This window comes from Phalacrocorax aristotelis, chromosome 9, assembly GCF_949628215.1.
Source record: "Phalacrocorax aristotelis chromosome 9, bGulAri2.1, whole genome shotgun sequence".
Classification (NCBI taxonomy): Eukaryota; Metazoa; Chordata; class Aves; order Suliformes; family Phalacrocoracidae; genus Phalacrocorax; species Phalacrocorax aristotelis.
Genome location: NC_134284.1, coordinates 26,149,327 through 26,269,001, shown reverse-complemented (window position 1 = coordinate 26,269,001; position 119,675 = coordinate 26,149,327). Strand labels below are relative to the sequence as shown.

General features: G+C 45.2%; 1 protein-coding gene and 1 long non-coding RNA gene across 2 annotated transcripts; one reads left to right on the top strand and one right to left on the bottom strand.

The window, feature by feature from the left end:
- Positions 1 to 23,314: 23,314 nt before the first annotated feature.
- Positions 23,315 to 111,125, bottom strand: RCOR1 (REST corepressor 1). The gene is made up of 12 exons (XM_075103964.1): positions 110,731 to 111,125; positions 110,559 to 110,618; positions 66,961 to 67,044; positions 47,961 to 48,013; positions 43,752 to 43,913; positions 41,025 to 41,143; positions 37,417 to 37,495; positions 32,976 to 33,170; positions 31,896 to 31,973; positions 31,135 to 31,192; positions 30,365 to 30,594; positions 23,315 to 27,756 (listed from the first exon to the last, which is right to left on the bottom strand). Exons 1-12 carry the CDS (start codon positions 110,915 to 110,917, stop codon positions 27,715 to 27,717), a joined length of 1,347 nt encoding a protein of 448 aa, XP_074960065.1. The 5' UTR covers positions 110,918 to 111,125; the 3' UTR covers positions 23,315 to 27,714.
- A 3,559-nt stretch (positions 111,126 to 114,684) lies between these two features.
- On the top strand, positions 114,685 to 119,295 carry LOC142061707 (uncharacterized). The gene is made up of 2 exons (XR_012662214.1): positions 114,685 to 115,440; positions 117,711 to 119,295. It is a non-coding gene; the product is annotated as an uncharacterized LOC142061707 (long non-coding RNA).
- The last annotated feature ends 380 nt before the right edge of the window (positions 119,296 to 119,675 follow it).

Genomic DNA, 119,675 nt, shown 5'->3' with positions numbered 1-119,675 from the left:
TAAGCTAAAGCAAGCAGAGAATTGTACTGGTCTGTAGCACATTCCAGGCAACAATGACCAAAACCTGACTGATTTTAGCAAAGATCTGAAAAGAGACGGATTTTTGAGAGGGGTAATAAATCCAGTCATCCAGACTTGAAGTTACCAGCTAAGAAATCCCTGGCATCTCCCACTGCTGGATACACATATCACTAGTGACAGCTTAATGTGCTGCTGCTCTGCTGCCGGGCATACAGCTCCACATCCACAAGGAATAAAGTCCTGAACCTCTCCTAGCCAGGCTTTCCTCCCTCTGGCTCACCTTCCATTAGGGGCTGCAGTACCATGACGGCTCAGATGGAAAACAAAGTGCAACCAATTCTCCAAACCTCTTCCTTTCAGCAAGTAAAATCTGAAACCAGCTTGTTTATAGGTAGACTGCTAGTGGAGGAGTTTCCCTCCCCAATATTCAGATTCTGCTGGTGACACAAAACCAGGCAGCCGCTTTCTAACGTAGTCTGAAAACACCTGCTCTTTATTACAGGCAAGGGCTGAAAAGCTGCTGAGGCACATTCCAGCATTGTAATATTGCTCTGAATGCAAAAACAATAGAATAAAACTCTGGCTTCTTGAGGTAGAGCATTTTTATGTTAATTGTGGTTTAGGAGCCCTGCTCAGTAGTTGAATGAATGACCATTTGTTTGCAGAGTCTTAAGCTATGACTGCATGCAGTTTATGGCAATTTAACAGAGTATTTATAGCTGAGGTTATTCATTTCCCTGCAGTTTTTCTTAGCTCCTTGCTATCATTTGACACCTTGAATGGCTCCTCCCCACCCACTGCCTGGACTGAGCAGTGACATGCTGCCAAAGCAGCAGCAATGCCGCCTTCAGTGTGCTCCTGCCTCGGCTGACGATGGGAGCAACTTTTAACTAGCTAAAGCATTTCTGTCCCCAGAAATCAGCCTCAGAGTCATACATCTCTCTCCCCAACCCCATCAATGTGGGAGGCTTCCCAAAAGCCCCTCCACCCTGAGACACCAGGGTAACCTGCATCCCCTCTGCACAGAGGCTGATGGGTCCCCAGCGAAGCTCCTGCAGGACATGAGGAAGACTGCCAACCCACCCAGCCTTCCACCAGTGAGCAGACTGGAGCACTGCTTAGGCTTGCAGCTGTCTGGCACTTCTCCAGGTGATGCTTGCTTGCTTTTCAAAAGCAAGACACCCACAGCCCTTTCTCCGGCAAGGTGTGACATGTAGCAGCATCTGCCAAGCCCTCACCGAAGGTGGTCTCCCAGCCCTTGCTTTCTGCACAAAATCCGGAGGCACATTGTAGTCCAAAAGCACCGATGGGTGGAAAGCGGCTACTTTGAGCCCTGGGCATGGACCTTCCCCAGAGCATTCTCCCTGCAGAAGGCCTCCAAAGGGCTTGTGGTTTCTCCCAGCAAAGTCATTTCCCTGGGGTGGGAAGAGCCCCAAGGGCAGCTCCCTTCATCAGGTTCTTCCCTCTGCCCCAGAGCACAGGTTTTGCACCTGGATGGATGGATGGATGGATGGATGGATGGATGGATGGATGGATGGATGGATGGACACTTCAGTGCTTCCACCTCCTCAAGGATGCACGGCTCCTCTGGGGCAGGTCACTGACAGCTGGCTCTGCCCCAGCCCAAGCCTGCAGCTCATCCCACGGGTCCCTCCAACACTTCAGACCATCTTTGGGAAGACAGGACCTGAGGTTTGGGTGGAGGTTGGGCAGGTGGGAGGGGGCTCTGGGCCATCCCCAGGGTGCAGGGCTGGGGCATGAGGGGAAGCAGCAGCTGCACACCTTCCCTGGGGAGCAGACAGAGTGAGAGACGAGTTTCAGTGCCAGTTTCAAAGGCACACGCTTCTCACAATTAACCCTCTGGCCTCCCAGCACATCCTGGGCCAACCTGTTGCCACTTTCCTTGGAGTTTCAGAGGCTCAGGGCATCTTCCTCAAGCTTTACAACAGGGAACAATGCACTAGCTACGTCTCCAAGCAGGAGGAGAGAGCAAGAGGAGCAATGGGACCGGGTGATTTGAGGTATCAGGATGGCTGAAGCTGGCAGGGACCTCTGGAGAGGGTCTGTCATTCCCCCACCCAGGGCAAGGTCAGCCAGAGCTGCTTGCTCGGTCAGGCTTTGTACATCTCCATGGGTGGGGATACTATATTCTCTCTGGGTGAGCTGTTCCCACGTTTGACCACTGGTAACATCCAGGCAGGCTGGGATTTAATCTCAGGCCACTTCTGAGAATGTCATTAAAGCTTGGGCAGAGCTGGTAGCCTTCACCCTTACTCCAGGCCTCCTCATTTTCTGTGTAAAACTGCTGTCCTCTGCAGGGCCCCTGGTCCAGCTCTGCTCCTTGATGCCCATGGGAGCCTTCACCACCCCAGAAGTATGATCACATCAGCACAGGAGACTGTCTCCCAGCTAGACCTACTCCCTGCTCTGAGTTCATCGTCCATGCATTTGATAATTCACAGATTCAGAATATTCTACCTTTGCCATTTAACCTTTGTCAGCAAAGTTATTTGCAGAGGCAGATTGTGAGCTCTGTGGGACAGAAACCACATTTTTCTAGCGTGTTGTACATAGTAACAGTTTCTATGTAATATTCTGTAGAAATAAGAGTCTTTATAGGACAGGCTAAATATAACAGCTCTAATGAAGTTACCTCTGGTCTTAAACATAACATGCTGCCTTTCAGCCTGCAAGGCTTTAGCACATGCATTGTTCCCCTTCATCAAAAACAAGGGAGTAGGATGGCTGTTTTTCTGTCCTCAGGCAGCTTGACCTGATTCTTCTTTGGCCTGGGAGCCACTTTGATACATTCTTTGCAAAGTATCACACAGTGACTCCCTAGGAAGTGACACAGCCCTCCTTTGCCACCTCCTCCCACCCAGGCCGCTTCCCACCATTCCATGGCCTTCTCGACATCACCCCTGCCACTGCCACTGCAAGAGCCCTCACCAATTCCCAGCACTACCAAATGTCAGCAGAAAATTGGTCTGCCAGATTTTCCTATGCTCATTTTATTATTTCCAGTTACTGTTTCTAAAAATGAGGAGATAAAGCTTATGTGAAAGAAAACAAAATCATCCCCTAACCTCAGGATGAACAAAACTCAACGTTGCCTGGTTAGATAGGGCAGAATTGAAACCTCCCTCTAGAAGCTCACAGCATAGTAGCTTCAAACCCAAGGAAATTTTAGCGACCTCAGCTAATCATGCTTATGAATGAGGCTGCTTGGGTTGATTCCTATTGTGAGTTATACAGGATCGCGCACAGTGCAGCAACACAGCCAGCCAGGTTAAAAATGTGCACAATCACTTCTAGGGTTGTGGACAGTAATGGCAGACAAGGGGTTCCTGCCTGGCCCGAAAAGCAGAGCTCTGTGGATCACTGCACCCTAATGTGTAAAGTTATTAAATGCATTTATTTGGGACCATCTGCTCCGTGAGCTGCAGTGTGAGGACACGGGAAGCTGCCTGCAATAGCTTGTTGTCTCTAGCTGCTTATCTGGAACCCAAGTCACAGTTGGCTGGTGGTCCAGAACTGAGAAGCGAAAGACACCCAAATGAAATGTAGTCAGCTCAAGCACTGCATTAGCATTTCACTAATGGGCTGCCTTGCTTAAAATCACTTACAATTTCTGTTACACACTCAGCGGGAAAGAGCACTCCAGAAGTTACAGATACTCTACAGATGCACAAAAATAAACAGTGGCTTAGCTAAAACTGAGTATAGCTACGGGGGGGGGGGGACGGGACACACGACACGACCCAGTATTTCTATTATGTATTTCAGGCTTACAGATAATAAGAATCTGATTCTCCTTTCCTGCCTACTAGCTGCATTCACTTCCACTGCAGGCAATGTTTGGAAAACACAAATAAGCAAAGAGTACCTGATGATATGCCACTGCACATGCAGTGGTGGCACTTGCTATTTGCACAGAATTGTCTTTACTGTACAAAACTGGTGTCGTGCTCTTATAAAACAGGCCAGAGACCCTGTCCCACACCCCTTCACTAGAGTAGGTACACCTACTACAGGTGCATGTGTCAAACTTTGCCTATTCTATAGGTAGAATAGGGACACTCATTCTCTGTAGCCAAAGGATGTGCTGGATGAACAAGAGAAGGTCCTTTAAAATACCCATTTTGCATTTCCTGTGAAGGCCAAATCCAGCCAATAGCACACTGTACCGCAGGCATTGCAATAAGCTGTAGATCATCGTTTGGCAGGAGACTTACCCACACACTGCCAAGCTGTCCAGGAGCTAGTAACAAGAGACCTTGCTGCCTCTGGCTAACCCTGATGTGCTCAGGACCTGCGGACCACTGTGCAGCACTCTCCCCTGTGAAGCAAGTACGGCTCAATCCAGGTCATGAAGTCACTCTCATTGGCAACAGTGACGGATGCATCCGGCTGCATCTCAAGCCACAGCTGAAAGCCTCTTGGCTGGGATTGTTTTGTACAGTCCCCTGTGGGCTCGCTTTGCAAAGGGTGACCAGGCAGGGTGGAGGCTAATGCTGTTGGTCAACTGGCTGGCTCCTGCCTGCCCCTGCTAGTATTCCTGCTAGTAGCCGTGGAGGGTTATGTGCCCCGTGGGTTCTCAACTTGGGATATTAACATTTGAAGTAATAGGTCAATTTACTGAGCTAGACCCAGAGCTCTGTGCTTGCCAGGCCCTGAGATGGTGTTTCAAGCACCATGCTGTCACCAGAAGCCAGCCGCCTGCCAGCCCCAAGGTCTCCAGGTTGGGGCTGCAACTTGACTCCGAAAAAAACCTAAAACCCATACAACATTCTCATTTTCTGTTTTACCACTGTGAACACGGTGTTTGCTCAAGTGGCTGACGGCACTCAGCCATCACTGCTGAGTGAAGGCAGCTCGGCAGCCACATTCACTCTGGCACCTGCGGCGTGAGACCAGCTGGAGCGTGAGGCCATGCAGGCAAGGGGAAGAGCTGCACCAGAGGGACAACAGGAGAGGCAGAAGAGAGGATCTTCCTTCTGCTTTCCTCTCTGTTCTGTCTTTTCTCCTTTTATCACTCTCATTCCTGCTTTACCTTTTTCTGCTGCCTTCCTCCTCCTCTCTTCTTGATCCTGAACCCTTCCTTGGTTCCCACCAAAACCAGATGGGTCCAGTCTCTGACATTTGCAGCCCCCAGCACTGAATTAAGCCATGCTTTTTCTCAGGGAAGAGGCATCATCTCGCCCACCAAGACTGATCCCAAATCTCTGCACCTGGTTCCCTCCACAGCTTTTTCCCCACCTGTCCCAAAGGGCAGGAGCTGTCTGGGTGAGGTTAGGTTTGGAAGCTGCAAGCAGATGCCTGCAGTAGCAGAGGACAGCCTTTTGCTGGGTTACTGGAGCAGAGCACTGTGGACACCTGAGCTTCGACACCAAATACACATGTACCTGGGGGTCCATATGGGCATGGTGCATCCCTCTATCCAGCTGTGTCTGGACCCACAGCTCTCCCTTCCCAAGCTGGCATCTCTACTCACGCTGTCACTATGTGCTCTGCCTCCAGCACTTGCTGGTAACTCAAAATCAGAGGGTATTCGCAGTGATTTGGTGGGAGGTACCTATATCCTTCATTCCTAGTGTTTCACCATGCAACAGTGACCAGAAACTCTTCATATTCAGTTTCTCACAGTAATTTCTTTCCTTAAATCCTCGCCAGAAACCCTTCAGGTTATCCACACTGCTAACGCAGCATAAGACTCGGCATTAATCCAATAAATTCAGATTTGTTGCTAAAAAAGGTGAGAAAATGCGTGGCCACTGATGCATCCATGACCTTGCCTCCAGCATCACAAGGAATTACTATTTTCCCCTTACCTGCCACCTTCTCTTCCATTTTCCAGGATGTGAAACAATTAAGCATGGAAAGCACGGAAAGCACTCCTCCTTGCTCCTGGAGACGGGAAGAAAGGAGCTGCAGGACATTTCTAGCCCAAGTGAAAAGCACTGGGGTAAGAGTCTGGCACCAAGTCATTCTACAGAAAAATTAGCAATGATCTCCACTGCAACACGAACTGGAGCTGGCTGGATATTTGTCAGGGTTTTGGCATGTGTGGGTTGGGGTTGGTTGGGTTTTTTTGCTTTTATATAAATTAATTTAGAAATGGAAGGCAGAGGTGCCTCTTTTATAGTGGCTGAGCTCAGGAAATGTTGATTTGCAGTTTTTGTGAGGGTTTAGGTGATAATGCTCCTCTTGCTTTTGCTGTAGCAGCCCATTTCTAGACCATGGACACACTGATTTGCTTCCTCTTTGCTAGTTTGGGAGGAATATATAATGTGTGCATATATATATACATACAGTTGTTTGTTTTCCATGTTTGTATTTCAGACCTCCTCTTTGTTCTTCTCCAGGCATCCTTGTTGACAGACTACGGCATCTCTTTCCCATGGATTAGGAGGGCTGCAACTATCTGTTCAAATGCTCAGAAAAATCCACTTTTTCACTGCACATAAAGGGGAGGGGAAGAAAAAGCATCATAAACCATGATGGGCAATCAGGAGGGGAACAGCATGTACACAAAAGGCTCCGTAGCAGCTCTGGAATTACACTGTGCCTTTTTTCTGAGAGCTTAATTTGTCATTTCAGGATTTTCTATACCAGAGGATCCAGCTGCAGCCTTGAATCATTGTATTCCTGTCAGGGCAGCTCACAGAAATTGTCTAGGAGGTAAATTGTATACCAGCTTTGCAAGGTATATTGTTTTCAGTAGGCCAGGTAAGAATGGATTTGCCGAAAAAGGGGCATTTCAGAACAACGCTGTGCCTGTAGTTCTGGAAATGCAGAACCAGGTCTGAGGTTCTTGAGTCAAGAGCAATCTTCTGGTCTTCTCAAGCACATAATATCTCAGGACGCTACGGGCTCATCTCCCTTCCCAGAGGCAGCATTGCCTTAGTTAGTCCCTTGCTGCAGTTTGGGACCAGACGCAGGAAAACCACACTAGATTTGCATCACTGATTTATTGTGGCTGCAAAGCTCAATGCTCTAGGCAAGAGCAAGGCAATGGGACTTTGTAAAATCGCTGCTTTTCCTCAAAAAACCTCATCTCTTGCCTTTATTGCAGGAAAGTTACCCATTGACACATGGTACTTAGAAAGCACAGGGCATCAAGTGGATAAAACAGACGGGGGTAAAGGAGAAACAAGATATGAAATTAAATAATGGATTATAACACTTGTCTCTTGCCTGTGAGAATTTGGAAAATAAGAGAAGGAAGGTGCTTAGCACTAGAAATACCATCAAAAAAGGCTCACGCAAGATTTAATTTTTATGAAGACATGCTCATGAGGAAGACAAGCAAAGCATGGCTCTAAAACAAATATAATTTTTCACAGTCAAAAAGATTAGTCTTGCTCAATAGTCTACAGTTAAGTGGGAAGAGCCGGTTATTAGGCGACACTAGAAAAGATACAGAACACCACTGCGGTCTTACAAAAAAAATTAGAGGCATATCAGTTTCATATAAAGACAGAAGCTTCTGAGGTCTGAGATGGGAGATTTACATCAAACCCAGAGCCTAGTGAAATGCCTAGTTTAAAGCCAGATTGTAAGGGCTGTCTGAGACACAAAGCTGGCAAAGAGCCTGCTAAAAGAGCCCGGTAAAGATTCACTATTGCTGTAGCTCACAACTGCAAAACCTGGCCAGAAAACCATGGTGGACCAAGGGAGCAAATCCCAGCCCCAGGGACCAGGGGTGCAAAGCCAGAATTGCAAGACCCAAGAAAAGATTTGCAAAGCCCAGCATATTTGCACGAAGGGTTTGCTACCCACTGTGGAAGTATGCATGGGCTTCTGCAACTCTGCTGTGTTTACAAGAACATGGTGAGGACCCACAGAAACATACCTGGAAAGAAACCCCAAAGGTTCAACCCTGCAGGGAGTAGATGACCTCAGTACAAAGATGAGGAGGGGAACTGCTCACGAGGATTTCTCAGGAAGCCAAGGCACCCAGCAAGTGAAACATCAGCATGAGCATGAAGGTCTCTTAGAAATTGAACACTCCTATGAGTGGGTAGATAGAGTTCCAATAAAAGGGTCGAAAAGAAAATGCAATCATACTCTTTGCTGAACTTAGCTAACACAGTAGGAAAATATTTTCTATCATAGATGGAAGCAAGCTAGATGTCAGAGGAAAACAAAATATTGAAGAGTTTGCTTCAGGTAACAAGTTCCCATTCTAAGGTTGAAAACGTCTGAAGCTTCAGCATTTGGGTTAATCTCCTCCAGCTTTCAGGACATCCGGTATGGAAACCTGCATCTGCACTACCTGTCCAGGGTCTACACATGAGCTGGTTGGTCACCATCACCTGAAACCAGGGCAAGATTCATCTTACCTTACTGAGTGAAAGTTTGTATTACAGGACAGGAGCTTGCAGAGAAACAAAATAAAGAGAAGCAGAACTAAAAAAGGGAAAAAAAACCCAAATAAAAACCCAGTTCCCAGTAGTAGGTGAAGGCGATGTGGAAAGTGTTACCTCTAAAGTAAGATGAAAAAGAGACAGAATAAAAAAAACCCTAAGCTAATGTTTCTGAACATACTGAAAGAAGCCAGATTCACAGGCCAAGGCTGGCACAGGCCTGCTTGTGCTGGGAAAATATATATTGATTTTGGATCATTGTTCTTAGCATCCAAAAATAACATTATTAAAGATTACGAACCAGTAACCATGTGGTCTCCTGTCTAAAAGTCTATCTGCCAGTCATAGCATAACAGCTATGGAAACAACAGATAACAAACCACAGCTTGAGTGTTACAAGTTTAAGTGTTTCAGGGTGTGTGGGGGGAATTATTGTGAAGACAATTTCCTGAACCCAAAGCAATTTGGCTCAGTCTGGGATCTCCAGCTTATCTACTGCATGGGAAGCAATGCCTACGGTCCCAGCCCAGCATACAAATATAGAACAAGGTATTATTCTGGGTGCTGGGGGGCAATTCCACCCTCCTCCTGCCTCCAAAGGACTTATTGGAGGGGAAGCAGACCTATAAGAGAAACAGGAAACCCTTCATCAGATTTATCCAGAAAAAGGGGATATGGCAGGTCTGGTTCTCTAAGCTGCAGAGCAAGGCTGGCTGAGCTCATTGCACCAGGGAGGGGACTGAGGGGTTCAGCACAGGGACACTTGGGGTGCACAAGAGCGAGAAGGCCAGCACCAAGCACAACCAAGTCCCATTGAATTGTTTTTCAATACTATGCAAGTCCTTCCTTCAAGAGAGTGGGGCTGAACCACAGCATCCCAGAGCAACCCAGTCAGAGCAGTTTTGGGAACAGTAAGAGTTTGCAGCCAGAGACAAGCAGACAATGCCTTCCTTCAGCTGGCAGGAATATTTTTTAATTCACCTCTTACACTAAGATGCATCCAAGTCATTACCCCAGCCAGGCAACTGCCCTCCCCTCAACCACTACCACCACCTGCACGTACTGCATGTGTGAAGAAGCTGTTACCAACACCTGGACGCCTCCACCCAACTCTGTGGAGGTACCTCCATGATTCAGCTACCCGGGGGAGTGGGCTGGTCCCATGGCAGCCAGTGCTGCCGAGGAACTGAGTGGTTGCTGCTGGAGCTGCAGCCCTGTCTGGGTCACCGTCAGCTCTTCTGTGTCTGGAGCACTGCAACCTTCAGGGTTTGCTGCAAGCTTGAAGTTCACATTCAAAAACCGGGAATTTTTAGCCCTTGGGAGAGGCACAAGAGAGGATGGAGGAGGGAGAGGTGGATGGAAAAGAATTTGATGCTGTTCTGAGCACAGTGAAAACTAGAGAAAGAAAAAATAATCCTGCAGAGGTAGAAAAGCTGACTTGCAGCCGAGCTCGTTTCTAGAGCGGCAGCCACCAACATCTGCTAATGGCAGTAAAAGTCCTCCCACTTTGGCTACATATCAGTTCCTGTATAAACTCATCCAAAGGCTGACAGGCATCCTGGGTTGGCTGTTCAGTGTGTTTTATTGCTTCAGTGCTTGCAAAGGGAATGAATATGTGTCCCCAGTGGCTAAAAGCCACATGTAACCTGCAGCCTCACCTCTCACCGGAGTTTAAGACCCCCCGCATCCCCAGCCAACCAGCTGATGCTGCCTCAGGCCCCCAGCCCAGCACCCACCCTCACAGCAGCATCACCAAGCCCCCGATTCCCTGCAGAGGACAACACCACGGCAGCCGACCTACCTTTTACCCAACCATGGGCTCTGTTAGGAGGGAGGCTGCGGCTAACCAAGCCCATGGCAGGCATTGCCTGGAGTTTGCAGCAGCTGGGGTGCTTCCCGCAGGGCAGGGGAATAGCTACAACTTCTGCTAAAACTCCTCTGCAAAGTACTCAAGATGCTAATGGGTTTTAATTTTCCATGAATTTGCAAAAGCAGTATCCTACAAAGCTGCAGATGACTGTTCATGCTTCCTCACCTACTCTAACATTTATTATATTTTTCAAACAGACATTAGTATTAATTTAATCTTGATTTTTTTTTTCTTGAAGCAGGTTATAATTAAATGTCCTTTTCCCGTGACATTTGCTGGGATATATTGAGGCCAGGGCATTTTTAAAGACTCATTCAATCTAACTAGCATTTCAATTAGTGTAAGTGCATCAAGTAAACATTAAAAAAAACAGCCCAGTCACTTGAACTCATACACATGGGACAGTTTAATTTTTAAATGACTGGAATTTTTTTTTTTTTTCAAAGGAGAGGAAGCCTGACTGAGTGGTGGAAGTCCTAGCAAAGTATGCATGTTAAAGCATGCTGAATTTCTTTTCATTTTTCCCTCAGAGCTGTAATATATTTTCCTTTCCACAGCTGAAGCTTCATGTTGACACTTCATCTCTGTGCTGCTGCCCTTACTTGGGGAGATTTTCATACAGGAAATTTCCTACTGAGCAACACTGTTTCACTGAACGAAACTGCCTCTCTTTTGGTCCATCACATCAGCAAGCCCAAGCATGGACTGGCAAAGGCATGTGTAATATTTTCACCAGCTTACTGTTTCTTTTTAAAAGCAATCACAGAGTAATATGGTATTCTTCTCGTTCCTGTTTTTCAGGAAACATTTTTTAAAAAAAAAAAAGCCTCCTTTGGGGGTTCACAGATCCCAGCTATCTGCTGAGAAGGAGGTCATTAAAGCAAGAGTCACATCATGCTGTATATTAGTGCAGCATCTCACACAACAGACCCCTGACCTTGCTTGGGGTGCTGGGCACGAGGAGGCAGTGCTATGCAGCAGCAACTGTCATTGAGCCTTTAATAAGTTGTCTCAAATTACCATAGGAGACATTAAAGAAAGGAACATTTAATTACAGTTCTCTGTTAGAGGAGAAAGAAAGCAACAATCATTTTAATCCATCTCCCACAAGTGTGGAAAAGGAAGAGCATCACCCCCAAGCCATTTAAGTCTCCTTTCTGTACTTCTGGTAACCAGAGCGGAGGTACGGTGGGAGAGGATGCCAGCCCATGGGGTGACAGTGGCTCCTGGAGAAGCAAAGTGGAAGGCTCGACTTTTCTAACCCAATATAAAAACACTTACAATACAGCACTCAGAGATATTGTCCTGCTTTGAGAAAGCTCCCCATGTTCCTGCTGGTTACACAGGTCCGAGGGTGGTGTGTCTGTAAGAGGGCTCCAACGCTTCTGGGCTTGCTTCAGGAGCCACAAGGAGAAATGATGTGCTGAAAGTGAAAAGACAGGCTTGGGAAAAAGGCGAATACAAGCCTTCCCTGCAGAAAGCGGAGGGCTGGGGGCTTGCATGGTAAGAGGGTCACATCCCCAAAGGGACAGCTCAAAAGCACATGCAGGAGGCTCCCAACATGGACACAGCAGCAGCAGCGAGGAACACCGCATGCAGATACCTCATCCCTGAGTAACCCAACCAGGCTGCAATAAATCAGGCAGGTCTTTGGGCCTTAATTACAACCAAGACCCGGAGAACCATGGAGACAGTGCTTCAGAAGAAACCCGGCATCCATACCGCTATTCCTCTTCCCAATAATACTGTTGCAATACCAAAATGAAGCATGATTACAAAAAGTATTTCTAAAAATAAAGGGAATATCAGTAAATGCCTACATATGAAATGCAGCATTTTATCTAACACTACCAATTCAACTAAACGCAGCGCTGCTTGCTCTGCTGTTCCCAGAATAAGCACGGTGCATCTCCAATTGATTTACCCTTATTACTCATTTTGTACTGGGGTTTGCAAATTCCTCTCCCAGCGCAGAACATAATTTTTCTCCATTGCTGACGGATGGCAGCAGGCTGACTCTGATAAATCCCACTTGGTCAGAACTGAGTATCTACATAATCATTCCTCCTAACCAACCGGCTGAAACACTGCTGGCACTGCATTAGCGGAGGGCAATTTCAGTAGTTGCATTTATATTTTCTTTAGCCTCTTCCACAGATCCCAGAGCTTCACCATTATTTCAGATGCTGGAGATGCTTTCCTCAACTTAGGTACAAAGCAACCCTCTCCAGGAGGAGAGGCGATTTGAATGCCTTCACCTCTGGATAGAAAGCCACCTTTAGGAAGGCTTGACCCAGAACCATCACCTGCTCCCAAGGGGAAACGAGCATCCCACTGCCTTTTTCCCAGTTCAACCGATGGCACTTGGCTTGAGCTGGAACCCAACAGACGCTGTGGTCGGGGTAAGGTTTATGAACAATTTAGTGACATGTTTATTTTTGTGCAAGCAGTTGCTACAGTTACTGCACACTGATAGTTGTCCTTGACGTGACACTAGGCTCTCTTCTGGGCCTGGGATTTCCTGCCCAACAAGTCTACCCAGTGGGTCTTATTAATTAATCTTTGGCCATCCTTAGTATTTGCTGATGGGAGCCCTGACTGGGGGTCTGCACTCCCTTTTCCTGGGCACAGAGAACCTCAAGTCCCCCTGGTTTTTTGTTGTTTTTTTTTTTTTAATCAAAATTGCAACAGGTTGCTACCAGAGATAAACAGGGGAGGAGGAGGAAGATGACAAATTAAATACCAAAGCTGACCTGCCTGGCATACTAACGAGGCTCCTCATTGCATTGCTGCACTAGCTGGCAGCAAACCCTTTCCCCATCTCTCCCTACAGCAGCGGAAAGGCAGCACAGAACAGCACTGCAGGGAACACAACCCTGTTAGCAGTGCCTCTAGTTAAAGGCAACACCTAGAAAGCTCCTTGCTGCAGGAGGGAGGCAGCACACCTGGCCCAAGGTGCCCCTCTGTATCCTGTGGAAGGGATACAGGGTCTGGAGCCTTCTCCATGCCCTTCCCAGAGGAGCCTAAACCCAGCTCCCCACCTTCTGAATCAGTTTTGCCTTGAGATCTTGGTGCCTCCCCAGGCCTCAATTGGAAACCACATTTTTGGTTTTTTTAGGGACTTCTTTTAACACCTGGGACCTCTTGCCTGGACTTCGCCAATTAGAGACAGTTGCAGAGACTGCAGAATCGCTCTAATTTTGTATTTCATTTTTTCAGTTAGATTAGTTCAGGGATCAGAAAATGAATGAGCTTAGCTTGAGTCCCACAAGCCTGCTTTTCTCCAGGCAGCTAAACACGCTGCTCTGCTTGCTAGACAAACATTTAATCACTTTCTGCACTCAGCATCCTCAAACTCACTGGGAGATGGGCTCTTGCCAGGTTCCTCAAATAGACAAAGCAGCCACAAGCATATATTTATTTGCCATGCAAGTTGTGGCTGACTCACAAGGACAGACACAAAGAGAGGAAATCGCCTTTTGTAAAAGGAAAACCTTATAAATAGGATCAGTTTAAACAGGTTCCCTGACTTTCAGAGCATCTTCAATGCAACTGTAAAACAGGAACCTATCTGATAACGTACCTATCAGGCAATTTATGCCAGGAAACATAGGGGAAGGGAGATTCACTTCCACGTGTTACCAGTGCCAAATAGCATGGTTTTGAGAGGACAGCATCAGGAACCATTTCAGTTCTGTAAATCTGCCTTTTCATGAGGACAACAGCAAACTCGTACTACTGAGTTTATCCAAAATGAGACTATGATGTAGGTGACTTCTCATCTACAAGTACCAGATTGGGAAGAAGTGTCTGCTAATAGTCCTTAACCTAGCAGAACCAAGTAGAAAGAAAAAAAAAAAGATGCTGGGCAAATTAAGGCAGCAAAGGCAACTTACTATTGAAGCAACTTGCTTAGGGACCTTGTGAATTCATTGTTGCTTGAAGTCAAACCTGGGCATCTTTCCAAGAGCTATGTTACAGCTCAAGAATAAATTACAGGTGTGACAGAGCTGATGTTCTGGAAGCACAGAGATATGATAAAGACCATGGAAACATTCACATCAAGCAGAAGTCATTATGAATAAATCGGTATTCCTTACCCAATGGGAACTGCTGAAGTGTGTGGGAGAGGAAAGGGGAGAAAGGGGTAATTAGGGCAAGCTCCCACAATTGCCTACATAGATGGCTTGATCTCCTGAGACATCACCTCCCAAAGAAAACAGCACCACTTGGCTCAGGAGGCTGGATGGGGCCCTTGTGCTAAATAAAAATACTACCAGACTTGTAGGAACCACCTCACTCTGGTACAAATGCCAAACATGTGCCCCACACATGCCATCTGCTCCCACCACCATCCTGCTCACCTAAGCAAATGTGGCCTTGCTTTGTGGGAGCCTCTGTGATGCTGCTGCCCCCAGCAGAGCTGGGGAGGTCAACCTGACGTCCAATGCATTGAAATCTCCACAGTACATCAGAAGGCAGCAGCAGGTTTAAAACCCATCCCTGGAGAGACATGAGTGTGGGACAGAGACAGCAGAAAACCTTGAGAAGTCCCCAAGGAGCTGCAGAAGAGCTGCAAGTATGGCCAGCCTGGGGCTCCAAACAGGGTCTCGGTGCAGAGTTCATCAGGCAGGTTCTGAGATGTTTTAGGGCTATTAGAGTCTGAGTGGAGGAACAAGTCACACAAAATATGGCTGTAGGCCTTTCTGGCTTCAAAATCTACAAGGATTCATTCCACTCAATCATTTTTCGCTAGACACGTGGGTCCTTCATGCCTTCCAGCATAGCTTGTGCCTCCCCCTCAGATTATACTCACCTAGACTTCTCTTCAGAGAAAACCCCCAAATAAATAATTTGTGAATCATAATTTATTCAAGTAGTTCCCAATCCTTTGGACTATGTATTGCTTGGGTTGTCATCTGACAAGATTAATCACTTTTCAGAGCCACTGGAAACACCTTCCCCATCCTCTCCTCCTCAGATCTTTACCAGCTCTGGCAAAGTACAGGCTGGAGGTGCCACCTGGCACTCCTGCACCGAACGCAGGCTGTCGAGAAACAGTTTGTGTAGAAAGACAACCAAACTCAAAGTTTCACAGCAATAAAGAACGTCGCACATCTGTCACTCAGCTCTGCTAATGATTAGTTCCTTTTCCCACCTCATTTCCAGGACTTCATCAAGAGCTAATTTCTACCCCTACCACACATCCTGGGCGAAAGCATCCAGCTATCCACCATCTCCTGCAGAAATAAATCTTGTCGGCTCAGGGCTTCAAGATGCTCCCTGTGCCCATGGCGTAGTCTACACCCAGTGCTTCCTTTCCATCTGCTGAGGACTTCCACTGCTTCCCTCCAGCCCCTCGCCATTTCTGCCATCGCTCTTCTGCAGCCTCAGCTTCACCACCGGACAAGAGGTAGATTTTTTACCAGTGGATTGCTGGAACAATCCATCCTTACACGAAGCTTCCCACACAAAAGAATTTTTTTCTTACATGGGGGTAGGATGAAGTGAAGAAATATGAAGACACATCCATGCCCCTTCCTCTTGTAGGGTCTACAGATTCTTCCCAAGCTTCTGCTGTAAGCAATATTTAAGACAGCAGCACACACGCACTACCCAGCTTCCAGCCACAAACACATGGCTTCCAAAGGCTTCTGCAAGCATTAATCAAACACTTCAGGACACACAGTTTTTACATACTAATTTACCTAAATGACATGTTACTTTGTCTTCACAACCGAGACACCTAAACAGCTGAACAGAAATCACAAACTGAATCTCACAGGAATAATTAGTATATGAAAAATAAACCAAGCCAAGCTAGAGCCACCCAGGCAAGCGGCCCTTGGGGTCTGCCTACAAAACAACTCATTTAGAACCAAAATAGTCACACACTGAAGAAATTCGGACAGCCTCTCCTAAAGCTCCAGCTATTCTAGGAAAACAACCTGCCTTAAAAGGCTGTCGTGAAAACTGGATTTTGTGATGTGCAGAAAACAGACCAAACTGTTCATCCATTACTCAGGAATGGATCTTAGAGATGGGGCCATGGCAGGGGTCCCAAGCCCCACCTCCCCCACAGACTGTGACGGTGCTTCCACTACTCCCAACTCAGGTTCAAGGTACCTTTTGTTGAATTCTAGACGCCCACACTAGTCTGTAGCTGGAGCACAGCCCAGCAATCTTGTTGATGTGTGACATTACTAGTCTTTACCCTGAGCCCACAGGTGAGTTAATGCTGACTTAGTTTTGGCAGAAATTAGCAGAAATTATAGTTTTGCTTCTCCTCCATGAGCACGTTAATGACTGTCAGCAGTGCTGTGTGTCCCCCCAAATGACCAGCAGTTGTTTGAAGCCCTTAGTAGGTTCTGAATTTTTAAACAAAGATGTATTCTCCTGAGTGTTTACAGGGCATTAAGTAACTATTAAACTTTTTAGTAACATTTAAAAACACTGAAAACCATCTCAATTACTCAGCTTTCATTTATACAGCACTGTGACCTCTCCATCCCAGGAGGCTATAGAAACAAGACTGAGTTACTAAATGAAAAAATTCACCTTTACAAGAAAAACAGAGATGGCTCTGCTGCCTTTTGGTAAACTTCAAATGCAAGAACAGCAACAAAAATGATATAAACCCTCTTCACTTCATTTTACAGATTACTTTTTCCTTTCATATCAGAGCAAAAGCAAAACATGGCAGGACAGAAACCTGGACCACACCCAAGTTTGAAGGCACTGCCCTCTTGTTAACACATGTTACTAGTGAAATCCTCGAGATTAACCAGTTTCATCTAGAAAATTACCATCTCCAGTGGACAAATTAAAAAGCAAAGAGTTTCCTGGATGTGACATAATTCTCTCCTCCAAGTCCTCAAAACAGGTTCACCAACCAACAAGGAAGCAATTCCGAAGTGCTAGATGCTCTCTCGAGTCGATAAAGCATTGCTGAAACCTTGCTGCTTCTCACAGCATGCTGATGCTTTCCGTCATTAGCAAGGCACATCTTTCCTTGTCAAGTTTCTGCTTGGCCCTAGACACTAATGAGAGGCTGATGGGTAATCATTTAAAGCTGCATTGGCTCTAATGTTATAAAGTTATTTACTATCTACCTGGACCAACCCTTACTGCAGACTATGTAAAAGCAACTAACAAGACTTGGATTAGGCTCCCTACTATTTATTTAATGCCTATAGCGGGGCCATCCTCATGTGGGGAACTTGCAGTTTGAAACATTAATACAAAAATATCTTGGGAAATCCAGCAGAAGTTAGGGAGTCATGAGTAATTTTTATTTATATATGTATGTATATAAAAATTAAGTTTTCTCCTCCTATTGTAAGAGATTTTCTCTGCACCTTGAGAGACAGGCTGGCAGAAGAGTACTGACTGTATTTCACATTATGGAGGCACTAGGCAGCACACTTTTGAGGGCAGCGAAGATGCAAGTCAGTTCATAGTTATTTATTATGGATCTTTTTTCTTGACACTGGTTTCTAAACCACAAACGTGGAGCCCTGGGCAGATCCCAATACTTGCTGCTAGCAATGCACAAAAATAAAACCGGGAGGAATATAAGTTATCCATCCATGGCTAGGGCTGAAGGCATTGTTCGTAACAAATTGCTTAACTAGTTTATCTTCCTTGTGTGCATAGCACAATTCTCGTAAATTATTTTTCTCCTGCTAAATCCCACCGTGGTCCTGGGTCACTCATTGAAAGTCAAAGCGAGAGGCTGCCTGTGATGGAGCACGGACACAGGGTATTGCTTGCTTCCAGAGTACGGCATAGTGCTGAAACGAGGGCCTCCCATGATTAATTGCAGAAACTGGAATCTTTATACAAATACTTCGAAAGGAGAATTTGATTAAGCTTAAAAGTTATCTTCTCAGAATACTTGTATCAGTGAGACTCGATTGTGCAAGGAAGAGAGAACCAGCCATGCAGGAAAAGGGAATTAGCTTAACTAGAACATCCAATTAACTGCTTTTGGTTTTGGTTTTTTTTTTTTAATAGTTGTTTTTAATTTATTTTTTTAAGGGAGAACATTAACAGCACAAGATACTGACCAGAGGCTCAAAGCTACTTTTGGCATCAGAAAAGTTGTATTGGAAAGGCCAAACATGATAGGAAATATATAACGTTTTTGGCTTTAGTGAATGATGACAGTTCTACCCTGAGCTGTCTCTTCAAGAGAGGTGGGACCCAGGACCCAAAAGAATGGAAATTGGGTCCAGTGAGGTTGTCCCATCGCCCCTCAGCACAGGTACATTTCTAGAGTACTGAAAATGTACCAAGCAGCAGGGAAGCTAGTTCCGTTGTCAGAAACATATCTCAACAAGCAACTCAATTTGGGATGTTCAGGAGGACGTACTTGTTTAGAAGCTCCAGAAGTTTGCGACTCTGTCCCACATTTCCCACTATATCTCATGGCAGGGAGCAGATTTAATTCTCCTTCACAAGGAAAGAGCACAGGACAGGAGTAGGGACCTTTCCTACAGGAAAGCAGGATAAGCAATTCAGTTATCAATGATGGAGACAGGCCTGCAGGCCATGCTATGCTGCAGTTTGTGGAAACACAATATACAATAGCTACTGAAATTAAAATATACAGAATGCCAGTCTGTCCTCTAGGGAACCCAGTTCATTTTACATGAGGAAAAAAGAAAACATAAGCCAGCACAAAATCCCCAAGCCAATGCAGCAGGAATCTGGATCTGCTGGTGCTCCCCTGAGTGCCCTTCCGAAGCCTCCCCACACCAGCGGTGAGATCCTGGGTCTGGCACTGGGAGAATGAGCATCCCAGTGGCAAATGGCCCAGCTGCTGTGGCCTGTGGTCCAAGGCAGGCAAGGCAACTGGAGCAGGTCAAGGCTTCTTCAAATCAGCCTCTGTACCCAGAATAGTACGTGCAAATCCAGACCAGAGTGCCACAACACAACTTCTACTTGGCCAAGGGCATCTCTCTTAGTCTTTCCCTATCCCAAAGCCATTTATCCCACCTGCAGAGCATAGCCCAGGACCTGATAGCTCCAGGGAGCCCTCCATCCCCAGCTTTCACCCACACAACTGTCAGCCAGCAGCTTCATCCTGGTTTGAGTCCAAGCTTGCAATCCACAGCCAGCACACACTCACATGCTCATAGCACCCCTTTTCATCTTTCATACTAGAGAGCTGCTTGGCCCCTGCGGTGTGCTGGCCAGCTGCAGACAGCCAGGCTCCCAGAACAGGGGAAGGCTACAGGTACAGTCAGAGGCAGGTAAGTCTTCCGGAGAACCATTCCACCAGAAGCTGTGTCCCTGCCAACGGGACAAATCCCTGTGAGTCAACACCACTACTTTCCTGGAGCAAGAAAACCAGGTGGCAGTAAGGGTGGACCCAACTGGTAAACCAGAGCTTGCCCAATACCCTCTGTACCAAGGAGGAGGAAGCTGGAAAGAATCTTCAGCTGCATGGAGTTCAGCTCAGTAACCACGGCACCTCCTTTGCATGCTTTCAGAGCTTAGAATTTGTCTCTAACCTGGAAAAGTTCTCATTAAGGTTAAGGACAGACTAAAATCCAGCCCAGTTTTTCTGCCTTCAACACTGCTCTAATCTGTGCCCCCCAGGGTGCCATTTACAGAGAATGGGAACAACCCCCAGCCCCTCTTCCACCTGCCCAAGCAAGCCAAGCTCACTGGGTGCCTTTCATTTCTACCTGCTCAGGCAGACCTGTCTTCCAAGGGATGAACCAGGATTATGCACAATACCCCAGAGGAGCTTTTCAAAGGATTGGTATGATAGTACCAACCTTTACTTGTCTAGCTGAAAGTACAATGCCCAGCACTGCAGTGAGGGGTCTCAGTCCTTGCCCCCTCCTGGGGTTAAGCCCAGGCAGCCATGGCACTGGCATTGTTAATGCCCAGCTTCCGTATCTGAGACTCTGCCTATAATCTATAATGAGAGAAATAAGTCCTTTCAGGATGTAATACATTATATCAGTCTTCAACATCTAATTTAGGATTAAATTACTTATACCCTAGAAAAGCATATTTCTCTCTAAGGGATTCTGGACAGTGAGCTCAGGCCCATATCCAGTTATGAATCCCACACCTTGTGATTGACTAGTCAGGCACAAGTCTTTCTCTGGCAAACCCATTGCACCCACTCTTCTATTTTATTAATTCACCTAATTCTCCTTTCCATCATGACTTATTCTAAACCTTGAATACATAAGGCAGTATCAAGAAGTCTGCAGCTTCCTAGATCTCCTATTCATCTTTTCCTTTTAGAAATCAGTTCAGTTTTGTCAGTCACACAGTATCATTTTCCATTTTAAAGGCTTATTCAGGTCTTGCTAAGCCATACTGTTTCATATGCTAGGTGTCAGACAAATTATATCTGCTCCCCCAAAATGTGCAGATGGGGAAAAGCTCTTCCCAGTTCACACATGCACATTTTATTTCCATCACCCTACACACCTTCTCCTGTTCCAAACTACCTTCATGAAAACTAAATGTCCAACTAGAATCAGAACAAACATCTCGACCTCCCCCTCACCATTCCCTCCAGCTGGAAACAAACAGAAGTCAGCCTGATGTGTGTCAGTTGTTCTCTTACTCCCGTTTCCTGATCTCCCCTGTGAAAACTCCATGACTGATCAATGTTTTCCCCCCACCTTACAAGTCCCTGCCCTTTGCTGCCCTTGTTAGGCTAGGCCTGCGGCCTTCTTCCATACAAACTTCTCCCCTTTCAGTAGTGAAAATGTCCATGTGATTTCTCCATCTTTGATAAAAGTTCAGACCTCCTGTATGCTACCATCCTCAAGTTTTCCCTTCTGGATGATTTCAGAAACAGTCCCCTTAATATTTTACTGTAATTCTATCCCTCGCCCTTCTGCGGGAAAAGCAAACAATTCCTCTACCACTGTCAGTGGGCCCTTCGCTGAGTTTTGGGCGGTGTTTTTTGGTTTTGTTTCACTGGGGTTTTTTGGTTTGTTTTCACATGCACATTTTGTTTACAGTTTACTAAAAGCAAGACCAGAAATTACATTTGCTCTTATTAGTTCAAAGAAGATTTGGGTGGATAAGACAGAGCAGTTTAGAGGGGAATGAGAGAACAGGTTTGATACCTGGCTCTCTCAAATATCACACTGTATCTTTCAGAGTGGAAGTTCGTTTGTGAAATAAAATCCACGCTTATACTGTTATTTCGTAAAGCTGATACTTGGGGATTAGATTAAGATCTCAGCACACAAACAGCAGAAACACTGAACGCTTCCACTTCAGCCTGAACTCCAGCTAATACCGCATTCTGCAAGGCAGCTCCTATCCTAAGGGAGAAGTGCTCAGTGCTGCTGTGTTGGTCATATTCCACAGCTTGCAGAGACAGGAAATGCCTAGAAGACATGTGCATGTGTTCTGGAAACTACAGTTTCCCCTTATACACGTATTCCCATTCTCAGTTATGGTCCAAAACTTAATTAAGGTCAGACCTTAGAGTCTAACCATAGTAGTTGCTGGAGTGCTGATGCCTTAAGACCTCAACACTGGAAGTTATCTGATACCAATTTGTTTATGTAGGGAACAGGCTGTCAGGAATACTAAACGCAGCATTTTAACTCCATTCATCATTAATTCAACACTGCATTCCCATTTACAAATACATACCATTACTAGGTAGAAGTGTAGCACCTGCGTTTTTGAAAACAGTAGCATTACCACTATTTTACCTTTGCTTCTGGACTCCTCAGGAGACTCCTCAGGTATGTGTTTGGGCAGAGGAAGTCCCAGCTTCCTCACCTGCTTATGTTCCCTGATTGAAAGGAGAAGCAGCTCCTTTTTTATTTGTTTCTCCTTACTTTGGGGTTGGGGGAGGGGCATATGGGCAGGAAGGGCTGGTTTTTGTTGATGGTTAAGGGCTGAAAGATCTTCGAGTCAGACTCCTCCACTAAAAAAAGCGATCACTACCTTACAATACTGGTAACCATATCCTCCACCACCAGGAAAATTACAAGATGCTTTCCAGTAAGGAAACACTCTCAACTCTTAAAAATGCCGTCTGTGCTTCCAAGACCCCAAGCCTGTCTCCCTCCCAACAGCCCTTGCTTTACAGTACAGAAAGGCACGACTAATTCCTGCCCTCCATACGCTACAGCATTGGAAACCACCACAGTATCTTGCCGTATTAGTTCTGCTGCATTTAACACATGCGAACAAAGCAGAAAACTCCTTGTCATTAGTCCTGTGCTAACACCCAGACTCACAAAGCACTGCTGGTACCCCACCTGATGAATGTAACAAGACAACACAGAGCAGTTTTCCCCCAGCTGCCCTGTAACATCTTATCTGTGCTTCTGCATTTAGTGCTTTGCACCCAGCACATTAAGACAGAAAATATTACCTTCTTGAAAATCCCAAGGTTCAACCCCAGTGCAAAATTTCCTGCCGTTTTGAGCATCTGTGATAGCACCATCTACACACTGCCAAGCTTCAAGGGTAAGAGTCATCTTTTCCCCTATATTTTAAACGCAGGACAAAGATGATGATCTCATTAAGTTGTACAGCCAAGTGCCAGCCCTTTGCACGCAGCAGCTTATCCTTCAGGTCCTCATTACAACAGCGATGACTGTTAGCTAGTCTCCATCCATACCCTACGAGCTAGACTCCAGCTCTAACCCCTCAAGGCCAGCCAGCATCCCAGTCCCACCACTTCTCAAACAGGAGAGCTGTCTCGAGCCAGTGCTGCCAGTTGGCTGAAGGCGATGGCCATGCCAGCGGGACTGCGGGGTGCGGCTGCACAGCCGGGGGAAGGAGCATGCCGCACCATCGCTCTCTCCAGGGCCACTGGCATGAATTGCACCAGGCAGCTCCAGCTGGTAGCACTGTACTAAAGGTTGCTCGAATTCCCAAGAGCCGGGGACTCTGCCCACTGACTCCGGCAGCAGTAAACCTGCGCTCCAACAACACCTACACGCAGACAATACAGTACAGGAGGGGGCAAGCCCCGGTCCGTTCTCCCGACCAAAATTTGAAAGGTAGGGGATCAATTACATTTCAGAATGACATTTTACATCAATAACATTTTACTACGTATTTTATTACATCAATGGCTTGAAAAAATTTTATTTGATGTCAGCAAACATTGGAAATCATAGAAAAATGTATTATGTAGAATTTCACAAAGGAATTTACCCCACTATATTCCTCATACAGTAAAATAATTCAAAACCAAATGTTACTTTTCAGTGGCTAAGCAATTTTATAATGCTATGAACATTCATCACAGTAAGTGTGCTGAATAATAGAAAACAGGCAAAAAAGACATTTAAAATATTACTTACAACAGCATTATTACAACATACTTTCTTTAAAATCCCAACGAGTATTTTAGCACTTCAAAAGCTATACAGAATTTCCATTATATTTGCAAACTTAACCTTATACATCTTTTAAAATCTTGAAAAAACTTCTTTTAAGCAATCTATAAGCAGTTAACAAAATTGATAAAATCTACATAATGGAATACTATACACTCCAGTATAAATTTTATTTTAGGAGAATATGAATGTAAACACTCATTATTATACAACATGCATAGACTATACTGACCTTCCATCTTCTGAACTGTAACTTTCACTGCAATTGTGCTTTACTATCAACAGGAGAAGCTGCATTAATCCAGGGAGTGGCAGAAAGTATTTGCTTTAGGGGCATTGCACAAGATCACTAGATTTTGACTTGCTGAAGACAAGCTGGAGCTAATAAAAATACTCTCTTTTTTTTTTTTGTAAAGAGTAAATATCAGGCCACTCATCACTGAATGGCCTAGGCATAATTTTGTACAGGTCTGAAAAAATGCATTATCAGAGAAATCTCCTACGCTATTTTTGCGCTTCATTGACTTGGAGATTTATGTTCACAAATCCAGTGATCAAGTTAGTGTAATGCACTGTTTGGCTCATTTGATGTGCAAGAATACCAACAGCATGTTAGCGATTTAGAGACTAAAAACTGAAATTTAAAGTGACAATGAGCATATTTTAATACATAATGTTTCAGATGTATTTGTACAGGAGAGAAAAATGCTTGTCAGGACATTGCTTTAAGAGAGCAGGAGTCTCACTCTTATGTTAACTATTAAAAAAGTGTTCTATTGGATATTCATGGGGCCTTCTGGTTGCAAACTTGTAAAAAATATATTAAGAATTCATTATCCCCATTGGTATTAAATATATCAAGACACAACCACTGTGGTTGCAACTACCAGTTATGGCTACTATGGTCTTAAGCATCTGATTGTACATTGTTGCTATATTGTTAAGCACAACTGAGGCATGTATTTTTTCCCTTGGTTATAAGATTATAAAAATTGATCACTGTTTCAAACCAGTTAAACACGAATATTCAAGTAACAAGGTGGTTTTAATGGATAAGCGAGAAAAGAAGTTACCTAGCACTTTACACAACTACATAAAAATTAAATAGAACAAATGAAATTTGTTTATGTATATGCAATACACTTTTATATCTTTAAGATTTCTAAAACTAAAACTTAAACTATCATTTTCTTTAACGATACCATATTTTGCACAATAACTTATACTTAGGAGAAATAATTTCCCATTTTCCACAAAATATATATAATTATGACATTCACATTGATAGTTTAAGAACAAAATTTAAGTGAATATTCTATCTTATGCAGTTAACTTTGTGGACCCTTCTAATCAGAATGCAACCAGTTGATGTATCTAATACTTGACCCATTTAAAAAAAACAAAGCAAAGAGGGTCTTCACCTAAACAAGACCAAACCATTTAAACTTTCAAAAGCTAAAATTATTTTATCGCATTTAAAAACAGAGTTGAAGAGAATGTAGGAAACTAAGTGTTGAAAATACAGTGCTGTTATATTGTATGTATCAACTACAATAGATAGCAGTCAACTGAAAAGTAATTTAAACAACTTTTTTCTTCCCAATATCATGAATTATATATGTTTCCCCCTACCCCTTGGGGATGAAGCCAAAACACAACTTTTCTGATCATAAGATGGACAGATTTGAGGGCAAAAACCGATGAAAAGTCCTCACAGGTAACTTAACTCACCAGCAGAAGCCTCCCCTGATGAGTTTAATCACCTGGGATGCAAGCTCACACAACCCTCTCACACTGGCGACGACCTGTCTCCGTGCATTGGTGCCAGCAGGAGGTTTAATACTAGAGTATTTCTAACGAGTGGCATTGTTTTACACCAGAACTGTCAGCTGAATTCACAGTGCTATTTGCCTGTCTTTAATCCTAACTCACACTGGCTAACAACTAGTGTCCTTTCTGATAAGAGACTCCCAACTCCAACTGGCACAGGACTGAAGGAACATCTGCAGGGCCACCATCAGAGCTGCCAGTTCACATCAACAGCTGCAGAGATGCAGCCACAAACTTGGGATTACAGGTTTCCAATACAGAGGGCAGGGAATAGCTCCCTTCCATCCCCCCATCACCTCAAAGGATCTCTCTGGAGTGACCAGAATGAAACTGCTCAGAAACAGCTGCCAAGTGGCTGAAACAGGCCCTTTTGGGGCTCCAAGCTCTAGCTTGCCCTATGAAATGACTATCTGCTCCTTCGCCTGTGTGTTGTAGCTCAATTTCTGATGTTGAATTACTTTCTTCACACAAGGCCCGAGGAGGAGACCGCCATAGTGATACAAGGATACCTCCCCTGCCTTTCCTTGGGTTGTGTCTACGCTGCAGGAGGTGCAGTCACAGCTGGCTCGTTAGCTGGCTGGCATTAGCCGACCTAGTTTAGGTACAGAGAACAGAGCCGTCACAGCACACAGCATGGCACAGCCCAGCAGCTCAAACATCAGCACCAAGTTTGGGGCTAGACTCCAAGCTGCAGCACTTCAGCTGCAGGCCAGGACATGGACTAGCTCATTTCAGGTTGTGTTAAAGAGAGGTTGGTGCCATATATTGCTGTGTGCCATCTTGGCTTGAACCCTCTGTAGAGGGAGAGAGGCAAAAAAGGCCCTTTTTTCCACCTGCAAAGACACCTGGTGGTTTCTTCCAACAGCATTATATTAACCATTTTTAAATGCTTTGTGACTAGTGTTATTTTGCAGCTTTCCACTGGCCAAGAAGTAATACTGCTGCTTCTAGCTTCTCTGAACACTGTCTGCTCGGCAGTCAGCAACTACCTTGTTCAAGGTGCAAAGTCCTCATACAGGACTTTCAAGAACAGCTCCAGTTCAAGCCAGCTAGGTAGGCCACAGCACAGGTCATCTGAGCAGAGGGCTGCAGATTTGAAAGCTGCATGCACCAAGTATCTGGAAAAGCACCTCTAAGGTTTTAAATTGCATATTTTGGTTCAGAACATGAAAGCAATGTGTGCTTCAGAAGGGTTAAAGTGGCCAATGAAATTAACCCAGTTCTTCTCCATTAGATTTCCAAGAGATCAAAACTACCCTAAAGGCTGAATTTTGTGCTCCAACCCTCGTCCAGACTTCCAGTGGGAGAAGTAGTTTAATGTCTTTGGCAAACAGCGCTCTGAAGAGGAATGAGACACTGGGACAGAAAGTGATCTACAGTAGCCAAATGTAAAAAGGCACATATTCCAACAGGAGAGGCACCAGAGAAAGTTGTTTTGACTTAATCCCACAGAGGATCAGGAAAAAGAAAGTTGTGTTGTACTCATTTAACAAGTTACAATGCAAATGCTGAATGCCAGGGGTTAAATAGCGTATCAAACAGTTTCAGGTTATGTATTCCCTTTTGCACTAAGTAAAAGCCATTAAAATATACAGGAATAAAATGCTCAATTAGGGAGCTTTCTATGAAGCAAGAACACAAATACAGTGGAAAAAATTGCACAAACCAGAAGTGTAATGAGTTATGTTTACAACCTTGGACTGACCAAACCTCAGAAATAACATTTCCTATCACTTTGCATTATTCAAGATTGCTTGTTAACATGCCCTGTCATTTCAGAACAAACCTGACACCGCTGGCATGTGCACAGGCCTCTCCTTTATAGAAAGCTCGCTAATAATAGTGTCATCGTAAGAATACACAGGAAGCGGAGACCACAAGGCCATGCAGCAATATGTACTTATACCCTATGGACCAAGTATTGTAAGAACTTCTAATGTGTAGAGTTACTGTGGGGGCTCCTTGTTTTGCAGGTTGGTCAAAATTTACAGACAGGTGTTACTGGTTCTAGAAATCCCCATGCTTAAGCAGGACGTTGATGAAATGGAGAGCTGAGCTACCTGGGTGCTTTTGAAAGAAAGTGGAGGCAGTATGGAGGAATGAGGGGAGATTAAGGCAGATGTAGCACAGGACTGGAAGCGTTTGCCTTTTTTTGGTAATAGCTGCTTGTCCACAGATATGATGCAGATGGCTGTCTGAGGTTTGCTAATACCTGATATCCTGGATAACACAGTAGTCAACACAAATTGTTCTAGGCTACAGCACCTTCTCACGAAGCAGATGCATATCTGACATCAAGAACAGAAGTAGCCTGGAGGGAAGGGGGAGGGGGAAGAAAAAGGAGATGTTTAGTTTAAAAATGAATACACATAGGCTTTCTTGCCTCTCCAAACTTCACCCTAGATCCACAGTACTGAAAGTGACAAAATGGACAACCTGGCATACGGGAGGAATCACAGCAGCTTCCCCTATTCTGAGCCACACTGTGATTAGTTGGGAGCACAAACATTCAAGAATTAAGACTGAAGTTGATGCTGCTTTATGATCAACCATCTCACCTCCCCCCTTCAAAAAAAAAAAACCCAACCGAAAAAAGGAACTGTGGCCACTTGCTATGAAAACACACTGAAGGGGAAAGCCCAGAGCAGTCAGAGGGCTGACGAAGCTTTTACTATGCTGGCAGCCAGGCAGACAAGGCATGCCAGGGGAGAAAGCACCTGAGGGGCTTCAGTATTAGGCCAGTAAAGTCTTCTGGCTACTGCTGACTGAGTTCACCTGACTTGACCAGGTGGACTTGCCTGTGCAAGTGCTCTCAAGAGCAGGCATCATTCACACAGTACTGCACAGCTCAGGAGGGATGAGGAACCCGCCTCCTAGCCCATATAGGTCACTTATGTGATAATCCCAATGACATTTCACTTTGCCTCCAGAACTGCTCCAACAGGCACCCAGTCAGCACTGTGTGTTACCTCTGAAGACACGAGCACCACATCTATAGCCAGCCTGAGAGGCAATGTCTGATGTGGTCAGAGAGCATGGTGGCCATTAGATGTCCACTGTGCAACACTTGTATCCCTTCCTTGTGCATTTTTATAAAAAGCTGCAGGCTTGGTAGTTAAAATCCCCTCCATGCTGCTAGCACCTTCCTCCTCCCAGCCACAACACATCAGTTCCTACTGTCCAGACTAGGCTTCATCAAGAACCACAAGCTGCATGGTGCTAATGTAAGGCATACACAGTACGTCACAACTGGCAGCTCGCAGCCACCCTGCCCAGCTCCTGCCTGTGTCAGCCTGGTGCAGGCAGGCTCTGCCCTCATCCCTTCCTGTACTGCAAGGCGCAGTGAACTGCCTGACTCTCACAATAGCTGCCTTTTCTCTAGGCTTTGCAGCTATCCCCACCAGCCTATTGTTTTGGTCCCCCTTCTACACTCAGCACTTGCTCGGCTCCAGCCTGGGCACTTTCCATCACTAGTTTGGGGATCACAACTGCTGCTCCACCAGTTATTTCACCAGACCTTGCTGTCATGCCTCCACTCTCCCTCCTCCTCTGCTAACTTGTCTGGGATCCTCACTGCTCCAGTATCAACATACTTGGCCACATCATCACACTCCAGTTCCTACTGCAACCATTTTCTTCCTATCTCAAGTGAGACTCCCCTTTTTTAACTATAACTTTCAGGGGCAAGGGTGTATTTGAAGCCAGGAAGAATCTCAGAGGGCTCAGAGAAGAAAAGCTCTGCACTGCCAACAGATACAGTTCTACCAGTCACAGGAAAAGGCAGTGAGACAAGCTACCTGTCTTTCAAATGGGTGGCTAGATACTAGTACTTCTTTGCTCCACCTCTCAGTTCTGGAGGAATGGGACAATTTTGCTCACAAGCTTCTGAGAAGGCAAGTTTTTTTAGTTTGATTTTGTTCATCTTTGAACCTAGTCCCCAGATATAAGCATCTTTGAGTAACACATTATTAGGATTTGTGAAGCAATCAAGTTCTGCTCTCTGAATGTCTGAACGGCAACATACAAGTGGGCAAACCACAATCAGGGCAATAAAAATGTAGAGTATACTGAGAAGTCTTTAGTCCATGTGAGACTAAAATTTGCCTTACGCTTTTGACTGTGCTTGCATTTAGAAGATACAGCTTTTGTGCCAAGCTGCCTTATAAAATGAGGCCAAAGGGAGTCCTAGATCAGACATTTAACATGCAAACCTCTAGTGGGGTTTCCTTTTGCAAGACTGTTAATATTACATTTTTGTAACTAACTTTCATATTTAAACACTCTACAGTCTCTTAGTTAACTTTAAACACACATTGTCTTTGGAGAAGTGTTAACTCCGTGAAGCTCCATCAAGGAGAGGCTGTTTCTAGAATTTCCGTCTTCACAGAAACTGCTGTAAAATCAAGGAAACTTTGCCTCTAGGTAATTCCAGAGTGAACAGTTTCATACACTCGACTTGTTTATAGCTTTTCTTCCCTTCCCCCGATTGAAACCACTCCATCGTCAAAAATGAAAGAGCGAGCGTTGCCTCAGAAGACCGTACAGTCCCACAGAGCCAAACCTAGAACAGCTTGGAGAACTGAGTGCAGGGAAAACATCCAAGTGAGATAAAGATGTATGGGGTGTCGGCAGCAAGAGGCATTAAAATGTCCATGTGCTGATGAGATACAGATACAGTCAGAGGGCTGCAAATTAACTGTTCTCTTTCCACTTTCATACATGTCTGGAATTCCCAATTCCCCAAATCAGTACTGGAATCTGTACATTCAGAGGAAGTGAAATATGCTCAGATTGAAGATTGTCAAAAAATGGCTTTTGCAAAGAGTATGTATGTGTATGTGTGTATATATATACCCACACACCCCTATCTGAACTGAGGTCAGATTGGGAATTTTGCGTCATTTTTAAATTGGATTTACCTCATCTTCCTCTTCGGACATTTTAGTGGAATTATCAGGGGATTTTACAGGCTTCTGGCTGTTGGTTCCATTTGTCTCCTCTTTGCCATGCTCTGCCTCCCACTCCTGTAGAACTTCATCTATGTTGAAACGACGTCGATAATTTACAAAAAAGTTTTTCACTTGCACCACAGATTTGTTTCCGATCACATCAGAGATTGCCTGAAAGTCTCGGCCGTATTTCCTGATTGCTAAAAGCAACAAACAGAAAAACAAAAGCAATGTGTTATTTCCACAAAGACCACAAATCAGGCTTAAGTCACAGGGTAAGGATCCGAAGCTGAACTTCTGTGAAGGTTTCAAGCCTTTCTCAGATTAATCCAGAAGAAAAAGTCGAAATTGGGCAAGAGACACAGTTAAGACTAGTCCTGAAGAAGAGAAAACACAGAGATGTAGTAAAGATGGGCAGAGCCAAATGCAGAAAACCTGTATAAATCTGCCTGTACTATTTGAGAAGTTATGCAAGCAAAGAGCAGAGCAGTGATTCCAGGAGTTTCACTTTCTGAAAGCTTGGACAAGCAAAGGTTATTTGCAAATGTTCATATATGCGGTTTATACTGCCCAGGGAAGGGAAGGGCAGATACCATTTTTTGTTCAATTTCATTCTTCAGGCGTTAGTACACAGCAATGTCAAAATCCTTCATTAGCCACTGAAGGGAAACACAGCTCTGAAATGCCGCAGAGGTTTGATTATCACCAGCTGAAGTACAAGTAGACTTGTAGTGCCATACCTTGCACAGCAAGAAGCTGCTCATCTGTGGTCCAACGGGCATTAAATTTCTGAACAACCTACACATAAAAAAAAAGGGTAACTTCATTTACATAAGCAACAACTTTCACTTGTATCTGAGCTCATAAAAACCTCACAAAAACACAACAGTAGTCAAACTACATCATTCCTTTTAATGTTGAAAACGTTGCTACTAAGAACTGCGTATGGCATCCATTCAGTTAACTGTGATAAACACTGTGCCTGTCAGTCATGGTAATATAAAAAGATAGGGAATGGTCTGAGCAGATAACCAAGAGCCACACTCCTCTAAAGCACCTACTTGTTTTTATCAGACACCCTCTGTAATCTTGGTCAAATTATTTCCAGCATGGGGTACCAGAGTTGGAAGGAAGAGAGCAAAAGCACCAAGTGCCAAGAGAAAGATGGGCCACTGACATCCTCTCCTACATTTTTCAGTAGTTAGAGCAAAGCAGCTACCTCTCTCACAAGGGCATACGGATACAACACTGACAAAACATGGTACATCTGGGATACCTATCCTTCTGTTAGAAACCACTTTCACTTGTTAAGCACTGCTCTTACTTTCTTCTTATCTCCATTTCCATTACACAACCACAGTGAATATGGTAGTGGTCTTGATTCACACTGACAACTAAGAGGACACTGGTCCTAGTTTACTGGCAACTAGAATAGCCCTGGTATGTAAACACAGATTAACATTTACCTCCACAATAAATAAGGGTCAGAAAATGATCCTACCTCTGGAAGTCTGTATTGTTCTATACCACCTTCAAGTTTTTCTTTGAGTGCGCTGTTTGTCTGTTTGATATTCTGAATCTGAAAAGAAAGTTTCATCCCTTCAACAAGGGCAAAAAACAAAACAAAACAAAAAAATCCTCTGGACAAGCCTTCCAGCAGCCCCAGCAGGAACCCCACAAGCTCAGCATTCCAGTTTTTCTCTCAATCTCCCTTTTCCAAAAAGAAGGTTTGTTATATTGGAGTAAAGGAATGCAGGAGCAGCTGGCACATCAGGAGATCCCATTTAATTTATTTTATCCTGTCTGCAAGTTATTTGGAGCAAGAACTGCCCCAGCTTCCAGTTCTGTCTAAAGCCCAGTGTAAGAAGAAAGGCCCTGTTCACAGCAAGTAATGAATCAAAGACTGCTAGAGAGCTCTGCTTCTCCCAAAATGCCAAGAAAAAGGCTTCAGGCCAAAATACCAATTCTATTAAGTTTAATAAAGAGCTTGAGCCAGATCCCTGCTTTAAAAACAGTGAAAATGTTCAGATCTAGGAAACAGACTCATGTAGTAAACCTGTCTTTACTAAGCGATATTTGAAAAACATTTGTTTAAAAGACAGATCTATTACGGAAGCAAAAAGGACGTAGGAAAGTTTGTATGATGCCTGTCTAGGAAAGACTAAAACAAACATATCTGCCTGTTCCAAAAGTACCATATGAAAAGGCAAAGGAAACTGCTGCAGATGGAAATCAGATACTGCCGAAACCGATGTCATCTGAGGGAAGTCCATAGTTAAAACACAAGGAACTCTGAACTGCAGGAAACACTAAGCGCCAACAAATGTCCTTTCAAGTCAATACTATGGGCTTTTCCTTGCTTCACATTAGGTATAAAAGTAGGCTTGCCCATAGAACTAAAACGTAAGAGATGTAAACCTAGGGCTGCATTAGTTTATAGCACAAGGCTGGTGGCTTGTCAATTAAGGCACATAATGATGTGCATCATCACTGTCAAGCTACAAATTCCTGCAAACTTTGCAGGCTGTGATAGGCACTGCCACCAAAACCAGCAGTTATTCTTGAACTATCCTATCCATACCTGTCGTTTGATTGAGACTAATTCCATGTCCAGTTGTCTGAGTACAGTGGTAGCAGCTGTCGCATTGGCAGAAACTGCCTCCACATCTTCTTGGGAAAGGAACATTCCTTTGGGAGGTTTCCTCTTCGCTCTGTTCTTGGCCTGCGTACTGTGCTTCTCCTTCTTCACCTGAGGAACGGTTTCAGCAGGCGGCACCTGACAAACAGCAGTCATTTTACAAAACTAGATGATCTTTAAAGGTCCCTTCCAACTCAAACCATTTTGTGATTCTATGGCTTTTAGCCGCTATCAAAGGTTGGAAAATGAAAAAGGTAACTTGCAGACGGAAAGACATTTTTTGCTTTAAGTGGCACATCATACAAACGCTGTCTTAGACAAATCTCTCCTTTCTCCTAGGTAGCTTTCAACGTTTACAGAGATACTGGTTGTCTTCTCTGCCCATTCTTATTTTGGGAGACAGACGCCCAATTTTCCAGCAGTTAAATATTCTGCTTAGTTTCAAACACCCAGAAACCTCTATTCTTGCTTTCATCGCTTTCATCACTGGGCCTGAACATGCCAGTTTAAATGAACACCAGAAAGAAACAAAGCAGTGTTTGGAGACAGGAGAAGAACACAACTAGAAGAGTTTACAGAGACTCACTTTTCCACACATCAGACAGGAGAAGGAGTAAACCAAATTTATTTAAAAGCTAAGTATAAAGGAGCTCGGTGACTACAGAGTAATTCTTAGATTGTTATGCAGCTTCTTGGAAGCCAGGTTTTCTTGCATAGCACTGATATATCAAGTGTTCCATTTAACTGATGCAGTTTTGCCCACAAATAAAATTTAAGTCTCTTTTGGAAACAGGAAGATTTCACACACCACTAATTATTTTTATGCCTTCTGTCTAAAGCAAAGAATTAGGTGCACACCTTTAACAGGTAGATCAGCTAGGACACTATACTACAGATCCCTCAAGAGCACATCTGATTCCCTAATACCAAAACCATTTGTTCCAGCAGTTATTTTCAACAAGCAACTCATACCCAAGATTTATTACCCAGTGGCTGAAGCCTGGCCAAGAACACAGAATAGAAGGGTAGCAGGGAGAGAAAAAGTGGAGAGGGGAGGCTGCACATCTGAAATCGTCTACTTGATCACTGCCAGCTTTAAACACATTGGCTTCACTTAGCGCTATTGTTTCCCTCCTAATTTGCAGCTACATGTAGTTTCTACACAGTTTGCAGCATTTGCTCATTAGTGAGCATTAAAAAGTTTGCATTCAACATAAGCATGAGGTTCTGCCTCCTGAAGCCTGGAGGACCCCGGCACAGCTGCCAGCAGATAAAAGCTTGCACCCTCTTCATGGGCTCAACGGCCACAGCCACATAGGAGCAGTAATGTGGACAACTACCTGTTCTCAACTTTTCTTCCCTCCTTTAGTGCAAAGGACCCCATAAGAGATAATGCCTAAGGCAAGCCCAGGAGCAAGAGATAACTATTGCTGCAGGATGGATACCCTATTTCTTTCTGCAGAAGGGAGTGGGGAGAAGGAGAATCCATACTGGTTTAGCTACGCACAAGTAAGCTCTGCACTCCGCTTCAGAAGTGAGCACTTTGATAACTGAGCTGGGTAAATTATTCAACATGGATAGACGTTTCATCTACATACAGAATGTCACAGGATCATGCAGTAACACTTCACAACAGGTTCAGGCTGTAGGTTGACCAACACACAATGCCTGCAGTGCAAATGTCCCAGAATCCTCAACAATAGGGAAAAAAGAAAACAGTTTCAAATTATTATTTCACAGAGTTCAAAGAATGTGAAGCTCTTCAGTGTTGTGGACAAGAAGCCAGAGCTCCAGCAGAACGGTTTTTGACAGCTCCAAATGCCTCTAGGCCCTGGTGATATTGCCCAGGCTCTGAAAATTTAAATGTCTACCCTATCTTGGAAACTCTTGCTTTCCTGGGCACACACATATCTCTGTAGAATTAAATCAATTCATGACATCCAGAGGGAATTAAAAATGCAGGGATTTAGCAGTGCTTCTCTGTTTATTTAGATATTGCCACTGCTATCCAGTACACTTCAATCTTACAAACCCCTTAATACAAACAAGGTTCCCTTCCTCAGATTTCACAGTGTGAGATAGCTTGGTCTTTACTTCTTAAGTCATGTAAAAGCAGAGGATGAAATGGGAGGCATTTGCAGGAACAGGGAAGATGTAGAGAAAGCAGCTCTAGTTCATGACCTCAGCAGTATGGAGTCACTATCTGAGGAAACCTGTGAGCAGTTGCACTAACACTGAAAGTACAAAAAAAAAAAAAAAAAAAGGAAGATTCCCCCTCCAATAACCCCCAAAAGAGGAAACAGATGAGAAATTTCAGATACTCTGAGAAATCCCAGTATTACTTGGCAACTCATACAGTAACTGACATGTCTCAGAGCTGGAAAAACCATCTCTACAGGGTTGGGACAGGGAGGTTCTTTACGGTAAGTGTCCAGGGCTAATGGTACATCACCACCCCTGCACGTCTGACCACGTCATTAAAAGAAACTTAATCAAGAAAGAGCATACACCCCTCCTGGATACCTGCTCTTTCTCAAGGCATTTTCAATCAGCCCCAGGATCAGGTACTGCAAAATCAAGTCAAATTAACTCTGAACAGGCTATACAGGTTGTCAGCTTTATTTTATCCACCAGTACATTCCCTGTCCAGAAAAGCTCCCACAAGGCTGCCTGCCATCACATACACAGCCAGACTGCACATGCTCCATGAGTTCTGGTGATCTCTTTCAGACCAGTTAGTGCACTATGGCCTGTATTAGTGTGACAGGGAGAGCAGACAGCCTCCTCCCATACAAGGCTTTCTACAGAAAGTGCTGATGGTAGCTATCAGCCACCTGCTCTGGTTTGGCCTTACAACAGAGGCAGCCAAGCTGTTGAAGAACCTTTCCCTCTTCTGCAGCAAGTTCAGAACATGTCAGCATAGTAGGGAAGGAAACTGTAATAAAGGGGATTGAAGGGAGCTCTTACAGATGCAAGCTTTCAAAGAGCTTATGGAGAAATCTAAACTCGAAAATGTATTAAAATAATGGGAAATGAGATAATGGTATTAATTATTTACAAGACACACTGGAGAGCTGCAGTATGCAGCTGCAACTTAGTCAAGTGAAAACCCTCCCAGTTTGTGTGTTGCTGAGGCTTTGAAGAACTCAGCTTCTTGTAAGGATGAACATGAGTGGCTTCCACTCTGCTCCTAGGAAGTCATCGGGAATGCCAGTTCCTTCCATGGAATGAACAGCTATGCTTTTCTGGAAAGTCTAGAGAGCACCCTGTCGTGGGTAAAGAAAAGACTAAAATGCTATGATTTTCCAGTTAATTCCATTCAGAATAATTTATTAGAGGAATTAATCTCACTGATAGTGACTGACAAAGCAGCTGCTCTAAGGCCCTTGTTTTTGCCTGTGTGCAATCATGGTTTTAAATAATTCTAGGGTTTTTTTTCCTACATATACCCTTTTAAAAATAATTTTAAAAACAAAGGGAATGACTATGGGAGAGAAATCAGGCTACAAGAAATCAGGTATGGGAGCTACTTCAAGGAGAGGAGGCCTTACGGTAAACATCTTCCTGTAGCATTCACTCACACATACAACCCATGCTACTGCAGAAGAACAAGGCTTTTCTATTTAGTAACAGATAACCAGCAGGTTATATACATGAAAATAAAGTATTACCTGTCAAGCATCACAGACTAGGTTTTCAGAACTGTTGTATTTGTGTGGATCTATTTTAATCTAAAACAGTATGTCCATGTAAAATTAAGTATTTGAAGTGCAAGTACTACCTTTTAATTAGACAAAAATTCTGTGCCTAACAGGTGAAAGCCCTCTGCCAGACAAAATGAACTGACCACACAAAAGCTTTCTCCTCTGCTGTTCACCACTGTAGTTGTAGCCCTGATGCCACTGAAGTCCTCGGCACTATCGCTGAGGATTTCAGTATATCAAGAATTTACCTCAGAATCTAAGGTGTAGATAAACACAGTCTTCCTGGTCTACCTAGAATAAAGGACACACTTGCCCTCCACCAAGACATCTCAGTGGGGACATAGGCGTTTCTACTTCATCTTCATGCAGTTAGGTTGATTTAAACCATCACTGAAGGCGGTTCAAGCTAACACAGCCAACCTTGAATCAAAGAGGCTAGAAACATTCAGATGGTACATTATCACAGGATGGCAAAGTCTTAAATTTTCCCAGCTCCATCCATAACTACTTATTTGTCTCTACTTGTCTTGATCTAAGAATAATTCTGAAGACAACTCTTCTTTTCTTGTATGACAACTATACAAAGCACAAATAAAGAAAATTAGATACTGTCAGCTTCTACATGAAGTAGCTAGTAAGTAAACATTTTCATTTGTACAGTAGTAAGAAAAGAATTATACCTCCTTTTTGCTCTCCTTATTTTGTTCAACATCCATATCAATAGGGTTATTTCCATTTGCTTCTTCCATTTCGTCCTCACTGGAAGACAAAAGCATCAGTACTGTATTAGTTTGTGAGGCTCTCTTTCTTTATAAATAGTACACTAAAGGAAATGCATGGATGCAGTAGCGAGTCCAACAGCTTTCCTTAGTTTTATTCTCAGGGTGATTTTTTTAGGGGGTTGGGGTGGGTGTTTTTTTGTTTTGATTTTTTTGTTTATTTGGTTTTAAGTCAAGAAATTCTTAATTGTAAAAATACTAGGGACCATGTCTTGTAAAGGAAGACTTCTCAGTAGCGTACTTAGGCAACATAAGTCTGATCAGATGAAGGCAAGATACATGAAATAGATTACACAAGTTATCTTTTAAGGAACATGGGACATTGAACATTTTAACTTTAAGCAAATCAAGAGAAAAACAAAGACTTAGAATTAGAGCAAGTAACTAAAATATCGATTTCTGTTTTGGTTTTTTGTTTCTTTGTTTTTTAGGTTTGTTTGGGGTTTTTTTTGCTGGTTTTTTGTTTGTTTCAGGTTTTGTTTTTTTGTCCCCATCCCCCCCCCAGTGACAGCCTCATATTTCATTCTTCCCTGGAAAAGAAAAAGAGGTTATCAGTTACAGAATAGTAATAGGCATGAAATTGGGGCCATATTGAAAGTGACTTTAACACACCTGGCCAGTTTGGCTTCATTGAAATTTTAATCAGACATTAAATCGAATATATTTTCACCATTTAGAATTTTTGCACTGTACACAACTACAGCTAATTGCACCATTTGGGATGATGTCCAGGAACGGAAGAATTAAGCTGACCTAATCAAACAAATAAAATAAACCTATTTTATCATGTCAAACTTTATAGCCTGGGATGAGGAACTTTGGCTGGTGCAGGTATGTCACAGCGCCAGCGCAAAGCAGGGCTGTGCAATGAAACCCCGGCAGAAGCTGTGCTATGCTGCTGGGGTGCTGGAGCCAGCCAGGGTGCATTCACACAGAAGCAGGGGACAGCAGGCACGGTGGGTGCTAGCGAGCACGGCTGCAGTACCAGCACTTGCTCACAGCTGTCTCCCTGCTGCAGTGATGTCCTGTGCAGACACAGTCTGAGGAGGAACGTACTGCCGGGTGGCTTGAGCTGACATCCATCTCCACAAGAGCAGTCCCTTGTACAAGCCATTTCTGCTCTCCCAAGCCACCTGGCTCACTGGCTGATTCACAAGATATTTAGTTTGTGTAATTGCAATTCCAGGGAATAAACTCACAAGCAGCCCCTCCCAGAGCTGCACACAAAGTCCCTTGCATACAACTAAGAACAGCTACTGAAAACCTGGTCCCAAATGCACTAGGAGCTATTTTAGTGACAATCTGAGGGGTTGGGGGAATTTCCCTGCCTAGCCACAGAAGAGATATACCAGTATTCAAGTGAGATACCTCAGACTGCCTCTTCTCTCAACTCCATCTCCAAAAAAGCTTGCTCATGTTCTCACCTAGGTTTAGATTTCAGCCTTTCTGTAAAGGCCAAACCCCCACGGGCTTTGTTGTGCTCATAGTTTGCTCTTCTATTCCAGCAAGTCCCCTAGACATGAGCTAGATCAAAATCCACCCACTCATTTCTGCAATTTTACACATTGATCACTATTCACTGAAGAACATTTCTGAAGTTTTGCCAACACCCAATGGCAGAGTACTACCTCAAAATCCGGGCAGCCCAAACTCACCCAACTCTGCTTCCATGCCCTGCATGGCTGCGCTGACAAATCCTTCAGGGGTGTAGAGGTTTGACTATTTTACTTAATGGAGAGGAAGAAGGGAAATCAAACATCAAGCTGATGGCCTGGTGCTTAGCTTGCTGCAGATGTAAGCCACATCACACATTTCCAATCCAGCTGCCTTCCTCAAAGGTTACAAAATTACAGCACATAGCAGCCCATACAGTTCTTTCCCAATCACAAGACAATCTGAGGTGCTGCTTTGCCCAGAAAACAGGCATAGGTACCAGAGGTGTATTTCCAAATTGCTGTAATTTCATTTAGGAGCACAGAACAAAAATAGAGAGGTAGTATTAGAAGATCCTAACCTACATAGTACAAGACAAACATCCTTATAAGAGATTCTTCCCCCTCATAAATTAGTAGGAAAATTTAAACAAAAAAAAAAGCAGGATGGAGGAAAGAAAAATCAAGACAGCCTTTGCAGAGAGAGGGAAAGAACAGAATGGAAAAAGAGAGTCAGGTCAGAGAAAGCCAACCAAATGCTGGACAAGTTGGCTGGTAATATACTCCCTGGCCCTGCCTGTTAAGCAAGCATTGCTGATCTAGCAGAGAGATGGGAGAGGTTGAGTGAGTCATTGCTCAACCCTGGAAACACATTTCTTCCCCCTTCCCAAACTGGGCCTGCTCACATGCACTGGAGCCAGCAAACAGCTCCCTCGGAAGTCCGAGAGCAGTAACTCCTTTAAGGGAAAAGCTTTTGCAGAATTTTGTGCCATTACGTTAGAAGTCTTCCAAAGCCAGTCACACCCCAAGTTTGGTCTGCAAAGATATAAACTGCATTTTAAAGCAGGTTGAGAAGGCACCTGCATCAAGCAGATGGGAGTTACTGCTGTTCAGAAGGGGGTTTCCCCACATACACCTGAGGCCACTGCATTTTTGAGGCCCTGGCAGCTTGGTGACTAGGCAAAGTCACCAAGTGGCAGTTCTAACTGTATAGCTACTTCTAGCAATACACACAAGGCCACTGGCTGACCTACCTTCAAGGGCTTGCACAGGTATCCAGGAAGGTGAACTTGCAGACAAAGCTGCACAAGCAAGAGTCAAGCTCATGTGCCGAAGCTCAGTGGCTAGTGACCTCCCTAACATCACCACCCGCACCCAAATCCTAACGCACCCAGCACTCCTTGGGACACCTTTGCCAGAGAACTCATGCTAAGTTCCCCTGTGCTACCCTCTTCTCAGTCTCTCAAAAACACAGCCTTAACAAACTTTCTCAGGAAATAGAGCTTGGCCTGACAGCCTTATACTGGTAACATTTTCCAAAGGCAGGGGAAGAGTCTGTGTGTGCATATGCACAGGCTGAGGGGTGCTGCACGGGAGCCTGCTCCCTATCAGGTGCATGTTCTCACTCGACTGAGCATCATGTGGCAGAAATAAAGGCAGATTTCTAGCTCTTTCATGACTTCCTTTCATCATCCTGCTTATCAGCTTTTCTGGCTCTGCTGACAACAGTGCCAATCAGCTTGTAAAAAGTTTTAATTTTATTTTCTCCGCCCTCAAGCAGTATCAGAGAAAAAAAGCTTCTAGAGTGATGGGACAGTGACCACTGCACTAGAGGGCAATCAGGAATTACAGAGTGTTGAAAAAGGGAGCACACCTAATTGCCGACAGGTTCCTTTTGGCTTTGAGCAAAGCAAAACATGCACAGCAGGGGAAAAGGGTGGGGAAAGAAGGTGTGGTACCAGGAAACATTTTTGGGGAAATCCTACATCTCGTTTCTTACACGCTAACAGGAATCTCTGAGATAATCTAAAGAAATCAGTGTGCATCAATACACAGCCTTTCTGCTTGCAAACCTACCTTTCCTCACGTTCCCTTTTTTGTTTACGAGCATGACGGTCCATCACGCTAGTTTTAGTCCTTGTCTTCTTCCAGGAGTAGTAAAATTTCACCAGGCTGGCTATTGATTTGTCAGGAAGCTGTAAATTAAACACGTATCCTTTTATATGTTTATATGTAAAGTATTCCCAGGATTTCACATACAATTGGTCTGTTTTTGCCAAGGAAATTCTGATCTCTCTCTGTTGGATTCTCTCAAACGCTCACGCAAGGCAGTTCCGCAGCCTTTCCAAAAGTGATCTATGGGGAGTGTTTCAGGTTAGTGCCAACTATTTAGGACATCAAAATCTCTAAAGAGCATCTCAGCAAGCCTCCACTCACCAGCCAGGTAGCTGGTTCCCTTCAGAATAGAGGAACATAGCAAGAGCAAATCCAAAATGAGGCCTTGAAACTGAGATAACAGTTTTAAAAGCCAGTACAGCCATGTGTAAGCAACCACAGGAACTGCTGAATTGCAGGCTACATCCCAAGCGTATCTTTGATGTTTGGTTAAAAAGGCTTATTCACACCATTCACATGATGAAGTCTGTTCAAAGGTCTCAACAAAAGACGTTTTCAAAAGGTGAAATGTTACTGTATGATAAACTGAGGATATAGGAAAACACGAGTCTCATTTTTTTTAAAATCTTCTTACACTGTCATTGCCCTGTAGCTATGAATGAAATGTCTGCCTCCAAAAAGCATAAAACTACATTAAAGCCTAATTCTCTACTTCTGAGGTACTCTGCATGCATGTTCTTACACAGGACTTCTACAAGGTAGAAGTCCAGCCCTTCTTGCTGAATAAAACATGTTTTAGGTAAGTGTCTGATTCAGCTTGTGGGGCAGGACAGGTGGGGAAGAAAAAAAAACAAACTGTGAGCAAGAGCCAGATCTCTCTTATTCAGGTACTACAGTTCAAGTCTACACTTGAGATAAGCCTGGTTCTCAGACTACAGGTTGACTTTAGGTCCTAATAATGGATCGCACCAGAACCACCACCCTGACCCACAGCCGCACACAGGCATAAATCCATCTGTGCTGGCAAAGCACAGGTGCTATGTCGATGTTGTGTTGCCAGTAGCCATGCAGCAGGCTGATATGCTGGAATTAGAGTTCCATAGAACAAACTCAGGGACAAGGCTGTTCATGACAAACATCCACTTGGCTACAAAAACATGCTAAGAGTGCCAAAATATCAGAACCAGCTCCGGTAAATAACAACTCACTTTCCATTCTCTGGCTTTGATGATTTTTCCCCTCAGTTCCAAGCTGCACTGGTGGTAATGGGGCAGCATATATAAACTAACAACTAACATGCTCCTGAGCCATTGATTCCCGTCCCCTGCTAAACACAAAGCTTCATGCCATTTAATTCCTTTCATGCAGGATGGCTTTTGTGGGAGCAACAGTAAAAAAAACAATATCATTACCTAGGGAACACTGCATGAGCTTGGCATCCCTGTATTGGAATGCACTTCACTCAGGGACGGAGTCATGCTTCTGTACATAAACCGAATTGAGAATTTCTTGCTTTGGCATTTAACTGAGCAACAGGACAGGCTTTATGTTCTCCTCCTTCCCCAGGACGCTCCCCTCCCCTTTTTTTCCCCTATATAAGAATAGAGGAATAAAAAAGAAAACAGCTTCACCCTCCAGGAGCCCACAACTTCCAAGGCTGTCTTACATCAGGGGTCCAGAGTATGTGCAAGCCCTGTCATCTGACCCAAGGGAGTGGGAGACCCTAGGACTCCAAGAACATTTTGAAACAAACACCAGTGAAGGAACATTCAAGGAAGACATGAGGAGAATGAGCCTCTTCCTGCCACCCTTTTAAGAAGGGGCCTGGCAGTTTTCCTTCACTTGGTAGGCAAGTCACCTTTTGCCTTTCAGCAGGATCAGCACCACAGACCTTCACATGTGCTTTAAAGAGGCTGAACAGACTGCAACAGCCTAGGCTCACTTAAAAGGTCACAACCAATGTAACCAGGTCCTGCTGGAACACTTGAGAGGCACTTTACTGAGGAGCAAAGGACAAAATTTGGTTCCCACCGAGGTGATGAACCACTCAAACTCTCAAGATACAATTAATAACATTTTTACATCCCACCCTCTCCCGCTTCCGAAAGAATACTGCACACACCCCAGCAGTTCCCTTTCAGGCAGAAACCTACCCCTGAAGTTTTCAATCACAGTTTAAAAAAATACCACTACTAACCGAAAGCAAAGTACTGAATGCTTGCAATGATGTATAAACCTCTACCACAGCATCCACTGACAGTCCCAAACCCCATTAAACACAGACATCATAGTCAAATAAAAGGAATTCCTAAAAAGCAGGCTGTAAGAACTGAAATCAACTTTGCACAGAGATGATCTTTACTCTGCGTGTGGGTGGGCATGTGTGTACAGACCATGCCGGAACTCCAGCTGAGACATAAACACTACCATAGCTCGCAGGGGAGTGAAAACTGTAATTTCCAACAAAAAAAACTGCACAGTGAAAGTTTATCCTGAACCAGTAACACACTTCATGAAAAGACTCTGGAAACAATGTTTTTTCTTCCTATTCATGGTAGTATGTTTTCTCTAACATCCCCCTTGGCCTGTTCTCTCCCAAGAGCACTCTACAGGAGCTCAGCACAATCAGCACTGAAGACGACAGTCTAACTGCCTGTTCTGCTTTTCCATTCCTCTGACACCACTTACCATCTGCTGGATCCTGTGAAAGGTTTTCCCATGGAAACTGAAGGCCTGTTCAAACAAGACCTTGTCTTCCACTGTCCACTCATCTGGGAATGGAGTAAAGTTTGGCAGATCTGCCAAAGACTTCTCAATGTTGTGCTTGTGCCAAAACAGCATCCCAAGGGCCTAGAAATAACAAGGACAGCAAGGGGACAATTGTAATCACAAGAAACGTTATTATATGCATGCAAAGGGAAAGCTACAGCATTTTTCTCAGGAAACACATTAGATAATTTTAATTCTCAGCTAGATCAGATGCTTTTCTACATGGCAAGAAACCTGAAATCTAACACCCACCCTGCTAGGCTGCAAAGACCAACTTGAAATTTATCCAAAACACACAGGTAGTAATGTAATAAGAGGGTAGCAACAGAAAGGGGGGAGAAGAAAATTCAAGAAACAACTCCAACTTTATGATAACGGTGTACACAGGAGAGCTAGGCAAAGACTTGGGAAGACTACCTAAACAACAGGCTGGACTAAAAGGAGTCTTCCTACCAGTGCTAAGCTCCCTTCATTTCCTGTGCAGTTAGGAGGATGGTTTAGGTGACCGGGTGTTTTTATGGTTGTTTAGGGAGCTCTTTCTGAGGGGGTGGGGGAAGAGGATGAGGGAAGAACTGGAAGAAGGCAAGGCAGAGAGCATCCATAACCTTAACTTGCTGCTAAGATGACCCTGGCCCAAAGGAGGAATAAATCTCACTCATTTTGGGGGTCTGCTCATTTGCTCCATTCCGAGATACCTCATTTCACTGTTGCAGTCTCTGGTTCTCAGTTCCACAGATTAAGTGCATGTGCTGTTTCACCACCTGCAAACCGTCCTCCTCCCTCCGAGACACTCACTCACAGCCACCCCTCTCCCAGGGGTGTGCAGCCCCTGTGCGTTATGACACATCACTACATCTGGCATGCCAGTGACCACCGCAAGTCATTTTGGGAAGGCCTGACTCTGCAGAGCTAGAAACCAGCCTTTCACAATGGCTGTAAAGTGAAAACAATCCCTAACATGCCGAGTAAAACATCAGAGTAACCCACTCATCATATGCAAACTCAGCTCGGGTTTTGCAGCCACAGTTACCCTCATCTAGTAGTTTCGCCCTGGCTGCTCAGAGCTACAAAGTCCCTCCAGATTTGGGGTTTCCCCATTATGCTTTGCTATGCAAAAAGCAGTTCCTTTATGGGATCTTGCTCCCCTGAGATTCTGCAGAGAATGAGTATAAATATTAGTGTTTTCCAAGATCTTGTCCTGACCCTACTGGCCTCTCAGCGCTGCCCAGGGCACCCTCTCCCCCCTTTTGCCACCATGTAGAACAAGAAGTAGTCTTGGTTGCATCAGTCATTCAAGATGTCACAGGAGCCACACAGCCACTTATCTCCATCCACTCTGGCAAGCATGGAGCCACAGAAACTATTCTGCAGTCATGAAGGACCAATTTTTCTCTCCCCTCCCATCCCTTTCAGCCTCAGATATGAGCTGTACCAAATATCCGTGTGAGAAAGCAAGGGAAAAACAAGGATGGAGACATTTTGGGAGGGCATGGTAGTGTTAAATACTGCTACGGTGCTAGCAAGGGCTGAAGGGACAGCTGCTTACACAAAGCAAAAGGTAAACAAAGCGGTTTTCCTTATAGGCTTGTTTAACAGGAGAGCAGTATTCTTCCTCCACCCCATGCTGCCCTAGGAGAGCTCTGCACTCATCCATAGGTGAGTGCACAGCTTTTCCAGCCTCTTTTGTCCCAGGGCACTTAACACAGGCTGGCAGGAGAGCACAGCTAATAGCCAGACTTGCTGTAGCGCTCCCAGGGGCCTGTGACTGCTACAGCTCCACACAACTACCTACCACAGTTTGCCAACACCAGCTAAAGTGGGCTTGCCCTGCTGGAGCCCACTCGCCTGCCGGAGCCTGCCCTTTGCTTGCCATCAAGCTGGAAAGGCTGCAGGGACTCCCACCAGCACAGCCCTGAGCCTCCAGCCATCATCCCACAGCAGCAGAGCCAACAACGGGGCACTCAGGCACAGGCAAGAAGAGAGAAAGGACAGAGATATGGGAGCTGCGCCCAGCAGATGCAGCCAGCTGGACAGGAAAGCTGCTGGGCAGAGGAGTGCCAGCACGTGCCCCAGCCACCCTGCCAGACAGCTCGTTGCTCCCTTCAACAAACTGGCACACCGTAGCCTGCAAAGGTTTTGGGCAGGGGCACAGCTGGAAGAACAGGAATCTGTGCGACAACTGTCAGCCAAGCCACCTGCACAGGGGTCCAAAGAGACCGGTTGTCAGGGGGATGAACGTGTGGGACAGGGCTGCCTTGGCCAGCAAAGGCCAGAGAGAGTGGCCAAATGCTAAAGTGAGCTCTGACTACCTTCCAGGGAGGCCATATCAGCTTGTCCACAGTTACCCAGCCAACAGCAACTCTGATGATACCTGCTGAAGGGAGAGCATCCGTGGTGACACAACAAATCATCCTGATTTCAAAGCCCTGACACTTGTCCCTACAATACAAAATGAGTACGTGCCTTCCAGAGTACTACAAGATAGATCCTCTCCAGTTATTTCCTGGAAGTACCTAGCTTAGCTCTCTAGGAAATCTCAAAGGACCTGGGAAACATGTTTAACTCCAGAGTATTATGCAAGAGTGCTAGGGAAAGAATGAGGAAGTTTTAGAAGGACGGACATTTTTGCAGTTTGCTTAGCCAATTTACATCCTGATGTGGTGAGTCCCATAACTTCTACTTCTGTACCCAGAGGAGGGGAGAAAAATGGGGAGAAAGTCTTTGAGGAATGAGTGGAAGGTCTGTAATTCCACTGTTTAAGTGAATGAAGTATCTGTTAGCCAAATCTCAGTTTTGAAAAATATGAGAATTCAGGTTTTTAAAAATCACAAGCTTCCTTCTGATCAGTCTTCTGGATCAGTCTACACTCCTTAAACAACACTTCACCACCAAAATAATGAAACCCCTTTTTATTACCCAGAGACAATCTTTTTTGGCAAATACTATCCACAATATCCGATACTAGGATATACCCATCTCAACTGAAGTGAGCTACTATCCTTATTTTGATTCAAGTTCACGCCTTGGTGTTCCTTTTTTTGCTGCTTTCTGCTCTTAGAAACCATACATATCAAGTCTGATCATACCTGGTTTTGCTGGAAATTTTGCTGTCTATCTCAACTTCAATGTTCTTGTTCCACAAGAAGCCTATTTGAGCATGAGTATCAACCACTGAAAGTCTGACTCAAAGATGACAGCAGAGACATTTAAACAGGAACCCTTGTCCATCCAAATCATCGGTTTCTATGCTTACAGCCTTTGTCTGAACAATTTCATAAACTTTCGAGTTTTCATAGAATCCCTTTGTAGAGACAGTATGTAATTTGCCAACATAATAAGTCATGAGATTCCCTGCCTTCTGTTTCTGGTAAAGTATTAATGCATAAGGAAACTCCACGGAATTCAGAAAAGCTTCCCAGGCACATGTCTACTCATCTCCCCAAACGAGGGTTGAAATTGATGTTAGTTAACACGTGGGAGATTAGTACACAGTCCTAGACCACATGGAGTAAAGGACGGATCTGCTCCTCAGACCAGGATTTCCATCCCTAGGCTAAAGGCACTGGCTAACCTCAGGGACAGCTGGTGAAGTCATCCACCGCTACTGCACCGACATCTGAGGTGCTCATCTATGAAATGCAAAATGATTTGCAGCACATTTTTAAAGGTAAATAACCATGGATATTGGTTTGCCTCAGAAAAGCATATGATGGTTCAATAACTCATTAATAACTGCCAAGACATCCATGAAGCAGAGATGGAGCAGACAACTGGAAACTGCAATGCCATCAGGCAGCTGTCCAAAGACAAGCCAATCTTTTTAACGTTGTTCAGGGGTTCTGAAAACGTTCAAGAGGTAGTTACCATAGGAAGCATAATACTCATGGCCAAACTCTGTTAGAAATTACAATGGCTTTGTTTTTCTTCTTTTGACTCTTGATGTAAAACTAGGGGTGAACTCCATAACCCCAGAGCACAGGTTACTATTAGGAACAGTTAGTTTTGTGAAAAGTAGAAGAGAGAACACAGACAAAAGGGAAGAAGCAGTTCTAGGCAGTCACTTTAAGTCACATTTTAATACCTGCTGAAAAAGATTTTAAAATAGAGTAAGTATTCAAAGGTTGTTACCTGCTCCATATTGTATCCATGCTTCTCTTTAGCAATGGCAATATATTCGTCCACTGAAAAAACAAAGAGAAGGTGTAAGAGCATTTCATATCACGATCTCAACTCCTCTTCCCTTCCCCTTTCCAGTCTAAAAGCAAGTCCTGCAGCTCTGATTTCAGTCATGGTCATTGCACCCTCCACAGAGAACTCTCATGAATAGCTGCTGTTTCCAACAATTCAAGAAAGGAAGGAAACAAAACAACAGTCACCAGACAACTACATATTTTCCTTAACAAGCCTAAATGATGCATGATATCCAATCCAGTTCTGGTACTTCTGAAACATAGCATATAATATTTCAGAACTTGTTCACCAAAACTATAGTCATGACTGTCTCAGCTACTTTTTGATTGTTTTGGTTTTTAAATCCCCCAAAGCAGTTATTTTCTTAAGAACAAAAATCCCCAAACACAATCCATACGTTCCAGTACTGCCAGACTCCTAGTGTTGCACAACCACTGCAGATATCTTGGCAAATTTTTCAGCCCTTATGCCTCAGCAATTTTAATCTTGCACTAAACCCCACCTCTATGTATTATAATGCCACCACAAGCTTTTAACCTTTACAATGTGAAGATGCACTGAGAAGTTATATTTTGTATAGAAGGGACTAAAACCCAAATGTCTCTTTCAGTATGACTGACTGAGCTTACATTATATCCAATAGCACTCACTTGAGAGGACTGGATCAGGGTCAGTACCAGTGGTGGTGTTCTGAAATCTGTGCCCTTCTGCTTGGTCATTATTAAACCACACTGTAATGATAACACCACCCTTGGAAAAAAAATACAAGCTAAAAGGTGAGACTCCTGCTTCACCTAATGGAGTGGAAGATGCTGGAAGCATTGATTGTCTGGAGGGTCCCCAACATGCTTGTACCCTGAAAAAGCTGGTACACACAGCCAGAATTCTCCTACAAATTTTGGACTTCAAGTCACTTAGCCATGAACTCAGAAATCATTCCCCTTTCCTTCTCTGCAGATACCCAGGGAGGGATGCAAGCAAATTCCTGTGCTGAGCACTGGATTCATGGAAAGCACGTATAGCACCTCTGGAAGGAAATGGTTCCATGGGCACTGCAGCTAAGGAAGTCACATTTCCCATAGTTTGGGCCTCACAATTAACTTTAGCTCTCAGATGTGCTTCTCCCATGTTTTCTGCCATTATGGACTCTCACATGGAGTCTGTTGTCTAGCAGCACAGCATTTATTAAAGTCTTTCCTTCAAGCTGGAATACTCTTCAATTCTTCCTTCAGCTGAGCAAACTAAGCAATGAACTCCAAAGAAATTGGGAAAACAGAGAGGGTAGATCAAAAAACACACAGCAGGAGAGCACCAGCCTCTTATTTTCAGCTTGTCATCAATACAAAGAAATTAAATCTAGGTACTTAAAGTAGACATCCTATCTTACTAGACAATATGATGCGATATCAGTGCTGGCCTTTTTGTTTGGAAAGGAGATGCATTAGCTAATTTTCACAAAAAGGTGTTGCAAGAAAGGGCTTTGTTAAGTGCCACAGAAAAGTCCGTGAGAATATTAATACAGCCACATGGTGCGGCAGGAAAGGCACGCAGTAAAATACAGGCACAGTTCTGCGTTAGCAGGGACACTCCATGAGGTGCTTGCTCTTCCAAGCTCACACCTGCACACAACTGGACTCCCAAGCGGTTGACAAACCTGTTTGTTAGACCACGTTCTGGATACACTCAGTACAAGTTTTATTAGCTCTTTGGAAAAAAGCGTAGCCACAACCATTCATGTGCACCCCTGCAGCACAAACGCATCTGTCTCTCCAGGTCAAACAAACTGTTTTTAAGAACCATGCTGAACTGCGATGAAAACTATCCCTTCTTGCAAACCTCTTCTTGCACAAGGCAAACAATCAAATAGTTGCTCAGATAGTGGAGGTGATTGGGACAGTGATAGAAACTTCTCAGAGTGAAATCCCTGTGTTGCCTAATAGAACATCCTGAAGGTTACCAAAGGGTAGGAACCTCAGCAATCAGCTTTGCCGTGGAAAAAACCCAACTTGCAAAAGCACACCCCAAGGGGAGAACATGATCCAGGAGGACCACACAGGGGAAATGGGGACAGAGAAGGGAACTGCCTCTTCCCTGCACACCATCCATTCCCTCCACATGCCAAACAGGGCAGGGAACATCAGTAGGATTTGGGCTGAAGAGCAACTTCAGATGCTTCCAGACTTTATAACCACACCAAAAACAAAGGCTGCCAGGAAACCTTAAGTGCAGCATTTCCTTGTACTTCAACTAAAGGCTCTCGGCTTCCTTAGGACAGGTATTGCACATGCAGTCTAAGGGGGAGGTGAAGGAAGGAGAAGGGAAAGGAGTTGAATTCTCTGATCCAAGGCTGAATTAAGCTCTTGAATGCTAAGTACTGCTGCATTAACTAGCTCACTTCCACTGTGAAAAGATCTACAGTTCCTGATTTGACTTCAGCATCTTATCCTTTAATATATACAGAGAAGAGATGAGGTCGTTATCTTTTTCCAGTATATTACCTTTCTTATCCCAGATGCTATAAGCAATGAAAACATACTTCCTTTTCCTTCCCCTTGCTGCCCACCCCCAAAAAAACATTACAGCATTTTCTCTCCTAACCAAGCAAGAACATTGCCAGGGCCACCCATACCAATATCAATAGGATTTCTCTTGTTTCAAGCCAACAGACCATAGAGTCAAACAGAAGACTGAGTGATCGGACACCATGGAAAGGAGGCAGGATGCTTTTCTTGTCATGGTGGGGTCTGTTACACCTCTGTGTTACAACTCATTGTTACAATGGAGGAAGAGAAAAGAAAAATAAGAAAAAGGCAACAAGGCAGTAAACTGCAGACAGCAATGTTCCTTCTATACACTAAGAGCGTTTGTGGATGAAGGAAGGACAAAGAGTACACCATTGTACTCTACTCTTGGCTTGTTTCCTGCCTGCTTACTGACAATCTAGCCCATTCTGCTTGCCATTTCTTGGCTAATTGCAGGCTCACTTGCTTTGATGCTTGCACCATCCAAGAGGTATGACAGCCCCTTGAGCAATCCTTCCGATTGCTCTTTCTTTACCATCCCCCTCCGTACGAAGTGAGCAAGAAAGAGCATGGCACCAGCTGAGTCACAGGATCCCTTTAGTCTCCCATACCAGTAGAGCCTGGAATTGCCACAAGCTTAATGCTTCACATGCCACACCAGATAACTAAGTGCCCCTTCCGTCTCTGCCTTCCCCATGCACCTCTAGCAAGTCCAGGGCAGCAGGCACATTAAATTCTGCTCCGCTGCGTTTCAGTGGCATTCAGTCACACTCAGCGTGTAACCCAGCAATCTGTTTAGACATCAGAGTTCAGAGCCAGAGGAACCTGGGGCAGAGCCCTGCTTACAACAGAACAGACAGTTTGCCAGCACAGCTCTTAGCCTCTTCCTAGAAGAGAATAAGCAAGAGCAGCAAAGCAACCCCATCACATTTCCCCCAGCATAAACTGCACCACCACACACTCTTTCAACCAGCATAACTTTTCCTCGAACAGGGCAGACAAGCATCCTCCCCACTCCAGTCCAACTCATTTCTCTATGCTGGAAAGATATTTCAGCACAGACCAGGCCAAAAAGACGATACTTGAATAGAGACAGTTGTGTGATACAGAGATGCATTGCTCCCACAAAGGCTCTTGTTGCTAATAGAAACCAGATGGGGGGAGGGACAGAAAAGAGAATCTTGAACTGGTTTTTCTTGACTTATTTGGCTATATTTCTTCTCTTGCATGCATTTTACCTGTGTGTGGGTGAGCAGGACCCCCCCATCCACCCACACCCAAAATGGAGTGAGCACTGGCCCAAAGAGCCCCTTCCTACAGCCAGTCATGCTCAAAAGGTGGGGACACAAAGGGAAGAGCGCCCCACATACACATTGGCACCAGCAAAGAGGAGAACAGGGTGTTCAGATGCTAAAAACACACCTCTCCCTACACAAGAAGTGAGGTCTACAGCGAGATGACCAAAGGACCCCGGGTGCAGCACTAACACAGCCAAAGAGACAAGGGAAACGGAAGGGAGTGCAAAAGGAAGCAGAGAAAGGTGCTTCCCCCCCGCCATCTAGAGAGGAGAGTTTCTGACCAAAATGTGCCATCAACTCCCTTAATTTTGTGGTCTTGTTTCCAGCTGTATTTCTCATACACCCTTTTCTTCTGCTAACTATCTTCCTGCAATAATTCCTCACTAGAGGCAAAAGAAAGTGGACCCTCTTGGCTGACAGAGGGAAGGAGAGACAAGAGCAAACAACTGCATTGCTGATTTTCAGTCCCGCATCCTAGAACAGTGAATTGAGAGATGTAAAACAAGAGCATTAATTTCAGGGGGGTGGGAGAACTCTGAAAAGAGACATGCTTGAAAGCAACGATTCCACTCATCAGCATTTGATCAGATTAAATGACCTCTCCAAGTGGGTCTTCTGGAAGAATTTCTCCCCCCTACCCAAACTGCTTCTTAATGACCCCACAAGCATCATATCATGTTTAGTGGACTCAGTGACCCCAAGGAGGGTTTGCAGCAGAAGCAAGTGTGCTAAAGCCTATAGAAAGCAACAGGAATGCAGAGGTAGAGCCGTTGCTGCAACCTCAGTTCACCCCTATTACCGGGGTACTGCAGGAGTTCTGAACACTTTGCATATTACGTGATGCAATACCCTGACAGAACAGGGTGAAATGAGGACAAAAGCAGCAGCCTTCACAGCCTCAGTAATGTGCTTCACGGGGTTTGATCAATGCTGGAACCTGTGAGGAATTCTGGATGTTGCTGTACAACATCTCCCTCTATCTCCCTTGAGAACAGGAAAAAAGTCAAGACCCAGAACAACTTAATGCTATACAAAGAAAATAAGAAGCATGGACTAGACACATACATGTGAAATTCTTCCAAATTTCAAACCACAATTATGATGGTACACAAACAACTAAGCACAGTTTTTGCCTTGGCTATAAAAATGAGCAGCTGCATTGCCGTCCTGCCGCCCTTGCAGCATCGGTGGAACAATCCTGCCACCTCGTGGTCCCACCACAGGCAAGGAAGCCACAAAAAGCAGAGTTTGAACAAGTATCTTACTAAAGTCAGCTGCAACAGGAGGCAGGGAGGAACAGGCAGAGATCAAAACAAGGTGGCTTGACCACTTTTCCTGGGCAGAATCACTTAAAAGAAAATAAAACCTGCATATTTAAAGGAGTCTTCTGCCTTGGAAAAGCTATTTCCTCTTCTTGGCAAGATGTGATGTGTATCACGGGCAGGTGAGAAGCAGAGAGCCAGAGCACAGCCATGTTTTATGCCCTGTGCTGCATCCACCTGGGCAGGAATGCAGCCTCCTTTAACATTGTTCTAGGAACAGAGAGTGCTAGTTACAGACACAAAGGCTACTTAAAAATCACTTCACACAACTGAAGGCACAAGAGGATTTAGGCCTCAACTCTGTTGCATCTGCAGCAGGTGAGGGAAAAGTCTGGATGCAACTGCAAGGCAAAGGAAAACCAACATTACCTGGGGAAGTTTACCTAAATAGAAGCAAAAGAAAATACCCTGCAGCAGGGCAGTGTACCTTGAGTCACGGGATTCTACAGTATATCTCAACCTCCCACCCACGTCCCTCCCCGTAGCTCAGATTTTAATTGTGCATCATCACTTGTCTACATACCAAGGATCGTAGGGTGCCATTGCATTAGAAGTCTCCTTAGGCAGCAGGGCCAGGTTAGGCACTCCTAGCCTCCAGCCAGCTCTACCCACCTGGGAGCACAAACATTTGCCTGGACCCCCACAGAACCAGACAGGGAAACTGGTCCTCCTGAAAAACAACCAACCCCCTCCTGCTGCGCTAGTGGCAGCGAAGCCATACAAGCACTGAGTGGTGGTGGTTGAAAGTATGGAAATGCTCTCACCTACTAGAAGGGTTGGTCCCAGACTCTCCTACCACCCGCCCTAGCCACACAGGCTGCCCCCTTCTTTTGTACTAGCTCTGGAGCCACTCAAGGCACTGAACAGCTGACCACCACCAAAACAGCGTGCTATTCATAAAACAGTTTTACACTTTTATATGGTTGCATACCATATAAAAAAATCACTTTGCTGGGAGATTACACAAGCCTGAGAAGTGATGAGCCCTCCTAGTTTCAGTGAGGGATGAGACTGGCTCAGCCAAAAGTACAACTCATTCCTTGCCTCGGCACAGGACTGTGGCAGGGATGAGCAGGCAGGCAGGAACAGGTATAGCTATGTAAACCAGCACTGCCGAGGACGGAGTTGCTCATGGAACCACACCTGGAGCCTGGAAACTGCAGCCTCAGAGTGCAGAAAACAAGGAATAAAATGGCGTGCCCCATTGCTAGGAGATTTATACGTTTAAAAGCCCTGATACCTACTGAAAGCTTCCTTTCTCACACAACGGCAACCAGTCCCCACCCAAGCAGTGCACACTAATAAGCTAGAAAAGAAACACCCTCTTTCCCCCTTTTAATTATTACTTTTAATATTGCTCTGCTCTTTGCATAGCCTGCATCTAAGGGCAAGCCCAAAGTTGAAACTCCAGTGATATTTAAAGACCTGACTCATCTGCCTTAAGATTTTGCTATACCAGCAAGAAGGCTGTACTGCAGACACAGGTGTACTGACAAATCTAGCGTAGTTTTTGTAGCTTGCCAGAACTACTTTAAACTGTTTACCAGAAAAGGCCTTTTGCGAGTAGACACTTTATTTTTAAAGCTTTTACCAACCTATGCTCATTCCTAAAGTTGCGCCCTCAGCTGACACTATCACATCAAGAAAAGGCTCAACACAGCGTGTGTATGTGTGGGACAGTGCATTAATGAGGATTACCATAAAGAAAGCCAGCTGGCCGGTGCTCTCTTGCCCCTCTTGCTCTCTGATGCTGCTGTTCTCTGCCAGAAAAGCTATGTGGATGCCCATTGTAAGGGCATCCATGAAGATCCTCTGGGAAGAAAGATTGCTTCTTACACATCCATCACATTTAACCTTCAGCCAGAAATTTGCTCCACCATATCACTGAACACCACTTTAGTGGAGGAGTGGCGCAGCATTGAGTACCTACAGAGCCCTGGGTACCACAAACTCAGATGTCTCCGTATGTACCACAGAAGAGAAGGGGATGAGGGAGATCTAACAGGGCAGTAGCAAAGAGGAAACACCACCTCTGGCACCTAGCACACAATAGGCAGCGCCACATCAGATCACCCAGTGACTTAATCTGTGACCACACAGGATCATGGCTGGATCATTCAGCAGTGCAAACCTGACCCTAAATCAGACACTGGACTGTATTAAATGTAATTAGCCAGAGCATTTGATATTGGGTTTGAAGCCCACATGCAAACATAAAACCAGCACACAGTAACTTCTGACAGGGAGGAAATACTCAATCTCACATATGACCTTCCAAGACATAGACAGGAAGTTACAGAGAGGATAAATGCACAGAGCATGTGCCTGAACAACAAAGCAAGTTTATAGCAGAATAGGTCTTTGCATTATTCAGCACAGTGCTCTCAATTCAGTCCAAGGAGCCCTAAAGCCAGATTTATTCTGCTGTCAAACCGTGTCTTGAGTTAACTCTACTGAGAGGTTATAGCCTCAGATTATATACTTCAACTACAGAAAGCAACATGCCCAAGCAATGCAAGTAGCAATATTATCAATAGTTGTGACAAGGCGTAGAATATTGAAAAAAATTATTTGATCAGACGGTTCACTGCAGAAAATGGTAACTTGGATTAGAAAGAACCTCCCTCATGCAGATTTTCTTATGGAAATTGTTTTTTGCACTCCTTGAGAATGCTTGATCCAGTGTATCCTTTCCAAAAGCCAGATTCACTAATTCAAAAAAAATACAGTTTGATACACACTGATGACAGAGTCAGTATGGGAGACTACAGATTCAGCCTGCTAAGAGTCTGATACAAGGCTCCACCTTGTACTCTACCTAGGAACATCCTCAGCTCTTCATCCACGTCATGCTATTTATGCTAAAATTCTTGGTCTGCACCCTCTTCTTGAGGGTGCCAGAACAGTGGCACAGGCTGCCCAGGGAGGTTGTGGAGTCTCCTTCCCTGGAGACATTCAAAACCCGCCTGGATGCATTCCTGTGCCCCCTGCTCTGGGTGTCCCTGCTCATGCAGGGGGGTTGGATGAGATGGTCTCCAGAGGTGCCTTCCAACCCCTGCCATCTGTGATTCTGCAAAATAGTCAGCACAGACTACCATAAAGCTTGGTCAAGGAACCTGCTGTCAACCAGCTTCTGAAGCCACCAAAGAATATCCAGGCTCCAAGCCCTCTAAAGAGGGTGAAAGCTTCCACAGGGTCCATTTTCCACCCCCAACAACATTTTGAAAGCTCCTGTCTAAAACCAGAACTGTTATATTCCCCGCTGTAGGAGGAACACAAACTAATAAAAGCACTGTATCAGAGCCAGGCTTCTTAAACAGCATGGGTAACTCCACTACACCACAGCACAGGGTCTTTATGCAGCATGAGGGCAGGCACACACGAAGTGTGTGTGAGCAGAATAGCCATCAGGTTCAATTACAGCTCATTATTATTGTTACTGATAATAAAGTCTATGACAAAAGAGTAGAAGCCATGCTCACCCCCTTTATAACAGATACAAAAGCAAATGAAATTATCAATTTGTCCCCTAGCTACCTCCTTGAGGGAGGTCATTTGGGCAGAAAGGGAGTATCAGGCAAGCCAGCAGGCAGTGAAAGGAAGGCAACAAGTCGGAGTCACGCAGAGAAGCTGACCTCAGCAGATGTGCCAAGAGCCAGGAGCTGCTCACGGAGCAGAGAGCGCCTCCAGCTGTAATTGCCCACATCCAGTTCCTCAGCAGCTGGAACAGGAGAACCCCATGATCCTGAATGGAGAGTGGTCAGGTCACAAAAGCACCACTTACTATTTTAGTTGTTTTTTGCAGCCGACTCCCTTACTTTCAATCTCAGCTATATGAGTAACATAATAGTCTCAGCAACTCACGAGGCCTCTGCACTCATGAACAAGTTGCACGAAACTTGCTTCCAGCAAAATTAGATGAAGAATGATAGGGACTAAGTGAAGGCTGCTTGATGTTGGAGGGGAACTAATCCTTCAGTTGTATTCTCTGAAGTATTACTGAGATGCTTTTGTTCCTTCTACATCTACGATTAAAAGCCTATTTTCAGATGTTTGGGTCTGGCTCCTTCTGAGAAGGCAAGGGCCTTCCCACAACTCCACTTATTGAGCTACTGCACCTTGAGCAAATCAGGTCTCAAACTTGCTTTGAAAGACTATTTTCCTCACTTTCACACCAGCTGGATGTGAGCAAGTTAGCAGGAAACAGAACAAGGGAGACAGGACAAACACTCCCAATGCAGAGTGCTGCACAACCTAAAGGGAACAGCTTGTCTTGAGAGCAGTCGTGGCTCTGCCCCATCTCTCTACTGAAAAGTTCCTACTCCTGCTTCCTACAAGAACGGTTCTGCTGCTTGATTAAGCAGCTGCTTAATCACTTAATAAGGCAGGCCATGAACTAAGGCAACATAACAAGTACCTACTGCAGGTTAAGGCTCAGTGGTTCATGAAATTCCTGGTACCTTACCCCGCATAACATGAGAACCTCGACTATAAACAGAGGTGTAGGTGAAGAGCCCATTCTCCACCAGAGATCAGAAGCTACCCATGGACAAACTCATATGGATTGCCCTACTGTAGGCAAGCCAACCTTTGGAAGATGCTAATGCTCAGTACATCCATTCTTGCACTTGTTTACTTCCTACAGGTCTGAAACCAAAGAGATGCAAAGAAATGTTTTTGACCCCTCCAAGAAGCCCATGCAGAGAGACAGCAAGCTTAAACAGCCCGATCTTGGACAAGATGATCTTTATAGTAGCCTCTAAACCAAAGTGTTAGTGTTATGTTGACAGATATTAAGGTGTCAAAAAAAAAAAAGATTAAGTCAATTTAGAAAAAGTCAAGTTACAGATCCACACAGGACATGCTGAAAACATGGATTACATACAGGCCCTCAGCCTTCAAGGCTGATCCTAAGAAACTGACCAGAAAAGCCTACAATAAACCAGTGTCACTAACTAGATTCTTGAGTATCACTGGTAGGTGGTCACAGGTTTTAGCCAGGATTTAGAAGCCCAGTCCTTACTGGGAAGTTATTATGTATTACTAACCTTGCAGTGGTAGAAAATGCACTACCTTACCATAACATGAGCCTGCATGAGAAGCACATGATCAGGAAAGTAACTTAACATGGAGTGCAAAAATAAGAGTAGAGGGAAAATAACTAGCGGGAGTGGTTCCTAATTAGAGCAAAAGATGCCACAGCAAACACATTAAGGTGAGGGAAGCTCTGGCACATGTCCTTGAGAAAGCCTAGCTGCTCTGCCTGCTGCACTAGCACCTCTGTAAAGGTCACACTCAGCAGCACATGAACTCATCACAGCAAGCTGTTATGACCATGACCTCTTCGAGCATTCCTCAGTGGAGGACACTGCCCACAAGAGCTCCTCCGTACCTGCACACAGCTCCCATCACATCATGCATTTGCTGACTAACCGGGGGGGGGGCAGAAGGAAGAAAAAGCAAGCAAAATCATAGTTACCCTCCAATTCCCTGACCCTTCTTATTCTTCCCTCACAGCTACAGTAAGAGATGAGGTAAGGAAAGAAGACTTCGCCTTCTGAAATGCTCTGTGCCTGCCATTCCCACCAAGACTAGCAAGACTAGAACACACTCAGCCCATCCCAGGGCTGGGTCCAAGCAGCACGATGTAGCTGTAGCCTGCTAGTTCTTGTCATACTGGTCCTACAACTCACACAGTGTCTATCAGGCTGGCTAGGACTGCTCCCAAACGTATTTCAGATCAAGGCTTGCTACCAGGGTAACTCTTAACATTGCTATCATCACTCCATTACATCCACATCATTTTGCCTCAACTTCTCTTAGGAAAAAAAAGCTTCTTCCTAGCGCCAGCACTAGTTCAATCCCCATAGCAGCAACACTAGTAGCAGTTGGCATTTTCCAACTGGGTCATCTCAACACGTTTGGAGAAGGCCTTTTTCACACTGCAGTAAAAAGGAGGAACAAACAGGTGGCAGGAGAGAACAAGGCACATGAAAAAAAACTGGTGACTGCCCCCTCCTTCCCATCACAGCAGCAAAAATTCCTCCAGGATAAACACAGCTACCTTAGATAAGACATCCTTTTCCTGGATACTTTCCAACACATTCTGTCCTTCAGGTTTTTTGTTTGGGGGGTTGGGGGGTATATGTTTTGGGTTTGTTTGGGTTTTGCCTGTTCAGGTTTTGTTCTGTTCTGTTTTTTAAATCCACTGTACCTTGGGAGAAATCCAACCCAAACACACACCCTAGTCCTTTCAAACTAAATTGCCTTCCTGGCTCCAATACAAAGCACTACTCTGAAAGGGTTAAAGCCTCATCTTAATTTAAATATGCATTCAGGATCCAGAAATATCAACCTGCAGCAATAATGATGAAAGAGCTGCTCTGAGATTTCCACACAGCATTGCAACAGCAACTAGCACAGCAGATGACAAACAAAGGGGAAACTGCAGCTAAGTTTGAGGCAACTCAGCCATTTCTGGGATACACCCATAGCCTTTGAAGCCTGCATATCTTCTCTTTGCTGTTTGCAATATTGCTACTATAAGCATTGAAAGTTCCCTCAGCTAAAATGAAAACTGCATCCCTTCACCTTCATCTTTTGAGCGTTTTCTGAAGTGCAGCAACTGCAGCTGCTGGGAGAAGTGGCCATGACTGTATTATATTTCTACAGCTAAACCCAAGCAGAATCTTAAATTAAACACCAGTTCTCTCGTTTCTGAATTCATAGAGTTGTATTCTTCAGCTACTGTATTTGCATCCAAGCTTCACAGCTGCCAGGTTCACTGCATAATATAAAATTTGGATTAGGGATAAACATAAACCCAGTCCTGCCTTTCCGTTAATCCTTTTACCTGTCACTGGGACAGCCAACAGACTGATATTTCTAGGGAAGAAGCACATACAAAGAGCAAGATCTTAAGTTTAGGTTTTTTGCTATCTTCACTTGAGTGACAAAAAGCAAGCACCTAGTTTCAAGAGAGAATTATAACCCCTGAAGTCCACCCCTCAGAGACCTGGAAGTCTTGGCAGCTATTTAAGACTAACACCTTTCCTACTGACAAACAAAAAAACCCAACCAAAACAAAACCAAACACACCACCTCAACAAAAAACCTCAGACACAAACAAGCAAAAAAAACCCAAACAAGAAAAGCACAATACATACACTCCTTTCAAAACCTCCCAGCCAGGGTGTGGAGGGGGGAGGTATAAGCTCAGCTAAGAGTTGAACAATACTTTTCTCTCTGGTGGGAAAGCCTAAGCAGCTCCCACTCTCCCATCCCTGACCAAGGTGGCTGCACTCTCACTGTGTGCCAGTGCAACATTTTCTGGGGTTGTGTTATAAACCACGTCACAGAAATGACAGGGGCTGGAGGGGAGAGGGGACAAAAAATAAACCCACAATTCCAACTGTTTCAAGGATCCTGTTTACAGCATGATGGAGAGGAGGGACTTAAAAAGTAGCTTTGCTGATGATACACACCAGCCTACATCCTCTTCCTCACTGCTATTGCCCAGGGCAGGGGTACCTGTATGCCCAGGAGGGGGTGGCTCTTGGGTACCTCTGAAGCATTAATCCCTTCCATTTTAAATGCATCCTGTTAAATAGGGGTTTCATTTTTTAAGAAGGAGATTTTAAGATCAACACTTTCTCCTGTCTACTCTCTCCCATTTGTGATTTCCCACTCACATTTATTTATTGCTAGGGCACCCTACACCCCAAGGAAAATGAGAACTGATGACAATAGTTGTTGGAGTCATATGTCCACAGAATTCATAGGCCAAAATAAGTGAGCCGAGGGGGAAAGGATATGTCCAAGCAGAAGCCCTTCTTAAAACAGCTATGGCTTAGCTACACACTGAAAACAGAGACTTGCCACACAAAGCATGATCAGACACACTCAACAACCGGAGAAGACAAACACTTTCAGGTCCTCTGCTCTGAATTAGAAAATTCAGACAAAGGTTATTTCCAAGCTTGTTAACGTCACTTTAAAAGAGAAACTGAAGAATAATCATAGCCTGCTCTATGGCTAGATTACCCCTTGAACTACAGCTGGAGACAGGCTCTGGCCACTTAAACCTGCAACCTGCCCTCAGAAGTTTTGAGATTTAGCTCACCTTCACAGTAGAGGACAGCAACCAAAACTCACTCTCACTCAAAGAAAGCTGCTGACACACTAATGACCAGGACACACTTACAGACTTGGTTGGGACATAGGCTTTTGAGATCCTGAATGCCAACTCATAGCTTCTTAGGGTGGAGTGCTGCAGCTCCATGCTCACAAACCGTTACCCAGCGCGTGGCACAGTTAACTAAACCTTCTTGCCCATCCAGGCACCACAGGGTTACCATCCTTAGTAACCATAGAAACCAGCTCTTCTCCCTCCATCAGAGCCTCAGCTGGCACATTGCTGCCTTCCCAGCTCAGGTTTTGCAACCCATATAGGGACCCCTCCCTTTCCCCCAGCCATGAGGATCTTGGAGCACTCGCTGATTCACCTAACTCTGGCATTCCCCTGTCCTCAAGTCCCCTGGGCACTTCTGCCTCCCCTAACCAGGGGGAGGGAGGTTATCTAAATTCTCTCCAAGTGCACCAAGGCAGGCATAATGTAAAGCAGAGAGCCAGCTGCAGCCTCTCAGGAAAAGATGCCATGGGGTAAGGGAGGGAGCATCCAAAGTTGGCATGTCAGTCAACCATCAGGTCAAACAGAAGTAGCACTGCAAGACCAGGGGACCCAGGTGCCATCCATGACCCACTGTCACATGGGTATTAGGGACAGTACCTGCCTCTTCAGTGACACCCCATAAATCCACTGGAGACACCCACCAAGGAATCAGTGAGAAACCAAAACTCCCATAGTATTCCACACGTATTCTGACAGGAAGATAGCAGAAAAATTGCTTTCAAGACAGCTTATCACTAGCAAAACAATACATCTTTCTCCAGACATTTAGTTCACCTTTGAACTGCAGATGCATAAAAGCAATCATCACATCCTATCCTCCCGCCTGGTTTCCATCCCTTGCTCCTGGGCAGCTGTGGCATGCCAGCACTTGCTTATTTCTAAACCAACTCAATGTGATTTTTATGGTTCCACCCATTGGCGTACTTGGCACAGAAAGAAACACTGCTGTTTTATTAATAGCTTCGTGCTGGCCCAGCTCTATCCTGTGCAGGATTTCCACAGCATCATTACAATGCATTTTTCACTATTTCCCCCCTCCTTCCCTATTTCCCCTGTACCACTCGAGACCAGATGCCTGTCTTCCACCTAGCTGTTCCTGCTCCTCAATGTCACCTCGCTGAAGACCTCACTCTTCCTCTCTCCCCGTCTCCTTCCCCACCCTCCATGACAGCATCCCAGCACAGCCAGAACAGTTGCCCTCTGTGGCACCAAGTCCTCAGACAGCCTCTCAGGAGTCTCATTTTGAGAGCAAGCTCTTTGTAAGAGGTGCAACACCAGCCACAGCACACGGGGTATTTGGAGCAGAGCTGGAAGGGGAGCACAGTTATTTTAAGTCCAAGTGTTCAGTTACTGCATAATGACAATTCTTTCTTTCTTCTTCAAAAGAGACAGGACAAAATTCTAGCTTTGGGCTAACTTTGTGAACTACTCACTAATGGTGACAACTGCTATGCAAGTGACCCCTCAAAGGCAGAAGTCTGGCAGTAGATATGGAACATGCTGGCAGCATTCCACTTTGGTATTAATAAGGGCAAGGCAGTAAGTGGTTTGTACCCAGGATTAGTGGTTAACAAGGCACAGGATAAAAAAAGTGAACAATATGCTAACACACACTTTTGTTTTAACCTTCTCTACCATATCCATCATTTCATGGCATCCAGGCAAAAGGTTTCTCCAACATGATTAAAACATTGCTCCAGCATACAAGGTGCATGGGTTCCAAACAAGCTTTAACTAATTGTATGAGCCTGGAGCACCAGGTATGATGATACCCACCAGGTCTTGGCTGATGCCCTGGTCTTGCCAGGATTCATTTCAGCAGCTCACAGAGGACCCTCCCATAACCTTCACCAGTTTGGCCAGCCATGAGCATGCATTGCTCTGAGCATTGTCACAGATCTGCTCACAGTATTTTGTAGCACAGGTTCACCTTTAATGGAAGTGGCTTCCAAGAGTTTCACTGATTGCACAGACTTTGCTGCTCATGAGAGCCACCAGTTGACTCCAAGCTGACAGCTAACATGTGCTGCACTAACTTCCATCTTCACATTGAGCCCCAGCCACAGGAACAGAGAATAGTCCTATGACTTTTTAAAAAGTTCACCACAATAACAGGCACAGGATGAATTAAAGGCTTTGGAATACAAATGAAAGTAACTAGACACAGGTACCAACATGCTGCTGATTGGAAAGATTTGTTCACCCACACTCTACCCTGAACTGCAATATTAAGAATGGATGTGCTAGCTAGGATTCACAGTACTTACAGCCCAATGGGCTACATCAACCTCCTCAAGACCACAGCTCCTTCCATTTGCCACTTCACACAGCCAGTGATTCATCCCACCAAGGATAATATACTCGTCACAAAAATCCATGGTTTAAAAAAGGCATCAAGAAATAGAGAATTCATCACTTCCCTGAATAACTTCCAATAGCCAATCAGGAAAAACACCCCACACACTCAGGCATTTCATTCCAGTCCATGTGTAGCCATTTATTTGTATTAGGCATGCGTCTTACTATGTCAAAATTTCCTTTTGAAAAAATAATTGACAATAGTCCCCTTTCAGTCTCTTTTCAGTAACCTGAACGGATGGAGTTTGCTTCATCTTCAGTTTCCAAAACATTTCAGCAGCTCCCATCTCCAACCTTTTCTCAGTTTTTCGACATTAAAGCCACTATTCTGAGGTTCATTTTCCTGAATGCTGCTGGGTGCAGAGGCAGCAAATGGTTCCAGTGACTACCTTACTCTCTTTACACCCATATCATCCATTAGGAGGTGGAGGACACCGGGAACCTTTGTCAAATTACCTGCCCACTGTGTCCCCAAAATTGCTCTCCAAGCCACTTCTTCCCAAATATCAGCCTTATTACCGCACAGTTGGGTCATTAAGAGCCCACTGCATTGGCATCAGTTCAAGTTAGGAAAAGACCCAAAGCACTCTACAAGACTATTGGTAGCATTCATTTTATTTACCATCCTGTCAGTCTATGGCTCATCCTCAGTTTCTCTCCACAGCAATTCTATATCAATTCCCATATCACTAATGGAAATGTTGATCATGAGTCCTCTTACACATCCCCACTGACCCCATTTAATTAGGATTCACTATCAACAACGCCAAGACTTGCCAGTGAACTCAAGAGTAGCTGAAGAGACCTCCTGTCCCCTGATGTTATTTCTTCATAAACCATAAAACAGATTAGAGAACTCTGCTTGTAATACATTTAGTAAGTGCTCTACAGCCATTGCAGAGCACTGGTGTTTTGGAAGAGGTTCCCGTCTTTTGAAAGGAAGGGGGATTGAATCAGACTGTCATATAGTAGCAAATCAATGCCTAACAGCTGGCTGAATACATTAGAGTACAAAGTTATTTCTACCAATCAATCCACTTCTAGTCTCAAAAAGAACAAAAGCAACTACCTTCAGCAGAATTTCTTTTTCACAGTTCATTTTTAAGTAATGCCAGGTAGAGACAGGAATAATTTGTGTCTTTTGGTAGTGTCAGCTCAAATTGACACAAGACAAAGCAATGACCAACCAGCCCATTCTTACCTTGTTCCCTCATTCCCTGCACATCTGCCCTCATCCCATCTGCTCAAGTTCTCCTGCCACCCTAAGGTCCCTTCAGCCACCTCTCCCAATGCTCCTTTGGAATTTTTACTACTACTATTAGATGTTGAGTTTCACAACTCCACCCCTCTATATCAATTAGGGCCTTGGGAGACATTTTGTGTGTCATGTATGGCACAAGAGCATCATATTTCTCTTCCCCAAACACCGTATGGTTTTTTTTTTTCTGTGTCTTTTTTGGAAGGTGAAATCACTGATGAGCCTACATTCTTACTAAAATTGAGTCCTTTGGGAAGTTTCTTCTTGCCCTCTTCTTATATTCATAGTTTTCCACAACTTTTTTATTGTATCAGCAGCAGTCCACTGCCACCTAGTTTTTATTTATCAATGTCATACTACATTTTTAATTACCTCTTACGTTCATGACAACTTCTCAGCGGTTATTATATCCTTTTTATGCTCTATAATATCACAAAATGGTAGGGGTTGGAAGGGACCTCTGGAGATCATCTTGTCCAACCCCCCTGCTTGAGTAGGGGGCACAGGACCGCGTCCAGACGGGTTTTGAATGTCTCCAGGGAAGGAGACTCCACAACCTCTCTGGGTAGCCTGTTCCACATATTTTGTGCCAATTGCCACAGAATATTCGGTCACAGATTATTTTACTCAGTCCCACATATCTTCACTCCTTTTCATCCCTCCATTCTATCTTCCCTCTCCAGGAAACCTGTTTCCTATCAGGCAGGAGTTAAATGTTCCAAAGCTGAGCTGAGATTCAAAACTCTCTGACTTGAGAGGCAGCTACAGGAATCCTCTGTGTCACAGATGACCCATGAACAGTCGTTCCCTTTGGTGAAAGCAAGTTCCTTGCTTTTTATACCTTCTTAGAGTTTTCTAGCTGTAGTTAACTGTCAAATATATCCCTCTCCTCATCAGTCTTATTTAGTTCAGCATCTAACAGCCAGCAGGGAGCAGACAAGAAACCACTGGTAGCAGAGAAGGCAGACATGATCCTTGCAAAGCCCTCTTTATCTGTAAATCTCAGTACCATCATTCTTCTGTAATTGAAGGGGCAACTTGCTCAGTGTAACAAATGCCCCAGGGCAGAGCCCAGCCCTTTCATGACAGAGCCAGTTTGTGCAGAATCTCTGCTGCCTTAATTTGCAAATGCCACCACATCCTCACAAGTGTGTTGTGATGCATCTTAGCCCTTGGGTCTAGGGGAAAACCAGGTATCAACTTAATAGCACTACCACAAACAACTGCAGAGGAACAGGAATGTAAGATTCTTATTCTTCATCCCAGAATTAGAAAGAAGAAAAAAAAAAAGGTACAAGCAAAGTCAAAAATAGCTCCTTTCAGCTCCCTCCCCCAAAAGCACTTAGGTTTAGTTACTGCATTCAAACAGCAGCCCTTTAATCAAGGAGTCCTACTTATTCATAAGAACTGTAGCTAGACAAACCTTTCAAACACTAGTTCTGCCATCTGGCAGCAGCACTGAGACTTGTTCCCAGACACACACAGAGCACTAGTAATTGCCCTCACGTGGAATTCCAAGGCACTGCAACTGTTCTGGCATTTAAACCTCCATGGGCTCCAGATGTGGATTTTATTTGTGTTTTTGTGTGAGAAAGGTACAACTAATTACCATATTTTCCCCCTCCCCCTGCCAACACTTTTCATTTTGCTCTCCCAGTTATTTCTGTCATCTTCTACAGCACCAACAGCAAAAAAGCAGATCATGTAGGCCCATGGATAAGTGTCTTAAAGAATTCATGCCAAGGAAGAAAGTATGTCACATTTCTCCTGCTTTCCCTGCCTCCATGGATTTGATGCTCTGAGCGGCTGCTCTGGGGGAACAAAGCTCTTCCAGGCGATTGCTTTATAGGCTTTTGTTTTTTCAAATTGATTTTAAGCCATAACGGAAAGGTCAGAGACATAACCTCTCTACTGAAAGTGGCAACTTTGCATTGTTGAAGTGATACATGTAAGGGAAGAGGGGAATAAAAGTATTTGAAGAGACTTACATTTTGCTTCAGACAGATTCTGGTTAGGTGACCAGACCAGCATGCCAAGATTCTCTCTCTCCTGACTCCGCCTTGCGAGTTTGGCTTAAAAGAAAACAGATACAAACCAAGTTACAGAGAAAGTAATTTCAGATGCAAAATGGATACAAAAGTGACTTATCACACATCTGCAGCTTTTAATCAAGATACAAAACCCATCTGTAGAGTTAAAATCCCATCTTCCCATTCAGACCTGAGGCTTTTCCTTGTTTCTTCAATGCATCACCCCCTATAAAATATGACAGATACCGCACACTCACTCTTTCATGCAGTACACTAAGAAGCATATGTTAGATCTAAATTAAAAGTTAATTAATGTTTCTCTTTCAGCATACTTGATTATTTTTCTTCCAGCCATCGTTAAATGAAAAAGGGAGGAGCTACGCTCAGGAAGCAGGCTCCGAGCCCTTGACATCATGAGAATGTACTGTGCAGCTAGATTAACACTTCAGGGTAGACACACGCATGAACCTCCCAGACTTCACTTCTGAGCACCTCCTCCCCTGCCCCAGCAGCCCCTCTATGCCTCCATCCCCCATGCAGACAAGAATGCCCACCAAGGTGACACTGGGTCCCCCAGGTCAGAACCAGGTCCTCTGCTCAACTGCTCCACAGCAATTCCTGTGCATTCACACCCACACTCAGAACACAAGTCCATTTTTAACCAACTTAACACATGGCTGGCATAAGAGCTCTGAAAAGTCTCAAGCGAAGAACCACAGCTGCTAGTAGTTTGATAGAGCAACCTCAAGCTAAGGTACATTTCAAGAGCAAGTTCTTATTAATCTGCTGCTGTTTGGTCACAGTCAAAGGAGGAGGAGGATGAGAAGAGAAACAAACTTGTTCTGTTGAGTCAGCACACACACAGCCAGCTCAACTACCCTAGCTGAGAGAAACTTGCAGGTCTTGTATGAACGAGTGCCTACAGTATTACTTCCACTACAAAATGTCACATAACGCTCAAGTTTTATGCAATATGTCAACACAATGCTATTTTCTCTGCACTGTGCAATTAGACATATAACCACCACTTCATGATGCACTAAACAGGTCAGAAAAGATCTAATAACATGAAAGATGCAATGCTAGGATGCTGTCTCATGGCACAGGGTATGAGACCAGGACATTATCTGCTCACATCTCCGCTGCAGCAGAAAGACCTGCCAGCATCCAGCTCCTGCTCATCTGAACCCATCAGAAAGTTTAGTAATTAGAATGCTACGAACACTCATGGCTCGACCAATGTTTTTAACGTGATATCTGCTCAGCTAAGAACAATCAGGGTTTAGATGACAAAAATATTTTACCATGAAGTTTAAAGCACAAATAGCATGTATTAAAAATAAGTAGTTGCAGCAACAGATTTACCTTGAAATAATTTTTTTCATTACAAACACCATGATTACCTTTCACACTTTTTTTTTAAAATAAGGTTAGCAACTGCACATACAAGATATTTTGTGCACTGTGCATGTTCATTACTTTCTAAACTAGGCAGAAAAACAGGAGTGAGAAGAGATCACAACAGCCTTTGGTGGTGAGAGATGGGGGGTGGAGACCAGGTCTATACACAGAACCTGCATTTAAAATTACAATACTGGATTCAAAATTACAACCTCACAAAAAGTCATGAAATGTTGGGGATTAAATTTTACTTTCTCCATCATTCCAAGTCCAGGTCAGGAATGCAAAGAAAGAGGCAACCTTAAGCCCCCGCCTTTATGAAATTTTGCTCCTCACTCTCCCTGCCCAGGATGGTCTGTCCTACTAAAATCTAGCATAGGGTTCAAAACGTGGAAAGAAAAAGTGTCTCTCTACTCACTTTGCATTACACTAAAAGCGCATTCTCATCCCATAAGAATACTCAAAGACAGAAAACAGTGGTCAGGTGTCCAGGAAGTTAAACACTTTCCACCCAAATACCAACGCACCCCCAGTAACCCACAACAATTCAGGAGCCCGACGCCCAAATTCTGCCAGCGAGGCTTAACGCTAGGTAAATTGCCAGCCTGGCTTTACCACAGTTCCACTTGCTGAACTCGCAAAACCCACCTAACTCAGGAAAAGGGAAGTTTTCTCCCAGTTTAGCAGGCTGAACCTCCTCCCTGACACATCAGGCACACATCCCAGTCTGGCTGTCCCTTTCAGGAGCAGTGTGCCGCTAGCACAGCCCACCCACAGTGAGGTGGGTGAAGTTTCACCTCCCATGGTTAAAACCCGAAGTTATGCTTTGAGGCATTGCAGAGGGAGCTCTACCACCTTCCTGGCTGTGAATTGCAGCAAGACCTCTGAGGTGTCAGCCAGTGCAGAGAGGTACTGAGGGACGTCATGGCACCCAAGCAGGGTTGGTGAAATGTGTTCCTCATCCTCCATCACAGCTCCCCCCCAGACACCCAGGACCACCCTCTGCAAAGGGAGTGACTTGGGTTAGGAGCTACCTCCTTCCAGCCCCACATCCCCTCCCTATGAGCCAGGGTAAACCACTCCCTGGGCCTCACATCCATAACATGAACCCCCTGCAGATGCCAGGCTTCATTAAATCCTCAGGACCCCCTTCTGCCCAGTTCCCACAGTCCAGGTTCTTCCCCTCTGACCCCCTCCAGCCTCTCGGTAGCAACAACCAACCAAGTTACAATGCACTTGTAAACCAGTGCAAAGCAGTGCCTCCGGTATTCCCACAACATCTCTCCCTCCCTGCCTCTCCACCCAAGCCCACACCTGTTCACCCTCAGCCCTTGTTCCTCAACAGAGGTAGAGGCCAGTGCAAGGCACACAGTAAAGTTAAAGCTCATGCTTCTCTGCAAAGGACAGAAGCACCTTAAGGCCAACATAGAAGGGCAGGGGAGTGGGTGGGCATGTTCCTCAAACATCCACAGAGGCCAAGACTCCCTCCCTAATATCAGAGGTGACTTAGCTTGCCATGCAGCCCCACCACCTTCTCCATCACACCTTCTCAAGCCCACAGCCTCCATATTTACCATCCCCACACAGAAGGCAGAGATGACAGGCATTCTTCCAAGTCCAGCGTTGACCCAGTCAGAAATACATGCACCACAAGGACTCTTGCTACATGAGAGCAAGGAAGAGCTTAAGAGCTTGCTCAGAATTTGGAAGCATGTTGAAATGGTTATTTCAGAGCAACAGCCACAAGAAAGTTATTACATCCCCTTCCTGCATCTTTCCAAGCACAGCTGCAAGGCTCACCAACACAGGGGAATTCCTCCCTGTCCCCTACTTCTGGACAAAGGGTACCAGGGTGATTTCAAACACTCTACACTTCTGTGACAAAGCTAAAAGGCTAATTCAATTTAATCCATTATATATTTCACATAAAAATAGCTATGTAAGGAGGGCAAGGGTTACTCTTTTTTAGGGGAACAGATCAATTTAGGATCAATGGGGTTTGCTTGTTTAAGCAACTGCAGTTAAACCAGTGCAACCTGTGTTTAAAGAAGCTGTATATTGGCAGACAAGATCATCTGACATTTCAGTTAATCCCGCACTTTCATCTAGGCTACCCACCAGGTATTTGTAAAGTCTCTACCATAGCCATTAGCTCCCTGTCACAGCTGTTGTGGCAGCAAACACACTGTAATCACTTTCCCACTGCTGGCTTCGCTGTTTGTCCCAAGTCTGGGAGGAATCATGGATGCCTCCTCCATCCCCAAGAGGAAGACTTACTACAAGCAGAGCCCCCTAAATTTTGTTCCACTGCCAGAATTCACAGGGGATGCAAGCTCCCATTGCCTTTACCCAAGTAGAGATGTACAGTCCCAACCAGGCACAGCATTGTGTTGCCTTTTTTCCACAGCAGTTCCCATCACTCTCTCTTCCCTTGTCCCCAGAACATACCCCTACCCAAAGGGCCACACACTGAAACACAGAAGGGAAGTGATCCAGTTAAAGCTTATTTTGTGAGTAAAAAGTTATTTTTAAAGTTGGTCTCATTTACAGATTTGGTTTACTGCACAAGCCCCAGCAGTTCAGCTGTACAAGGGAGGAGATGAGGTAGGGCAGAATACCCATATATCAACATTATTCTAAAAAGAAGTTGTGGGGGCTTTATTTTTTTTCCCCCCCTTTCCCTGGAGCTGTGAGGACACATCTCAACACCAGCATGCAGCTGACTACACGGTATGTAGGAATATATTGATTTTCACAGCAGAGACACAAAAACGCTGCTGGAGTTCCTATCACTTCTGCCCGTAGGCTGAGGCTCCCCGTCCCCGGGGTTCCCTGGGCTGCCCATGCTAAGGCACCATCCTGGCACGTGCAAGAGTAGTGCACTGCAAGGATGTGAAACCCCGACCTGCAGCAGCTACATTTCTTCCCCACCTTTTGGAAAGCTGTTGCAAGACTACCCCACAGGAGAGGTTTCAACCAGCAGCAGCAGTCAGTTCAGACTCCAAGTGACATTAGTCTCATTGTAAATAAAAAAATATCTTGACTGAATCTTTAAGGCATGTCTTTCCTCTGCTGTGAAGGTTACTACATGGGACAGCCTCACTCCCAAGCATCTGTCTGTCCAATTTTCACTTGCATACAGAAAGATGTCAGTCCTGCTCTCCCACCACCACCCACAGTTTAAAGCCTCAGGGGTAAATCCACCTTAGACCCCATACTTGAGTGTTCCCAGCTCAAACAGGCGAAGAACAAAGAGTAAAGTGAGAGCAAAGAGGTGTGTGGGGTTTTTTCTGTCAATTAAAAAAAAAAAGGGGGAGGGGAGCAGAAACACAAAGCAAAAAAAAAACCAAACACACTTTTAAAACCCACCCCCTTCCTCCCAGAGCCACACTGCTGCAGTTACTCCAAGTCAGAGAGCAGCGGGTCAACCCTGCCAGGACCCTCTGCAAAAACAGAGGAGAAAGGAGGAATTCCTTGAAAGGAACTTCTTAAAGAGCAAAGCCCTAAATACCTTTGTGAGTCCTCTGATGTGTCTATTACCTTGGACCCCCTCCCTACACCAAGAAATACCCAAGTATGTCGCATTTGAGGGGATCTGCAGATACTGTAACTTAGTATTTTCTCTTAAGCAAACCAAAGTTGTACCAGTGCTGGAATTAGGACTGTATGAATAAGCTCGGTGTTGAATGTGCTGCTGAGTTTGTCATCATGAATACATTTATGTTGACATGAAACCACAGATCTTTGTTCAGGCTCTCTCCAGAACATTGCAAGAGAGCCAACACATGTGCGTGTGCCCTGCAGGCTCCTCAGCCATCACGCTCAGCAGAGCTGCTGCAAATGGACAACAAAGCGTGGCTGAAAGCTACAAGTGTGCTGCTTCTCCCCACCTCTACCAGGGTGCTGTGAAGTCCAAACACCTGACACTTCAGGGCATGTCTCCAAACAGGAACTCCAAAGGCCACTGTACCTCACATGTGAAGTCCCCACTACAGGTCAGAGAGTACTTTCCCCATCCTTTTGACCCCTCCCCAATTTCAAGTTAGCCATGGAGCAGCTGGCATCAGTACAGAACAAAAGCTGTGCCTGGCAGTAATATCACTCCCTTCATCCCACCTGAATCTCCTTTCAGTGAGATGAACTAAGAGCCTCTGAAGAGCTGCATCAAAAACACCAAGGGGTGAGGCTTGCACTTCACAGCTTGAATCCATCCAACACCTCACCACTTCTGAAGTAAGAGGAGGTTCTGCTCAGCCAGCATTGCTCTGCTCTCCTGACACAAACTCCCTGCCTCTCCCCTGCAACCTGCGTTGACTCTGGCACTTATCCCTCCAAGCCAAGCACATTTGCTAAAAGTAACATGGCAAAATAGAAAGCAAACAGCATCTTCCCCAGTTATTAAAACAAATCTGGCTGCAAGATGAGACAAACAACCAAGCAGGGGCACAGGGAGCAACAGGCCCACGTGGACAGGGTCCTTTCTGCCTTTGCCCTAACGCAATGGTTCAGCAGCACCACTGCAAAGGAAAGGGAGGGAGGCCGTTTCCCCTTCCACCAGGACCAACACCTACTTGGCAAACCAAAGCAGGGAATCTATCTGAGCTTAACAAAAAAAAAGTAATTCAACAACAAAAAAAAAAGAGCAGTTAGCTTTAACTCATACCAATTCCTAGTTTTCTGCCACATATCCTAAGAGCCAAGGAAGGGGAATGAGGAAGCAGGGACAGGCAGGATCACTTCCTTCAATCACAGCACCAGTTTAGGCTGTCTTTAAGGACCGCTGGTGGAATGACAGCATACATGAAGAGCAGGCAGGAAGGCAGAGCCCGCCAGCAAGCAGGAGCCCAGTGCTGTGCAGCTCCAGTCTGACGCATCTTATTTTATTTTTCTTCTGCAAGTTAAAGAAACATGACAGAATAAACTCAGTGGGAGCTGAGGCCTCTCAAAGAGCCACCAATCACACTGTCACCTATTATTTTGCTTCTGTGCAAGGCAGCAGAGCCAGCTCCCACTTGAGTTCCTGCACTTGAGGGAGCTGCTCTGCCTTGCAGCTCTCCCCAAGGATGCCGCATGTTCCAGCTCCAGCTGTGAGCCATTCAAGAGTGCTTTGCACTTTGCCTTTGGCACCTGTACTGACCCCTTGGAGAGATGATCCTCATCTTCCTGCAGATGCCAACACTCTGCTCCCAGCTCCCATCCTGCCCAAGTCAGGGTGAAGCTCTGCCAGGAGGCCTCTAGCATTATTCCTGCTCCATAATCCTTTCAATAGTCTCTGATGCGAGTTTTTGCTCTTGCTGTTTGCACAAGGCATTTCACAGCTGTTGAAGCCCTCTGAGTTTCAAAGCAAAACACACTAACACATGACTGTGTAAGAGCACTGCACCACACACCATGAAGAGTGGGAATCTGCTGCGAGTCAGTTCCTCCATTATTTAGACATGGCAAAAGGTAACTCAGAAAAGCACGTCCACCATCAGGTGCTCAATACAGACACACACTTCTGTACCTTCTCTGGAAGGCAAATATGAGCAAATCAAAGTTTAAAAAGTACTTGCCAGGGAATTACAGGGAATTCTTCAGGTACTGATTTTTTGCAAGGCAACGGGTAAGAAAAGATTTCCAGATCTAACAAAAATGTATTTCATGAAGTTATTAAAGTTTATACAACAACTGAAATCTCCAAAGCACAGGACAGCAGGATTCCCACCTACAAAGGCTATTGCATTGCTAACAGCACTTACTGATCTCCCCATAAGTGGTACTAACTCATTTTTAAATCACATATTGCAGGTTTAAAAAGAAAAACTAAGAAACACCTCTTCCTTTTAATATGTAACCCTCAGCATTATATACCAAACATGCATTGTATAATACCCAAAGGTGAACAGACGTTTTTATTGTTTGGGGAAGAGCTGGAGCTGACATATAACTACTTCGCTGTTGAATGCTACTTAAAGCAGTTTTGGACCAAGTCTAAATGTATTTATTTCTAATGAAGTAAGATTAAACAAGTGCTTGTATTCCCAACCCTGCATTTTCTTTATCAATCCAGACCTTATATTTAGTGCATAGGGTAAAATCCCCTGTTTACAGTACCCATGATGATTGTTAAACAAAATAAGACAGGGAGGCACTGGCTCCCATAGTCTGAAAAACTCGCACTCACTGGTTTATTGATATTACGCAGACTCACAGTGTAACTGTAAATGTACCACCGCGATACAAACAATAAATGTGTACCTATGTGGCACAAGAGAATTCAAACAAAGTAGAGTCCGAAGAAAAGCTTTTTCCCTCTTCCTTCCCTGCTGCCGGCACTGGTGTCTCAGCAGCAACTCAAAAGACGTTTGAAGACCTTCGCTGCCCGTCTCCACTTCCTCCTGCATGTGACTTCTCCCTAAGTCAGCAGATAATGCTTGTGATCCCGTTTCATTTCTGAGGACTGCCTAGATATAGTAGCTGGTACTTCATAGAAATACCATCTTTGTACACACCATAGTGGCATAAAATGTTCTGGTGCATTTCAGAATGGAATCCTGCAAGTTGAGGAATGTTTTTTTAATTAAAAGCTTACAAATTAAGCAGCAGTTAGCTCCTCCTACACATGACTATACCTGGCTGGCACTATATATGCAAATAAAGTTCTGACAGCTTTTTTGTATCTGCCTAGGGAAACAAAGGCCACTATTTGGGTTTCTATACAGAGCAGCAGCACTAGAAACGCAGGCTAAAGGGCCTTATTGCCTCAGAATAACTGTAGGTGCTGTACTACAAAATCCTACAGTATCACACATTACAACAGTGTTAAAAATATTGCTTTAAAAATTACCCAGTTAAAGATTAATCATCCAGCAATGATTACAAAGGTCACTTTGCAGTGATAAAAATTATTACCATTAGAAGAACTGCAAGAGAGAATGAGAAAAAGCATGGATAGCAATGCAGTTTCCTTTTCTTTAAAGTCATCAAGTTCAACCCATACTAAGTCTGAACTTCACGTCTTTGTATGCTTTGATTTTATTTTAAGCTTTTTAAGAATATATCTGATCTAAGATACCTTTTCAGTTTAAGAGCTAGTAGTGAAGTAAAAGCTGTGGCCTACAATTTGCCCACAGCCCAGGCCACACCGAACAATGAAGGCAGAACAACATTGAGGCCTCGCCTTGATCACACCCCTCCCCCAAATAATAGGAGTCCACTCATTCTTTCCTGCAAGCAGGTGGCACCAATGTGCAGCCATAGATGAAGTCTGAATAACTATACAAACAAACAGCCTTCCAATATACACTCTTAAGTGCGTAAAATCATTTTTTCTACAGGCATGCAATTCCAATCCAAGCTCTGCAGCGAGTTCTGTGTACACACTCTGCAACCCATACAGGAGCAGGAAATACATTAACATAACATCAGAAGCATGAATATATCCCTGCACGCACGCTCCGTATTGAGAAGCACACCTCTGCTAATCACAACGGGCTTTTGTCTAGACATGGCCGGAGTTCTGTACTGAAACGTGAAAGGGTTGGAGTTTGTTTAAAGGTAGAGTTAAGTATAAATTAAGAGAAAATGCACATCTCTTGCAAGCCTTTTTGAAAATGTAAAAATTTGCACCGACTTTTTTTTAAAAGGAGGGCTAGTAACTATACTACAGCAATCCTGAATACACAACCAAAAAGCAGGCAACCAGAACAAAGCAAGACCCTGCAGTGCACACGTCGGGTCGGAGCTACGAGCCTCACCTGCCCTCCCAAGCACAGTTCTCCCCCCCTCAACATCACCAAGAGCATCCCCGATCTCCCTACGCTGCAGTTCAGAGCCACAGCAGCTCCAAAGCTCCATCAGGACTGGGATGGGACTGGCCCTGTGCTGCCCTGCCAATCAGTAGCAACAAAAGCAAGCACCACCCACGGAGCCTTGTGGGCCCCACACACCCTATGGTTACCACCCTACAACCCATGGCTGCCACACTGGGCCCACATCCTACCACCAACCCTGGGAACTCCTGCACCCTCACAACCTACAAAAAAACACCAATGGAGGACCTCCACAGAGCCACACAGTGAACCATTTTAAAGTTTGTTAAAAATAGGTAAATGCATGCACACAATTAGTTCAGAGAGCCAAGCTACAAGCTGAGCCAAACTACAATGAGCCAACTACTGCTGGTTTCTGTCCAATCACCCTGAACACTGCCCCAACAAGATGATATTTCCTTCCTTCACTCCATGCTCTTTCCTTTCCACTCTTGTTTAGGTGACCAAGAAGTCACACAGGCACGCCTACATGTATCCAAGTAAGATCCACATATAGAATTTAATATACAGAAAAGGAACAACAATAACACAGCACAGTTCCCTCAAGTGCCAGGTCTCGTGCTGCCAACAAATATCTAGGTACTGCCAAACCTATCTGAAGCCAAACAGTCTACTGATGAGGAAGCAAAGATAAGGCAAAACATATTTTTTCTCTTTCCACCACAGATCTTGATTCTGCAGCCTCTCCTTTTCCTCGACAATCAGCAACTCCTACATGCACAGCTCCACATTCACATGGTCTCCCAGTTCTTTACTAAGCCAGCCCTCAGCCCTTCCCACCCATTGAATGGGGTCCTCTGTTGTGTTCCCTTACCCCCAGCAAGAAGAGCTGTTGGCCCAGTCCTGCCCATTATTCACAGGCAGCAGTTATGAATAGTAAGACCAACACCAGCAGAGACTTCCTGAGCCTTACACTATCTGCATCATTGGATTTAATGGCCCTTCATGGGAGGAGGGGGAAAAAAGTCCATCAAATCATCTAATCCTTTTTGAACCCATTTATAATTTTGGCATCTACAACATCCTGTGGCAGAGTGCTACAATTTAATTATATGTTTGTTGTCTGAAGGAGAACAAAGAAAGCCCATGCACACGCTCCCTTCTCAGCTCTGAAGCTGCTACCCAGTCATTTCATTTGGTGGCCCCATTTCCTGCCTTATGAGAAGCAGAGAATAACTGCACCCTGTTCACCTCCTCCGTGTCTCCTGTTGTTTTACAGACCCTCTACCACGCTTCTCTCGGTCATCTGTTTTCCAGGCTAGACAGTCTAGACTTTTCTGCTTCTCCATCGTACAGATATGGGAAACAAGAACAATGCCTGTACTTTATCTAGTTATCTTACAGCTCTGAGAAGCATGTATGCATGGGGGAGGGATGGAAACAGGGCACAACCAGAACTGTACGCAGTGTTCAAGAAGAGGGTACACCACAGGATTTATAAAACATGCCATAATGAGGTTCTGTTTTGTTCTCAGATGCTTTCATAACAGCTTTTAACAATACACTTGCCTTTTCACTATTACCATTGAGTTGATGAAAAAAAACCACTATGACTCCCAAGATCTTTATCTGGAAAGGCAACAGCTAATTTAGAGACCACTACCGTACACATACAGTTAAGGGCTGTTCCACCCTACCCCACCCCGCCTCGCCAAGTATTACTTAGCACATAACAAAAAGTGTCACCTGTCATTTTTACAGCCATGCTGTCACAAGACTTAACAGGTTGCCCATTCCCCCATTCAGCAGATATCCACACTCCCCCATCACCCCCTCCTCCCATTCACATACTGCCTTCACACACTGACAAAAGGACAATCCAGCTGTTAGTAGTAAAAATAGAAAGCGAGAAACAAAAGTAACAAGATACGTGATTTGACATGGAAAATACATAAGCATCACTTTGTTCAGAGAGTGAGAAGTGCACGGTGGCTCCTCTCCAACCCCTGGCTCCAGGATACCTCTGGCTTCAAGGCTGCTTCTCCCAGAAGGATGACATAAGGAGCAAGAAGCCAGAGGGTTTTCTCAGACCTTGCAGCTCCCCCCATTCCCCTTCCTGTTAAACAGCTATGCTGCTTGGACCCAAGTACTCCCCGTTCCCCAGCCACCCTTTCCCATTCCCCAGCACCCTTTGGGGAATGAGAAGAGGAACAGAAAATGGGGAAGAAGGACCAGTGCTTTTGCCTCTGCTCAAGAGACGCTTGTACCACCCTAGCTTTAGAAAGCACTGAAACTCCTTACTGACAGAGCAGACCTGGTTTCCCCTGCAAAGCTTCAAACTTGGCCTTCATCTGCCTGCACTGACAACCCAAACATACTGCATTTTACTCATCTTTCCCACACACTAAGGACCAGCTGGCCTGTTTCTATTGCCCAATGCAGGAAGAAAGAAAAAAAGAAAAAAAGAAAAAACTCATTCTCAAGAGTTCACAAAGCAGAGAGATTACTTTTTGAAATTTTTAGCAACACCTCTTCCCTTCCCACCCATCCAAAGTTCACATTTCACATGACAGCATCCTTTTGAAACAGGGGAAGTAAGAATGCCTAGAAAGCACCAGTGATATAAAATGTAAATTCTTGGTTAACAAAGGTTTATTTTTTCCACCACACTTCAAAAACCCTTGCCAAGAGATAGTCGGGAACAGATCTGACTAACTAGAACCTGGTCTCAAAAGAGTATGGATGTAGGCACTTTTCCTCTTCTTCCTCCTCACCCTACAGCTCAGGAGTTCAGGGAGAAGAGAAGGGGGGGGTGTGTATCAAAACCAGCTATGCTCAGTGGCTTATGAACTGAGGCTACTGGGCAAATATATTACTGCTTAGCAAGGCAGTGCTGTGAAGGGCACCCAGATAGGGCACACTAGTGCCTCCATCCAGGGCAGGAGCCCACTCAAAATGTCAAATGAGAGCACAATTCCATGCTACTGTACTGTTGCAGCTCTAAGACAGTAGAGACTTCTCACATTATTGTTATTCTTTAAAACCCAGATCAAACACTAACACTTTTCAAGGCCATAAGGACCATCACATACAGTGGCAGACACACATCCTCCAAACCCAGCTGGATGTCCAGTGAGGTACCACCACTGCACCCCCCTGCTGGAGTGTAGTGCCATCCCCAAAAGCAGCAGAATCAGACCCTGCAAGCATGCCCAGGAGACGTCTCACCTCTGTGCTGAATTCACCTAAACTAACCCTGCTACTTCTACCCAAAGTTGGTTTTGTAGAGGTTATGCAAGTGGCGTGGCTGACAGAGTGGCAGACGTAGCAACCTGAAAAAGGAGGCACGGCTTCCTCTCCTGATGCAGCCATCTCCAGAAGCAGATACCTGTCCTCAGGCCAACATGAGCGTATGAGAAGCTTACATATCAAATCCCACCCAGCACTGAGTCATGCACCGATGTGGTGTGCAACTGCAATCAACAGGCTGCGAGCATGCCCAGTTTAACCCACACAAATCCGACTTTTAAACGTCTGCGACAGTTGCATATCCTCCTCTCACCCCCATCCATGACAGTTTTCTAGGTCCTTATCCTCACAGCACCTCTTCCAGCAGATGAGAGCTTTTATCAACACGCACACACACGAAGTGCCAAGTGCCAGGCTCGCAAGAGTTGAGCCAGGTTTCCCAAGCCCTGTATTAGGACCCCAGCTGTGGGTCATCCTTCCTCATCATTCCACACTCAGAAGTACTGAAATCAAATAGGAGCCCATAAATCAGACATTTGTAATATTTTAAATCAGATCTTGAAAATTCAGTCTGCTTCCAGCTTTCCTTGGAGCTGGCTGTTGTATTCATTAGCTCACAAGCTCCCCCAAGGCACAGTCCCTCTCCTGTCTGCACAGGGCCTGGGCTCAAGAGGGAGCTGTAAGGATTATATTCATACCCAAAAACACGAAGGCAGATTTAACATGCCCTTGAAATGCAGGCAGCTCCTGGATCACATTTTTCCAACAGATTTCACAAGTCAGTTTGTTTTTTCCCATTTTTGCCAAACTCGGAGGCACAGTGAGGACTATATTTAAAACGTAGCTAACAATCATGGCAAATCTTAAAATTTTGTTTTTAACAAACTTTTACTAGAAGACTATCCAAAACAAGTTATCTGGTTCCTCTCCTTCTCCTGCCTTCAAAAGAGTCTTAGAACTAGTTTGTCTTGCATCTACATTAATCATTTCAGAGCAAGAAAGCAGTATGATAACTATGAGAGGCTAAACACTTAATTCATCATTGCTCCACCAAGCACCGCCTAGCACTCATTCTGCACAGCTGGTCTGCCCATACTCCCACCTTATGCTGAACATAACTGATCCTAAAAGATGCCAAGTAACAGCAAACCAAACCCTGGAGAGAGAGAGGCTCTCAGCAATATGCAGCAGCAAGTACACTTGCAGCCCAGAGGAACAAAAGAGGGGCACAGCCCTGGAAAGATGTTGGATTTTCCTGAGCTGCCTCTGCTTTGGGATTATGAACACTCCTTCTGCAGTGCCAGCATTTGCATACCACAGCATATTTACAAAGAAATCAATCGGGACACAAGCACGAAGGTGAACAGAGAGAAGAGGCCCGTAGCGCTTGGGGCACTCTGCAGAAAAGCACGCAGCTTTCTATACTGTTTAGATGCTTCAGGGAAAAGCAAACCGGTTACAACCTATCCAGGTCTAAGGCACAATCCCTTTCTCCACCCCGTTTAACAAAGAGGATAGAAGTTTGCAGGCACAAGGCCTTACAAGCTCTCTAAAACACAACGACCACGTGGCGAGCGTCAGGAGCAGAGCTCACACAAAGAGCCGAGAGGCAGGAGACAGAGGGGAGAGGGCTGGGAAAGCTCGGCAGCCAGGAGACAGGGGAAGGAGAGACCAAACCTTTTTCTCCAGCCATCCTCACAAGGAAGCGAGCACAAAGGGGACGGTGAGGCTAAGCAGATAAGGAGAAGCCAGCCGAGTGCCAGCCTGGCAGCTTAGATAAACGGAGGAGCCAAGACCCTGCTGGAGGGAGAAGAGTGTGGTTTGGTAGGGAGCTGAGGGAGGAACCTGGCTTGGCGCTGCCCCGGGAGGGGAAGGAGGAGACACTTCCTGGCAAGGCAGAGAAAGGCGCCTTGCGCAGCACTTACCTGCCCTGTAGCACGTCCCTCGAATGGCACATGCTGCGGCACAGTCCTCCTCTCACACACAGATACACAGCTACAAAATTAACTTAATTTTACTGTGTTCAGGGCCATTAGTCTTTCCATTCTGAGGACCAGGATCCTATTCAGCACTTAAATGCCTCTTTATTGAGGCTGAAAATTCTTCCGTCTTCTCCAATTTAAGAAGTAGAACAAAAAAATCCCTTTCAGACATAATTCATGCTCACAGCAAAACATCGCCTCTCTCCCTTCCCTCCAAAACCCACCATCATAGTGAAAACAGCCAGAGCATCCTTGCCTGTGTTAAGAGCCCAAAGGTCTTGTTTTCCCTTTCCACAAATTATATAATTGAGAAAAATGCAGTGGCCAGCCCCTGGCAGCTGTTTGATAGGAATACAGCTGTGCCTCCTTGCACATCAATTACACTGCCCCGCATTGCACTGGACAAATTCAAAACGTGGCTGCCAATCTCATTTTCTTTACCTAGTGATCACTGGATAACTCCTGAAAAACAACCAGCGGCTCTCCGCAGGACACTGTATTGCGCTCCAGCCACGTACAAAGGCATTAAGCAATTGCCCCTGTCTTCCCACATCCAGTGCTACCACCCTGGCCACTCTGGAGCGCTATCTCCACACTATCACCTTCTGAGCATCAGTGACCCAATGCAGCCTCTTCTGCCTGGTTCTGCCACCAGGTCACTTTCATTTCAAATCCAAACCTCAGCTCCCCCAGCTTGTAGAAAAGTCCTTACACACATACAGAGCATCAGAGGAGGGACAGTACTTAGAAGAGCCAAGTTATTAGAGACTGGGAAGCTAAACCATGTTACGGCTGCCAGGTCTTCAAAGAAAAATTCTGTGCAGAGCATCTTGGAGAACACAACAGCCTTACAGGTGCATATGTGGGCTGGAGCAGAGAAAAGCTGAGACACACTGGCACCAGAGGGGAAAGCAGACTGTCAAAGAAAACTACATGCCAAGGTAGGTCAGGGAATCCGCACTGTTTACCCATATCAAGGGGCTCTGCCAAGCATTTTGAGACACATCATCTTCAGCAGAAAACCTGCATGCCCTCTTCATTTCTGTGCTGGCCTTCACTTTCTCAGTACAGGTTACTGCATTTACTGAAAGACAAGCATTTTCCCCGACATCTGGATTTTCATAGGCTACTATTTCAATAAAAGTTACCTTAAAGGACAGAATACAAGACAGGGACCATGAAATGGGGACTAACAACCACCATTCTTAGTACAAATGAGCTCTATCTGCAACTAGGAGCTGTAGGTACTACCCCAACACTGATTTCACCCTGCGCATTTGAAAGTCTTAAGTCTTCTGCTCTGTGCCACCACTCCAATACAAATTGCCACAAGTCCAGTTATATCTATGTTGAGGGGAAAGAACAAGTGTCAAAATAATTCAGGATAAGTGGATTCCATGGATTTCTCTCTTCTACTCCTCCTCCTACCCCAGAAAACCCCTCAGCCTTGCCTCGCCTCACCTCCCCCTCCTTGCATGTACATGGCCCCTCGGCAAAAGCTTTGCAAACATTAAACCAATACTTGTTAGCACAGCCAGGGACACTATGAGCCTCAGGTCCCTTGAAGTCATGCTCTGACTGGTCCAACTTTCTAATGATAAAACTATTTGTAGTCAGTCACGATGCTGCAGTGACTCTTGGTATATTTCTATTCATTAATACCTAGCCTGAATGTACAACAGCAAAGAAGGAAGAGCCCGCAGCCTGTAAAAACATACCAAGCTCCAGTTAAAAAATAAAACAAAACAACACAAACTCAAGGGTAAACCAGCTTCACTGAACAAGATGACTGAAGCTCTTATGGCAGATTTCTGCAACGTGCATTTACTGTGCAGAGTGACAAGAATATCTTATTCTACTTGTTCTTATGATCCTGCCCAAGCAATGCCCACAGAAGGCACTGGCTGTCTGTACTAGGCCCAAATGCAAGCAAGACTCCAAGCTCACTCGTGTCAATGCTTCCTATGTCTCCACTTGCAAATCCCTGTGTGAGGGCACCCAGCTGCAGCACTGTGACATGCTCACCCTCCCACACCTCCAGAGACAGCTCTCCACTATCCTGCAATGGCTGTGGGAGCTTCCTACAGGAGCAGTCATGATATGTGCCATTGCACAAGCCACAGAAGCAGCAGGGAAGTGGGACTCCCTGACGACCCAGACAACCGCCCCGTCTTCAAACACTGTCATTCAGCAGGAATATGGCCCAGGCTTTCTCAACAGCTGGATGCTAGATCTTTGCACCCAGGTATTTTTTATGCTGGATATACCAGAAGCTACAAACATCAGCTCTTCTGCTCCAGCAAGGCCTGAAGACCAGCAATGCTTGCAAGGCAGAAGACAAACATCCCTGCTGAGCCCCAAGAAATTTGGGATGTTCCTTTCCTCAAGGTCATGATTATCATAGGTACCAGCATTGTGTCGAGGCTGGTAAACCACATGCTAGATCAACTCACATGGCCTCCAGCAACAGAGTCCTAACAACATCTGTCTTAGACCTGTAGCCACATTTTGCAGGGTACTTCAGACAGCCAAAGTGCATGGCCTTACTCATTTCTGTGCCTCCACAGAGAAAGGAAGAAGGAAGCTGCTTACAAAACTCCTTAAAAGACCTCTTTCTCATAGCAGTGTTCTAGATCCATTACCAGCTGTTCCAGGCTTGCAAAACAAGATGATCCCATTGCATCTGGTGTTGTCCTAAACCAGGAGCATCAGTTTACATGCAGGAAGGTTTAGATGTCTGTCGCTGCTGGGTCAGGCTATACTTGCAAACAGAGTCCCTTCCAAAAGCCTCCATTTCTCCACCCCCCCAGAACACAACAGGTCAACCCCAAGTATAAACAGGTTCATCAAAAGACATTATCAGTCCAAGAGCAGTTCAACAATGAGTCCCAGAGCCCCATCATCTCCCTCCACAACCTCAGCACTCCTTATGCAACTGCCCAGTCAGTATGTAGAAGACTCACATGAGACTAGAACAGATGCTGGGAGAGTAGGTTTTAAGTTATTCCTGCACAAGAAACAGGAGTCTTAACTAAGCAATGCCTAATAAGATGCCTGGGCTCTCTCTATTTGAGAATCCTTGCACCCTTGACTACAGCAATACACCAAGAAAACAGCACTCCCTCTATGCAATTTGTTTAAATACCTGTGCTATCTCCAGTACAGAACTCTGCAGCAATTTCTAGGAAAGATGACACCAGAGCATCATGGTTTCCACATGGTTTCTGGCTTACTGCCCTTTGATAGTTCTTTTTGTGCAGTGTCAGTAAGGCTGGAAAACTTGTTTCTATCTGACGCTGGTGGTGCAACCTCCCACCCCCACATCCTAACGTAGAGCAAAGCCCTTTTGAAGATCCTATCCAGTGGTTTACAGGAACAGAATAACTACATCTTTTCTTCTAAGCCCCACTTTGCCAGGCTGACACTACTGGAAAGCTAAAGCTTTCACAATGAGCTTCTAAGTTGCTTCTCTGTTCCTAAAACTGAAGGTCACATGCCAGCAGGCTCAGCTAGTGCCCTGCAGTAATGCTTCACAGAAGGCAAGGGCACCATGCCTTTGCTCTCCTGCACCACATGCAAGAATTTCCCCTGTAGGAGCAGGAGAGAGAAAAGGGACAGGGAACACATGAGACTATGGTATGCAGAAGCAAAACGTAAGCATTTGTCTCTTACAGCCATCTCCTGACAGATGGATACTGCAGAGAAGATCCCCCCCACCAAGCTGTATGCATACTCCCTAGGTGGGCAGTTGCTGTTCCCTCATCAAGTTGAGACTTGGTCATGTCCAACTTTACCCTGTGACGTTGGCACCTTCCGGAACAGAGGTTTTAATTCAAATGTATAGGCCAGGGACATGCTACCAACACTGTGAGGAAAGCAGATTCTTCTGCTTTGAGAAGCCCCTCCTTTACTGTTTGTACAGAACCATCAATTTTGGCCACTAGAAGCCATGCCACAAGGGAAAATTTTTTTTTTTTTTTTTAATAGAAGCAGCAATTATCATCCCTGGGTTTGCCATTTAGCTATATTAACAATCTCTTCCCTGGTTCCCTTGGCTCTTCTATAGAAAACTCACTTGAAACCATCACTCAACCCTACTGCTTCTGCCATGATCAAAAACCATGATGAGTTTCCCTTGTTCCTCCTGTTTCTTTGTTCTGGTGACTCCAAGGCCATCTACAATACTATTCTCAGCACTGCCACTAAATATAACACTTGTGAATTAGAAAGAGAACTTCCCCAGCCACATAAATCCTTGGTAGAACAATGCACACATGCAGAAAACAGAGGGAAAAGTCCATGCCATGCCCCGATTCTCACATGTTAGACAGTGTCCTGTCTTGTTACATCTTGACATAAAGATGATCAGTCCTGTTCACCTCATGCATCACCCAGAGATGTAATGTTTCCTGAAGTTTTGAAACATGGGGAGTGAAAACTAGTTCTCTTTTCTTTCTACCGGCCCTTTCCCAGAAGTTTTTGAAGTCAGCTGTAAGAAGTTGGAATTTCATTTGCTCATCTAGGAATGAGAAGCGCGTCGCGTGTAATTGAGTTAGCCCATAAGTTTCCATCAGATATGCTTTCAAATAAAGGCCTTTAATAAAAGGTACATTTATCACCATTCAGAAGCAAGACTAGAACATCACAGCACACTGCAGTAATAAGTGTATTTGCTGCAAGTTGGTGTATCTCTAAAATGAGACAAAGGAGGGAGGGAAGTGTCAGAAATAGAAAGTGTCAATATTGTTAACTCAAACAGAAGGTTATATATCCTGGGGGGTTTGAAATTGTACATAAAGACCTTGTATCATAATGCAAATGTAAAGAAAAAAGTACAACATCCCAGTCTACGTCAGTGTCCTTCACTTTGACATAGAAACAGCAGGACAAAAAGTCAATCTGATCCCATGTTATCACTAATTAAATTAATATATACCAATTTTATTTTTTCAAATGAAGCAAATATGTTCAAATTCATTAGTGACAGAAAACAGTCTGAGTAACTTCAGTACAGCAGTCATCTCCCCTTAAAGCTTTTCAAATTTTATCCTAAATACATCTCAAGAATATCCCTTCCGATTTTGACATGCTGGACTTGGGGAAGGGGAAGTGGATTCTGAGAGCTAATGACTTACTCTTTTCCCCTATTGAGTCCTCACATCTAGTTCATTGCATCCATGACCTTTCCATAGAGATTAAGTGTTGTTTCATTTACTGAATCTTGCCCTAGAGAACTATCTGGCCTTCATGAAACACACCACTATCATCCAGGAACCGGTCCCAGGTATCACTTACTTCTGGTTATGAGGATCTGCATTAGTCTGACCTTCTGACTCTGAGCCCAGAGTTCATAAGACATCCATAAAACCACTTTATTTACTTATTAAACCAAACAAAAAACCTGAGAGGATTATTTTCTTCTCATAGACCTAAAAGATCTGTTCCTTGGAATGGGACTCCCTGCATTTCATTACTGATTCACGAAGACCTTACCCTGCTAAGTTGCTTTGCAGCCAGAAGCCCCATGTTCTCTCCTCTTAAGCACTGTTACAACAAAAGCTTATGTTGTCTGCTGGAATGCTTATGCACTGCAGTTCTGAAGAGAAAGCTCTATGAAAACGGATTTATTTCTGACTACCACAGAAAGTGACTGAACATGGAACAGGGATGCTATATGGGAAACCATGCTTTGTTCCCTGGAGCAGAAGCAAGTAATTTCACCTCGGTGCCTCAATTTCCCCCTGCCTTCATCTCGCAGTGATACTCAGCACTTTGCAGACATATATGCAGAGGGCTAGAAAGTCTACAGGCCGTTACCAGGACAGCATTCCAGGCCCCATGGCAGAAAGAACTGCTACACACATGCAAACCAGGCAAAGACAGACCTTGAGGAAATTTTCGCCACAGTGCACTTCAAAGTAAGACCACAGAAAGTCAATTCAAGTTACCTCCTGGAGGTAACGGTGGCCATAGGAGGCTTCCATCCACCACATCCAAAGAACAAATCTCCCAGTATTAATAGCTTACCAACACAAGCAGATCACCATGCTTGCTGAAGAACATCATCCACAGCAGACTGAACTACAAAAATGCCCCTTCTAAGGAGGAAGTGCAGGGCGGGGAAGTAGAGTTCTGCAGGAGAGCAACTGTGCTTTGCGGTCAACACCCTCCATTATTTTGTAACTTTTCCAGCGTAGATACCAACAGCACTTGCACATCTGGTTCCAGTGGTAATGGGAGCAGGCACCAGTCTCAGGCCAGTTACCTGGGCAAGTCTCTTGATAGCTGTGTCCCTTTTGCTTGAGACACAGGCCTTTCCAGTGACCTAGATATCAGTGATCTCCATAAAATGGTTCCTGGCCTGAAGGCAAACCAAGATCAGAAACACAGAATCACAGAATAGCAGGGGTTGGAAGGGACCTCTGAAGATCATCTTGTCCAAATCCCCTGCTTGAGCAGGGACACAGGAACACGTCCAGGTGGGTTTTGAATGTCTCCAGGGAAGGAGACTCCACAACCTCTCTGGGCAGCCTGTGCCACTGCTCTGTCACTCTCACAGTAAAGAAGTTTTCCCTCATATTGAGGTGGAACTTCCTGTGTTCCAACTTGTGCCCATTGACCCTTGTCCTGTCATTGGGCACTATTGAAATGAGCCCAGTCCCATCATCCTGACACCCACCCTTTAGATATTTATAGGTATTGATGAAATCCCCCCATAGTCTTCTCTTCTCTAGGCTGGACAAACCCAAGTCTCTCAGCCTTTCCTCATATGGGGGATACTCCAGTCCCCTGATCGTCTTCGTAGCTCTCCGCTGGATTGCTCAAGGAGTTCCACATCCTTCTTAAATGGAGGGGCCCAAAACTGGGCACAGTACTCCAAATCTCACCAGGGCAGAGTAGAGGGGGAGGATAACCTCTCTCAATTTGCTGGCCACACTCCTTTTAACGCAGCCCAGGATACTATTGGCCTTCTTGGCTACAAGGGCACATTGCCTGCTCACAGTCAGCTTGTTGTCCACCAGCACTCCCAGGTCCTTCCCAACAGAGCCGCTTTCCAGTAGTTCAGCCCCCAGCCTGTGCTGGTGCATGGGGTTGTTCCTCCCCAGGTGCAGGACCTTGCACTTGCTCTTGTTGAATTTCATCAGGTTCCGCTCGGCCCAGCTCTCCAGCCTGTCCAGGTCTCGATGAATGGCAGCACGGCCTTCTGGTGTATCAGCCGCTCCTCCCAGCTTGGCGTCATCAGCAAACTTGCTGAGGTTACACTCTATTCCATCATCCAGGTCACTGACGATTATGTTGAACCGGACTGGACCCGGCACTGAACCATTCACTCCAACAGGGCAAAAGGAAGGCATCCTTGGGCTCACAGCCTCAGAGTGGGGTATAGTAGGTTATGAGATGCTTTGCCTACCTAGGAAAGTCTGTGGCTTCCCAAATATCATTTAAGGTTTCACAAAGCCCCTTTCTAAATAGGAGAACCCACTGGGAAAGAGAAAGCAAGCTATGCACTACTGACTGCAGTTCCTCCATAAGGGTTATACAGCCTTCACTACAGCAGATTAAATTCACACCCTAGCTCTGCTCATACAAGAAAAGCTTTTTAGTATAGACAAAGTCAGAACCCTACATCTCTGCAGATCTGTAGCCAGAGTTGTCCTACACAGCTTAAACTTTACTTAAAACAAACTACCAAAAGAACACAGCAGGAGGATTATACCCACATACCCAAGTTATCAAAAGGAGTTCCTGAAGTTCTTATATCCAGGAATCTCACTGCAGAGTACAGTTAGCCTACCTATAAGCTGCTGCCCCAAGCAGGGACAGTCATGACATAACCCCCATCTCTGTACAGATATGGAAGATGAGAGCAAGTTAAACTGAGCAGTTATCAGTGAAAAAGTAGTCGCACCATACTACGTTCTTTCTTGCAGTGGAATGAGGTTGCTTTGTGGTTATACTGGTATGATTGAGTCAATTAAGCAGCAGAACTTCATCAGGAAATCAAAGTCCTCTGTGTCCATCTGGTGTGCTCCTCCTCAGAGGCTGCAGAACTAAGCCTTCTTTTCCTACAGTCGGGTTAAGACAGACAGCAAACTTCGGGCCGAGTCCAAGGATGCTCTGACATTCTGCGGTGTCTTCACATACGGTACCTTTGCAGGGAATATTGCCCAAGGTACAACAGAAGAGCAAGGTAGGATCAACCCCACTCTCCCTCAAATACCACATGTTTCTCCATAATGAAACTTGATAGGTTATGTGCCAAGAGAAAGTCTAGCCCTAGCTCAGGATAACTGATGCCAATAAAAAGGAATTTTAACTCTGGCTGGTCAAATGTTGGATGGGAAAAAAAAAAAATCAGACTGAACCACCCAGTTATTTACAGCACTGCAGACTTCCTGTTTTGATGCAAGTCAGCAAGATCTTCTGGAAAACTCAGGAACAAAAAGCAGTAGTTAAGGAGGATAAGTTGGTTACAGAGAAGCTAATGATCTGTCTCTGTTAGACTTCAGAACAGAGGAAACTGCATCTATGCCTATCCTTTTCTAGCAGTATTTCAAAGACTAATGCACAGGAAAAGGAAGGAATAAATTAATGAACTAGGTAGAAAAGCAAGCTACTACCTATAAGAAAGGAGGCTATCTATGCCTTTCCAATTTCAGATACAAGTCTTCTCCCCAACTTCCTCCCACCCAGTCCATCCTTCCTCAAGTGCCACATCAGTTTATTCTAACCAGACACTGCAACAGTAGGTACCAAGTACAAAGCCTTTAGGAGGCAGGCAGGCAGAAGTGATTCTGAAAAGTTCAGAACAGCAAGACTTACCTCCACACCAGGTGAACTGCCTGAAAGAGATCACTGGAGACAACTGCTAAAACAAAAAGCTAAACAAATGAAGACAGGACATTTGGGTTCTAGAAATCTTGTTGTCTTTATCATAAAAGCCCCTAGAATACTAAAAAAAGATTTTAATATATTGCTAAGCTTTAATCAAGTCTTTTGCCAATTTTCAATTTTTGAGAATCACAGATAAGTCAATACTGTGGATTAAAACTAACTACATAAAAGGGAGTGGAGGGGACAAAACCCCCCACAATTCTTTCACATCATACATTGGGAAAGAGAAGAGAAATGGCATTACAAGGCCCAGCCTACAGTCCTCTGACCCAAAGGGACTTGTTCCACTGACCTAGCCGGGCTCTGGTTCATGGTATTTATGCTCTGAAGCTCATGGATTCACTCCATAGCAGTTAAGTACAAAACCATCCCCAGAGCATTCCCAGTATGTAGCCTGCTATATTGGTAGAGCTGTGCTCTTTACAACTAGAGCGAACTGCCTCCCAGCAAGCTCTTCTAGTAGAAAGGTGGGGTTTACTGGCCACACAGCACCTGCATTAGGGATTTCTGCCTGCCAGCAGCTGACCCACACCTCTATCTCAAAGATGAACAGCGTATCCTGCCATCACAAGCCTGCACACAGCCAATAATTCCAGGTTTATTTTAAAAGCTGTGATTGATAAAGCCATGAGGAAAGTGCTTTGTGAACTAGTGACAGAGCTACCGTGCAAGCCCTTGATCAGAACCAGTCATGGTGTACTTAAGAATGACAGGCCTCAAGGACTCCTCTTGAAATACCAGCATCACCCTCTGCTCCCCTACAAGCAGCTCTACAGCAGAACATGGTGCTGCACACCTCTTTCTTCCAAGCCCCTGGACCAATTACTGAGAAAGATCATTCACTTAAAAGCACAAAACTTCACAGAGCTGAGAAGACACAAGCAGCAGGCAGCCAGGCTTTCAGCAGCTGCTCCTGAACCCAGGGGCTCCATCCAGGCTCCCTTGCACATACTGCATCAAGCAAGGACCAAGCCACCACCACCACGTACTTCACACTTGCTCCTTAGCCCACCAGAGTTCACAATCTGACAATTCAAAAGCAAGTTTCCAGGAATAATTAGCAGGGACTTTTGTCACTAGATGGAGGGATGATTTATGTTAGCATGATAGACATATCCTGCAAAAAGACTTATAATAACCAAGGTACAGCTACACACCAATTTGTCTGAGACATGAAACACTCTGCATAGCTGGTAATACACCTTATAAAAAATATATTTTCAAAACACCTGGGTGCACACTAGCAAGCAGGTTGCTGAGCCAGTGTTTGTTTCATTCTTCTCTCCACGAGCTATTCCCATAACGTGCTGATTAGGACAACATCTCTTTGGCTACTAGATCCAGGAGAAGCTCTTCTAGCTACTCTGACCTCTTACCCTCTTCTCTGCTCACTTGCGTACTCATCTGTCATAACACACGCCAAACTACAGCAAGACATACTTGGTCATAGCCTTGGACCAGCCTCTGCTTGTCCATGTCATGATAGCATCTCTTCATGGTAAAGCAGATCACCAGGAGGCCTTGAACCCTGAGAGGGGCCTCCTTAAATTATGCCTCCACATCAGAGTAACAAGAGCCTATTCCCCTCAGGGTGCCCTGAGGCTCTGTTATAACTGAGCCTAGGAAGATAATTTCATCATCCAATAGACCGTGGTTTTCACAGACCACAGCAGACACATTTAGGACCTGCTTTTAATCTTTTTTCCCTTCCAAGAGCTGACTGAACACAAGTTCTGTTAAGATTTCCAAACAACCAACATTCACATGTTGTACAGACTGGCCTGGAACAAACCTGAGCTCCACTACTAAGGACTTCTGATAGATGCAGCAGGCAATCGGCACCCTCTGGCTACCTTGCACATGGCTGAGTGACAAATGCTGTGGTTTCTCTGTAGACCAGCAGGCCTCTCATCACTTAGCAGGGGATAGTGCTGGAGTTGTCATTTAATAAAGATTTGGAATTAGCTTCCTGTTTTACACTATCGTGGGGAAAATTAGCTTAGCTCAGAGGCATGAGACAACGGTGTGACTGATGCAGAGGGTGTTTATTTAGGCAGGCAGCTAGAGAGGACTCCAGAAGAACTGAACATGCTTCTGTTAGCATCACTTGGCATTCACTTCTCCAGCTTTTGCAGTAGATGAGGCCTTTGAGTGTGGGAAGTTCTGGGCTTTGGGCACTTGCTTGAATACAGCATGCCAGAACACACTACCTCAAGAGTTTCCTTACTGTCTCCAATATCATGTATTCCCCTCCCAGATTTTCAAGGGACAGGCCTCCAGGTTCTCAGAAACACTCTGGTGAAATAGCCACAGAAGAAAAGCATGGAAGAGAAACTGCCAAGAAACACCCTCCAAACCCTTTGTTTAAGGGGGAAAAGGGTTTCTCCTGAGCCAGTGAAATACCCCTGCTCCAGGGTTGTGGCTGCTCCACCATGTCAGGCTTCAGCCACAGAAGCAACATGTCAGAAACAGGGACATCGCCAAAGCAGTCAGAGCAGAGGACTCCAACTCCAGTGGTCCCTGGGAGCAGTTTTTCTTTCACAAGCAAGAGAGGCAGCATCATGAGCTAGAAGTTAAGGTGACCAACAGAAATATGCCCTTACATGAGCAGCACTGGACCTTCCACTCCATCATTATAGGCAGAGGGAAGGAATTAAACTTGGAGGCACGTCAACGCTGCTCATAAGGCACGTCAACGCTGCTCATAAGGCACAGCACAGGTCTAGCACAGAGTCTAACCCCAATACACATTTATTTGCTATATACTTCTCTTCCTTCCAAGCAGCCTGAAAGGGAAATGGGTAAATTTAGCTTCTGCCTTCCCTGCTAGAGCCATCTCTCCCTCCCCCCACAGTGCACAAATGCAGACTCCTCCCTGAGATGGACAGGCAAGCTGAGCACTGCCTGCACCTGCTTTACTTTACTGTAAAGCTAAAGCAAGCACGCTGTCTCCACAAGGAATTCACAGTGGAATAGTTAATGCACCTTAGTTACCCTGCAGCCAGAAACACTTTTGACTTTTGGAAAACAGATTACAAAGGAAAATTTCTTCCTGTTTTACCTTCAGAACATGAATTAGTCTGCTGTGGTCAGACCAGACTTCAGATGCATCAATTCTGTTAAGACAGAACACGAACACTGACACTGCCTCTCCCCATCTTAATCATCACTAAAGCAGAAAGGGGTTTCCAGCCCTGCCCCATAAAGCACTAGCTCTGCTCAGGCTGCTGGTTTCTTCTCTACTGTCTCTAGATACATGCATGCTTGTCCACTCCGCTCTTACCCACATACTGAACACAGGCAGATTTAAGGTAAAACAGAGAAAGCTAAAAGGTTCAGCTTTCTGTCCAAGGTCACACTGGAAGTCAAGCAATGAGTTTCCTACAGTGAAACACCTGTCACAGTCTACGCCAAGTGGAAATTATTCTCACATGTCAAGATTTTAGGTAACTCTGCTTAATGAAACCAAGCTCTTTTTAGAGTCTTCTCACCTCCATCACCTCTTACCTTCAGATGTGAAGTGTTCTTTGCTGCAGGGCAAAGTAACCTAAACCAAGCTTACCTTCCCTTATTAGAAGTCTTGCCTGTTTCCCTGTTTGAGAAATCAACTGGAGGATGCTTTTTTTCAGAGCAATGTTTTACGCCACTGGGCAAAAAGGGGAAGGAAAGGGAAGAAATATCACATTATCTGCATACCAAGCTGGCTCACCTCCCAAATAGTTTCTCATCTCATTCTCATGTGCAGCCTCCATTTTGCAAAGAGATGTGACCCAGCTAGGAACTACCAGAATAAGAAACACAAGAACTTGATGAAGGCTTAGCTATGAAGAACACACATGCAGAGCAGAAGTGCTAGTTACTCATCTTAGTATCTGGATTAACTGTGCACTGGAAGTCCTGCCCTAAATGGGAACAGTGGCTACTTCCCCTGTGGCACCCAAATGTCCCAAGCTCCTCTGTGTGGAAGGACATAAGTACCAAGAGCCACAAGCACTTCAGGTGATAGGCATTCATTTTCCCCAATCCCAGCACAAGCTTGTACTCTTTACAGTCCAAACGACTGAACGAGGGGAAGAAGTTACTTTTCTTCCCCTGCCACTGCCCACCTTCTCTTGTTACTAAATGTCTAAACCCTGGAAGGAACCTAACAGCCAGCTTCACAAGCCACCTCCAGTGGTCAGATATTCCCCAGAAAGCCTTTCAGAGGCGTCCTATGTGTTCTTTCTCCCATCACTGCCCATTAGTCAGACATCTACACAGAAAGGCCATTTTTTGTGTGCTGACAGCTTCCCCCATCCAGTTCATCCCAGGGTCTGTCCACGATCATTACTTCATTCCCTCGCTCGCTTCACTAACGCTCTAGCTGTGCTTGGCCACAGCCAAAGACTATTTATTTCTGGCTATCTGGAGGCAGTATTCCCACCACCTCCCTCAATGTTAGCCCATGCTCCTACTCCACTCAATTGTAATTGCACAGACATAGTTGGCTACAATGCAAGTTAAACAGCCACTTAAACATCTGCTTTGACAAGATGATGTTTGTCACTCAACAGTTGCACGATACGGACACGTCTGTAAAACAACAGGTGTAACTGTACTGTGATCTAAGTATGATGGGGATCTCATGCCTCTCTAGCAGCACCAGCACAAAGTGCCTACTCTTACTGAACAGGGTCCTGGCCACGCCTGGCCAAATTCAGTGCCAGAGTAACCACCTGCTACAGCAAGGACACCCCAACAGCTGAGGGGAGAACCTGCTCTGAATGCACGGCACAGGAACAGCGCACAAGTGACTGCAATATTGCTTGTGTTTCAGAGGGGGGAGTTTGAGCTATTGCATGGCACAAGGAACAGGGATTGACATGACCCAGGAGACCTGAGTTAGGCAAGGCCTGTCCCAGCCTCAGAGAGGTCTAAGAACAGAGGTAGTAACAGTATTTCCACCTCTGAACGGGATCTGGTGCTTTGTGCAGCTGAGGGATGAAACAAGGAGTCTGGAAAGAAGGGAGGTTAGAGGTAGAAAGAGAGAAAGCCAGAAGGGCCCCTTAACCCAAAGAAATATTTAGCCAATAACTTATATGGAATAAGACACAGGGATGGAGGAACGAAACCTGTACTATAAAACTCAAGCCTGAACAGAAGTAACAAGACTTGAGAAGATCTACTCAGAGGTGAATTCAGCCTCTAGACCCTGCAAAGCATGTCTTGCAATTTTAGTCAGCTGAATATTGTGCCAAGAGCCAGCCTGCACAGTGACTTACAGTGTTTGGCTCTTCATGCATCTGGCTCAGGCACGCTCCCCAGAGCCAGCAGTTCATTTGGCTTGCTCACACTTCCAGCACCCTGCTAAAGTCCAGCAGAAGGTAATCACACACAAGGTCCCCATGCCCCGAAGGCAGTACAAAGGGATGCTGCCTAGCTTCAAAGAACAGGCAGGACAACCATCAGGAGAGTAAAATATACTGACAGGATGGCTGAAATGCTCCCTTGCAACCCCCCTACACTTTTATTGAAGGTCATGGCAAGCAAGTCATTAGCTCCATGGTGACCAGGCTCCACCAAACCCAGCACAGCAGGGCCAAGTAAACAGTATGCTGTAGGGACACCACACTTTGCTGATGGTCACAGGAATCACAAGTGACAGAGCAACCACAGCAGGTGCCAAATACAACTTGCATCCCCTCTATGTAAGCCCTCAACTTCTGAGCAAACTGCTTTTGGGTAAGGTAGAACAAAAGTCACAGCAAAGAAGAGTTTCAGCTGGATGGTCTGAGCAGCTGCGGGGCTGGCAGAGGACACATGAACCAAGAAAGCCACAGCTCTCCTTCCCTGGGAGGAAAGAAAGGAAGGACAAGCCTGCTCTGGCAAGCTGCATATTTGCCCAGGTTGCCAGAGCAGCATCCAGCCCCTAACGTAAGCCGCTAACACAGACAAGAACAGCTGCTGTAGGCAGAAGCAGTAGCTCAGGTCAATGTGGATGAATCAGACCTTCAGATACAGCAGCCTTTGGCTAGTAAGATACTGCCACAAATGTAGCTTTCCCTCCACCACCACCCCACCAGCCTGGTTGTCTCCTGATCTCAGAAATTCAGTTCAAGACCATATTATCCAAAGTGTAGGAAGGGTAGATTTAGACTCACCTGAACTGGCAACTGTATGTTTAACCTATCAAATGATAAACCAACGGAAGGAATAGCCAAATATCTTTAGAAAAGGACACTAACAGCATTTTTTTTAATTAAGATTTTCCCCACTGCCACTGTTCAGCCCTTCTTGGTTGGTTCTCCTCCTATTCCTTCCTGCCATCTATGACAGTTAGCTTCCAGCTCTGCTGACCTCGCAAGTCCTTCTTACATCATTCTTGCGTCTTCACCAATTTCTCTTTCCTTACAGTTGCCCTCCAAGACTACAGAATCTTGCCAAAATGCAGAAGATAAAACACATTCTTGTTGTCAAGTCAGCTTGTCCTTTTCACATATGGCACACAGAGTTTTGTTTCATCTTAAACTCAAAGCAACAAAGCTTAGCAGCCAGCTCTCATTATAGTATTACAGAAGTTGAAATTTTAGGCTTATTTAAAAAGTGTATTTAAAAATCTATATAGATTCAAGAACACTGGAAGGTAGTTTAAAAAAAAAAACACACATTAACAAAACTAAAGGCAACAGAAAGATACAGCCTAGAAACAATTCTGCCATTTGTTTTAAGCTTTCTAGTAAAATAACATGGCCTTTGAGTTAACATTTCATTTATAACCACTTTAAAAGTATATGATTGCTCTGTGATTGTTCTGCTCCTATCGACACTGCTGTTGGAAAAAGTCGAGATATGTATGTTCTCTAGTCAGTGCTCACCGATTCCCTAAAACAAAGGGCAAAAGACCCAAGGGAATCAGAAGATGTTTCTAATTGCTGTTATACTATTGATGAGAAGCAGATACTTACTCCTTGCTGCATAATCCCCACGTGCCAGGTACTATACAACTCACCAGGACATTCTCTCCCAAAGTTGCTTAAAACAAGCTGTTCTATTAAGCTTTTCTATTGGTAGAGATACCAAGGCTGTACAATAGTTATTAACCAAACAGAGAGAAAGTGACACAGTAACGGAATGGTTCTGCTGAAATTCATCACCACTGTCATTCCTAAAACTTCCAGGTACTTTCTGAAAACATCCCCCCCCCACCCCATTCCCATCACATGCATAGAGACTGACGAGATACACCACTGCTAAGGAAACTTCACAGGTAAGCCTTGGCCAGGTCTTGACTATAGCTTCACTTAGTCAGGAAAGAGAATTTTAGTTAGAATGATTATGCCCAGAAAGATATGGAAAGATGGATTTCTTTTGAAGGCAGTATCCCATATCAAATCCATTTCCACCTAGAGAACAGCTACTTAGAACATTTTGTTCAAACTGAAAAATTTCCAGCCCTTTGATTACAAAGGCAACCTGCCAAGTGAGAGTATAAAATTAGCACATTAGTGCAGTAGTATCTTCCTTAGTCTGAAGACAGCTTCAGTGCCTCAACTGTGTGCCATAGTTTCACAGGGGTAAAACTGAGCTAAGACTAACTAGATTCATTCTTTCCTACTCCAGAGGCTCAGAATCACTTGAACAGCAGTGAAATACAGATATCAAGCCAAATTATGTCTACTGATGAAAAAGCAAGAACCGAGTAGCAGTAAGAGTGCAAAGGCAACCCTAGCACACAATGAGAACCCCACTGCAACAGCCAACCAACACCACAGTAAGTGAGCAGCACCCAACCATTTTATCCTTTGCTGCTGCAGGGTGTATTGCAGCACAGGTGTTTCCCACTGTGGCTTGCAAGCACCAAGTCAATTTTTCAAACCCTGGTTGTAACTGTGGCTCCCTTTAGAAATACAAGTTATTTTTAAAACGCATCGTCAAAAAAAGGTTAAATACAACCCTTTTCCTTTTATTCTCATTTTGATAAATATTTCAGCAGGCATCTACCCAACTTAAGCAAGCTCTGGGTGTGCACCTGCTCCAAGCTTTGTCCTAGCTCTGACAGCATGAATTTAACCCGCTGCCTTTATTTACACGGCCACTATATAGTCATTGGAAAGACTTCCCCTACCCACCCCTTTCAGAGATCCCAACGCATCTCCTCTTACCCCCTCCCCAGCAGCCATTGAAAATAATTTGCAGCAACATTTCTGCACCCAGTAGTTTCCTTCTCTTGAGCTAAAGGACACACTGCTACTCTGGAGGTATTGTTCTGGGCAACACAGCAAAGCAAGTGGTAACCAGACAGGACAGGATTCCACTCAACTGAGCTGCAGACAGTTGGTTTCAAGACGAGATCAGCATTTGCTCCCAGAGCCTCTTCGCAAGGGCTCAGGTAAGAGGTCATGAAAATAGTCTCCTTCCCAGCATGTTTCAGAGCCATAAGGACTGCTTCCAAGCTTAATTCCCCGATATCTCATTTATGTTTTTATGACCTCTAAAAATATTCTTATTAGGGGTTTAAGAAGTTCTGTCTTTATTTCTCCCCCACCTTCCAAAGTAACTTCAGCAAGATGGGTACGATAAAAGACATCAATTTGCCTAATATAACTACTCTCACACACACTTTGCACAGCTTAAACATTTATAAAGATCCTCTCCATATTCATCCATCCTTTCAAACCAGTAGCAGCCAGTCTTGAATTGTCAGGCAAAACAAGTGCTGCCAATCTCTGCTCCTGGACCAGCACATGGATGTTCCTCAGTCACTAGCTGCACCAGAGCAAACTGCAACACCTCCCAGCTCCACCACCTTTGCTTCCGCTCAAACAGGAAAAAGTAATTTTTCACCCAAGCAGGATGGCTGGATTTGTACCTGCCCTGTTTGCACCACTTGGGCAGCATCTGACCTGCATGTGGAAGACAGCTTGCTGTTTCACCTGAAATTGCCCAAGAAAAGAAACCAAAGAAACAAAAAAACTGATCTCAGGCACTTACACTCCCAAGCAAATGGGGTGGGGGGGAAGCCATCTTAAGAACCAAATCAAGATACTAAAAACCCACCCAAAATACAGAAGGAGCTAAAGCACAATGCAGCAGTTTCCCAGAGAGCAGACGTGCTTCTCAGAGCCAGTAAGCACAGGAGGAAACAATTTGCCAGGCAACTCAGATCTTGGGCTGGAAGCCAGAGGACAGCTCTGAAAAACCTTCCCTCTGCCACCAAGCTCCCACCAGTAAGCCTCTCCCCCAAGTTAGTCAATACTTGTACAAAGTCTAACAGAAGAGAGGCAATGAGAACTTCATATGAGATCCAGCTGTACCCCTCCAGCTCCGCTCAGTGCCACCCAACTCAGCACACCCGATGAGCCCAAGGCTGAGTCTACAGCAAAAAGAGAAGAGGAAAAGCTCTTCAGAGCACTTGCCCATCCTCACTGCATCACAACTCACTGCTGGCAGATTTGAGTCAGCCAGCAACCCTGAGGTTTGCTTTGTTCACAAAAGAGACCTCCCCTCCAGACTCATAGGACTGGCTTCAGAGCTACTCACAGCCACTTGGCCTCAGTGCCCAGCAGGCAGGGGCTGACTGAAGGCTCCAGCCAAGCTCTCAGCCTGCCTGCAGAGCAGCCCTGGCTGCAGGAGAGATCAGCTTTCTTGCTTTTCTCACACCTGTTTGCTCACGGCAGCAACAATTCAGGAGGGTGACACTACTGGCCAAAGAGACAGATGCTCTACCAGGCTAAAGCAGGGAGAAGCATTTGCTCCAAACAAGAGCAAGCAGCACCTTGAGGCTTCCACAGGAGAAGCTGAGGCACAAATTCTTCAGTGATGCAAAAAAGCCTTGAGAAAGGAGCCTGAAAAGGCAAAAATATCACTGCTATTGAAATACTTGAAAAGCAGGCAGATTCCATATCCAGAGAGGCATGCAAGTTTTTTTAAAACTCTGGCCCTTAGCAATAAGGGCCAGAATTCTGCTACACTTTCCCCTCTTTTAGAGCGCAATTATAACAAAGTAAAAATCATGACCACTTTCTTCCAGCCTGAGAAGGAACTTGGGAGAACAACTACAATGTAGCTCAGGGACAAAGAAGGTGTCTCTCCTGGAGGTACAAAGCAGGGTGAAAGAGGGATCAGGAACATAGGGAAGTACAGAAATCTGAGCAGGGCTGGGTTAGTAAGAGGGTGGACAGATAGGGTCTATAAACTGTACACAAATTATAATGAAAGTGGGAGAACCACAAATAGCAACTTAGGAAATATAAAAAAAAGCTGAGGCATATTAAAGGAAAGCAATGCTCTCTTAAGAGAGTTGAATACAAAAATCTTTGGGGGCAAACCAAGCAAGCAGTTTTCCCCCCAGAAGTAGGTAATTTCTGGAAGGACAACTGCAGTTTTTTAGGATGGTCAGAGGGGAAAGGGGTTGCAGTGAGCCAAGGCGCAGAGAAAAAACTACTTCAAAGCAGTTGCTGTGGGAGGTTAAATTAGGTAAGAGTGTACTTTGCTAAGAAAGAAAGAGCAGGTGGTAATTGGGAGCATCTCTATAAATGGCCTTATTCCAAAAGGAGTGACAGTTACTGCACAGCAAATGTTTATAAAATGAAAAAAGATCCATTTAAACCAGTGGCCAGACCACAACCAATTACTGCTGTGATACAGGAAGCCAACTGCTGCAGAGACAAAGGTGTGCTGGAGCTCAGCCCTCAAGAAGCACGAGGCCCATCTCTCTGAGTTTGGGCCTCCAGTTCCCTTCAGGCCCCTATAATTTGCCATACATCCTCTGTCAGGCATTGATGACAAAAATAAGACAGGAGAACGGACTGCCCTTATTTCTTGAATAAGAAGTGCCAAAACACGAGCTTGAGACAAAGCATCTTATCAAGAAGAGATTGCCCAAGTTAAAAGGACACCAGCTCATCCAGCACATACCAGCAGCTACGCTAACAGTGTGCAAAAGCACTGTCAGTTTTGAAGGTGTTTACCTTGCCTTAGTCATAATTTTAAGTTTTTACAGCCAGAGTTCAGGAGTGGTCTTGTGATATTTTAAGCCAGTGACCTTTGTTTAGAGTGTATGTCACTTTTAGCAGTATCTATTTTAATTCATGCTACAACTTTTAGACTATACGAGAAGCACGATGGTTTTGCCTTGGATGGCACATCATTTTACTTTGCAGAACTTCGCTTTTAAGAAAAGGTTGCATCAAAACCTACCTGCTGAAACTCCCACTCACCCAGCCACCATGTACTCATTCAGATGTACAAGAGGGGTTTCCCCCAAGGTTGCCTAGTGTCAGGGGACCCTTTTGGGGCTGGTTTCATTCTGCCAGCCTAAAGACAAAGACCCAGAATTTGGGGCGAGCCAAGCTGTCTTCCCCCACAAAAGAGGTAGGGTATCAGAATATTTTTGTTGTTGTTGTTAAGACTACTTAATCCACACATTGAGCTGGGTCTGCCTAGCAACAAGTTGGAGTTTTAAACTTGTATCATCCTACTTGTGTTCCCATGGCTACTGTCATGAACAGCGCGATGGCAGCTGCACAAATCAGCACAAGGGTCCCAGGAGGGACATCTTTAAGATTCCCAGACAGAAAACAACACTGAGAAAGTACAAACGCTACACCTGGTATGCCTGCCTGCCTTTACAGCCCTTTAACCATGTACTCTGCTCCCCGTGAAAGCACCCAGAGCAGCTCCCTCCATGGGATGGAGAGATGTCAGCCAGGGGAACACACGTGCACACCGGTATCTACAGATCACCTGCACCATTTAGCACAAAAAAGAAGTCTGGATTACAGATGCAGCACTTTTAGCTTCTCACACAGCTGTTAGCAACCTAAACACAGAACTATATACAACTCCAGCCAACAGCGGCTGCTGCATGGGGCAACTAACTCTCCACACAAAATTGGGAGTAGGTGAAAAATCCTCCCCAATCCCCATTCACAGGTGGCCAAGACTCAAATCGATGTCATTGATGAGAACAGAGGGATGAATTTAGACCCCCAAAGAAGGTGGAAAGTCAGAAGAGAAAACACTCCATATTTCACTGCAAGCTGCAAGTAAAGAGTTGCTGCAAAAGCAATGCTATTATGTAAACCAGACTTTCCCAGTCCTGCTGCTTCAGTTCCTCGAGACGGGAGACCATTTCCTACTCAGGAGAGGTTTTATTTAACCTTTATCCATCCCCAGTCCCCCTGTGGATCTAAAATCTCTCTGTGCCCTCCCCAGAGACTCTCACCAGGGAACAGTTAAGAGAGGAGGGCAGGCATTGTGCCCCTGCATGCAAGCCTTGTTTATATGTATTCCTTCGGGATTTCTGAACGCAGATGCCACAACTATGATTACACATTTGTTACGTTGTGCTTTCATACTATGGTTATAAGTCTAGAAGGACACCAATTCAAGGTCACAAATACTAACAATTATTTTCAATATCCAACTTTCAAATCAAAGTCTGTACATGAACTAAACCCCAACTTGATAAGACATCTAGTCATCTAAAAGTACATGCACATGCTATCATTGCAGGTTATCGCAGGTACAGCAGAACTGAAAAGTTGCCACGTGGTTAGACTCCTCTAATTAGACAGCTACACTACAAAAACAAGCCGTAGGCTCTCTCAGATTATTATTTGTGAAATCCATCCAGGTGAAAAGCACAGAGATAAGGGAGGTGGCAAGGAAAATGAAATTACTAAGGACAAAAAAACTCAAAACCTTTCCCTCCTGCCCCTAATGGGGAAGGGGAATACTTTTCTAGAGATATACCTAGTTACCCACACATGGAGTACATACGAGCCCCTGCTGAGGTCCCCTAGCAGGTACCTGCGTGATAGAGGACAGGACTGAAGGGGGAAGCATAGACTAGAATTTCCTCCCAAGAGGGGATTTTTGCAATTTTATCACACTGCTGCAGCCTCCTCCCCCCAGAGAGGCAACATTTACCAATACTTCCTTTATGAAGTTCAAAGAGCAAGCTGCTGCATAGAGCTGAATTTCTGAAGATACTTGGAAAGGTATGTTAAACTCACTTGTTTAGCCTAAGAACTTTACATAAGAAGTGAAGCAAATTCATTGAGTTTGACCTACAATACTTAAAGGCAGTCACATCACAGTCTTGCATTTCAAAACAGTGAGGGGAGCACAAATGCAACCCAATTCTAGAATATGCTGGAGAAACTTTCACTGCCTTCACTAAGGCTGAGCACATCCTCTTGCACTTTCAAAAAGCAGAAAGAAGTCAAAAACTTTCATATGGGGCTATAAATTAAAAGCTTGTGAGTTTAAAGAGACACCTAATCTAACATTCCTTACAAAAGCAGGTTTTAAGACCAAGTTTAGTTTACAAATCAACTTTGTATTTTCAAGAATTGAATTTCAAACTGCTCTTTCAAGTTTCAACACTTAAGAATGTGGGATTGCTCATCTTCTTATACCATCAAGTCAAAGCCTCAAAAGACAAGGTCACCCAGTGCAGAAAGAGGTACAGACTTCCTATAAAGGGAGCATGCTCTTTCTAACTACCCCAAAGTTTTCCTTTTGATTTGGTCTCTAGAGTCAATCAGCCACTAGTCACCATGTCTCAATCTTACCTTACACTTGGAATGGGTAAGGCAAGCCTTGGCCATGACCAGGAATCGTTATACGCGAGGGAAACAGGAACGACTAGCATCAGCCACAAGTTTCTGAGGAGTCAATTACCTCAGATTTACCTGCCTGGCACATTATTAAAAAAGTGTATATTAAAGTTACAACACAGTTAAAATAATGCATAGGGATGTCCAACAAATCATTGTCACTTATACTACTCTGAAGGTATGTGACTGTACTAGAGCCCACTATAAGCCGCATTATACAGTGCGCCTTGATCACAGAGGCAAAGATTTCCGAGCTAATTATAATGACTAATCACAGGGAGCTCTAAGCCTTCACTTGGCCAAGACACAGACCTAACTAGGGCTGAAAACAAGAGTTTTAAGAGCAACTCATTAAGCAGCAGGAACCAGCTATGAAGAACAAAGCATTCACTCTACCTAATATTAATTCCAGTCCAGCCATTAATACATTTGTCAGTACATGAGACAGCTATTACCTCCACATACAAACACTGCATGTGCCAGGCAGGGAAGGAAGCCACAGGCTTTGGCTGCACCGAGACTTGTTTGTTTACTACAGCATTCAGGTTTGAGAAGGATGTTCTCAGTACTATTTGAATAACAAGAAAGCTCCAAAGCCATGCCTTGGAATAAGGTGGAGCAGGGGCTAGGCTGACCACCAGCAGGCTCTGCACCCCTTCACAGGATGACTGAACAGACCGGGTAAAAGCTAACTACTGAGCCACGCAGGCTTAGAAATGGTCTGTCAGGTGAACAGCCCAGAGATAAGAAAGGTATGGCACCAAACAGCTGTGCTCCTGCTGAGGTGCCAGAGATACGGACAATAAAGTTTCCAACTTGAGCACTACTCTTTTTCTCCAAGGTGGATTTGAAAAACAGAGGCTAAGGTGAAGTGTCAGCATCTACAAGTCAGCCTCATTCTCCTAACGTAGGTGTAGTGGGACTGCACCCTCTCCTGCCGCAGTGACTGGACCAGCAGTACATACTGGTGATGGAACAAGACGAGACTGAGACTCACCCACGCACCAGCAGAGTTGCCAGCACAGTATGGGGGCGGCAAGAGTCATCTCCCCCTTTGCTAGGGCTGCTGGGGACCAGCCTGACCTTGAGAACCCCTTTCCCTTGTACCTAAACGCTTGTGGTGAGACAGATGAAAAACCAAGGTTTCGGCAACAGCTTTCAGTGGAGAACCTCCTGGGGAACTTCTCATCTGCTCCGCAGTACAGCACATACAGAGAGGCCATGACTCGTGGAAGAAGGAGGGCAAGACAAATACAGCCCATGAGGGAGTAAGGGGCTAAGCAGACTACAGCTAGGGGGAAAAGCCCTTCTCCTACCAGAAAGTTTAAGAGGACCCATAGTACCTAAATTTTCCACCACCTAATTAGGAAAACACACTTGCTGGGGACAATGCACGTCTCCTCAGACGACAGTGGAAGGACAGAGGTGCGTCTGGTTGATCAAGACACCAGGCAGCCTGTCAGCCCAAACACATTGGACATCAGTACATTATGGTTTGGTATTCCTGATTAGATCAAACATCCTCATAACTCTCCCTTCTTTTCCAAAGAGACTGTTGCACTAAGGGAGTTCCTGACTGTTGCGTTTAAGGCACAGTCATTTGCGGAGATGAGATAGCTTTCCAGGATACCAGTATTTCCAGTTTCAGGAGCTTGGTTTTGACTTTTCCACTCGCTTAGATGGAGATCCCAAAGTCTCACCTGAAGAGCACACTTTTTTCCTCACCCCATTTCTGAAGAGTCGGTTCATCTAAACACCATTTTCTCTTACAATCGTTGGGTACTTAGGCTATTTGCAAACTATTAGAACTGTTAAGAGCAGGACTGTTTGACAACAAAGAAACAGAACAAGCTAGCTGAGAGTTGGACTTGCCAAGTGCAAGTCATAAGGGGGCTTTTAACAACCTCTTGTTAAAGGTCTACATTCCCTATTGTGTAGAGCTCTATGTGCTTTGCCCAGAACCCCGCAAAGTAGCTGAAGACACAACCTAATGAAATCTGGCCTTTACATCTACCAGAGAAATACAGCTGTACTAGGGGAATCAGCCACCCAGGGCCTGTCCCATTATTATACTCTCACCTTTGATCCTAAATAGACAGAGGGTGGGCGCATTTTAACAGCCAGAGTTGGATGGATGTGCTCACCAGCTTCCTCCCCTAACACACAGCCGTGCCTCCACTTCCCCATTCCAGATGAGAGACTGCTAGGGGTTTTTTTTGTTTTGTCTTTTTTTTTTTACCCTTCTTAGACACAACTACACTAACAGAGTTTCTGACTACATTGAAACTGGTTATTGGTTCCCCACCCCTTCATCTTTGGTAACACTGAAACAACGCAGTCTTGGACACGAAAGAAGGCCAAGGAGTATCAAGTGGTTGTGCAGGAGCAGAGCACAGCTAACAGCATGGATCAGAGAACGACATCCTCAAGGATTAGTGACTTTCTGGCAGTGAGCACCTTCCAGCAGGCTTTTCTGCGCCTACAGGTGAAAGCACTACAGACAATTTCCTTCCACCATTTTCACTTTAACTGTAACAGTACATGAACAAAAAACTGGGAAGAAAGCAGCATTACAAACAAGGGATTGGAGTCTTCCAAATGACACACATCCCAACTTCAGATCTCTGCAAGACACTATGGAGTCAAACCAGCTTTTGCTCATCTGTTTCCACTGGAAACAGCCCTGGAAGCTGCTATCCAAAGATGATCAACACAACTGATGTCCAAAGGCACAAGGTGTGACTTGTATTTTTACTGCCATTGCAATGAATGAGGGAATCTAAAGTTACACTGCTACAAGGGAGAAAGAAAAGCTCATCTGCCTTCAATACATGTCAAAATTTAACATTCAAAATTATTGAAGCTTTAATCTGTACTTAAATTCACTGGCTGTGTTACAAGTGCTCACTAATGTCTTCTTCCTCCTATTTTCAATGTTCCGATAGTATAAATTAATAAGTAACAAGTAAAATGGACAAGTACAATATCAGTGCTTCCCCATACAAAAGATTTTTATTTAGCTTTAGGATATGCAGTGTTTCCTTCCACTGAGTTTTTCCATTAACAGGACATGTGGGTTTCATTTGTATGGATTAAGAGAACCATAATAGTTTTCCCTCTTCAAAACCTTCAATGTCTCAAACTGAGAACTCACAAGAAATGCTGACCTACTGATACAAGCCTTTGTTTAATTCACAGAATTTTCAACTGGTAAATATTTGACTCTGAGGTCTAATAAGAGAGGAAATAGAAGAGACAATAGCAATTTTTCACATCGCATCTCTGAAATCAAGGCCAAACAGTGAAACACGGCTGAAATGCAAGTTTTACTGATTCTAGTGAGCTCTGGCATGGGATTTTCAGCCCAAAAAGTTTTGCCTGTTCTTCTCCCTAGTTGAATCAGCTTGTTTAATAAACATGCTGCCTCTGCAAAAAGCCTTGCCTTCACTGCACAACTATCCTTATTATACAAGTAATAACAGAAGTGTAAGAACTATACCAATAACAGGTGTAATTTTTTGAAAGAATAAAAGAAGCGGGATCAACGCAGTGAGAACTTACTTTCCCAAAGTAAGGGGAGACTGGGATGGGTATAAAAGATAGCAACATTAATTTTGGCAAAGAACTTTTATATGCTCTGGCCGCACATGAAACAGGCCTTGCCACCATAAAGAGATTTACTAAAGGAACTGCAAGTAAGGACCACCTCCTACGGAGGATTCCAGCCACAAGCATTTTTACACTCAAAGAATCACATCAGGCCCTTCCTTGGCCACTGCCACAGCAAGTTTTAGCCACAAGGAGAATTAAGAACTTGCATCAAAATATTTTAATCCAGAATGAGTTATTTTCTGGTTCTAAGGATTAAGCAAAAATAAAGAAGCACAAGCCTTAGCTATTTTCCTCACACACTGCTCAAACAAGGGAGAGACAAGCACTCTCTATCCTCCCTCATGCTAACTGAAAGGTGCTGAGGTCCCTTTCCTCCCTAAACCTAGGCAGTCATTGAGAAGACACTCTCTTCACTTTCAGGCCATACCATCTGGTACTTCTTTACTCTTCTCTAGCTATTTAATTCAAGAAACCCAGATCAACATCCCACCACTGCCTTGCTCTACCTCTCTTTTCTCCCATAGCCTCACAGATAAGGATTTCAGAAAAGCTTTCCTGATTTTATTGCTCTTTGCTACAGCTCGCATGTGACTGAGAAGTGAAACAAAATTAAATGCTTTCTCTGCCCTTATGTATGGGGACAGGGGAACACCCACGTAAGAATGCTGATGTAAGAATCAGCAGTTACAGATATACCTCAGCCAAACCGGAGGTATAATTGAACATTAAGTTTAAAAAAAAAAAAATACACACAAGGCCTAGGCTGTGCCATTTTCCCCTCAGACACAGCTAGAGCAGCATGAGCCCTCGGCATTTTACCAGCCAGCTAATCTGAAGGTGAAAGCCTCCGCAACACGACACCAAGCAACCTTCAAGCTTTAGGATCCTTTGGTCAACCAGTCCCTAAATTTCTAGTGAGAAACAGGCACAGCATCTGTGCACTCTGATAACACTGTTCCATTGATAAAACTTTTAAATTAACAGTGAGACAGGACAATTTAATAGTTTCAGTCAAAAGGTCTTAGTGCAGTGAGTTAGGCTTATTTAGGGTTTTCTTTCTTAAACACGGAAACAAAAGAGACATAACAAATAAACACGACATGACTAGTTAGCCTTTAGGACCAAGATCACAAAATTCATAGAATAACACTGCATTGCAAAATTATTCCTGGGTAATTCCACAGGCCAGGAAACCTCAATACACAAGCAGACAAAAGTTCACCTCAAACTTGTTAACTAAAAAGTATACTTTTAAGAATTTTTTAAAAAAAAAAAGTGAGAGGCCAGTAAAGGAGGATCTGATGCCCATTCAGGTCTTCAGAAGACTGATCATTTACTTCAGGTGAATCTACTAAGAGCTTGCTATATTAAACTGCACACACAAACAAGAGTGCCTGCTGATGCTGTGTTAGGGTATATATTACTCAGAAAAAAATTTCATTCTCCACATCACATACTTCCCCCTCCCTTCCACTCCAGATAGCACAGAAAGCAGTAACCTTTGTATAGGTCACTGTATGTAAGTTAAAACCAGAACAATGTATAACTGAACACATAGTAGTGAGGAAGGGGCACATAGTATTTTTTTTCCACCTCCATCTATTATGTTAGAGAAATGAATTGCACAAAAGAGTGTAATTCACAGGGGTGACCGAAAAGCCCAAGTATTGTTGTGATACCTGGCTAATAGCCAGTGTGATGCGCGTTGTGTGTTACAGAAACGTTGCATTTGACCTACAGATTGAAAAACAGTGTCAACTGCTGCCTAACTAACAGCTCCCGCTCCCCCTCCCCCCCCACTTTTTCTCATCCTCATCCTCCTCCTCCTTCCTCCCCCCCTCCCTTCCTCCTCCTGGTCAACCAAGAAATGGAGTTCCCATGTGCCAAGACCTTGTATCTTATTTTGTCAAGAAAATGAAGGGGGAAAGGAGTAGGTAAAAATGATTTTGTAAATAAATACAAGTAATACTGAACTTAAGAAAAAAAAAAATCCTTTTTGCCCCCTCCCCCCCAAGACCTTAACAGTTAAGAACAAGCATATATATTTAATAATTAAAAATGCATCCAACATATTAGTACACAGTCTGAGGATGATCCACAAGGAACCGTTTTCCTGAATCCACACAATAGCAACTCTCAGGATTATTCAATAAGGAGACACCGTGGCTTTCCACACCATTCTTTTTGTTTTAAGGCAAGAGGTGCGGAGGATTCAATTAAGTTTGGGCTGGGCAAAGGGACAACTCCAAACGCTAGGATCTCCAGACAGAAGCGTTTTCGCTAGCTTCAATCTCCACTTACAAAGGAAAAATACAAAAAAAATTTTTTGCTTAGATTTCAAACTAAGGAGGTCAACAGCCTGTCTTTCTATACACGGAGATACATCAGTACTAACGTGCTTCCAGCACCTGCCTTTCAGCACAGCCCCAATTCCTTTGTTTGCTCAAAATTTGCTTCCATACCACTTTAAATTAGCTTACAAAGAACCGCAGCAGAATAGCTGGAATGTGAAACATTTTTTTTTTTTTTTGGGAGGGGGGGAGGCGAGCAGTTTCTTAGGAGGAGAGAAAATTAAAATACAGACCCAAGTAGGTTTTAAATACCTCCGGAAAAAAATTATATTTACAACTTGATGCCTTCTAGTTCCACCCCTAGCACTGAGCCCACGGACACACGAGTCCAGGAGCAGGACTGGGGGGAAGAAAGAAAGAAAAAAAAAAAAAAAAAAACACCACCCAACTGCCATCTCCTGCCTCCCCTTAGCCCTGCCAGCTTCCCTGTTCCTCCCTGCCTGCAAAGCGCCCTCTGGAAAGCATCGAGACTTCTTTTATCAACCGTGTGTGCTGGGGGGGAGAAGAGGGGGGTGGTCCTTGTTCTTGCTCTGGGTGTTTGGGACTGGAATTAGAGGGGATTATTTTTGGACCCCCTCGATTATTTCTGGAGCCCGGGGAGGAGGGGGTGTACACCCCTCCGGGTCCCTCTCATCGAGGAGGTCCAAAGCAATGGATGGGGGGGGGGGGTCGGGAAGTCACCCCCCCAAAAAAATAATAAAGACTTACCGGGGTCGAAATCGGGGACCACCGCCTGGTACTGCGGCCCGACCCTCATACCGCCGCCAGCTGAAGGAGGCAGAGGGAAAAGCGTTACCCGCGTGGGCCCGCCCGGCCCCTACCCCCCCCCCCCACCCCCCCCCCCCCCAGTTAGCACACACCGCCACCCCCCGCTTCTCACCGTGCTCCTCATCGCTGGAGGACCCCGAACTACCCTCCTCCCAGGAGTTGCCGCTGCTGTTGCCGTTGGGGGCGGCGGATAAACTTTTGCTACCGCCGTTGTTGTTATTATTCGCGCCGGCGGCGTTGTGGTTCCTGCCCCGCCGTTTCCCCGAGACCTCCGGGCCCTTCTCGATCATGGCTGGCATTTAGGGGAGGAAGGTGGGGGGGGGGGGGGGGGGGGTGGAGAAGAAGGGAAGGGGGGGAATCAGAGTTTAAAAACTGCGTGGGGGGGGCTGGGGGAGGCGCCGAGGGCGGGCGGGAGCCGGGGCGGGCCGGGGCGCGGCGGCGGCGGCGCTGCTGCTACATCCCCCACCACGATCGCCCCGAACTTTGAGGCTCATCCCAGCCCTGCGCTGGGACTCCGTTCAACCTGCGCTGCTGCCTGCGATCGACTCCGCCTTCCCCCGCTCCCTTCCCTTTCAATTGGTTAAACCTACATTTTGGGAGGCCAGCCCGCTTGCCCATTGGGCGACGTTTCCTGTCCATCGTGGCGGCCTAGCGCTTCCGTTTGCTGGGTTAGGTGGAGGCGTATCGCCGGGCTGTACGTGTGCGGGCTCCGCTGTCTCTCCGCCCCCCGATACCTCTTCTCCGAGGGCTGAGCCGGCAGCGGAGCGAGGGGGGGAGAGGCGGGTTCGCACGCCCCCGCCGGAGCGGCGCTCCCTTGGCCCGGCCCGCGGAGGGGGCGGCAGCGGCGTCCGTTGCCCCGCTGCGAACTCAGCCCCCGGGAGAAGGGTAGCTAGGGACTACTTTGCGTCCCTTCCCCCCCGCGGCGGAAGGTTACGGCGTGGTTTGAATGGGATTCCATACAAAGCCCCCGTTGCCCGGGGTCTGGGGGGACGCCGTTTGCGGGCGGGGCGGGGTCGGTTGGAAACGGGGCTGTGGCGCCCGACCCGGGCGGGACGGTCCCCGTCGGCGGGGGCGGCTGCTCCGCGGAGTGGGGGGAAGGAGGGAGCCCCCGGAGGGGTTGGAGGAACCCTGGAGACGGGAGTGCCCTGGGGGAAGGGCGGGAGGCGGTGCTGAGGTGCGGGACGGTGGGGGAGGCTCCCTCTTCCCGGGAGCGGTGCCCCGGGGGGATGAGGGCGGCCGGCCGGGAGACGGGCACCGCACGGATGGGGCCGACAGCCGCAGCCCGGAGCAGGATCAGGCCCCGTCCGCGGGGTGCTGCTGCTCGCCGGGGTGCCTCACACAGCCACATGGAGCCGCTGGAGCCCTCGCCCCGGGCTCAGGTCGCCCCGAGGTCCCCTCAAGTAACTCTTGAGCTCCCCCCTTCCTCTCGGGGGGGGGGGGGGGCTCTTCGCCAAGTCACGATGCGCTCTCGGGGCCCAGCGCGAACAACAGGCCCCACGCCCCAAATTTTCCCGTTTCGCGCCTTGCCAGTGAGACGCCTGGCTGCCCACGCAGCCTCGGCGGCGTGGCCGGGGGTCTCGGGTCGCGGAGCAGCCCCTCGGGCTTGGCAGGGCCTGGTGCGGCAGGGAGGCCTCGGCACATGGCTGCCGTCGGAAGAGCGGGCGCTGGGAGTCGAGGGCTGCATCATGCTGCGTGTTCGTGCTTTCCCCGCGTCTAATCCGATGCTGCCCTACCATCACCCTCCAACAGCAGCGCTCCCAAAACTGGGAAGGCGCCCGGGCGAGGGACGAGGGAAGGAAACAAAAGGGGAAGTGAGACCACTTTTCCTTTCCTGGTTGCACGACGGCTGCTGCGTTCTCCAGGGGAGAATCACTTCGGGGGGGAGATGGGGACACGGACCCAGACCCGTGCCGAGAAAAATGGGCAACAGGAGTGTACAAACTGCTCGCTTTTAGTTGCGACTTGAACTGTACAGCAGGGTGAGGGAAAACAATACATAATCATGGAAAGCAGCTTGTGGGGTGTGTCTTCTATTTTCATTCAAATTAACCTCTGCAGCAAGTTTTTTTTTATTGGCCCGTGCAATTAAAAGTGTAATTTGACTAGCAGCAGTTATCTCATATCAGACAAACTGTCCCCAGCCACTCCCCTCCTCCCTCTGCCATTTTAATCCAACAGAATTTGCACAGGGGGAGGGGGAAAGAGCTGCTGAGGGAGAGCTATGGTCTCCAGTACTGGGCTTACCCTTCCCCTTCTATATTGTGCTTGAGATTATCAACATCATTTCACTTCTAGGTAGTAGTTTGGAAAGGATCCTCCTTAATTTTCCTGCACTATTTGCTCCATTAAAATTAGGGAAAGAAATACCTTTTTGAAATGCATGTTAGTTTCTTTCAGCCTAGTGATCTCTTCAGTATTTACTTTCCCCTCCATACTCAGACTGTGTGTTGTATGTATACACCACTGATGCATAATCAGTTTCCTTCATGCACACGTGCATGTACCTGTGAGTATTTATTCAGCACACTTATTTGCAGCACAAAAAATAAGTTTATTTACATTACATAAAAAAATAACTTTTTCTAGCTCACTAAATTTTATGACGGTGACTCTTGATCCTATGCTCTTTAAAAATACCAGTTCTAAATCAGGGGCATAATTAGCGATGCTCTTAAACCCCAGAACTGACAGCCACAAATATTTCCCAGCGCGAAGTGTATTGGTTCTTTAGCGCAGAATACATTTTCATGATAGACAGGAATGCAAACATGGCAAAGCGTTCATTATCCTTCTCTCTACTCCAATATTGCTACTCCAGAAATGCAAGGGCTGGAAGAGAACACCCGATTTTTCATTTAAAAATGGACTGAGTGAAATTCGAAAGGTTTTTCTCTGTCTGCTTTGCAGGTCCCAGCCCTGAAAAAAAATAGCCATCACTCACCCAAGGATTAGACTGAAGCATACCTGAGTATTCAGCTTGAACTTGAACCTGAACCTGAGACCACACATGTGCTTACACTGACACGTGTGTACGGCATTGCAAATCAGGGCCTAATTTTGGTCTTCCCTCACTTCCTCTCCCTCCCTCCCTCTCCTTCTGTCTTCACAGACACTACCTGCTTAGGCCCTAGGATTAAAATCTAAGTCAACCATCTAAAATATTTATAACACAATTGCACTCTTTTAAACTGTTGAAATGACATTTACTGCCAGCACTTCACAGCTGTTTGCCTCTCCTAAAGCTGTGGCGGCGGCCTTGCCCCTCCCAGGCATGGGGCTGAGCAGCACCATCCATAGGAGCAGGAGCGGCTGGAGGAGCAGCACATCCCCTGCGGCCCCACCTCTGCTTGGCAGCGCCCTGACAGATGCCACCCAAGCCGAAGCCATCACCCGGGACAGCCAGGCACGCTCTGCCACTCCCACCGCTCACCAGGCCGCTCTTACCCCTGGCAGAAGACAAGGAGATGCCCAGGAGCAGGAGCGGATCGGTGCTCCCCTGGGTGCCAAGGGGTGCGTGTGAACTGTGCATGTGTGTCTGTCCCCAGAGCAGGAAGTCTCAGGCTGTCACCGTCACGGCCAGTTTGCACCTGTCACAGCTGTTGTCCCAGGCCAACAACACCCTCTTCATCCCCAGCAGGGCTACTTTTCTTTTTCATACCTTCCTGCAGAAACTCATGAGCCCTGACTATAAAATCCGTGATGCTGATGGAGCTTTTTATTTCTAACCATTGAGAAACCTTTTCGTGTTTGTGTTTGCTTCCTTAACAGTGGCATTGGGTTTCTTTCTGCTTAGGCCAAAAGCCTGAAGGCTTGAGAGTGTCCCAACACAGTGCTACAGATTTTCACAGAATCACAGAATGGTAGGGCTTGGAAGGGACCTCTGGAGATAACCTTGTCCAACCCCCCTGCTTGAGCAGGTACAATTTGGTATTGTTCCTGAAGGAAATTTTGAAAAATTATTTTCTGGCCATAAAGAAAACTCTTCACAGAGTGTAGGCGAGCGTGCACACAGAGACTGTACACAAAATACAGAATTGTATTTTATTTTTCAGCAGCAATGGTGAATGCACATTTTGCAGCCTCTGATCACTGCAAATGCCAAAAGAGCAACAAATTCTAATCCTCCGGCTCACACCACTTGCTCTGGAGAAACACGATGTTAAAACGTCACTATTTTTAAGTTCTGCAAGATGGGACAAATGAGGGGGAAACACCATGAGCACTAAGAGAGCGTCTGGTGGGTACGAGGTCTTGTTTACCTGGATCAATACTTCATTTAGACACATTAGGCTGTGACACTGCACGTGACAGTACACACCCATATGTCCTGCCGAGGCTCATCAGGCTGTGTGTGGGATCAGGAGGAGTTTCATATACAATCTGTAGCAGACTGAGTCACATAATGCAAGGATGGTGTTTTTCCTCGCCCCTGAGCTTGCTGCAACTTCCGGACATTACAGTAATGTAATCGTTAACCTGTTCAGCTGTTTAGATATCAGAGCAAAAGGAGGGGAGGGAAAGCCTTTTCCTTATAAAGACGTTGTCACTGTTACGTGTTTGCTCTAGCCTTAACACGTTAGAGCAGGCAGGACTGTTGTTTTCAATGATTTCTTGAAATTTGGTTATCTTTGTCAAAGGCAAAGCACCGCTCCTTGCCAACTTTTCAAAGAAAAATTTTTATTGTCATTAATCCTGTCAGTCCCACAAGTAAAACACAGATGAAGTAGAAACACAGCTGCAGTGCCCAACAACTGAGCAGCCCTCATTCCCTGGAAAAAAGCAAAGCGTCTTCAGCCTCTTTCTTGGTCTCCTCCCTGCCCAGGTGAGTGTTTCATGCCTTTCACCAGAACAGCAACGCTCGCTACACGTCCCTGGGGCTGCCGGTTCTCGCAACAAAGGGTTACATGAGCTAAAGCCATTCCCATTTGCCCGAGTTGTAAAAAGCGGCTCTCACCTCCTGCGTATTTTATTTTCCTTGAAAACAGACACACTAAAAATGCTTACCCCAGTGAGAATGTGCCTGTGTGTTTACACAAGTGTATATATATATATGTGCGTATGTATATACACACACATATATTTGGTTACTAGTAGTAGAAGGAACAATTAATCACTCTCTAAACTGATTGTTTTTAATACTGAAAGGCTATTAATCAGGAAAATGTTACCCTTTGAGCAAGATGTTTATAAAGTCAACACTATGGATTGTTTTTTTTTCCTTGGTGCTAAGCTGCCTGCTAAAGCAGAGCGGAAATCAGGTTTATAATCTCTTACATTAGCATTTCGTGCTCCGACAACAATTTTGGCTGGAATTTGGAAGGAATGTACGGGAGTTGATGCCTGGCTCCCTTTGGTTTCAAGGGGGCTTAGGTGTTCAAAACCCAAATCTCTGGAAGCATTTCAATGCCTGAAGATGTAAACAGACATCATATGCAAATCTCAAAGCCACCTCCTTGTGCTGAAAAAAATCCCAAGGAGCATCTAATTTCATATTAATGTAACTAAAACACCTTAAAAATCTGTCCCTAAATCTCTGCACTCCTTTGGAAATTTGTCCTTGGAGCCTTTGAGCCTGAAAGCTGCTTTTAGAGAAGGAATAATATAGCAAATTTTAATCCAAACTTTTATTTCCCACTGGAGAGAATGGCTCATATCCTGTAGTGAGTGGGAGGCCAGCCGAAAAAATACAGGGAGGACTGTGGTGGGAGTGCAAGGGTGCAGAGAGGCAGCTGGGGTTGGATCAGCTGCGGGGCTGGGAGGGGGGAAGCAGAAGGGCTGCTGGCAGCTGCAGGGTGAGATGGCGGAGTCAGGGGAGCTGCCGCAGCAGAGGAAACCCTGTCTTGGCCTGGAGCAGGGCTCCTGGCTGCCCTGTGGCGAGGCAGTAAGAGCTGGTCTTGGGAGGAAGGAGAGGATGGGATTGAAATCCTGCACAGGCAGAGGCTTGTGATGCCAGGGAGTGCAGTGGGGCAAACACACGACCACTTGGCAGCACACGACCTCTTGGCATGTGCAGAGTTGCAGAGAACACCCTGTCTGTCCCAGCAAAGTGTTAACATATACCCCAGTAGGTTTGTTTCAGCGTCTGCACTACAAGCTATTTCACAGCCTGTGAAGCTGAGTGGAACAGAAATCACCCATCTGTACACAGTATTCCCAGCCACCCCATGTTGCTCCCACAGAACTCCCCTCTCTCCTTTTCCTCCTGGGAGCTTCTCTCAGCTAATTAAATTTAAGGCTGTTTCTACTCAGCTCCCCCACCTCCCCAGCCAGTGGGGCTCCAGAGCAGGGGTACCCCCCAGCAGGCAGCACCCAGCGCAGGCAGCTCCTCTCTGCCTCCAACCTTGCACCCCTGAGCAGCCCTGGAGAAGACCACAGGTGAAAAAGTGGGAATGGACAGCAGTGAGAGAGGGTGAGACAGGAGCTAGGCTCTGGTGTTATTAACCCCTCTGTAGCTGGTGCCTTCTCACAGAAACCAAGCCTTAAATGAGGTGGGACAGGCACCTTTCCCTTCCTGAGGATGAGGGGGAGGCAAAATCACAGTAGAAAGCCTCAGATAGCTGATAAGTTTGCTCCACTGTGTTTAAATAGAAAATCTCCACATCAGAAGAGAAACACAAGGTGCATCATCACTTCTTAAAGAAGAAATGGGGAAAATAGATTTCATTTTCGGGAGCCACTTCATCATAGGGACGATTGCAGCTAGCACAAGCACTTACCTGGGAAGATACCACTCTCTTTTTATAAACTTATTTCATTTCACTTCTCTCCATCATCACCATCTCAGCAGCAGAGCAGCCAGCACACAATGCTAAAGTCTGTGAGGGGAGATGGAGTTGCAGGGGACAGCTGTTATCATTTTCAGGGTGACCAGGAGTCCAATAACTTCATTTTTCTCACAGGAGATTTCAAACAAGAAATGCACACAATCCCTTCGGGGAGCTCTTTGTCACGAGACCTAATGGGACAAAGATTGGATGCTGCACATTAAGAGACCCAGGAGTTTAACAGTAGATATTAATTTTTAGAGCTTTGCAAGGAATACACTTGCACTTCAGTGTTTAAATCAATCTTTTTTTTTTTTTTTTTTTTTAGTGAGAGAAGAAGCTTTCCCCAGGAGCAGCTACTTGCACAGTGCTGTGGCGTTTCCTGTGAAGAACACTGCTAGCAGCACGGCCAACAGACTAAAAGAAGCACGGTCCGGATCCAGGTGGACAACTCCTCCATGCGAGACCCTCCATGGCGGCAGCTTTCCAGGCCCTGTGTTGCTGGGATCCACTGGTGGGAGCAGAAAAGGCAGCCCAGAGAGAGGTGTCCCACCTTTGCAGCCTTGCAGGCAGCCCCTCGCCTGCACCCTCCCATGGAGGGACACTCATGTCCGGGGCCCCAAGGGAAACTCTGCAGTAAAGTCCCTCAGCTAGGCGATCTCCTGCCTCCCTGGGGGTCCTGTTCACTTGCCTTGCTGCTATTGTGGTAATCCCAGCAACAGGGAAGAGAGGTCCAGCTGAGAGGCAGCTGCTTGCTCCTGAAATCCTACTGAAAAATCCCTGGTTTGACTTTCTGCCAACACAGCCCCCTTTACCTCACCATTCAGCCCAATCTCTTCCCACAACATAAGATGATCTTAGGTAAATTCAGCCAGGGGTATCCTACAGGGCCTCTGACCACTGGCAACCCCACAGCAAAGGTGACTGTTAGAAATTAATCTGAAATTGCCCTCAAAATGCGTAGTTGTAGGTTCAAGCAAACTTTTCTAAGAGAGGAAACATGTATAGGTTGGTACGTCCATACAGACATGTGGGAGTGGAGAAAATTGTCTTATTCACATCCTTCTCATGTATGTGGGGATCACTCTGCTGAAATCCCTGGAAATTCCCTTTGTTGTAAAACCAGTACAAGTACAAGAAGGCTCAGGCTCAGTATTTTCCTGAACACACCCCTGAGGCATAGCACTCATCAGGACTCTAGTGCCAACCTTTGATTTTACATTCCCTTCCATTTATTCCAAATATAACCTGGAAATCTCAAATGCTAGCAATCTTAGGGGGAGGAGAGGAAAAGCAAAGTTAGTTCCTCACTGCTATTTGTCTGAAGAAAACCTGCAACACAAAGAAAAGAAAAGAAAAGAAAAGAAAAGAAAAGAAAAGAAAAGAAAAGAAAAGAAAAGAAAAGAAAAGAAAAGAAAAGAAAAGAAAAGAAAAGAAAAGAAAAGAAAAGAAAAGAAAAGAAAAGAAAAGAAAAGAAAAGAAGAAAAGAAAAGAAAAGAAAAGAAAAGAAAAGAAAAGAAAAGAAAAGAAAAGAAAAGAAAAGAAAAGAAAAGAAAAGAAAAGAAAAGAAAAGAAAAGAAAAGAAAAGAAAAGAAAAAAGAGAAGAAAAGAAAAGAAAAGAAAAGAAAAGAAAAGAAAAGAAAAGAAAAGAAAAGAAAAGAAAAGAAAAGAAAAGAAAAGAAAAGAAAAGAAAAGAAAAGAAAAGAAAAGAAAAGAGAAGAAAAGAAAAGAAAAGAAAAGAGAAGAAAAGAGAAGAAAAGAGAAGAAAAGAGAAGAAAAGAGAAGAAAAGAGAAGAAAAGAAAAGAAAAGAAAAGAAAAGAAAAGAAAAGAAAAGAAAAGAAAAGAAAAGAAAAGAAAAGAAAAGAAAAGAAAAGAAAAGAAAAGAAAAGAAAAGAAAAGAAAAGAAAAGAAGTTTTGGAAAATGCCATGATCTGGTACCTCTTAAACTGACAATTTGAAAAAGGGCTACATTCCTATCTGCCCCAGGCTTTTACAGATGCATTTCCCCTACCCTCTCCCCCAGCACTGAGCACATGGGGTGGATGGTGTTTCTCAATGGACAACTTGTTGGTACCTTCTCACAGCTATTGCTCTGCTGGGATTCATCTGAGGACACCAGAAACGTTGCACCAAACTCTTCACTCAAAGACAAAATCTTTATACCATGGTATTCCTCTTCTCAGTTACACTGGTGTAAATCTAGAGTTTACACTGATCCCAATCTGCTTAGAAGTCCTGGAAGTCTCTGGATTAATATCAAGCACAGGCATCTGCCTCCTGCTGTTTCTGTGG

What these genes read in the sequence shown, in the direction of transcription:
- RCOR1 (XM_075103964.1), bottom strand. Translation starts at nt 110,917, where the DNA reads ATGCCAGCCATGATCGAGAAGGGCCCGGAGGTCTCGGGGAAACGGCGG. An exon ending in AAAAGGGAACGTGAGGAAAG is followed by an intron (nt 37,496 to 41,024) that starts GTAGGTTTGCAA and finishes TTTGTCTTCCAG; the next exon opens with TGAGGACGAAATGGAAGAAG. An exon ending in TAGTCTCAATCAAACGACAG is followed by an intron (nt 31,974 to 32,975) that starts GTATGGATAGGA and finishes CTTTCTTTTCAG; the next exon opens with ATTCAGAATATCAAACAGAC.